A 144,179-nucleotide genomic window follows, 5' to 3' on the forward strand; every position below is an offset into this window, starting at 1 on the left:
ATTTATGCAACTATTTTCAGGGTTAAGGTTTTTTTTCGACGCATGTTGAAGTTTATTAAATACTGACAGCTGGTGAAGGTGCAATAAAACTTTATGAGTAGCTCAATATATATCTGAGCAGTTTCCTTGATCATAACTTTTGCAGCCTTACCCAGCTCTGGTACGGCATAGTGAACAGAATAGGCTATGAAATAAGGTACGTTTATGGATCATATTTCTTCATTACTTTCATGTTTCTAAGTAATTATGTATTCCTTTAATTCATGTTAGCAATATTCCTGTCTATTTGTACTTCTTTAAAAAAGAAAAGACAGCTTATTTTCATTTGCCATTTTAAATATATAGTCTTTGTACTAAAACAGGAGAAAACATTTTTAAATTTTTTTAAGATATGAGAATATTTTCTTTCCCCAGCTCTTCATTATAAGTGAATCAAAGCAAGTTTTGTTTAACTACTTCATATAGAAAAAAGTAAGAATCAAAACATATCTTAAAATATGTAGAAATATTCTAAGTATGACTAAATGTATTTTATTTAAGAAACTATGTATAGGTGGAGTAGAATGCTACAGTTAAAAAACATTTAATCTTTTCTAGCAAATCTTTTTTACAAAGTCATTAAACTACCATCTAGTAAAGTGTTACTCATTTTTAAAATAAATTTACACAGAAAGGACATCAATATATAATTTCCCGAAAAGTGTTTTGCTTAAAATTGCTGTGATCCAAAATGTGATCAATGTAATCACCACCTACAGCACATGAACAATTTTAGTACTGATTGTTTATGAGTACTCACATGAGTAATTTAATTTTAATACATTAATTTTGTTCTGATTCTTCTAGATAAAAGAGGGTTTGCTTCATAACAATATGCATTTTTGTTTTTAGACTTTTCTTAACAAAAGAAAAGCACAATCCTTATTGGCTTCTTGATACCAAAGTAAGATATTACTTTGAGTGAGACAAACTTATCTGAAGTTAAACATTAAATGCAACTGTGTCCTTTCTCACATAACATTGAGCAGTTGGGTTTCATTTTCTCAACAACCTCCTATATCCTCTGTCACTTTGATTAAGTCTAGTTTACATTTGGGTTCTTTGAAGATTACAGATACAATAAACAGCTTACATATGTGTAATAGGAAATCATATATTAAAATTGAATGCTAATCTTTAAACATTCATTCATAAGGTGCAGTTTAAAAAATGAATTGTGCTTACTTGATGTCAGGCTCTGAACTACTTTCATGATTATTGCTAGTAAGAATAGAGCAACAATTAAGGAAATTGACATATATATAAAGAAGGGCAGTAGATATGCTATGTAATATGGTAAAATGGAAAAAAGGATGGATTAACTGTGCCTCTAAGAGTAGGAAAGAACTCACAAAGGACATGGCGTTTGAACTGGCATAAATTGGAAGTGACCTAGAAAAGCAGATATGGAAGGATTGAAGAAAGACTAAACAACATGTACTAAGAAGATATGTTATACAAAAAAGATGTTGCAGTGTTGGAGTTAAGATGAAGGTATAATTCTGAAAATATTTTGGAGGTAGAACCAAGAGGCCTTTTGAATGAATGAATGAAAGAAATTTTTAGGTTGGGGCAACTGGATATGAACTGATCTAGATAATTACAGAAGAGGCTAGGGTGAGAGGCCAAAAAGTTTTATTTTAAAATCAGCAATTTATAATCACTGTATTGCACAACTGAAACTAATATTATACTGTATGTTAAGTAACTAAAATTTAAATAAAATCTAAGAAAAATAATATCTGCAATTTATTAAAGCATTTACCATGAAAATTCTAAATTCCCACCTGGGTATATGCCATTGAATAAGATTTATATAAAAAATCATAGAATACAGAAAAGTCAGGGAAACTTGAAGACTAAGAGAGATGAGAGATGTATGGTCAAAACTAAACTAAACAAATAAAATTTAAGACAATCGCTGGAAAAAAAGCTCTTCCCAATCTACATTTAAGTATCCTCTGTATACTAACTGAAATGTATTATGTTATCAGAAAATAAGCACCTGTGTTTGATACAAGACTTTAGTATATTTTATTTTCATTTTGAGGGAGGAACTTGGAGATCATGCAGTTCAAACCTTTTTTTAAATGACATCTCCCAAATATATACTGTATACATATATAATTTTTCACAATATTTTATATTTATATTCATATGTATATTCTTTCCAAATATATTTATATTCTTTTCCACAGTATTGTTATAAGAAAGCAGTATTGAAATTGAGATCCAATTGTATTAACTATGGTTAAAAATCATTTTGACTTTGAGAGACAATAACTTATTTTCTCTAAGCTTGAAGTTGCTAAGAAGCAAAATGTGGATAACATCATCTCCTTCCTAAAATTGTGAGAAGTAGGGAACACAGTGCAAGTGGTAGGTTTCTTTCACTTGAGAAAGGCCCTAAAATGAGAGAGCAAGGCACATCTGCTGAAAGATCTTTGCTTCACTTTTCCACCATTTATGTTTCATCTTAGTTACCACAATAATGTGTATCACAAATTCACTCAGTTTATTAAAAATTGCAAGTGTAGTTTACATTTTTGCCAATATTTATTTAGATTATAAACAGAGCCGTCTGCAGCTCCGCTTCTGTTGTAGCTAAAAAAAGAGGAATGTATATACTTTAATGATAATGATGGTGGTGTACTGTAAGTACATATTTTACATTTTGAACATATATTTCTTTTCTTTCTTTAGATGGCAAGGAAGAAATTTTCTGGATTAGAAATCTCTCTGATTGTCCTTTTTGCTATAGTTACTATAATAGCTATTGCCCTAATTGCTGTCTTAGCAACTAGGACACCTGCTGTTGAAGGTAAGTAATGTTAAAAAATATTTACACCTTATAGTGAAGTTAAAGAAACTTTACTCCATATTAGTTATGGGTTTTTAAAAGTTATCTACATGAGATGAAATGTTAAGAAAGATCTCTGGGAAGTTACATAATTACTCCAGTTTTTTCTATCTATTACAGTTATTTTAGTTAAGAGCTGTTGTAATTAAGGAATCTATCTGCTTTGACATTAATAACCTTCCCCACGTTGTGTTGCTTGAGAAATAGTGAAGAGGCAAAGGGATCAAGGTGTTAATGGAAGGAGGAGGAATAATCATCTACTGTTTTTAGTGAGGTTCTTCTAATTAATGGAAATACCTAGGTTTTTGCTCTGGCCTTCAGATACTTGGAAAAGTGGGGGTGGGGGGGTGGAAAATCTATGGGACTTCCCTCTTTATTTTAGGCTCAGTATTGTTTTTTGTTTTTTGTTTTTGTTTTTTTAAAGGAGAGAGGATGTATAACAAAAAAAGGATAGAGGGAAGGTGAAACAAAGCTTGAAAAGTTTATCTATTTTTTTTCTGAATACTTCTATCCTCATTTAGAGTAAATGCATACTACTCCTATCCACCTCACCTGCTTTCCCTTTTTCATCATTCTCTCTAGACCAGATCAGGACTGGCAAGGATAATGTTACAAAGTATCTTGTAGTCTAACCATAGTTAATTTTCTACTGCTCTTAGTCGTTTGTTTTACTTTCTTCTAGTATACTGCAAACTCACTACTTTGTGAAGTAACCAATTTTGTTACCCATATCTGATTACTGGAAAGGTCTTATATAGAATTGGGATTTACTTTTCTTTGCTGTGCCCTGCTTTCTCTTCTGTTCACTCCAACGTGTTTTCTCCCTCTTACCTTTCTCTCTTCTGCAGTAATTCTTGTCTCTTTCTCTATTTCCTTCTCCCATCCATATTTCTCCATCTTCTTTCTTCATCTATAAAACACATTTTTTATAAATATGGTGGAATGTACATTTTGTTTCTTTTTGAATCTACCTCAAGACCTTCTGTGAAAATATTTTGGTTTTCTACAAAAACAGTCAGTAAGGCTCTGCACAATTTTTAAATACCATTTGGATATCTTCCTTTGGTAATCAGGACTTGAAAGTGTCAGTTTTTTATTAATGTAAAATTTATTTTTATTTTTATTATATATAAATTTAGTTGTTCTTACAATGTAAGGTAATTATTACCCCCACAATATGAAAATATTAATTTAATACAGTGTTTTATTTTATTGACCTCTCTATTTCCTAGCGATTAGTAATTCTACTTCAAGCCCACCTACCACTCGTACAACCACTGTGTTTCCTGGTTCAGGAAAGTGTCCAAGTGAGCTAAATGATCCTATCAATGAGAGAATAAATTGCATTCCAGATCAATTACCAACAAAGGTCTGCAACAAAAGACTTTAATGTTTTTTATAAATAGATATATATTATAGTAAGTATATTAAGATAATTGCTCAATATCGGATCAATACCATATTTTTAAAGATCTAGCCATCAATTGGGCTACATTTATCTTTTTCTTGTAGCTCTGTATAAAGAGATGAGAAATAACAGAAGTTACTGAGCTTGCTTTCCTGTACTTCTATTCAATTTAAATTCACAACTTAATATTTTTCGTGCTTAACAACCTATTGTTAATTTTAAAAACCTTTATGAAATCTATTCTTGCAAATCTACTTCTTAAAAAAATTGTAACCTTTGAGAGTATAAGAGAGAGAGAGAGAGAGAGAATATGAGAGAAAATGAATGCTCCATAAAAGTATTTGTAATGATGGCATTAAGAATTGTCTGGAAATGGTGCCTGAGTGGCTCAGTCCATTAAGCATCTGACTGCTGCTCGGATCATGATCTCACAGTTTGTGAGTTCAAGCCAGGCATCGGGCTCTGTACTGACAGCTTGGAGCCTGGATCCTGCTTCTGATTCTGTGTTTTCCTCTCTCTGCCCTTCCCCCATTTGCTCTCTCTCTCTCTCTCTCTCTCTTTTGCTAGCTCTCAAAAATAAATAAACATTAAAAACAATTAAAAACAAGAATTGTCTGTGGAAAATAAAGTAATATGATAGTTTGGAAAATTATTATTTTTTAATTATTTGGTAGTTTGGGAGAAGCCCAAATGGAGAAAATTAAGGGTAACTTAATGGATTCATGTAACCCTGAGTTGACTCTTCCTAGTGTTCATAACCTATGAGAATAAAGGTCAGTGAAGGTGTGTGTTTGTGTGTGAATGTGTGTGTGTTCACAATTTGCAATATCTATGTAATCTATAATACCCACAATGTAAATATATATTAATTATATATTATATATTATTATATTATATATGTTAATGTAATATGCATATCTATAGTATATTATTTATCTATTATATGCATGTAATATGCAGATCTATAATATATATTATCTGTAATAGACATATCTGAATCTCACCTCTCTCACTCTTTTCATCACAAGCAGATTAAGTAAATGAACTATAAATTTTTCTATTAGCCTTAACCTATGCTACCTCATAGTTACCACATAATTTTTTAATATTTGCTATGAAAAGTAGCAAATGGATGAGATTTTTCTTAGGACAGTATTAGGAACATTTGTCTTTATAGTTTACCTAATGATAATAGAGCTGGATAAATAGTGTTTACTGTGACACACTAAGATAATTGGCCAGATATTCTCTTTAGGTGTATTCTTCTTAGGGAACAATTGAAGCTTAACATAGAATTCTATTAGGGACAATATGGGCTGCTAAGATCTTAAAGGGAAATGACATTAATTATTTTATTTTATTTATTTAGTTTGAAGGCTGTATTTACTTATAATTTATTATTTAATTATATGTTAAGTTTTTAGTTAAATTCTAGTTACTTAACACACAGTGTAATATTGGTTTCCGGAGTAGATTTTGCTGATTCATCACTTACATATAACATCCAGTGCTCCAGGGAAACAATATTTAAAAGCTAATTGTTTAAGGTTTTGATGGCTACTATTAGTTTTTACTGTCAGCCTGTAAGGTTGCTAAAGAGTGTTTTCAATGTGAAACAAATTAAACTTATGAATTTAACAAATTTCAGCTAACAAGTATTTGTCATTTAAGAAAAGAAGGTGAACTTATTTTAACAGCAGCTATAATTCTACCCAGAATGTATTAATCAGCCTGGGCTTCTACAATAAAATGCCAGGCTGAGTGACTTAAATAATAGACATTTACTTTCCCACTGTTCTGGAGACTAGAAGTCATGATGCTACCAGCGTTGGTTTCTAGCGAGACATCTCATCCTGCTTTGTAGACAGCTGGATTCTTGTATCTTCATTTGGTCTTTCCCTTGTGCATGCACAGAAGGAGAGAGAGAGTATATATGTGACCATGCTCTGGCATCTCTTCCTCTTTTTACGAGAGCACCAATCCTTTCAGATTAGCATCCCAGCTTTATGTCTTCATTTAACCTTAATTACCTCCTTGAAGGCCCTATCTCCAAATACAGTCATATAAGGGGTCAGGGATTAGGCTTCCTACCTAAGAATTGTTGGGGGACACAGCTCAGTCCATAAAACAATCAATTGCTGTAACTATAATAATAACAATATTATTACATGTAATTCTATATGTATACTAACACACATATAATAAAAATAAGAAAAAAACAAATTTATTGTATTTTTATCCACCAAAGTTTATGACTATTGATGGGTATTTAATGTGTTTTAATTTTTTGCTTTTTCCAATTAAGAAAAAAGAAAATTGAAGTTCACTTCTATGTGGAATTTGAGAAACAAAACAAATGAGCAAAGGGGGAAAAAAAGAGAGAGAGAGGCAAACCAAGAAACAGATTCTTAACTATAGAGAACAAACTGATGGTTACAAGAGGGGAGGTGTGTGTGTGGGGGGGCTTAAGTAGGTGATGGGGATTAAGGAGGGTGCTTGTGATAAGCCCCAGGTATTTTATGGAAGTGTGGACTATGTTGTACAGCTGAAACTAATACTCTGCGTTATGTTAACTAACTGGATTTTATTTATTTTTCTTCAAGTTTATTTGTTTTGAGAAGAGAGAGAGAGAGAGAGAGAATGAGCAGGGATGGAACAGAGAAGGGGAGAGAGAGAATCCCAAACAGGCTCCACACTGTCAGTGCAAAGCCAGTCATGTGGCTTAGTCCTATGAAACAGGAGATCATGACCTGAGCTGAAACCGAGAGTTGGACACTCAACTGACTGAGACACCCAGGCACCCCTGTCTCATAGAGTTCTTGAAGGGACTAAACATGTAATGCACTGAAAGCACTCAAATATTAGACATTATTATGAGCACCTGTTCCTTCCCAGCGGCTGTCCTAAGCAGCTAGCTCACTTAAACAGGAACAAGTCTTCATGGGATCATTCACTATTGTGTTCTTGCCTCATCTGTTCCTCCTGAGCAAAAAGAATGATACTGCAAATATCCAGTTACTTTCATGTCATTAACAATTCTGGAAGGGGTTCTTTAAAAAAAAAAAATTAATGTTTATTTATTTTTGAGAGAGACAGAGCGTGCATGCAGGGGAGGGCGGGGGCGGGGCACAGAATCTGAAGCAGGCTCCAGGCTCTGAGCTGTCAGCACAGAGCCCAACTTGGGGCTCAAACTCATGAACCATGAGATTGTGACCTGAGCCGAAGTCGGACGCTTTAAGTGACTGAGCCACCCAGGTGCCTGGAAGGGGTTCTTTTAATTCAAGAGTTTACAAAGATATCAGAAGTGACTAATTGAGAATGACTGAGCTCACATCATAAAATTAATTATATATAGATTATTAAGCTTAACTGGAATTTAAATAAAAACAAGAAGTAGCTTTTTAAACACTATTACAATAATAGGGGAAAATGCCTGTAATCTTGAAAAATAGGCAGAATGACTAAACATAAATAATAATTATCAAAATCTCTAAAGATAAACCAAAATTATCCATATTTTAAAAACAATGAGGATTGGGGCGCCTGGGTGGCTCAGTCGGTTGAGTGTCCGACTTCAGCTCAGGTCATGATCTCACAGCTCATGAGTTCAAGCCCCACGTCGGGCTCTGTGTTGACAGCTCGGGGCCTGGAGCCTGCTTCGGATTCTGTGTCTCCCTCTCTCTCTGCCCCTAACCCACTCACATTCTGTCTCTGTCTCTCTCAAAAATAAATAAACATTAGAAAAGTTTTTTTAAAACAATGAGGATATACAGTTTTGAACTAGTATTTTGCTGTGTATATGTAGTAGTATGAATGATATGTCCTCTACAAATTCATGTCTACTTGGAGCCTTATAATATGACTTTATTTGAGCCTAGTGGCTCAGTCAGTTAAGCATCCAACTCTTGATTTTGGCTCAGCTCATGATTTTGTGATTCATGGGATCAAGCCCTGCATCAGGCTCTGCATGGACAGCACATAGCCTGCTTGGGATTCTCTCTCTTCTCTCTCTCTGCCCCTCCTCCCACTCTCTGTCTCTGTCCCTCTCTTTCTCAAAATAAACATTACTTGGAAATAAGATCTTTGCAGATGTAATTATATGCTAAATGAAATCTTGCTATTTGGGTGGGTCCTAAATCCAATGAGTGGTGTCCCTTCAAGAGAAGGGGATGGCATACAGAGAACCACAGGGAAGAAGGCAGTGTGAAGATGGAAGTACAGATTTGAGTATGGTGTCTTCAAATCAAAAACTGCCGGGGCGCCTGGGTGGCTCAGTCGGTTAAGCGTCCGACTTCGGCTCAGGTCATGATCTCACGGTCCGTGAGTTCGAGCCCCGCGTTGGGCTCTGTGCTGACAGCTCAGAGCCTGGAGCCCGTTTCAGATTCCGTGCCTCCCTCTCTCTCTGACCCTCCCCCATTCATGCTCTGTCTCTCTCTGTCTCAAAAATAAATAAACGTTAAAAATTAAAAAAAAAAAAAAAAAAAAAAAAAAAACTGCCGACTTTCCAGGAGCCATCAGAAGCTATGACTAGACAAGGAAGCAGTCTTTCCTAGAGCCTTGGACAGAGCATGGTTCTGCTAGCACCTTGAAGTAGGACTTCTAGATTCCAGAACTGTGAGAGAATAAATTTCTGTTCATTCAGACAATCCTATTAGAACAGCCCTAGGACCCAAATATAGTATGTTTGGAAGAACTTCATGTAACTCCATTTTACTATATTTTTTTTTATTTTAGCAAAATGTGATTATAGTTTGCTTATTTATTTTTTTTAACAGCTTTACACCTTCCCAAATCTGTTTCTCTATGTTTAGTTCTACCTCTCAGTTTTGTACCAACATTTAAAAAGCTTTTTGTAAAGATTACCGTAAATGACAATTTTTTGTGTGTAATTATCTCTTTCTATTGCTGGGAGTACTTCTATAAGTTCTATAACTAGAGGGAAAATTACCTGATCAGAAGTCACACATACTTTAGATTCTGATAGGTAATGAACCCCTAAAATATCAGGTCAAATTGTACTTCCATTTTCAATGTACATGTATGTATGTTTGTACTTGTGTGTGTGCATGTGTATGTGTATCTGAAGCCAGTTTAATTTGATGTTAAAGTAGGAGATAAGTTAATATGTCAGCCTCTGAAAGAGTAACTTTAAACTATTTTCAAGACAAATAGGCAAGAAAAAAAACCACACAGATGCTCAAATTATGAAAGTGTGTAACACTATTAAATTTAAATATTAAGTAGATTTTTAATTATACCAATGTTAACACACAGAATTACCATGTGCCTCAACTTTTTACATAAGCATATATAGTTTTTTCCACTTCACATAATCTTTCCATACAGATCATAAAACTACTCAAGAGCTCAGTGTTTTGCTTTATTCTTTGGATATAATGGCTACAACTAGTTACAACCTGGCACATAAATTAGTTTAATTATTTACTTAAAATATTAAACTAACAAGTGGCTGGAAATAACTGCCTTAAACATGTTATGTAGGCTTGAATTCAGGGCCATGTCTTCATCTTTATACACTCACTTGTAGCTTGATACATAATTGATAGTCAAAAATATTTCAGTTCTTCTGTATTGACTATGTGACAACAGAATACATTATAATTACTCATAGGGCAGACTTTTAAAAAAACATAGGCTTAGTAGTAGTAGATCTTGGAATCTGGGATTGTGATACCTTCAGCTGTGTTCTTTCTCAAGATTACTTTGGCTACTTGGTGTCTTTTGTGGTACCATCCGAATTTTAGTATTATTTGTTCTGGTTCTGTGAAAGATGTTGTTGGTATTTTGATAGAGATTATATTGAAACTGTAGTTTGCTTTGAGCAGTATATTCAAATAAAAAAAATTAAAATCAAAGACATAAAGAAAAACATAAGTTTACAATAATGTGCACAGATATGTAAATTTGATAAATCACAACTCAGAGTATCAATTTCTGATACGGTGTAATTAATTCACATTATCAAATATTTATATTTCTGCTAAGTGAAAGGAACAAGAGAATAGATGATTTTGTTTAATTTTTTTAATGTTTACTTAGTTTTGAGAGAGAGAGACAGAGACAGAACATGATGAGCAGGGAAGAGGCAGAGAGAAAGGGAGACACAGAATCTGAAACAGGGTTCAGGCTCTGAGCTGTCAGCACAGAGCCCAACGCGGGGCTTGAACTTAGAACTGTGGGATCATGATCTGAGCTGAAATCTGATGCTTAACCAAGTGAGCCACCCAGGTGCCCTGAGAATACATGCTATTTTAACATACGGTATTCTTGAAGAAATAAGCTTGTTTTCCAGGCATTTAATTCAAACATTTATTGGAATGGATGTTTAAAAACTAGGTATTGACACATGATAACAGTACTAATCATATGATATGATTCCTTTTATAAATGTTTTAACAGGCAGTTTGCTCAATGAGAGGCTGCTGCTGGAAGCCATGGAATGACTCTCTTATTCCTTGGTGCTTCTTCGCAGATAATCATGGCTATAATGTTGAGAGAATGATAACAACAAGTACTGGTGAGAAATGTTGCATCATGGTGATCCAATATAATATATTTTAATTGGAAAACAAAAAATATATTTTAAATTTTTCTTTGGGAAAATATCTTAAATAGAATCGAGTGGGAAATTTGTACGCAAGGATGTTTAAATATGTTAGATCAAGGATTTCATTTTTGCAGGATTGTATCTTCCAAATAATAAAAGAAGTCATTATTTGTAATAAAGGAAACATAATTATAAAAATATGAAAAATATTTAATAATTATTACTCTTTATAAATAAAATCACTCGCACCAACTTTTTTTCTTCCTTTAAGGGCTTGAAGCCAAATTAAGCAGGAAACCTTCACCTACGCTCTTTGGAAATGACATTACTAGTGTTCTTATCACAACTCAAAATCAGACACCCAATCGTTTCCGATTTAAGGTTTGTTTTTTGATATTTATAAAGAGGAATTAATCATAAAAGGAAGTTATGAGCACATTCTTCATCTTACCAAGACATTTTCTCTCTTAAGAAATACTTATTCCAAAGCAAAGGACTAATTGGACTAGTTACTTCAGTTCTCTGAGCCTGTTTACTGAAGTGTATCATAAGAATAGTTTCCCTGGCAATTCTTTTTGAAAAACTTCATAATACAGTCAATGTAAAATATTGGATACAGTGTCTTGAGAAGAGTAAACACTCAATAAACTTTAGCAGTTTTTATTACTTCAACCATAGACTATGATGAAGGATTAGTTTAAAATTTAATTTGAGAAACATGTTAATTGTGGTGTATACATGTGACTTATACTTACTAGTTCTTTTTACAGGTATCCCTTTTATTCATGATTTTAAAGAAACTAATTCCTATTATTTTGTAAGTGAGTAGTTTACTTGAATTTTGGATCTTTTGGATTTGGAAGTGAAAACAACACCATATTCTTTGTACGCTACTCTTTCAGCAACTTCACAAGAATTAAGTATTTTTTTTAACCAAATATAAAATTCTTCATGGGATTTCTAAGGAGATGAACACTAAAAAGCAATAAGAATAATTAAATTCACAAAGATACAGTATTCAAGAATCAATATTTAGTAATACTATCATTAATATATATTAATATATTAATATTATATAATTAATATATATTTTTATCAGCCAAAAATATTTTTATTATATGCGGTACTTTTATGACCAGTTCTGTATTCCTTAACAATGTATACAATTCTGTGCGTAACCATACAACAACGTTAGAATTAAGTTTATGGCCAGATTAATAGTTCCTCTATTAAGTTACTAAATTTAATATTTTTTATTCAAAACTTGCATTTGATACTTAATTTGGAATTGGAAGTTGAAAAAATGGTTTTGAATCAAATGATGCTAATTGTTTAATCTTTACAGATAACTGATCCAAATAATAGAAGATATGAAGTTCCTCATCAGTTTGTAAAAGAATTTACTGGTACCACAGCTTCTAATACATTGTATGACGTGCAGGTTGTAGAAAATCCATTTAGCATCAAAGTTATTAGAAAAAGCAATAATAGAATTTTGTAAGTATCTTATTTTACATTTCTGTAAGGTTAAATAACCAGTCAATTGTATTCTGTTATAGAATTAGGAAAAGTTTAATTTTAAGGCATTTTCAGAAAGAATAAATTTCCTCCCAAAGAGGGTGGATGTGCATCCTTGTAAAGACTATAATGTAAAGCAGTTTTATTTCCTGTGGATAAAAGGTACAAAGGTGAATGAAAATGTACAAACTAGGGCCAATCAAAGATGAAGGTAAGGAGCATCACCGAAAAGCATTTTAGCTTTCCCTGTATTTTTGCATAGCTAGAACTCCTGTTTTGTCCTTTCCCATTGTTTATCATATTCTGTTGCCAATTTTTAGAATCAAATAGTTATTCAGAAAGGGGCTGATTCCCAGTCATATTAAAGGACTTCATATATATATATGAAAAAATACATATGTATGAAATAATGTATATGAAAATGTATATACTTAATTAAATATTGCCTGAATGCTTTCATTATGAATGAATTTGGGGGGATATTTGCGGCAAGGGATTTAGCAATTTTTAAGATATCTCGCATCTCTAAGAACGTCAATTGAGCAGGGTGCCTGGGTGGCTCAGTTAAGCTCTGACTTTGCCTCAGGTCACCATCTTACAGTTCGTGAGTTCGAGCACCACGTCGAGCTCTCTGCTGTCAGTGCAGAGCCTGCTTTGGATCCTCTGTCTTCCTCTCTGTCTCTGCCCCTCACCCTCTCTCTCTCACACAAAAATAAAATAAACATTAAATTAAAAAGGTTAACTGAGCAATTGTCAAGATTAAATCTCAGCAGTTACTTTCCTTAAATATATTTTAATGATTTGCAATTGACATTATGTTAATTGTCACAAAAGTATTAAATGCATTTAACATTTCTTGTAGGATGTATTTGATATGAATCTAACATACAATCTTCTTAATTTTGGAAAAATTATTTTGAACTTAACTTTAATATATGTGTTAGAGGTGTGAAAGCTAGTATAGTACTATATTTTAAAATAGTGTCTCTGAATCAAGGCAGAACTGGGTTTGAAATCTGGCTTTGCTAGTTACCAGTTTGTCACCTTAGAACACAGGGCATAATTTTCCCAATTTGTATTATTTGTAGAATGGAACTGATACTGGTAGTTACACTTCAAGTTTGTGATGATTAAAGGAGAGGATGTATACGGAGAATCATATTGGTGGTGATGAAGCAAATTGTGTTGATGGAATCAACAAATTCTGTTTATGGTATAATTCATATATTCCTAAGAAGTGATCACAGCCAAAGATTGACATATTTAAAGTGAAATATTCAGCATGGTAACATAGATCCTTATTTGGTAGAACATTTTATTTGTTTCTAGATCATTTATTTATTTTATTGTACAGGTTTGACACCAGCATTGGTCCTTTGGTGTACTCTGACCAGTATTTACAGATTTCAACCAGACTTTCCAGTGAATATATTTATGGCATTGGGGAACATATTCATAAGAGATTTCGTCACGATTTAAACTGGAAAACATGGCCAATTTTTACCCGGGATCAACTTCCCGGTGACGTAAGGAACTCTTTTTTTTTTTTTTTATGTAAATAAAATCATTATATTGGAGCAGGTGATAATGTTACCCTATTTGAAGCCATTATTTATTGTATGTCAGTGATACCTAATACAGAAGCTTGTTTACTTCAGGGGTGATGATTTGTAGTAGTCTCAAATTAACTCAAAAAGTAACCAACAGATTTTAGTTCAAATAGGTATATCTATTTTATGAATATTTTCTTTTGATTTGATTTTTGTATTCTGTCATTCCCTTTTCAATCATTCTTACGCTTAAACCAATACATGGCTAGTCATTGAGCTAGAATAATTCTAAACACTTACTGTGTTCTCTATCACTTTGTATGATATGGTGTCTGCCTATTTATTGGACATCATATTGTACATCTATGTCTGCATCTTCCCCTTCCATAACATATGATAATCTTATATAAGTTTATATATTTGCACAGAGGGTTGGTTCCCTTTTTAAATACTGCACCTTGAGGTTCCTTATCATTTGTACAATAAGTCACTGAGAGATAATTTGAACTTTAATCTCATAAGAACTTCTCCCAAACTCCCCCGTGCAGAATTAGTCTTTATTTCTAACCTTTTGTTCATATTTTAGTATGACAGTCACTACAGGTTAGTCTTTGTGTAAATATTTGTATATAATTCTAAGATGAGATTCTTTAGAACAAAGACCATATCATTAAAAAATTATTTTTAGGGGTGCCTGGGTGGCTCAGTCATTTAAGCATTTGACTTTGGCTGAGGTCGTGATTTCATGGCTTGTGTGTTCAAGCCCCTCATCAGGCTCTGTGCTGATAGCTCAGAGCCTGGAGCCTGCTTCAGATTTTGTGTCTCCCTCTCTCTCTGCCCCTCACTCCCACCTCTCTCTCTCTCTCTCTCTCTCAAAAATTAAATAAACATTAAAAAAAAATTTAATATTTTTAATTGATTCATGGTTGTTTTGAGTCAATTGTTAGTGACTTTTAAAATGCCAGTGCTGTTTCATTCCCAAAAATGAATAAATGGTGGTTGCTTTAAAGAGCCTCATTTGGAGGGGCGCCTGGGTGGCGCAGTCGGTTAAGCGTCCGACTTCAGCCAGGTCACCATCTCGCGGTCCGTGAGTTCGAGCCCCACGTCGGGCTCTGGGCTGATGGCTCGGAGCCTGGAGCCTGTTTCTGATTCTGTGTCTCCCTCTCTCTCTGCCCCTCCCCCGTTCATGCTCTGTCTCTCTCTGTCCCAAAAATAAATAAAAAACGTTGAAAAAAAAAAAAGCCTCATTTGGTACAGAACTACTACTAATAAAGATTCTACCAGTCTGTTTTTATAGCATCACTATCTGTAATGAACACCTAATAAACACCAGGCTATTTTCCATTCATTCTTTTCTTGGAACCTCCATATCCTATCAGCCAGGAATTCTTTTTTCTTTTGCCTTATAAGTGTATTCCCAATTGTTCTCAGCTATTTCATGTACTCCTTGGTTTATAGCAAATGTAGTGGGGAAGTTCTATAAGGTTGGACGTCATCTTGGAATTCCCTGTCCTGCCTTGGACATAACATGGGCCATAATGAATAAAAGTGCCATTTTCTTAACATGAATGGCTAATTAAAACTCGATCAGATAAAACATAAAGGAAAGTTAAGTAATCTAGTCGTAGTATAATGAATATATTATGTTACATATTTTATATAATAACATATTAATAATCAAAATAGGTTAATTTTTTTGCCACAGTGTTTCATATGGTATGTATAGTAATTAGTATAGAAGTATGAGGAGTAAATTACAGAAACTAATTGGAATATATAAAGGCCATGTTAAATATATAATCTTTTTTACTTTAAATATACTTTAAAATTAATGTTCAAATTTTTGCCTTACAGAATAATAATAATTTATATGGTCATCAGACATTCTTCATGTGCATTGAAGATACTTCTGGAAAGTCATTTGGTGTTTTCTTAATGAACAGCAATGCAATGGGTAAGAGTAATTTATCTGGCAATATATTTAAATGAAATATAACTTGAAATGTTTGAACTGTTCTCTTTATTCCAATCATAGATAATGTATGTCAGAGTAAACTCTATTGGTAATGATTTAGTATATGAAATTATTACAAGCAGAGTTTGTAGTGAGTAAGACAATGGAATTTTACTTATAAGTGTGTCTATTTTGGGGAGAGTATACTATGTTATTATAGTCAGGCACTTTCTTCAGAGCTTTCACAGCAATAGTGAAACACATCCATGGAAAGGAATATTCCCATTCCCACAGCCTCACTTGTTAAGATAATTTAACATACCACTACAACCAAAAAAAAAAAAAAAAAAAAAAAGGGAAGTCTATATAATCTAGGGAGAGAAAGAAGAAGATTAATTTTTGAGTTTATCATAATTCAAGTAATGTAGAATGTTTTTTTAAATGTTGTGAGTGTAATACCAATGTATAACATATGAATTAGTGATAATAAAAAGTTCCAAAATTCAACAGTGTCCCAGCGAGAACAGTATATTAAAATGGTTATCCAGGCAATTATTGTCTATGTAGAGAAAAAAAAATTCTGTAGTTTTTTCTTAAAAATTAATGTGAGAATATGATCTTTTAGAGAATCTTCAATTAACACAACTAATTGAAATGCAATTTCAGAAAACAAAATTTTGTTATAAAAGGACTGATTACCTGGCTATGCAGTTTCCAGGGAGAGATTCTGCCAACATCTATAGAAGGAAACAGCTGTGATTTCCTATCATAAACCTCATAGATGGTGGCGTTCTACTTTTCTTGTATATTCTTCCTATCTTTAGTATCTTATTTTACCTTAGTTATTTAAAAACAGTGCAAAAATGTATGGTTAATATGAAGTACTTAAAATAGACACTGCGGTTATTTTATCACTGTGTATATTTTTACTAGTTATATATGTTTCTCCAATTTAATTTGTAGAAATTTTCATCCAGCCTACTCCAATAGTAACTTACAGAGTTATTGGCGGAATTCTGGACTTTTACATCTTTCTAGGAGATACACCAGAACAAGTAGTTCAACAGTATCAAGAGGTATGTTTTATATCTATTTTAATAAATTAATTTCTACTATACTTTTCTTTCAACCATCATGTCTAATTTTATTTAAGATATCTGGGGCCTCTTAGCTAAATATATTTTTAAATCTTACCATTTTCAGGTATGAGTAGGTGGTTTTTGTTTTTGTCTTTCCTATACAATGATGGCTATGTATATTTATATGTCTATATTTCTAATATCAAATTATTTATTGGTTCTAGGCAGCTGAATTCAGAAGTAGGATTTTTTTGAAATGTTGCATATTGAATCTTTACTTATTCATGACCTACTTTGGTGGGATAAAGCCAAGGAAAGTATTTTCTATTCAAGGCTGAGGATACGCAAGGGTGTGTAGGTCATACACCCCTTTGATAAAAATCCTAGAGGCAAATGAGTTATAAGGAAGACTAGTAAAACTTGCTGTTAATGCTTAGTAGGTAAACTCCAGGAAAATTATCTCTGATGCTCAGGCTTAAAACAGAAGATTTTGAAACATAGTGTGAAGTCTTATGTCATCTGTCTAAGCAACTCTTGCTTCCCTATTAAATAATGTCTTCATGTACCTAAGTCTAAGGTGGGTCTTAGAGAGACAAGGAATCCAGGGGTACCCTGAGTCTACTTCTAAAATATAATTCTGTATTTCTTTTATATAATTCTTTTATATAATTGTTCTCCTGTGACTGTTGGTACATAATTCTTGGTGTTAGTATGGAAAATAAATTATTTTTATTGGCCTAAGATTTACGGATTATGTCTATTTTTAAAATCTTGTTTTATTGATGTGTATTTTGATATACATTTCTCATTTGCTAAAATGATCTTTTTTTTAATTTTTTTTTTAATGTTTTATTTATTTTTGAGACAGTGAAAGACAGAGCATGAACAGGGGAGGGTCAGAGAGAGGGAGACACAGAATCTGAAACAGGCTCCAGGCTCTGAGCTGTCAGCACAGAGCCCGACGCGGGGCTCGAACTCACAGACTGCGAGATCATGACCTGAGCCGAAGTCGGCCGCTTAACCGACTGAGCCACCCAGGCGCCCCTAAAATGATCTTAAAGGAGAAGTAATTACTATCAAAAACTTTTCTTTAGTTAGGATCCAAATGTCTGATATGAGAGTAGGTAGAGTTTTACACAATTAAATAATTTACAGTGTCTAACAATTCCCAAATTGCTATTGATAAATATGAACTTCAGAAAAGGATACAAAATTTACAATCTATAATACTAAATTATAATTACAATGTTAGGCTGGCCTTTATACAACTTTGCATATGGTTACCACACCACCAAAACTGTGGATAGCACATTTTTTAAAAAGAATTTGACATTGGATTTGTGAAATACCAGCTACGATTGTTGTCTGTTACATGCTGAGTACAGTCTGTGGTCAACAGGAATTGAGTCTGAGTTATGCATGGCGTATGAATGCAGCATACATTTAGTATAGTAGTGCACTTGCTTTAAATCATTTTATGGGCAGTCTTCCAAAGGCATGTATTTAAGCAATAAGATACAATAGTTGTGTAGAATGTAATATAGTTAATCAGTGCATTTAAATGAGGTACAAGCTATGTAGAGAGTAGGCAAAAGAAACTTTATTGTTTGAAGAAAAACAATTTTTTTTTCTGTATAAGCTAATACTCTTGAGGTCTCAATATGTTAAAATATAAAGCAATTCATTTGACTGGTGAATAGTTTTAAAAACAATGTTTCTGTATAAAGTGTAATATAAATAATATGTGAGCTAATATAACATATAATAATATTTTACATACTTTTATGAAAAATTATGTTACATGTGTATACTACACACACAAAGAAATTTCAATTATATGTCCAAATCTATAATGAAATGTAGTGAAACATAAGATGTTTGTGAAATGAGATGAAAAATGCTAACTTTTTCAATTTTTATACTATTTTATTTTTAAAATAAATTTAATGTTTAAATTGAATAGAATATTTAACCCAATATAAGTAACTTAAAAATTGTTACATTGTAGTTTTTATGCATATATGATAGAGAAATCATGGAATGTGTGTGTATGTGTATGCCTAAATTAAAAAAAATCATTATGCCAAAAAGGTTATTATACTATACTATACTATAACTTAACACTCAGTTTTAGTTAAAACAATTTACTATTACTTACACTTGGATTTCCACGTATTTCCAAAGTCATGTCCTCTTGTTGTGATGACACACTAATTTATAATAAAATTCTAACATAAAATCCAGAACGCATCTTAGAATGCAGGTAACACTTTGTTCAAAATATGTAATTTAAGTTAAATAAATATCAGAGGTATTAGAATAATAAGCATATTAATAATAATTTCAATGTTCTTTATTGAAATTAATCAAATATCCATTTACTTGAAGCTTGTTGGACGACCGGCAATGCCAGTATATTGGAGTCTTGGATTCCAGCTGAGTCGCTGGAATTATAAGTCACTTGATGTAGTGAAAGAAGTGGTAAAAAGAAATCGGGATGCTGGCATACCATTTGTAAGTGGGATGAAGGGTTTATGGGATTACATACCAAGTTAAATATTGTCACATAATAATAAATGTAATTGTCAGCATTACACATGATATTATACTATGTAATATAAATGTGGATTATTAAGATGTGTTTTAATGATAAAGTATATTTTAAATCTATACACAAGGCCACGTCTACTTGAGATTTTAAGAACTATTTATTATTTATACTAGAATACATGTTTAACTGTGAACATCATATTCAGTTTTTTAAAATAGATTATTTTTTACTGCCTGTATACTTTTTAATGTATTTTATGTAGCATATAGGCTTTGTTTTCTATACAATGATTTCTGTATATAAAATATAGTACTTATTCAGTGATCATCACTGAAAAAAATGTGAATAATCACTTAATGTTTTTGTATTTTAGAATTAGAAAAATTAGTTTATAACTATTTCATGGTTTTTAGTAAAATAAAAGAGATCTAAGTTCATTTACCTTTTAATCATTATATTTATAAAGCATTGGGCTTAAAGGTTGAAGTGATTAGAGTCCTTTCAGTACTATTTATTGAAATATACTCTACTAATTTTCAGGATACACAGGTCACTGATATTGACTACATGGAAGCAAAGAAAGACTTTACTTATGATAAAGTTGCATTTAAAGGCCTCCCTGAATTTGTTCAAGATTTGCACGACCATGGACAGAAATATGTCATCATCTTGGTAATGACATTATGTATTAATATGTTTTTAGTATTTACTTATTTGTAACTTAATATATTTTCTATAGTTTCTTCTTTCTATTATTAGGATCCCGCAATTTCCATAAATAAGCTAAGCAATGGAATGGCATATGCCACCTATGAGAGGGGAAATGCAAAACATGTGTGGGTAAATGATTCAGGTGGGACTACAGCAATTATTGGCGAGGTAAATTATGATATTCATTAAAGTTGTGTTGCTTAGATTTTCTGTTGTGTAATGACAGTTTTCGTAAGTGTGTGTGTGTGTGTGTGTGTGTGTGTGTGTGTGTATTTACTTTCAAATATGGACTTGGTGTTTTAATTGTGTAAAGAAATTTTAGAGAGGAAATATTCCAAAATTTCTATCTCTAAAACCGTTTTAGTAAGAAGACATAGATTTCAATGCTATACACAATTAAAACAAAACTAACAAAATATAATTAGATTATAACAAAAATTCTGATATTTTGATGTAAAATAAATACTTCTATAAATTGAGTACTTTTGTACTGGATACTAAATTTTATGATTTGTATTTAATCCTCACAGTAAAATAATGAGATACATACCTATAATTAGAATTTTACTTTATAGGTGAAAAAAGTGAATTTGAGATAGGTATAGTAACTTCCCTAATATCACAGAGCTAATGAAGAACAGAGTTATGAAAATGACTAGTTCCCAAATGCATATTCTTAACCAGAACACATATTTTTTTGAAGACAACTTTCTAAGACATATCAAAAACTATAAAGTCTAGATACACTAACTTGGTAATTCCACTTCGGTAATTTAGTCAAAGGAAATAAAGTAAGAGATAATGTCAGTGTATAAAAAACGTGTATTATAGCATTATTTACTGTAATGAAGATATACTAGCCATCACTTTTTATTGAATTCATCAATATCAAAATTTCTGGTGAAAGTCTTATTCAAATAATTATGAGCTCCATCAGAAACAAAAGCTGAATTTCTTCCCATAATTCCTATTAATATCTCACAGAATATACCCTGTTAAACCTACTCCATTTGCTGTGAACAGATTGGATAGCCAATAGTCATATTTTTGGATATAAAACAGTATTATTTTTTTCATTCATCTGAAACTGAATTTCTCTTGTCTGTCATTACTTTAAGTAATGAGCAGATAATTTGAAGAAGTATAAAAAGACAGCATAGTATGTGTAGTGTCTAATAGCCTGGACTCAGATATGTGATTGCTGTGTTTGGATTCCTTCTGTACCACTTATTAGCGGTGTGATCTTGAAAAATGTATTTAGTTTCTCTGTTTATCACTTCTTTCATCTGTAAAGTGGGTTTAATTATAATGACTAACTCATCTGTAAAGCAGTGATTAAAAAAATACCCATCTTCTGTAGTTCTAGTGAAGATTAAATGAGCTAGTAATTATAAAAATGCTCGGAACATTACCCAGCACAAAATAAATGTCATATTCTCATTTATTAAATAAATAATAAATACACAAGGAGTTTTTTTGCTTGAATTTCTTGGAAACAAATGCTTTTGGAAATTAAACCGTGTACTTTTTTTTATTCAGACAATGAATACATTGTCTAGTTTTTATTTGTTTTTAACCTAACCCATTCGTATGCTAAGAAATAAATTTAGTTGCAAAATAGCAGTTTAATCCTATGTTCTTATATTTTTGCCTTCCTAAATGCCTTATGCTCTCTCTCTCTACTTTACTCTCATTATATGCATTTTATTTTATTTTTTAAAACATTTTAAAATAGGTCTAAGATTATTATACATATAGATGGTGCATGGATCACATAAACCTTAAGAAGTACAATATTATAACTTTAATGCTTTTTTACTATTCTTATCTACTCAATAACCTTGAGTTATCATTTATTTATTTTTCCTTTTATATATGTATATATATGAATGATCTATTCTTTCAGGTGTGGCCAGGATTAACAGTATACCCTGATTTTACTAATCCAAACTGCATAGATTGGTGGGCAGATGAATGCAGCATTTTCCATCAAGAAGTGAAATATGATGGACTTTGGATTGTAAGTAGCTATTTTAAATCACTAATTTTAGACAATTAGCATAAAATTATTTTTATATAAATAATTATTGTTATTATAATAAATAAATAAAATATATAAAATAATTATAAAGTTGACAAGGTAAATTTTGTAATCATTTGAACATGAAATTTAAAAATTTTATAATATTTTTCTAGAATGTATAAATTCATACCTGTCATGTTCCTGGGTTAGAAAAGAATCTTAAGTAAAAACTGCAAATTGCAAGTTTTCTTCTTCAGTGATACACTTTATAGAATAAATTCCATTTCTATCAGTAAGATGCCATATTTTTATGACTAACAATTTATGTTTGAAAACAGCAAGATTTGGAGGTAAGTAGTGCAATTTTAAAAACATTTATTATAGTCTACAGTATTCAAGCGATTGCAGCACTATGGATACATAATAACATATCACTAACCCTTAGAAACTCTCTTTTTTTAAAAACAAGCTTTTTTTAAAGAAAAGCATATTTATTTATTTTGCTAGAGACAGAGTGAGAGTGCATGTATGCATGTGCATGTGCATGCGAGTGGTGGAGGGGCAAAGAGAGAGGGAGAGAGAGGATCCAAGTAAGCTCTGCACCATCAGCACAGAGCCAGCCCTACGTGGGACTCAAACTCAGGAACCCTGAGATCATGACCTGAGTTGAAATCAACAGCTGGACGCTCAATCAACTGAGCCACCCAGGCACCCCTAGAAACTTTCTTTTTAGTAAATTATGGAGTAAAACAAATCAAAATTGAAATAGGTTAAATGTTTTATTTCAAGATAAACAACAACAGCAACAACCAAAATCCTAGATTATTGGTAAAGCTATTAAAGGGAAATGCTAATGTTTGAAAATTTCTTTGGATGAAGTTTTGTATCTGTAGCTATTGATTACTTATTTCTGGGTTTACCATATAGAATGATTTAGTGTCTTTTGTTATGGAAACTGCAACCATATTTGGTGAGTGAAACTACTTGGTGACCCCAGAATTCTATGTTCCAGGGGAAAAAAGAAGTCTAATAAACTTGAATACAGAGGAACATCAGAGATTTTGTTCAAAGTTATTACAACTGCACAGAATTTTAGAAGGAGATAATGGATGTCTTAGGGACATCCATGTCTTTGTTGAGTTACACAATAGTTCTACTTTCATGAAGTGCTCATTATTTATTCAGTGATTATTTAATCAATTACTTAGTTAAGTGTATATTTTGCACCATCAGTATATCAGGTATGTTGTGGAGAATACAAAGAGGAAAATTATGTTTTTAGCTGACAACATGGAACTGAGTTAGAGGTTAGCATACTCTTCAGGATTCTTAAGAATAGAATGAAAATGGAAAGGCTTTAGTTATTAGACACAAAATTAGTGAGGTCACAATAATACCTAGCAGGCTATAGAAATAACAAAAAAATTTGCACTCCATTCTTGGTTTTGTTTTTAATTCCAGCTCCAATTTCAGTTGTATTAGTTAAGTTAAAATGTTTGGGTTTTTGTTTCTGCTAATGAAATAATTTGAGTCCATTGGAGCACAGTTACAGTATAACTGATACTTTAGGAATAGTGAAAGAGAATCTGACTGTGCTGTAGAAAGAGAATACTTCATTTCCTATATCCATTGAACACAAATACAGTACCTGATTCAACTCCAAAGAGAGGGAGGGCAGGGAAGGGGAGGAGCATCTGAGAAAGGTGGAGTTGTTCTCCTCCTAATACATAAGCATTTGACAAAGCTTAAAAAACAAAACAAAACACAATATAATCAGTATAATTTCAAAGCTCACTAAACATCACTGAATTAATTTATATGATGTATAAGCAATGGTTATTCTGCTTCCAGCTTTTACTTGAATAACTATCAAATCCTACTGATAAAAGTGTTTCCTTAATTCTTTCATTTTCTTCAGATTATTCTGATAGAATGAATGTACAATAAAACAAAGTATTCTTATTTAACTGAAAACATTTTATTTTTTTGTCAAATTTAAAATTAGTGTCATCATTTCCTAGATTTATAATTTAAATGCCAAGCTAATGTTTTTGAATTTTAATTTTAAATATTAAAATCACTCTGGAAAACAATATGAGCATAATTTTCATTGAAAAATAGATTTTTGTATATAGACATATAATATACTTGAATTATCTTTTTTGCAACATTCTTGAGATAATTTCCTAATACTTGAGAAATAAGAGACTAATGCATTTGGTATAATAAAGACTGAAGCTGTAATTTCAAAATAAATGTACGCAGTCGGTATTTTTAAAATTCAAAGATCACTTCCACTTTCTCTGAACAAATATATATATTGTCGTGATCGTGTTGTTATTATGATTTCATTCTTAAAAATCTAATAAGCAGAATTTTTCCATAAAGAAGCTCAACAATTTAATACATAGTTCTAGGAAACTTAAAATTCAGTGACAAACTTAAAAGTCAGTGAATTATTTTTAGATTTCTTTGAAAAATGGGGCTATTTTTATGTAGACTTAGTTTAAATATGAAGTGATGAAATTATGAAATACCAAGTTTTTTTAAAATGTTTTATTTTAAAAAGTTGCCAAACTTTTGTACACAATTTTCAATGGATTTTAAAGAAAAGAACTTTCAGAAACATCCCTAAAAATGGCATTGACAATTCCTAGGAATAATCATTACTCGATTTGGGATGGTTTGAATGATACTTGAATATCTGTAGGTATACTTATTACTATCAATTCACTGAGGCCTTTGCCTTGCGACTTCCACTGCTTTCAACCTGCTGATTGTAATATTAAAAATACTAATTGAGTTGATTTTTAAATGACACTAAATACATGTAGCATCATTTAAATAATTTATAGACATTAGAGAAAAATACTTTCAGAATTTTCAAAAGTGCAAATATACAAAATACATTAAAAGAGATATAAATAAATTCTATTACATTATGTGTAGTATGTTTAATTAATAACAAATCTTTCCAAGTAGGTAGGATATTTTAAAAATAAATTATCAAATAGCAAATATTGTGTTTATTGTAAAATATGGTTACAATCATGTAAAAGTGTCTTTTTTCCCTTTAATAGATGAATACATTTATCTTCTTGAGTACAGAGACTCCTTTCCCTTATATTGTGAACTGGTGAAATCAAACATTTGATTTACTCTTATTTACATGGTTGTATGATAAAATAATTAATTTTATCTTAATTTTTATTTAAATTCCAGTTAACATACAGTATAATATTAATGATTAAACAAATATTTTTGATCAATTTTTTCATGTGAAATAAATTAATTTCTTTAAAAATTATGTTTATTCTTAACTTACATAAATTATGTCTATTTTGAGCAAATGCTGGAAGAACTTGTGAATTTTATTTCAATTTGCAAGTACATAATTCTAATAAAATAACATAAATTTCATAGTTAAATGTTTTGCTTTGTATTTTCTCAAGAATAATTATACATATAAGATGCTAAATAGTTTAGAAAAAGTTAAAATTTAATAATGCAACTTGATTCCCAATTATGAATGTGAGCAGTTGAAATTGTTTTTAAATTTAATTTGGTTCATGGATTCATGAAGAAAAAGTGCTTAGGTTCATCTAAAATTATTGGCGGCCCAACTATAGTATCTCTTTGTATTAATTTTACTAGACATAGGAAAATCAAATTGAATATAACATTCCAGGTAATTTCAATAAAGTAACCCCAATACTGTAGAATAACTACATACATTTTCTTCTTTGTGGCTATTAAGAAAATATTTGGAGCCTGGGTGGCTCGGTCGATTAAGTGTCCAACTTCATCTAGGCTCATGATGTCATGACTCAGTTCCACTAGTTAGTTCAAGCCCCGTATCAGGCTCTGTGCTGACAGCTCAGAGCCTGGAGCCTGCTTCAGATTCTGTGTCCCCCTCTCTCTGCCCCTCTCCCACTCATGCTCTGTCTCTCTGTCTCTCTCTCTCTCAAAAAAAAACCATGAAATAAAATAAATATTAAAAACTTTTTTAAAGAGAAAATATTTGGGAAATGAAAACATTTACCTTTTAATGATGAAAAATTTATTTTGCAACTTTAATGTTTCACATTGATTCCATCTGGGCATGATGTGTATGGAAGAAAAAAAGAGTAATAAAGAAAATTTATTCCTTCTGAAGAAAAACAATATTAACAAGGGACTTGACCGAGTATGAAGTCTTTGTGAGAGCAGAGACTGCATATTATAGACATGTGGGAAATAAGCTTCAAAAATGTGTGGAAATCCTACAATGCAATTAACAGAGAAGGAAAAAGAAATAGATTATTTTTTGAGCATGTGTAGTGTGATATATAATTTTATATATATTATCTTTTTAGTTCAAAGCCTTTATTTTTTTAAAGTAATGGTCACAAACTAGTATGTGGCAAGATACTATCGCGGCTTACATTTACACGGCAAAAAATCTATAAACACATCCCCACAATTCTGCCTCCAAGAGATGTTTAGGTCATTCATTCTTATAATGTGGTCCAGCTGCCCTAGGGTTCCCTGAGACTGTTCAAGGGGTTAAGTAAGGTCATAACTATTTTCATTTAATGCTAAAATGCTATTTACCTATTTCACTTTCACTCTCTCATGAGAGTGTAGGAATGAAGGGCTATACAAAACATGCTGTGCCTCGCGGCTGGCAGTGCACATCACAGAAACTAGATAAATGTCAGGTAAGATGAGCAAACGATGGTGCATAAATGAATGTGCCAGAAGTGTGGCACAATGGTGGACTCACCTTGAGAAAATTGATACAACTACTTGGAAAAGACAGTTGCTTAATACTTATAATGTTATTAATATTTTATAGGTATAATTAAAACTAGGTAAGTTAAATACATTTTTGTTATATACAATCCCTGAATCCCATACAAGATACCTCTGTTATCACTTAAAATCTGCTGTTCTTCATTTTATATCCATTTAGGACATGAATGAAGTTTCCAGTTTTGTTCAAGGTTCAAAAAAAGGATGCAATGACAATAAACTGAATTATCCACCTTTTACTCCTGGTAAATTTTATTTGGTTATTTACTTACCATTAACTAAGAATAATTTTCCTGGTAAATTCTAGCATATATTTCTATATCACAAACCTTTATAAAATTTTGAGTCCCTGAAATCAATGCGTTTTGTCTGTTTTTGTGTTACTTTTGGGCTAAAATTTTTATGCTTAAGAAAAGAAGAATGATTTTAAATTTTGGGAAAGATTATTGATTTCTCTTTATTACTGATAAACTGCCCATGATCAAATAATTAATGAAAAGAAACACAGTTTGTTTGAAATTATAATTTAAATGATCAACTTCTTTCCATGAGCCTTATGCAGTAATTTGTGCAGTTTTTAGAATGAACCTAATGGGAATAGTTACATGTCACATATTCTAAAAAATAAGTTTTTCACCATTAAAAGTGGGTAAAAAATACAACCAAAGAAAGATTTGCTCTTAGGGGAGAATAGACAGCAATAAGTACATCTGAAGATGACAGTAATTATTGCAACACCACATAAGCCTGTAAGTTGAAGCACAATAAAAAACCTGAAAAGCAGGGATTTGATGGTTTGTAATTGTGTAACAGATGTACATATATAAAATTAAATTATATTTAAATAAACTAACCTAGAAAGCGTTAAAAGGGTATATATATTTGTGTGACGTATAATACAAATAGGTATGTATATGTGTACTTAAGGATTATGAAGCTTAAAATGGAAACTCTCTCTTAAGAAACATTTCTTATATATTTTTTCTAAGATATTCTTGACAAACTCATGTATTCCAAAACAATTTGCATGGATGCTGTGCAGTACTGGGGGAAACAGTATGATGTTCACAGCCTCTATGGATACAGCATGGCTATAGCCACAGAGAAGTAAGTGCAGTTTCATTCAGAAACCTCTTTCATACTTATTGTCTAGAAATATGTTGTAATACACTAATATAGTTGGAAAAGAGCAAGAGTAAGAAGGCAAAGAAAGATAGTATTTTCATGGTGTCAGTACTTCTACTAATCTTCATGAATTTGGAACTTAGTTCATCAAGAACTATGTGGTGTATGTATTTAACTGTGGTCCTTTTTTAATTCATAGATTTAAAGTACGCTTCAAAATTTTGATTCACTTTGCTATCTCTGAATATAATTATGTTCTAAGCAATTATGTTCTACACAATTGGCCTGAGAGAGTGGTGCTTCTAGAGTAGGTCTTTTTAAAATCAAGGGTTTCAATTAAAATGTAGTTTTCTATCTAGTATCTCACAAAGTAACTTTCTAATGCTGTGTGTACTTGGATGCAAAAAAATAACAAGTTACAAAACAAAGGAAGGGGATAATCTTACCCTGATTGCCTATTCTTTCTCAAGTATTATATAAGAACCTACAATGCAATAGTCAATAAAACCCAGATCCTGACCTCAATAATTTTTTAATCTTTTTCAGAATTAAATAAATATGATTAAATTTAAAGACACACCTACATTTGTCTAGTCCCAAAACATACCATGGTATCTCAACTCTTATACATTATCTTCATAGAGTTTGGTTACTTCACTTTTTAAACTCAGTAGAGCATTTATATATTGAAGTATATAAATAAATAAATTCTAGAAGGAAATAGCAACACTATAGTTCAGTGTTATAAAGATATTAATATAGAAAAACCACCTGAGAATACCATTATATCTTTTTACTAAGGTAGTCTGGATAAGTTTATATACTAAATCAAACTTTGTATCTTTCCTGAATATTTCCTATTTATAGAAAAAATTATCAGTAATACTCAGGTACCAAATAGACGTGAGATAAATAATGCTAGTAGTTGTGGATAGTAAACTTTTAGACAAACAAAATAAAATGCCTCTCAAATATGTAACTTTCATCCCAACATTGCGTGCTAATATTTGAAAATACAGACATTAATATATCATTAGCATCATTGCATCTCAAAACTTTGTAGACAGTTCAAGTTCAGATTACTACATTTCAGGTTAAAAAAGGATTTCAGTGAGTTTAAACCATATATTTTAAAAACAAGTGTTGAGTGGATACAAAAAGTATGTTTATTTAATTTCGTAAAGGAAATCAAAGTCTGATTTCCTTTCCCTGATTGGAATGTTTTTAAGTAAACATTGGTAGATAAATACAAAATTTGTACGAAAGGTCGATAAAAAGTTATTTAAAAATAAATCTGATTTATTCATTTGCTTTTACTTTTAGAGCCATAGAGAAAGTTTTCCCTAATAAGAGAAGCTTCATTCTCACCCGGTCAACTTTTGCTGGGTCTGGAAGCTATGCTGCACACTGGCTAGGGGACAACACTGCTTCATGGGAGCAAATGGAATGGTCTATCACAGGAATGCTAGAGTTCAATTTATTTGGAATGCCATTGGTAAGCAATTTCATACAGTGTCATTTATATTAGCTGTGCATGACTTTTAATTTTGTAATGTGATCTTAATAATCTTCAATAAAATGATTAAATGTATGTTACAGAAAAATCCAATCTTTATTCTTAGGGAATTTATGAAAGAAAAGAATATAGGTGGTATCTATAACATTCTAGCCATTAGAATGAGAAATGGGAATAAATAAAATCCAAGGAACTCAAAATAATACATGAAACAAATATCAATATAAACAAAGCAAAGGAAAAGCTTTTATAAAGTAAATAAAGCCCCAGATAAGATGGTAGGGAAAAATCCAAATATAGTGGTAATAAAGACAAATGTCAGAAGTCTAAATATCTTTCAATACTAGATTGTCAGTTTAAGATAAAAACCAATAAAGCTGTTTCCTGTATTTAAAAGAAAAAAATAAGAGATAAAAAATAAAGACAGAGATAAGTCTCAAATTTTAAAAGCAGAGAAAATCTGTTCCAGGCAACTCTGGATATATAGAATCTAATCAGTCTTTATATCAAATAAAAAATGTATGCAGTGTTGATAATTGAACGTTAAAGAGAGCCACTACATAAAAAAATAATGTAAAATATGTTAGGAAATTATAGTGATTCATTTTTTCTTTCTTTCATATGCACAAAACAAAATGAAAACCTGAGAAACGTAAGAGAAGACCATGGGGGAGGGGAAGGAAAAAAAAAAAAGTTAGAGAGGGAGGGAGCCAAACCATAAGAGACTCTTAAAAACTGACAACAATCTGAGGGTTGATGGGCGGTGGTAGGGAGGGGTGGGTGGGTGATGGGTACTGAGGAGGGCACCTGTTGAGATGAGCACTGGGTGTTGTATGGAAACCAATTTGAGAATAAATTTCATATTAAAAGAAAACCCAACCAAATAACAACAAAAATCACACACGTGCGTGCGCGTGCGCACACACACACACACACACACACACACTCAAGAGTCTTGACTTGGGAAATTAAAAAACGCATTTTAAAATGATTCATTAGTCAAAAAACAAACTGAATGGAAAAAGAGGGGGGGAATAAATCCTTAGAACTGAGTGCTAGCAATTATACTTAATATCAAAACTATAAGTTGTCAACTAAATTTGTTTTAGAGGAAAACTTACAGCCTTAACTGCTTAGATTAAAAACAAAGAAAGGCTGAATATTAATGAGTAAAGTGCATTAATTAAGAAAATGGAAAAAACAAAGTAGAATAAACCTAAAGAAAGAAGTAAGGAATGAAAATAAGAGAAGACATTAATGCAGGGAAGCAAAGTTTCTAGAGAAAAATTAATAATATGAAATTACAAAGATGACTTTGGAAATTTGAATAAAATAGATTTTTGGCAAATTTTGTCTAAAAAAGGTTGAAAGAAATAAGCAATGTTACAATGTATTTTAAGATAAAGTGTTAATTTATTATAGCAAGTAATTAATACACAGTTACCAGGAGTAAATATTAAAAGTAAATGTAGGATAGTTTTGAGAAAATTTTAAGTAGCTAAATTAAATACATGCCATGTTCATAGATAATAAAGCTTAATATATTAGAAATATACATTCTCCCCAAACTATTATCCAACATTAGTGATATTCCAATTTAAACTATAAAGTGAGTTTGGGGAACATAAAAGATTCTTTAAACTTCATGTGGGAGACAATACAATGTAAAGAAGTAGAAAAGAGCACAAGGATTCACCCTATCCAATAAAACAGTAATATAGCACAATTCTTGACTCTGTATATTCAAAGAGAATAATATGGCATAATATGGAATAGGCTCATGCATTAATGAAATGCATTAACTGATTGCACTATCACTATAAATCAGTGAGGAAAGTATCAAATATTCATATGTGAAGTATCATTTATTCATAATAAAATAAAATGGGTCCATGACTTACACTTCACACAAAAATCAATCCCAGATAGATTAAAGAGCTATGTATGAAAAGTAAGCTTTAGAGGCGCCTGGGTGGCTCAGTCGGTTAAGCGTCCGACCAGCTCAGGTCACGATCTCGCGGTTCGTGAGTTTGAGCCCCGCATCGGGCTCTGGGCTGATGGCTCAGAGCCTGGAACCTGCTTCCAATTCTGTGCCTCCCTCTCTCTCTGACCCTCCCCCGTTCATGCTCTGTCTCTCTGTCTCAAAAATAAATAAATGTTAAAAAAAATTTTTTTAAAAAGAAAAGTAAACTTTAAACGTATTAGAAAAACATATGAGTAACTGTGATGTTGGGTTAGAGGTATAATTTCCTAAACAAATCACAGAAGGCACAAATAATAAAGAAATATAAATTTTACTGTAACAAAATAAAAACTTTTGTTCATTAAAAGACTATTTTAAAAGTTAAAATGGGGGCGCCTGGGTGGCTCAGTGGGTTAAGCGTCTGACTTCAGCTCAGGTCACGATCTCGCGGTCCGTGAGTTCGAGCCCCACGTCGGGCTCTGGGCTGATGGCTCAGAGCCTGGAGCCTGTTTCCGATTCTGTGTCTCCCTCTCTCTCTGCCCCTCCCCCGTTCATGCTCTGTCTCTCTCTGTCCCAAAAATAAATAAACGTTAAAAAAAAATTTTTTTTAAAAGTTAAAATGACATGTTCAATTCATATAGTCAATAAATGACTAATACTCAATTTAAACTACCTACTGTAATTTGTAGAAGGTAAAACAATGGAAAAATTAGCAAAGGTTGTAAACAGGTAATTCTGTAGGAAGAGAAACCAATATGGACTCAGTAAGAATATGAAAAAGTTCCCAACTTCCATAGTAATCAGAGAAATACAAGTTAAAATTTTAGTGAGGTATACATATCATATATATAGGTGGCAAAAATTAAAAGTCGAAATATAACAGGAATTGACAAGAAATGGAACAAAGGAAATTTTCGTGTACTGTGACTGTGCTTACTAATGGTTACAGCCGGTTTTGATTAAACAATGTGCATTTCCAATAAACCAGAGAAAGAATCTTGAAAATATTTGTATATATAAACGTATATATAATACCATACAGTAAAGGTAAATATATGTGTGTGTGTGTGTGTGTGTATGTATATACATATATTTCCATAGAATATTACTCACAAAAAAGCCACAAATAAGTTTGATAGGAACATTTTTCATAGTCATGAGATCCCATATGATAGAAAACTAGAACCACATTAACGTAAGTGAATCTCACAACAATAGTACCTTGAGAAAAAAATGAAATGCAATGTCATTCGTACAGTCTGCCATTTATATAAAGTTAATAAACATGCAAAAAATACTATATTTTGTTTATGGATATTTACATGCTATTTAGAAAAATAAAGAAATGGCTGTAAACATTTAAATAAATGTAAACATACTAAATTAAGGATAAGAGTTTTCATGGAGGGTCCTTAAAGGAAGAGAAATGAAATTTTAATGGCTACATGTTAGACACCATTTTTTTTACTATTTTACTATTACAGTAATATATTATAAATGGAAAAAATCAGATCATGGGAGGGGAGTTTTGGATTAAGAAACATCACATTTTAATAATATAAATTCACACTATACATTAACAATGATTAGATCAAAGGAGAAAATAAATACATGAGACTAAATAAAGAGACAGTGAAAAAAAGTGTAAAATGATGCAATTAGAGGCAAATAAATAGCAAAAATGGAAAATAAAAAACTAAGTTAAGGAAGAATATATGAAGACAGTAAAATAAAGATTGTAAGTAATGCAGGTTAATCTGTTGAGGCATAAAATGTGATGCCCTAGGCAAATTTGAGACTCTTTACACTATGAATCATAGATATATTTGTTATTTAGGTTGGAGCGGACATCTGTGGATTTGTGGTTAATACCACAGAAGAGCTTTGCAGGAGGTGGATGCAACTTGGGGCCTTTTATCCATTTTCCAGGAACCATAATGGTGATATATATGAGGTAAATTCCTTTTCTTCTCCATGTTTTGAAATAAAACCTTATTCTAGTTTTAGCAATGTACTTAAATTTATATCTGTAGAAGAAAGGGGCTGAAAGTTTGTAGCATAATTTTTAAAGAGGAGTTAGAAGTTCCCTTCTCAAGGCCTATAAATATTTTGTATATTTAAAAAATGGTCAAATAAAGGAATCGTGAAATGTAATGGGGTCACAACATAAATATCTTATTTAAGCATAAAGCATATACAAGGAAATTAGATCACTTTAACTTAAAATAACTTAATACTTAAAATTAAAGCCAAAGGGTTTTGAGTCTAGATTCTTGGATTCCAACAATGTAAATTCCAGGTAATTTTTCTTTCATAAAAAATACAAGGTAATATTAAGGATTTACAGTTTTTGTTTCATTAAAGAAACACAAGAAGTTCAAGACACTGTAAAAGTAGTTTGAGTCCAGAGTCTTTCCATAATAAGTAAAACTGGAATGACAGCTTGGGAAAAAATAAAACTAACACTTACCGTATGTATCTGAACTGGTGGGAGTTGATATATAAGGACATACTGAAGTACCAGCCCTGTGAATTCAGCATGCTCTGGGCTTTCAGAAACATATTTCTCAGAGAAACTGGGAAAATTAGGTGAGACCATTAAGTCAATTAAGTGCATGTTAAGAAATGATTCATTGTTTACACACTAGTTACACATAGGGCCTTAATTCTGTTTGAGAAGAGGGACAACCACTCAGAGCTCAGCCTGGAAGAAGGTATGACAGAACAAAAGTAAGAGGTATAAATTGGAGATTAGTCATTACCTAATCTACTGAGACATGCTTTCAAGAAATTTGTGCTCATGGGGAATACTGATATGAATTATATTACACTGTGTTAATTTCTGACCCCAAAAAGCAGTTGCTGAGACAGACATGATAGAGATTTATTAGTGAAAAAACTTGTGAAGGATAAAGGGGAGGGAGAGGAGAAAATAGAGGGAGCCTTCACATCACAATTGGGGTCTGAATCTGGTGAAGATGAAGGCAAGGAAAGCGGGTTTTTAAAGAGAGTCACACACTGCAGCCCAATTCTAAGGAAGTTTCCACTCAGCCCAGTGGTGAGTCCTCAATGCAAAGATGACCTTGGAAATGTCCTGTGTTTTCTATGAATGGGCCTGAATAGTACTCCCACCATGATCATTGATTAGCTGGGAGCAGCCGAAGGGAAATGTCTTCAGAGTAAACATGATGGTGAATCAAGGGAGGCAGCAGCTGGTGCCCTCAGTATAATTTTGCTACCCATAACAGGAGATCTAAGCAGGTTTGCTCATATCACTGCACCTAGACTAAGAGAGTCCACTGATCCAGCGTGGGCTTAGCAGGAAAGCTGTCCTTCAGGTTACAAGCTGTCCTTCAGCTACAAGAGCCGGCCAAGCTGCTCTGTTCCCTGTATCTCTGGGCCAGTAGACTACCTGGGCTTTTTTTCCTAATGGCAAGGACAAGGCACAAGGCAGTAAGTCCTCAGGCAAGCACATTTCAAGCCTTTACATGAATGGGTCGCATGTTACTAAAACTCCATTGGCCAAAGTATGTCACTTAGCTGAGCACAAAGTCAAGTGCACTTGATGGGAAATACACTCCATTTTATTGGTAGGGATTTCAGAGTTATACAGCAAAGGTTGGAGGTACAGGAAGCATGAAAATTGGAGCCAATAATGCAGTCTACCACAAATAATATAGGTGAAAATTCTTCGTTAAAATATTTTTTCATCTCTAATATATAAAAATGAAAAATGCCCAGTTTAAAATAAAGTTTAATTAAAACATATCCAAATAAAAATATAAAAACTAAAAATACTTATATACTTTGATGATGAAAGAGGAACAATTTCAAATTTTCATACACAAACTAAAATGTATATAATTTGCATTTCAAAAATAGCTTAAATGCTTCTCTTTAATTTTCATTCACATTTTAGCGTTTTTAATGTCAATTTCCTTTTTATTCCATAGCATCAGGATCCAGCATTTTTTGGACAGAATTCTCTTTTGGTTAATTCATCAAGGCACTATTTGAATATTCGCTATACCTTATTACCTTTCCTATATACTCTGTTTTACAAAGCCCATAAGTTTGGAGAAACAGTAGCACGGCCAGTTCTTCATGAGTGAGTACTACGTTCAAGAATTTTAATTTTTTCAAATTATATGAGACATATATTGAAAAATTAATGGAGATTAATCAAGATGTCAAATGGATTTCTGCTTTTTTTTATATTCATATAAACCATCTGATGAACTGTGGAATAACATTAGTAAATAAATATGGTTAATTTAATTAATTGGACAAGATTAAGTTAGAAATGTGGGAATTAAATAGATCTTAAAAGAAAAAATATATAGAAAATATATTGGGTAAATTATATTAGCAATATTAAATATGTAGTTATTGAAAACTTATTATGTATTGTCAAAATCATCTGAGTATATAGATCAAGAGTACAGTATAGTCACAGAGCAATGAATTGTGTTTGCCTTTGTATATTTTGAGCAAAGCAGGACCTTTCCTCAAGAAATGACTTTCGAATCCATATCAAAACACGAATTTTTTAACGAAAAATTTTAAAGGAAGAAAGTCGTGTATGAAAGATTTCTGGTACTTTACAAACCTATCTTAGAGGGGAAAATGAATTAAACAGAATAGTTGTTTATTACAGATAACAGATAACCTTATCATGTATGATAGATTTTTTTGAGCCCAGATGAACTAATTTCCTCCCACCTTCCCTCCTTTCTTCCCCCTCTCCCTCCCTTCCTTCCTTCCTTCCTTCCTTCCTTCCTTCTTGAGTGTCAGATGAACCATAAGGATATAAGAACCATAGATTCAAAATGACAGGTCAAACAAGTAAAAATTAAAGCTAATAATAATTCCCGGGAAAAGACTGAAATGATAAACCCAAGAAGGAATATGGATAAACCTATTTTTTTACCGTTATATTGTAAACATGGCATTATGTAGCAAATTGTCATTATTCTTAGGTTTTATGAGGATATGAATACCTGGACTGAGGACACTCAATTCTTATGGGGCCCCTCATTACTTATTACTCCAGTCTTGAAAGAGGTAAGTTTTACAACTCTAATACATTTATTGCTTTTAAAGGAAAACTTTATAACCAAATCCACACTAAATTATAAAAAACAAAAAACACAACTTGGTAATAAATGTTACTCAGTAGACTGATTCAACCTGATAAATGTTGAATTGAATTCTAAAATGTAGAAGAAATGCTAAAAATAATAAAAATGATAAGTAGATTTATGCTTTTCAAATATATAATGTGTAACTGTGGAAATAAAATTATATAAAATTAGTATTCTTCTTAAGAAGACAACTTTATGGAATCAAAATCAAATCCATAGCAATAACAATGAACTCTCATTTAACTATACATAGACATTGAAATTTTGCTAACTTTTAGATAAAGAGGTTCTTGAAAGTCAGCTGATCATATGACCATATTGAAAATGTAGTGGAGTGAGATATTTGGTTTTATCTATCATTTAAAAGTCTATATGCCCATGGAAATATACAAAAATTAATGTGTACACATTTGCAATTACCATGGAGATTATGACAGTACAAATGCAAGTATGCATTGATTTTTTCAATTGCTACTTAAATAAATTTCAACTTTGCTTTTGGTGTGTTTTAAATTATTATATTATATGAAACTAATAAAAGAGTCTGTTGATTATTATTTATAACAAATATGGGAATGTAACAATACAAAGGAGGTTTTTTTCTTGACTATTAAAACCCAACTTAGGGGCACCCGGGTAGCTCAGTCGGTTAAGCGACCGACTTCAGCCCATGTCATGATTTCGCAGTTTGTGACTTTGAGCACCGCCTCTGTGCTGACAGCTCAGAGCCTGAGGCCTATGTCTGATTCTGTGTCTCTCCCTCTCTCTACCCCGCCCCTGCTCAACCTATGTCTGTCTTTCAATAATAAATACACCTTAAAAAAAATTTTTTTAATAAAAAAAAATAAAACCCAACTTAATATTTGGTATAATACTTTTCTGATAAAAGTAAACAAATTAAAGTAAACAAATGAAAAAAATATAAATATTTGGTATAATACTTTTCTGATAAAAGTAAACAAATGAAAAACATATAAATTATCTTGTTTTATTTTAGGGAGCAGATACAGTGAGTGCATATATCCCTAATGCTACTTGGTATGATTATGAAACTGTAAGTAACTTTAATATAATAATAGACTCACAAGAATTATACTGCGAAACATCTGATGTGGAAACTTAATTCCAAACATATAGCCTATCTGTTGTCAGCATTTGTGTGATTCTTATAAAAAATGAATAATTTTGGATAATGGTACTATTTGTGCCGGTATACATGTTTTGTTGCACATGGGCAAGTATATGTTTGTTGCATGTGACTAATATAAAGTTATATTCTTTAGTATAAAATCTTATTTATTTTTATTTTATTTTTTAAATATGAAATTTATTGTCAAATTGGTTTCCATACAACACCCAGGGCTCATCCCAACAGGTGCCCTCCTCAATGTCCATCACCCACCCTCCCCTCCCTCCCACCCCCCATCAACCTTCAGTTTATTCTCAGTTTTTAAGAGTCTTTTATGGTTTGGCTCTCTCCTTCTCTAACTTTTTTTTCCCTTCCCCTCCCCCATGGTCTTCTGTTAAGTTTCTCAGGATCCACATAAGAGTGAAAACATACGGTATCTGTCTTTCTCTGTATGACTTATTTCACTTAGCATAGCACTCTCCAGTTCCATCCACGTTGCTACAAAAGGCCATATTTCATTCTTTCTCATTGCCAAGTAGTATTCCATTGTGCATATAAACCACAATTTCTTTATCCATTCATCAGTTGATGGACATTTAGGCTCTTTCCATAATTCGGCTATTGTAGAAAGTGCTGCTATAAACATTAGGGTACAAGTGCCCCGATCCATCAGCACTCCTGTATCCCTTGAGTAAATTCCTAGCAGTGCTATTGCTGGGTCATAAGATAGATCTATTTTTAATTTTTTAAGGAACCTCCACACTGTTTTCCAGAGTGGCTGCACCAGTTTGCATTCCCAACAGTGCAAGAAGGGTTCTCGTTTCTCCACATCCTCGCCAGCATCTATGGTCTCCTGCTTTGTTCATTTTAGCCACTCTGACTGGCATGAGGTGGTATCTCAGTGTGGTTTTGATTTGTATTTCCCTGATGAGGAGTGACATTGAGCATCTTTTCATGTGCCTATTGGCCATCTGGATGTCTTCTTTAGAGAAGTGTCTACTCACGTTTTCTGCCCATTTCTTCAATGCGTTATTTGTTTTTCGTGTGTGGAGTTTGGTGAGTTCTTTACAGATTTTGGATACTAGCCCTTTGTCCGATATGTCATTTGCAAATATCTTTTCCCATTCCGTCGGTTGCCTTTTAGTTTTGTTGATTGTTTCCTTTGCAGTTCAGAAGCTTTTTATCTTCATGAGGTCCCAATAGTTCATCTTTGCTTTTAATTCCCTTGCCTTTGGAGATGCGTCAAGTAAGAAATTGCTGCGGCTGAGGTCAGAATGGTTTTCTCCTCTAGGGTTTTTTTGACGGTTTCCTGTCTCACATTCAGGTCCTTTATCCATTTTGAGTTTATTTTGGTGAATGGTGTAAGAAAGTGGTCTAGTGTCATTCTTTTGCATGTTGCATGTCTCCCAGCACCATTTGTTAAAGAGACTGTCTTTTTTCTATTGGATATTCTTTCCTGCTTTGTCAAATATTAGTTGGCCATACTTTTGTGGGTCCAATTCTGGAGTCTCTATTCTATTCCACTGGTCTGTGTGTCTGTTTTTGTGCCAATACCATGCTATCTTGATGATTACAGCTTTGTGGTAGAGCCTAAAGTCTGGGATTCTGATGCCTCCTGTTTTGGTCTTCTTCTTCAAAATTACTTTGGCTATTCAGGGTCTTTTGTGGTTCCATACGAATTTTAGGATTGCTTTTTCTAGCTTCAAGAAGAATGCTGGTGCAATTTTGATTGGGATTGCATTGAATGTGTAGATAGCTTTTGGTAGTATTGACATTTTCACAGTATTTATTCTTCCAATCTATAAGCATGGAATGTTTTTCCATTTCTTTGTATCTTCTTCAATTTCCTTCATAAGCTTTCTATAGTTTTCAGTATACAGATCTTTTACATCTTTGGTTAGGTTCATTCCTAGGTATTTGATGTTTCTTGGTGCATTTGCGAATGGGATCAGTTTCTTTGTCTTTCTGTTGCTTCATTATTAGTGTGTAGAATGCAACTGATTTCTGTACATTGATTTTGTATCCTGCGACTTTGCTGAATTCATGTATCAGTTCTAGAAGACTTTTGGTGGAGTCTGTCGGGTTTTCCATGTATAATATCATGTCATCTGCAAAAAGCGAAAGCTTGACTTCATCTTTGCCAATTTTGATGCCTTTGATTTTCTTTTGTTGTCTGATTGCTGATGCTAGAACTTCCAACAGTATGTTAAACAACAGCAGTGAGAGTGGACATCCCTGTTGTGTTCCTGATCTCAGGGGGAAAGCTCTCAGTTTTTCCCCATTGAGGATGATATTAGCTGTGGGCTTTTCATAAATGGCTTTTATGATGTTTAAGTATGTTCCTTCTATCCCGACCTTCTTGAGGGTTTTTATTAAGAAAGATGCTGAATTTTGTCAAATGATTTTTCTGCATCGATTGACAGGATCATATGGTTCTTCTTTTCTTTTATTAATGTGATGTATCGCATTGATTGATTTGCAAATGTTGAACCAGCCCTACAGGGATGAATCCCACGTGATCATGGTGAATAATTCTTTTTATATGCTGTTGAATTCGATTTGCTGGTATCTTATTGAGAATTTTTGCATCCATATTCATCATGGATATTGGCTTGTAGTTCTCTTTTTTTTGCTGGGTCTCTGTCTGGTTTAGGAATCAGAGTAATGCTGGCTTCATAGAATGAGTCTGGAAGTTTCCCTTCCCTTTCTATTTTTTGGAACCGCTTGAGAAGGATGGGTATTATCTCTGCTTTAAATGTCTGGTAGAATTCCCCAGGGAATCCATCTGGTCCTGGACTCTTATTTGTTGGGAGATTTTTGATATCTGATTCAATTTCTTTGCTGGTTGGGGGTCTGTTCAAGTTTTCTGTTTCTTCCTATTTGAGTTTTGGGAGTGTGTGGGTGCTTAGGAATTTGTCCATTTCTTCCAGGTTGTCCAGTTTGTTGGCATATAGTTTTTCATAGTATTCCCTGATAATTGTGTATTTCTGAGGGATTAGTTGTAATAACTCCATTTTAATTCATGATTTTATCTATTTGGGTCCTCTCCCTTTTCCTTTTGAGAAGCCTGGCTAGAGGCTTATCAATTTTGTTTATTTTTTCAAAAAACCAACTCTTGGTTTCATTGATCTGCTCTACAGTTTTTTTAGATTCTATATTATTTATCTCTGCTCTGATCTTTATTATTTCTCTTCTTCTGCTGGGTTTAGGCTGCCTTTGCTGTTCTGCTTCTATTTCCTTTAGGTGTCCTGTTAGATTTTATATTTGGGATTTTTCTTGTTTCTTGAGATAAGCCTGGATTGCAATGTATTTTCCACTCAGGACTGCCTTTGCTGCATCCCAAAGCATTTGGATTGTTGTATTTTCATTTTCATTTGTTTCCACATATTTTTAAATTTATTCTCTAATTGCCTGGTTGATGCATTAATTCTTTAGTAGGGTGTTCTTTAACCTCCATGCTTTTGGAGGTTTTCCAGACTTTTTCCTGTGGTTGATTTTAAGTTTCATAGCATTGTGGTCTGAAAGTGTGCATGGTATGATCTCAATTCTTTTATACTTATGAAGGGCTGTTTTGTGACCCAGTATGTGATCTATCTCAGAGAATGTTCCATGTGCACTTGAGAAGAAAGTATATTCTGTTGCTTTGGGATGCAGAGTTCTAAATATATCTGTCAAGTCCATCTGATCCAATGTATCATTGAGGGCCCTTGTTTCTTTATTGATCCTGTGTCTAGATGATCTATCCATTGTTGTCAGTGGGGTATTAAAGTCCCCTGCAATTGCCACATTCTTATCAATATGGTTGCTTATGTTTGTGATTGTTTTATGTATTTGGGGGCTCCTGTATTCAGTGCAGAGACATTTATAATTGTTAGCTCTTCCTGATGGATAGACCCTGTAATTATTATATAATGCCGTTCTTCTTCTCTTGTTACAGCCTTTAATTTAAAGTCTAGTTGGTCTGATATAAGTATGGCTACTCCACCTTTCTTTTGACTTCCAGTAGCATGATAAATAGTTCTCCATCCCCTCACTTTCAATCTGAAGGTGTCCTCAGGTCTAAAATGAGTCTCTTGTAGACAGCAAATAGATGGGTCTTGTTTTTTTATCCATTCTGATACCCTGTGTCTTTTGGTTGGTGCATTTAGTCCATTTACATTCAGTGTTATTATAGAAAGATATGGGTTTAGAGTCATTGTGATGTCTGTAGGTTTCATGCTTGTAGTGCTGTCTCTGGTACTTTGTGGTCCTTGCAACATTTCACTCGCAGAATCCCCCTTAGGATCTCTTGTAGGGCTGGTTTAGTGGTGATGAATTCCTTCAGTTTTTGTTTGGGGAATCCTTTATCTCTCTTTCTATTCTGAATGACAGACTTGCTAGATAAAGAATTTTTGGCTATTTTTTCTATTCATCACACTGAAGATTTCCTGCCATTCCTTTCTCGCCTACCAAATTTCAGTAGGTAGGTCTGCCACTACTCTTATGGGTCTACCCTTGTAAGTTATAGCATGTTTATCTCTAGCTGCTTTCAGAATTTTTTCTTTATCCTTTATTTTGCCAGTTTCACTACAACATGTCATGCAGATCAATTCATGTTACGTCTGAAGGGAGTTCTCTGTGCCTCTTGGATTTCAGTGCCTTTTTCCTTCCCCAGATCAGGGAAGTTCTCAGCTATGATTTGTTCAAGTACACCTTCAGCCCCTTTCTCTCTCTTCTTCTTCTGGAATTCCTATGATATGGATATTATTCCATTTGACTGCATAACTTAGTTCTCTAATTCTTCCCTCATACTCCTGGATTTTTTTTTATCTCTCTTTTTCTCAGCTTCCTTTTTTTCCATAATTTTATCTTCTAATTCACCTATTCTCTCCTCTGCCTCTTCAGTCCGTGCTATGGCCACTTCCATTTTATTTTGCACCTCATTTATAGCATTTTTTAGCTCCTCATGACTGTTTCTTAATCCCTTGATCTCTGTAGCAATAGATTCTCTGCTGTCCTCTATGTGTTTTTTCAAGCCCAGCAATTAATTTTATGACTATTATTCTAAATTCTTTTTCTGTTATATTGCTTAAATTGTTTTTGATCAATTCGTTAGCTGTCACTACTTCCTGGAGTTTCTTTTGAGGAGAATTCTTCTGTTTTGTCATTTTGGGTACTCCCTGAGATGGCTTGGAACTGCAGGGCACTTCCCCTGTGCTGTCCAGGGTGACTTGTATTGTGGGCAGGGCCGCAGTCAGACCTGATGTCTGCCCCCAGCCCACCGCTGGGGCTCCAGTCAGACTGGTGTGTACCTTACCTTCCCCTCTCCCAAGGGCAGGACTCACTGTGGAGTGGTGTGGCCCCTGTCTGGGCTATTTGCACACTGCCAGGCTTGCATGGGATCTGGCATATTAGCCCGGGTGGATCCGCAAGGTGCACAGGGGCGAGAGGGGCAGGCTTAGCTTGATTTGCGTGGGAGGTCCTCTGTGGGAGGGGCCTTGCAGCACCAGGAGGGAGGCAGACCCGTTGGAGGGATGGATCCACAAAAGCACAGAGTTGGGTGTTTGCACAGTGCAGGCAAGTTTGGTGCCGGGAACTGGTTCCCTTTGGAATTTTGGCTGGGGGATGGGAGGGGGAGATGGCGCTTGCCAGCGCCTTTGTTCCCGTGCCAAGCTGAGTTTTGTCTTCTGGGGCTCAACAACTCTCCCTCCCTGCGTCGTCTCACCCTCCCCAGTCTCTGAGAGCAGAGCTGTTGACTTTTAACATTCTAGATGTTAAGTCCCACCGGCTGTCAGAACTCATGGAGTCCCACCCCTTGGCTTTTGCAAGCCAGACTTCAGGCGCTCTGCCTTGCCTGGCGGGGTGCCCCTCCACCACCCAGTCCCTCCCGCCAGTCCGTGTAGCACGCACCGCCTTTCTGCCCTTCCTACCCTCTTCCATGGGCCTCTTGTCTACACTTGGCTCTGGAGAGTCCATTCTGCTAGTCTTCTGGTGGTTTTCTGGGTTATTTAGGCAGGTGTGGGTGGAATCTAAGTGGTCAGCAGGGTGAGGTGAGCCCAGCGTCCTCCTATGCTGCCATCTTCCCCCTGGAGTCTTACTTATTTTTAGTTTACAGAAATAAGTCAGGGGTAATTTTAGGAAGGAGTGGGGATTCATTTTAATACTTTTTCTATTTATATATTTATTTTAATGCCAGAGGAATTGAGTACTGAGCTAATCCTAAACATTTGTTTTTATAATGGTACATTCAAAAGTTCGGGAAAGATTTTCATTTCAACTTTGAAAAGGCAACATGGTAGCATTCATATTCAACCTATTTTTGTAATTGACTAAGACCTTTAAGAAGTATTTATTTTAAAAGGCATCATTTTGTATATCACTTACTTTTGCTAAGCAGACTCTTTATTTTTATAGAAACAATGATTTTTTAAAAGCTTTTTTAAACAAGAACAAACAATAAAAATAGGGCTAAGTAAGAGTACTAATTATCATAGAGGGGAAATGGATTTCTCTAAGTTGGGTTTTGGTTTTGGGGGGGAAAGTAGATTTATTTTTATCCTGCCTTGTTCAGTAAACTGAAAAAAAATTTTTTTCAAAGTTCAGAGTCAGCATATTAATATTCATTTAAATGACCTGAATTGCTCACAGTAAAAATTATTTCAATGTGTAAATTCAAATTATTGTGAAATGGGATTAAAATTTTTACAAATACTAAAAAAATCATCCTAACTTCTAAATATTAGGGTGCAAAAAGGCCATGGAAAAAACAACGTGTTAATATGTACCTTCCAGGAGACAAAATAGGATTACATCTTAGAGGAGGTTATATTATCCCCATTCAACAACCTGCTGTAACTACAAATGCAAGGTAAAATGACAAATCATTAACTTAAATCTGAGATATAATTCAAGTTTTAATATTTCTATTTTATTAAGAATCAAAGATTAATGTTTCATTTTTTTCACCAGAATATTTATGTAGAGAGGGAATTCTTAAATATAATCATCATTTATAAAAAAAAATGCAAATTATATACATTATTACAAACTGCTTGACTTAAAGAATGAACATAGATTATAAATTTATTTCTTGTGCTAAAAATGTGCTGACATTCTCTATAGAATATGTATAATTAAAGTTCAGTCCTTATCTTAATAAAAATATGAGAACTTAAAGTAAATTATATAATTGTTAAAAAATCATACTTAGATTTTCAATATGTAAATGACACATGTTTTTCTTTCTGCTAAAATGTTTTACATTTAAATTGATAAATGAGGTGGAAAATTCTGTGTAGGGAAAGAACAAGACAGAAACTAAGTTGTTCATTAAGAATAAATTACAGAAATATTTAGGGAAAAAAGAAGAAACTTGAAAATTCTGGCTCAAAAGGGCACATAAGGTGTTATATTGAATCCACATATTTCCTCACATTTTGCAACATCGCAAGAGATAGTCACTCTCTATTCCTTATCCTCCTGTGTTTTCTTCATAACCTTAAGAATATCTGGAGTCGTACAGGTAGTGTGTTCACTCCCCTAGACTGTAAACTCCATGAAGGCAGGGACTTGACTTTTCGCTGCTTTAGTCCCCAAACCAATAATAACATCTGACTCATAATCTGCTCCCTATTTTCGCTAAATATTTGTTGAAGGAACACATATATGAGTGAATGAATGTGTGCTAGTAATGTAATTATTTTGGCATTCTACAATTGATTATTTTCAGACTGTAACTGTTTCTTGAATGTGTTCTCCAACAAATTAGTTAAATTCTAGAGCTGTATTGAACAAGAGAAGCATACGCTTTGGTGAGTGTATGCAGGATGGAATATGTTGTATACAGAGCAGTTGCCTGGACTGCATAGGGGTACTATTTTAGGGGTACTATTTTAGGTTTAAAAACCTACAGTAATATATAACTAAGGAAAAAATTTTATTTATTATGTCTCAGGATAGAATTAGCTTGATTTTTAAGGTTATTAGATATTCCACTGAGCATTATTTTTTTTTAATTTTTTAATGTTTATTTATTTTTGAGAGAGAGACAGAGTATGAACAGGGGAGGAGCAGAAAGATAGGGAGACACAGAATCAGAAGCAGGCTCCAGGCTCTGAGCTGTCAACACAGAGCCAGACGTTGGGCTCAAACTCACGAACCATGAGATCATGACCTGAGCTGAAGCCTGACACTCAACCGACTGAGCCACCCAGGCGCTCTGCATTAAATTTGTTATATTGTACTTTTCATTTTTATGTATATAAGATGTATCCCTGATAAATTGCAAGGTAGAGTTAATTGAGGTGTTGTAAATACATGTTAAATATATTCTGCATTCATAAGGTATATTTAATTTTTCTTGTTTGAATTGAAGTATCATTATACTGTTTCAATTTTGCTTGTGTCCTACTTAGCCTCCAAACAATTCCATATTATGTTTATTATATTTATTTTTATTTATAAATTATTTTCTTGTGGACAAATTATTAATAAGTATAGACATAAATTTTATTGATATCAATGTTCTCACATGAATACAGTACTCCTACAAATCCATTAGGTTGAAATGGACTTATTTATAGGATATTTCACTATTATAAATTTACTTTGAATAACAAATCTCCCAAACTTACTTAACAGCCGAAAGAACCCTCTAGGACTTATAGTTGCATTAGATGAAGATAACACAGCAAAAGGAGACTTTTTCTGGGATGATGGTGAAACTAAAAGTAAGTCTCAATGTGATATGCTTTTAAATGTTCATTCTGATGAGGGAACATTTGCCTTTATTGATATATGCATCTGTTTAAAAAATGTCACAAGCTTTATTTTTAATTCTTGTTTTTTATCTATTTTAGTCTATGAGGTTACTTTCTGAAATTTAACATTGTTCTTTAAATTATCAATATTAAATTACAATATTTAGTTTTGTCTATTAGTTCATTGTCAAGTTGTTTGACAAGTATAGATATCTTTCTCTATTAGATTATTAATTTTAATTAAAGTAGTTAATAAATTCACAGATATATAAATTGTATCATAGTTTCAACTCTCTTAAATGATTGTAATAGTTAAAACTAAAATTTTAATACTATAAAAAAACAAACATTTAAAAGTTTAGTTAATTAATGTTAAATTATTTAAGGTAAGAATATTATCATATAAATGTTTCACAATTTAATTATTGTCTTTAATTTTATTTCATGAGCCCCAAACTTGAAAATTCAGTAATCCAAATGAATAAACGATGAGCCATTTTTTGCTAATATATAATTACACCATAGTAAAAATATCGGTTTAGTCAATTATAATTACCCTAATAAATGTGTTAACTTTCATATTATCTTCTTTCTTTTATTTTATTTTATTTTTTTTTTTAACATTTTTTATTTATTTTTGGGACAGAGAGAGACATAGCATGAACGGGGGAGGGGCAGAGAGAGGGAGACACAGAATCGGAAACAGGCTCCAGGCTCCGAGCCATCAGCCCGGAGCCTGACGCGGGGCTCGAACTCACGGACCGCGAGATCGTGACCTGGCTGAAGTCGGACGCTTAACCGACTGCGCCACCCAGGCGCCCCTATCTTCTTTCTTTTAATAGAAGGCTCTTAGGTATTTGTTTTATATATATGTGTACAAAGAATTATAGTTTAGCTCCTATTTTAGCCCACTACTTCTCAGATGTATTAAATATCCCATATGTCTTTGTATGTGTGTGAAACATCCAAATATCTCTAACTTCAAGAAATAGTCTATGCATTGTTGTGCTCTCTTACAATTTGAAAATATGGAATCTATTAACAAATTCATGTTCATTTTTAAGTCTTATCTATAAACATATAGATTACTGCAATATATCTGCTCCACCTACAGTCTTACCTGTCAGTTGATGGTAATTTCATCTCTACGAGATGCCAAAAAACTTTAGTTGACCATTTTCTCTCACAACCTAGGAATCTCTCTTGGTTCTCCCTTGACCTAGTTCTCTCATCAGTTCCACCACTATCATTACTGTCTTTCATTTTAATTAGTGTAATACCTCCCTAACTGGTCTATGTCCATAGTTCTTCTCAAACTCCATGTACATTTTATTTACAATCCAGCAGATAGATTTTAAAATCATCTTTTAAAAGATGATTCAGTTAGGAACCATAGACTTTACCAAGACCTAGACCACTGACCGTGATCTGTACCTTTGCACATGTGTGCACACACACAAGCTCACACACACACACAGTTGTCCCCTACTGCTCTTTATTTCTCATTCTATTTCTCATTCTACTTCAGCACACCAGCCTTCTTGCTCGGTTTCAAATACCTTAGGGTCTAAGCACACTAGGGTGAGCTCTGTCATGATAATAGGTTCCAAACATTTACTACGTAAAAGTTACTTAAGATTGGATTCCTGGGGTGCCTGGGTGACTCAGTTGGTTAAGCGTCTGACTTCAGCTCAGGTCATGATCTAACAGTCTGTGAGTTCAAGCCCAGCATCGGGTTCTGTGCTTGACAGCTCAGAGCCTGGAGCCTGCTTCAGAGTCTGTGTCTCCCTCTCTCTCTGCCCCTCCCCTGCTCATGCTCTGTTTTTCTCTGTCTCAAAAATAAATAAACATATAAAAAAAAGAGATTGGATTCCTGCTGAACTAAATTATTTGTGATCATCAATTAAAGAATGTTGTTGAGATCATATCTGTATTGGTAGGATGTGGAGCTTGGTTTTAAGGCTATTCTTTTTTCTCAAATTATATAAATATACTCAAATATATTTCTTTCTACTCATGAAAATGTATGTTGATAATTTACTTTCATATAAGATATGGTTAAATATGGATATGTGATTTGGTCATCTAATATGGTATCTATATAGGTATGTGCTTCGAAAGTTAAAATCAGAATTTTCTAAATAATCAACTCGTAAATAAACGTGAAAACCGTGAAATGACCTTCAGTTTATGATTTTTATCTCATTAATTATGATAAATTTTAGGTAAATTAATGTTATTGAAAAAATATTATATATTCTTGAATTCCTTTGACTTTTTTCACTTTATTTCTTTCAAATTATTTTAGCCATAATCTTCAGTTTCTCTGTTAAATAAAAATATTAATAAAAAGTTGTATCACATATATAGATAGTATAGAAAATCATTGTCTTGGGGTGCCTGGGTGGCTCAGTTGGTTGAGCATCCGACTCTGGCTCAGGTCATGATCTCAGGGTTTGTGAGTTCAACCCCACATCAGGCTCACTGCTGTCAGCATGGAACCCTTTTTGGATCCTATGTCCGCCACCCCCACCCCCGGCCTTTCCCCTGCTTGTGCTCTCTCTCGCTCTCTCTCACTCTCTCTCTCAAAAATAAATGGAACAAAAATAAATTTTAAAAAATAAAATCATTGTCTTGTTCCATTTTCTTCATTAAAGTTTAGTTCAGTCTTTAACATGTCTCCAGATTCACTTTATTTCCTCAAATAAAGAAAAAAGTTTAAGATACAGAATAAAATTATGGTGTGCCATGTCTTCCAAAGTAAGCTGAATGTTACATGGTTTATTTTACTAGCAATAGATAAAATATCGTTCAAAATAATGAATTTATTTTATGTACATTTTACTGTAAATTTTTCTTTCTCTTAATTTCCATAAATATCTTAGCCATCTTTGAAAAATTAAATGAGGCACATATGTATTCATTACATTTACTTACTTTAATAATAAACTACCAAGATTATTTTGTATAGAGGTGATTAAAAACCTTAATATGAAAAGATAATCTGTTTAATTTGCTTCATTAATAAACCATTTTTTTTAATTTCTTAATTGTTATACTGTAAAAATAGAGAATTTAACAATAGAGAATTACATTTTGATCTGATATCTTTATTTTTTCCCATTTCAGATACCATACAAAATGGCAGATACATTTTATATACATTTTCAGTTTCTAATGTAAGTATTTTCCTTGGATACACAGCTAAACATGTATCTTGTTAATGTCTGGGTTAGGCCTTTATCATGGAATTTTTTTTGAAAAGATGTTTACATTTACCTCCGAATTTCAATAGAAATAAATGAAAATACATTGTTAAATTTTTAAATTTAAATCGTTAAACTATAAATACATTTTTACCTTAAATTTTAGTATTTATATGTAATGTGATGATGAAATTGATGCACAAGAAATCTTCAGACATCTTAAAGTTCTATGTCTGGTTTAAGCAACATGACCTAGAAAAATAATGTCAACATATTTGAAAAGGTTTTAATATACCAGTCACAGCAATAATTGTCATGGATTTTGAGTGAAGGTGAAAAATCTATGTACAAAGCTAAAATTTGAATATTTAATAGCAATTCTGTTTTAGATGTTGGTTTTCTTCTTACATTCTTTGTGGCTAAAGCTGTTATTCTTCATCAACATTACACTTAGAATGAGAAGAGACATATATTAATTGCATCATGGCTAATTTAGGTTATGTCTGAAAATAAATTTTATAGCATGTGTACAAAAAATGAAAAGAGTTATTAATGAGTGTATTTATATCTGCTACGTGGATGTGGAGAACTGAAGGGAATGGAGGGATAGAAGATTTGTTCTTTTTCTGTTTCACACTTGTATACTTGTATTGTTATTTCAGGTTTGTATGCAGTGAACTTCTACTTAATTTACACTATTATATACTTCTTTTCAGAACAAATTAGATATGATATGCACACATTCATCATACCAGGAAGGAAACACATTAGCATTTGAGACTATTAAAATCCTTGGGTTGATAGATCCTGTTATACAAGTCACAGTGGTGGAAGATAATCAGCCAATGAAAGCTCACTACAATTTTACTTATACAGCTTCCAACCAGGTAAATTAAATGTTTAAAAATATTTGAGCTGTTACATATTCTCACCTTTAACATAACTTAGCCATTCAGTCTCTTGGTTTTGTGATTTTTTTTTCTTCACAACATTACTTTCTTTCCCTTTTGCTACCAATATTCCATTTTAGATCATTCTAATTTATATTTAGATATCAACATTAAAGGGGCTCTTTGCTCTACTTCTCTTTATTTCACTGTATCTTGGATATCACTTACGTATACTTTCATAATATTTTTTCACGCCATTTTCCTACCCTGAACTCTAACTTTCTAATCTGTTGCATACAGTAAAGGTTCTAAATGTTTTAGCTTTGCATTTAATACTCTTTAAGATATTGATTTATCTATAATAAATCACTCTCTATGCTTCTTCTTTCATGAATCTTCACTGTCCTTGATATATCTTGTAGCTTTTTCATCAAATTTTTGTTTACACTCTCCCCTTTAGGTGCAGTTGTAATTTTTGTCTGTCTTAAGATATATACTAGAGGGACACTAGCCTGGCTCAGTCAGTGGAGCATGTGACTCTGGATTTTGGAGTTGTAAGTTCGAGCCCCACATTGGATGTACATCTTAAGATGTATTCTAGACAGAGAAAGGGAGTCATAGGATGGGCTAAAATTCTAGCCCTGTAATCTTTGCATTTAAGCATATCAAATTAATCCCTTTTTATCACAGCTTCCTCATCTGTAAAATGTAGTATTTGAATCATAATGTTGCTTTGGGTAATCAAGTACTGCATTTAAAATGTAGGCCATAATAACTTAAAACATCAAAGTGATTTTATTGGTATTTGTTTTTCCACCATTCATATAAATCTTAAATTATTGGTAATATCAGCATAAGTTCTAAATTATTTGAGATAAAGAACATTTTCTTAGAGTAATTTTTTTCCTACTCTGGCCCAGAATTTCTCACTTGGCAATTTTCATAAAAATATGTACTTGTTAATTATTTTTATTTAGTAAATATACTATAATTTATATATCCCTAAAACCATAAAAATTAATTAATATAAATTAAATAATACAAGGCTATTGAGAACTTTAGGACTCTAGCAAAGATTATCAAAACTCATTTTATTTGGGGGCACCTGAGTGGCTCAGTCAGTTAAGCGTCTGACTTTGGCTCAGGTCATGATCTCCCGGTTTGTCGGTTCAAGTCCCTGTCAGACTCTGTGCTGACAGCTCATATCCTGGAGCCTGCTTCTGATTCTGTGTCTCCTCTCTCTCTGCCCCTCCCCTGCTCATGCTCTGTCTCTCAAACATAAATAAACTTAAAAAATTTTTTTAATAATTTTATGTTTTTTGCGATCTCAGTTTATATCTGTGTCTATATTTATGCTTATGTAAGATTTGCACGGACTTAATAGATACACCTTCCTAATTCTGCTGTACTTAGATTGATCTTTATGTGAATTTTCATTCATGCATGTAGAGTCATGAGGGTAAGTTGATATCATAAAGTAAGCTATGCAGATGGAAGTCTGGGATAAATTTTTCCAATATTATTCTCAAGGTATACAGACAATAAAAAAATAACTTGCAATATCCTAACAATAGAAACAATTATGTATTATTATATGTATGTATGTATGTAATTATTCTCTTTTTTTTTCTTTTTTGCATCATGTCATGTTATGTCCCATCTAACTCATCCATCAAATATGTAGGCAGTTACTCAAATTAGAGACAGAATTGAAGAAATAAATATTTCCCTCCTCTGACTCTGGGAGCCTCCATATCAACCTAAGTGGTTAACTTTTCCCACCCTTTTTCTTTCTTGAAGGAACTAACATTTATTTCATACCTAGTAATCCCCAGGAATTGTATTAGATGCTTTAAATTACATTTGCCATTCAGTTTGTATAGCAATCCCTTTAGTAGGGTCCATCATCCCCATTTTACAAAGGGAGGAAATTGAGGATAATACAGGATAGACAATTTTCCCCAAGACTCATAAGCCTTAAATGGCAGAATTGAGAATTGAATTCATTTAGCAATAATGCTTTTCATTAGTATTCTACCTCATAGTTCCTATTTTAAGTTTTCTAGCCCTTTCAATAGCACGACATGTTTTCTCCTTCTTTTCTTTTCCTTAAGGATTCTATTAAAAATATGAATGATTTAATTTAAAGAATTGCTGTGGTTGATACATTTTATAAATGTTAAGTATTTTTAAATTGTCCAGTGCTCACAAATATTCTTTAATGTTTCTTTGTCTTCAAAGAGTCTCTTAATTTATAGTCTCAAGTTTAACCTGGGAAGAAACTTTACCGTTCAATGGAGTCAAAAATTCTCAGAAAATGAAAGGTTTACTTGTTATCCAGATGCAGACATTGCAACTAGAGAAAAGTGTGAAGAACGTGGCTGTTTATGGGAAATGGTACTAAGAATTTTAATTATGATTCATAACATGGCTTTTATATAAACATCTCAATGTAAACACTATGTATTATAATCTTAATTCTACAGCATATGAACTAAATTCATCTAGAGAGGCATTTGGAATTTGAAATTAGGACTTCTTATAGGCAATTTCTTTTAATCTTAATTCTCCAAAGACATACTTTAGTAAATACGAGACTAAATGAATGTGTAAGTTGCTTTCCAGGCACTTTGGATAGTGTGCCTTGCTTTACTTAATAAAGTATGCCCATTTTACTTAATAAAATAGTACTCTATTTCTTGAACTCTTCTTAAGTGTTGGCTGTGGCTGACCAGCTTAATTGACTAAGATATTATGCCAGTAAGAGACAGGCTTTCAAAAGCATTGTCTCAAGTTATTAAAACTTCTCAAATTATTGGGTTGGTTGTAGCAGTTCCACTAGGGGTAATTTCTAGCCAGTTGTTTTGGTCATCCATTCAACCGAATGATGATTTGGTTAAACAAGACATAATTTATTTGTCTTTTACAAAAAAAGAGTCCCAGTCCTAATATACTGGCCTCCCAAGGTCATCAGTGTCTCATATTTATCATTTATTTTTTTATCCTCAAGACTGTATTATGTCTTCCGCCATCATGTATGCATTCCAAGGCCAAAGGAGGGAGGGCTAAGGATATCTTATTTTAATCAGCATATTCCCTTTTCTTTTAGAGGGTCTTGGGGGTCATATACAATTTCCTCAAAAGAGATAGGGATGCAGATGGGCATGTTGCTTCTCCCAGATGTATAATAATATAATTAATAAGAAAGATGGGAGAATGGACTATTGTAAGGTAACTAGCCCATCATGCCACAATTTATCATTGTTTTTCTTAGGTCCTAGCTTCCACCCCTATATAACAGTAGTAGCTTTGATCTTTGGCCACAGCCCCTATTCAAATACTGGTCAGTATGTAATTGACCTGTACAAGGACCAGTCATGAAATATGGGATGGTACAGTTTCATTATAAGTAAAAGAAAAAAACCTTTAAGAACAGACCTTTCTGAGGGTTGTTGTAGAGCCATCTTACATACAAAAGACAATAGTCAATATGAAGATTGAGAACAAGCATGGAATAAAAATTTATGAGTAATATACTTAATTTTGCAAAGATCACAGAATCATTTTATTTTCTGTTGAAAAGCTATGACATTTGATCCTTTTCCTCTACTGGGTCTATCTTTAGAGTCAAAATATTAATTATTCTATTTATCATTTAGTATATAGTATTTATTTGGGTCGCATAATAGATATTTTCTGCTGTGATTACAATTTAATTTTAGCATTAAATAATAAAATTTACAAATTACGCATCAGGTGATTAAACATATCTACCTTATTGTTTTGAAGAGTCTAATATTATAATGCTTATGATTTCTGGCAATTAACCTGTATTGTGTTTTTAGCCTACCTTTAGATCCCAAGCACCTAGCTGTTACTTTCCTAGACAACACAACCCTTATTTAGTCAGTACAACTCAATATTCATCAATGGGTATAACAGCTGACCTCCAGCTGAATACTGCAAGTGCTCGAATAAAGCTACCTTCTGAACCCATCCCAACACTTCGTGTGGAAGTGAAATATCACAAAAATGATATGCTGCAGTTTAAGGTATGTTTGATATAAACTATCCCAATGCAAGACTCATCTCTTAAGACAAGATATTCTAAATAGATGGATACTTGCATTTTTAATGTAATATTAAGGACTATTAATTGAGTTGTAGATGTTTTGATTTTATAAAAACAATTTCTTTTCCAATACAGCTTCTTATTTTTGCAAATTTGTGAATAATTAAACAAGTAGTGGTGATTTAAAAATTTCAAATTCTTGCTAAATACATATGTTACTTAGAATCAGATTATGACGATAGTCCCATTGGGATAAATAAAACAGAAAAAAAAGAAACAAAACGGGATATTTACTATTTCCATTATTTTTAAACAGTGACCTGAATTTTCTGACCAATACAGTAAGACATTTAAAAAAAAAGTCTTTCAACAGGTACACTTAGCAGTTTTTTTTTTAATTGAAGTACAGCTGACACACAATGTTACATTTGTTTCAGGTGTATAAGATATTGATTTCACAAATGCATACATTATGCTGTGTTCACCATGAGTATAGCTACCATCTGTCACCATAGAACTTTATTACAGTACCATTGACTATGTTTCCTATGCTGCGCCTTTCATCCCTGTGATGTATTCATTCCGTAGCTGGAAGCCTGTATCTCCCACTCCTCTTCACCCACTTGCCCATGTCCCCATCCCTTCCCCTCTGGCAACTATCGGTTTGTTCTCATTATTTTTTGCTTAAGAGCTCCAAAGGAATCCATTAAGAAAACTATTAAAAATGACAAGAAAATCAAAAAGACTAGTTGTAAAATAATATCTCAAAAAAATGTTTTGGTGTATTCTGTTATTCACCATTTAGAAATTGAAATAAAGGCAAGTCCCAATGGCAAAATCGAATGAGAAAAACAATTAAAAAAAACACAAAGAATATATCAAAAATCATAGGAGTAAATTGACTTTATAAGAAAAAAACGTAAAAAGTATTGAGGTATTAAATAAATACATTAAAAAATAAACAAAAAATCCTAATTAAGACTATTTTTTAAATTAATTTTCTTTAAGTTCATCTGGAAAAATAAACATATAATAATGGCAATAGTTAAAACTCAAAAAAAGAGGAGATGATATAGAATTTGCAGAATTAAAACAGTATGAATTCGGAGCACCTGGGTGGCTCAGTTGGTTAAGTTTCTGACTCTTGATTTCATTTCAGGTCATGATCTCATGGTTTGTGATTTCAAACCCCATATTGGGCTCTGCGCTGACAGCATGGAGCCTGCTTGGGATTCTGTCTTCCTCTCTCTCTGCCCCACCCCTGCTTGCTCTCTATTTTTCTTTCAAACTTTAAAAAAATAAATGAATGAAATAAAAAATAAATGATTTTATTTTAACATAAAATAATATTAGAGTACACATTTTGGTTAGAATATTAATTAGCACACTAATTCTGGAAAACAGATATCAAAGACCTTACAAATTTTAGTAAAGTCTGTCTGATCTAACACTATCACTTCTAAGAAATCTACTGAGGAAATAAAGACATGAGTAAACAAATTACCATTACCATTCATTGCCCAATCAAACATGTGACCAAAAACATTGAAACAAATTCTGTGTCTAACCATGAAGTGGTAAATAATTTTGTGTAACCATATAAGAGAATATTTAACTCTAAAAATTTGTTTTTGAAGATTTCTCATAGTATGAAAAATGAATTATAAAACATTAAAAAATGATAAAATGCAATTCATAATTTGATCCCATTACATATATATATGTGTATATAGATTTCTGTATAGATATATGGGTCATGGATGCAGAATTAAGAATTATATAAATAAGAATTCTAATATCTTGTTTCAGCAATTATTTAAGTTATATAATGATTATTTGCATGGTATTTCAGCAATATGAGCAAAACATTTATTTTCATTATTTCTCTGCAATAGATTTATGATCCCCAAAATAAGAGATATGAAGTTCCAGTACCTTTAAACATTCCAGCCATGCCAACAAGTACTTATGAAAATAGACTTTATGATGCTGAAATCAAGGAAAATCCTTTTGGCATCCAGATTCGAAGGAGAAGCACAGGAAGAGTTATGTAAGTGATTGAATTATTTGACATGAGGAATATTTTGATTGTAGAATGGAGGGGGTAAGATTATTTTCACTGTGCTAGAGTATCATCACATTAAAAAATAGTTTCAGTTCTATTAAGTCACTTGCCCTGTTTCAATATTAAAAAACATTTTTTTAATGTTTATTTGGGGAAGGGGCAGAGAGAGAAAGGGAGACAGAGGATCCGAAGTGGGCTCCCACTGACAGCAGGGAGCCTGATGCTGGGCTCAGACTCCTAAACCATAAGATCATGACGTGAGCTGAAGTCAAAGTTGGATGCTTAACCCACTGAGTCACTCAGGCACCTGTTTTAACATTTTAAAACTAAATAATTATCACACTCGTGGGACTATCATTAAGATTTGGAAAATTTCATCTACATTTTGCATATGATTGATTTAATTATTATCACAGTCATTCAACTAATCAGGTTGGAAACCAAAACCAAGGCTCCTCTTGGGAAGTATGAATGTTGTAAAATAAGTTAGGTGGAAATGTGTTATGTAAATATTTAATTAGAAATTAATTGAAATTGAAGTTTATTAGTTCTGGAATCTGATAGAGTTAATACTATCTCTGCCAGGTATTGATGAAAAGAAATTATGATACATACATCTCTCTATATTTATGAATAAATTATTTATGAATGAGTAATTATATGAATTAACAAGTTTATGTAAAAAACATTTTACTTTAGTAAAAATAAGAGGTTTGTAGACAAACCATAGTATACTAAAAGACAGTTTATGTAATTTTAGCCTGCCTGTCATTTTTTAGAAGATGTTGTCAGAAATTGTCAGGATGGATACAGATAATGAAGAAAAGTATGTCTGTACTGTTTTAAAAATTCTGTTGGTATGATAATATTTTTGTTTCAAAGGATAAGTGAAGTCATTTTGTAAAAAATTTCTGGTACAATGGCATTATTTATTTTTATTTAGGAAACATTATTTTTAGTTAATACTTTTCCAAAATCATTAATATAGAAATTTAAATATGTCTCAAATTCTTTATAATTCTTATGTTTGTTTTTCCTGCCAACTTTTATCTCTTTTCTTCCACCTTTATGCTTTTACAAATGACTAGAAAGATGATACATTCTCTTTGATACATTTCTTTTTAAACAATAATTTTTATAAATACAAAATGAAATTTTTCATCGTATTTGTATTTTGTATTTGTATTTTGGAGAAATTACGGAGAGCTTGGAATTAAAATACCCATCATGCCTTATAGTTTATTTTGATTTTGATTTCATTTTATTCTATATGTAGCAAAAATTTACAGAGGACTTTCAGTTTCTAGGACATATATTACTTCTGGGTCATATATTATTTATAACTTTATATTAATTTTATTTTAAAAAGAATTTATATCTAAAGATAAATGTATAATCATATTTTTCATATAGTTTATTTTATTAATAATGCTGAAAAAATGAAACCTATGTTAGATATTTTTTAACCTAGTCAAAAGAAAAATGTATTGCGATAATTATTTTCATATTTGAGTACAATAAGGTATATAGAGAAAAATATTATTTGTTTTCATATCACATAAGAGTTACCATTATTATTTTTGATACTATTTTCGATATATTTATTGGATTTGAATTGTTTTCTTTTCAGTTGGGATTCTCACCTGCCTGGATTTGCTTTTAATAACCAGTTTATTCAAATATCTACTCGCCTGCCATCAGAATATATATATGGTTTTGGGGAAGTGGAACACAGAGCATTTAAGAGAGACCTGAACTGGCATACTTGGGGAATGTTCACAAGAGACCAACCCCCTGGTGTAGGTACCAGTATTTGACTACTCCATGAAGCAACTAAGACCACGGTTAGGACAGCCACTTCTCTGTAGGCCTAGACTCAGCATTAAAATTATAACAAGGGGGCTGGAGATCTCTAGACCTGCTATAGAGATTTAAAATAAACAGACAAACAAACAAGCCACTATCAAGTACAGGTGAAAGCACAGGATTGGATAGATACCATCACTGATTACAGTGAAAAGGGAGATTGTGACCCCATTCTTTACCTTCTTAATTGCATAGAAAGAATATTCAAACTCAGAATCCCCTGCCAGGTCTACTTTTACTCTAGCTTTTAGAAATAACTGACTAGGGTTCTCCTAGAATTTATTTATTTATTTATTTTTTTACTGCTTTGATATTGATTTAATGGTAACTTTTTCCTTAATGATACCCAGCTATAGTTGTGTATGTTAGGGGGCCATACTACTAGTTACATCTTTAGAAAATGCTTTTATATGCTCATGTCACTTTTTGCTATGTTTTGTCTTATTAATGGAATACATTTCATGAATATTTCATGCATTGCACAATTAATATTAACTATAATTATTCTAAGCATATCATAAAAAACAATTTTAATAAAAATACTAGCTCATTTCTATTTTTCACGTATGATGTGAATCTAAAGCATGTATTCAATAGGAGATTATAAATGTGTATACTATTGCAACTACTTTTTATTGTTAGGTGCTCAAACAATTTTTATTTGTATCATAATAGTTCAAGCTTAAGTTATGAAGGCTGTTTTTAATTTATATTGATTTGAAAGAATATGTTTTACAAAATATATTTCTTTAAAAACTATTCAACATTAGTATTGACATTAATAAGTTAATATAATCTTGATTCTCAATATATGAATTTACTTTCACATGCTAATTAATTAGTGGGATACATATGGGTCAAAGATGTCAGCTTGAATAGGGATCATCAACTTAAAAGTTTTGTGAGTTTTGATAAGTCATTTTATAACCCTGAGTATAGATTTTTTATTCAGGAAAGACCTAGGTAAAAATTAAAGTAAATGTTGTATACACTATTACATAAACAAGATATTATCATTTAAAATACTATCATATAATATTATATAAACTTAGATATCTTGTAATCATTTCTTAGAAATTTTATTTTTGAGAAAGAAGTGCCAATTTATAAATAAATTAAGACATATGACCTGTGGAAAGAAACCCAACTACACCAATACCAATTTTTTATATCAATTAATGTATTTGTGCATGTTACAAATTTATATATTCATTTGCATGCTCTGAAGCAGTACAGGTTTGAATAGTAAAGCAATTATTTTTCTAAAGGAGATATATTTATTTTAGTACGTATAGTTTTGTGTACAAAAAGGAACCTTTAAATTCTTATAAGCTCAATCTTATAATGAATTTAAATATTACCTTGACAAAATTCATATGCTATTGCTATTTAAGCACTATATATTATGTTTATTTTTCTTATTTTAGTATAAACTTAATTCCTATGGATTTCATCCATATTACATGGCTCTGGAAGATGAAGGCTATGCTCATGGAGTTCTCTTACTTAACAGCAATGGAATGGGTAAAACAATCATTTGTTGAATTTCTTACATTTTATGTGATTCTCTAATAATCTAATTAACATATATATATCCACACTTATATATATATATATATATATGTGTAATTATATTTTTTGATTTTCAGATGTTACTTTTCAGCCAACTCCTGCTCTAACTTACCGCATAATTGGAGGAATCTTGGATTTCTATATGTTTTGGGGTCCAACTCCGGAAGTTGCAACAAAGCAATACCATGAAGTATGATTGTACATTTTTTTTAATGTTTATTTATTTTTGAGAGAGAGACAGATTGTGAGTGGGGAGAGGCAGAGAGAGAGGGAGACACCAAATCTGAAGCAAGCTCCAGGCTCTGAGCTGTCAGAACAGAGCTCTGTGCAGGGCTTGAACCCACGAACTGTCAGATCATGACCTGAGCGGAAGTTGGACACTTAACCAACTGAGCCACCCAGGCGCCCCAGTATGATTGTACATTTTGTAAAAACCACAAAGTTTTCTCTGTAATATATTGTAACTCTCTTAGTTCACAAATAACGTTGTTGTTTTTTTTCCCCAAAGGTAATTGGCCGACCAGTCATGCCACCTTACTGGGCTTTGGGATTTCAATTATGTCGTTATGGGTACAGAAATACTTCAGAGGTTCAGCAAGTATATAACGATATGGTGGCCGCTCAGATCCCTTATGTATGTATATCAGTTTTTACAATAATGTTAAATGTGTCATCTATAAAAGCAAACTGAAATAAATATGTATACTTTAAAATTATTTTAAGCATTTGGCAATAATAAATGCTTAGTTTTTCATAGTACCTAAAGAATTGGTCATGAGATTTTTATACAATGTTTTTATTAGATTGATAAAGGAAAAGGGATAATAACATTCCTCCCCGCCCCCTTCTTTCTAGTTCCATGATTGTGAGTTGTACTAAACAAGTGACTGTGCACTTGGTTTTCTCTAATAAACTTTGGGTGCCATAAGTAATCAGGTGTATTCCCCATATTTTCTTTATATGAGAATAAGAGTTCACAGAAACCTACTTCATCAACTGATGTGACAAATTACAGAGAAGAAAGTGGAGATAAAACTGAGTGATTTTTGCCCTGCAATAGGTGATAGTTGTAATGTTGGAACTTAGAATTTGAACACTTGCAAAATATCCTCTTCCCTCAATATTCAGGAAACTAAATATTACTGAGTATCTAGAAATAATAGTCCCTGTGATTTTATTTTTTAGCAAGATTAAGGAATCCTAGGGGGTCCTTCTGGGAGCACTTCAACAGTGACATCTAGAATACTTGGTATATAAGAACTTAATCTAAGAAAAATGAAAAAAGTCTCATTATAAGACATTATGCAGTAGAATCAAGTATATGGCTTCTGAATACATTATTATGAGGAAATTTAATGTATAGGTAGATGATATAAAAATATGCACATGGAAATTTTTTTATAAAAAGGGAGCTTTTCCATTATTTTGTGTACTATATCAGCCATACTTTTTATAACACCTAGAAAGAAGAAATTGAATTAATGACTAGTAACAGAAAATAATTGACAAATTTGTTATTTTAGGTCTAAAGTGAAGATATCACGATAGAATCCAAGCATTTATTAGTTTAAACATGTTTGTACATATGTATTTGCAAGCAGTGTTTTGTTTATTTATGCTTGGGCTATAATTCTAAAAATGATTTTGATAGGTAATAAAAGAATCCTATAATTCACGGATTTAATAAATAATTATTTCTTCTCCTTTGGCAATATTAAAATTATTTGAAATTATCCCCTATTTGCTTTATGCTTCCAGAAAGAGAACAATGCTTTTTTCTGTATATAATGCACAAAATTCCAAATTGCCACTTAACATAATTTCATAGCCTCATAAATCTTTTACTCTTGTGTCTATTTTCTTTGAAAATTACATAACTAAGGATATGGACCTGAAAGACTCTTTAGAAATCAAAGTTGTTAAATGAATTGTTAACAAAACAGAACATTTATATGAACTTATTCATGGAATATTTTGCACCTTTAATACAGTAGTTTTATTTGTTGAACATTGTGTTACTTGATTAATTATCTTTAGTATTACATGAAAAGGCATTTAAACTTTCATATTGGTATTAGTTTTATAACTATGATAGAAAGTGATGCATTGATTCCTGTGATTCTTACTTCACTACCACTATCTTCATATGTTTTAGGATGTTCAATACACAGACATTGATTACATGGAAAGACAACTAGACTTTACAATTGATGAAAACTTCCGTGATCTTCCTGAGTTTGTTGACAAAATAAGACAGGAGGGAATGAGATACATTATTATCCTGGTTAGTTTATATTTTATATTTTATCTGGGTCTTATTATCTTGATATTATTAAGATTTTTCTTCTAGAATGATGTTGTGGGGGGTGTTTCAAAATAGAAAGACAATTACTTTAAACTCTACTCCCACATCTAATATTTTCTTCCTTTAACACTTTTATTTACATGGGCTGCTACCAGGCTATCTTCACATTTTGGTATATCCTTAGAGATCTAAGACTGAATCTGGAAGTCAAAGGCAAGCTGTCTTCTAATAATCATTGAAGCTACAAACTGGCCTCAATTTATAGAAGCTATCACAAAGTTATGATGGATTTTCTATTTCTATACAATTCTAAAATCATTCTCTGGGACTGCTTCTTATGCTTGTCATGTTTAAAAATTTGGCTTCAAGTTAGTGATTCAGTGGGGAGAATATTTTATCAATATCTTACAGGAAGCAAGCTAGGCAGCCAGTAAACCCACTGGGAGGAATAAAAACAAAACAAAAAATGCTAGTAATATTTCTTGAAATCATAGCCAATACATTTTCAAAAGTCCTTAAAGTTTCCTTCTAAGGAATTTAGAGGACAGTCTAGCTGGAACACTGCAGTTTATACTGTCAGTCTGTTTGTCAGTCTATGTGAGAGCACAGTAAATGATAACGTAATCATGGAAAATTATGTCTCATAACAGTGACCCAAGTGGCTGTACTTATATTCCAGAGTTACCTGGTTTTGTATTTCATTTTAATATTAGGATCCAGCCATTTCGGGAAATGAAACAAAGCCTTACCCTGCATTTGACAGAGGACAGGAGAAAGATGTTTTTGTCAAATGGCCTAACACCAATGATATTTGTTGGGCAAAGGTATGGAATTGATATCTTGAAATAAAATAAGTATAAAACTGTTATTTCATTGAAAATTTCTATTGAGTAGAAAAAAACTGTTAAAGACTTATTCAGAAGGAGAGATATATAATACAGAAATGTAATGATTTAGTAGCTAATAATTAAAGTAATATGTACTCTAAGTTCGACCCAAATTATTAGAAACAGAAAGAATTTATATTGCTCATATATCTAAATACTATTTGTTTCCTCTTTATATTGTCTTTTATTGCATTTCTTAGAATGTCTTGTGTTTTATTATAAAATTATTAAGAAGATGGTTGTTCATTATTCTACACTGCAAGTCATTTAAATGTTTGTACTTCTTTCATTAATAAAAGAGGCAATGTTTTTAAAAGCTATACTTATATTCCTGACTTGACTAAGGAATATAATTTACTGTATTTCACTTAAGCAATAATATTCAGACCTGGGTATATTAATATATTATAGAAAAATCCTGATTTGACTTATATATAAAAGAGTAAACAAAAATCCATTCATCATAACTAAAATGAAAAAGAAAAATACAAACAAAATTCCATAATATGGGACATAATGAAATGCAGTATGGAATTCTTTTCTCTCTTGGACCAAAAATATCACATTAGTGAAAGAAGTGCTGAAATTCCAACATGGCCTGTAGATTTCTAGGTTTTGATAATTGTACAGAGGTTATAAATATGTTAACATTTGGAGAAACAAAGTAAGGATATAGAAAAACTCTAGGTATAACTTTTGCAGCTTTTCTGTAAGTCTGAAAATATTTCAAAATAATGAGATAAAATAGAAAAATCCTACGATAAACTTAATGAGAAGTCATAACATTTTAAGAAACATACGAGTATAGCAGATTAGCCATAGAAAAGGGTTTTTTCCTTCCTACCTTCTTCTCAGTTTATATGTCTATACATTTTCTCAGATTCCTATCTTCTGTTCCATTCCTTAAAAGAACTACTCACTATCAGTAACTAATCCCTTGTAGGTAATTAGTCCTTGGGGATTATCTATATTTTTTTAAAATGAAACTTTCTGAAAGAGAAAGAGAGCTTTCAGCATGATTAAATATGGACTCTGTTTTGTGTGTTTGTGGTTGGGGTAGAGGAAGACATTGGTAGATGGTGAAGCAGGGATGGGGTAAGGGTTTGGAAGGGGAGAGAGAGACGAGGATATAGTACTAACTGTGAAAACTAAGAAGATACTTGCCTCAACATGGCATTATCCATTAGTTCTTCAATTCCTTTTAAATAAAAATATATTTATATGTAACAGTGGAATAATTGTAGAAACAGTTTTAATATACATTAAATAATTTAGTATGTGCCTTTATATTATTTCTTGACTAGAACCTTTGGTTATATGCATTGTTTTTATTTAAAAAAATGTTTAATGTTTATTTTTGAGAGAGAGTGAGGGAGACAGAGTGTGAGGGGGGAGGGGCAAAGAGTGAGGGGGAGACACAGAATCCGAAGCAGGCTCCAGGCTCTGAGCTGTCAGCACAGATTCTGACGTGGGATTCAAACCCATGAACTGTGAGATCCTGACCTGAGCCAAAGTCGGATGCTGAACCTGCTGAGCCACCCAGGTGTCCCCCTTTTTTAAATGTTTTTTTTTTGATGTTTCATATGCATTGTTTTTAAAACCACTACCTTTTACAAAGGTTGGTATTCTTTTTCCTATTTGCCATATTAAAGAGGAAATTAATATAGCAGTTAGGAATAGTTTGCAAATGATACATCTCCAAAACATAAACTGAAAAAACAATTAAAGGAATTACTGAATTGGGGAACTTGAGTATACAATATGCCTCCAGAACTCTATTATAATTTATTTACAGCATGGTCATACCATACTGAATTTATTTTGAACTATTTTCCCATTTCTTCCTTCTCTGTAGGTTTGGCCAGATTTGCCCAATGTAACAATAGACGAAAATCTAACTGAAGATGAAGCTGTTAATGTAAGTTTTACAATGGTTGAGTACATAAGTAAAAGCACTTGGATTTAATGATCAATTTGACCAATAATTCAATTTGAGTATTTTCTTTAAAAAAGAAGATTGATTGTTTTTAAATTCTCTATACAAGACCGTATTTAAATCATATGGTAGTTCTATTTTTAATTTTTTGAGGAATCTCCATACTGTATTCCTTGGTGCCTGTACCACTTTGCATTCCTACCAATAGTGCGCAAGGATTCCAGTTTCTCCATATCCTTTCCCAAACTTGTTGTCTTTGTTTTTTGAATAATAGCCATCCTAACAGGTGTGAGGTGATATCTCATTATAGCTTTTACATTTCCTTGAGGATAAGTGAATTTGAGCATCTTTCCATCTACATGTTGGCCATTTGCATGTGTTCTTTAGAGAAATGTGTTTTCAAGCCTTTGCCCATTTTTTAAGAAGTTGCTTGGGTTACTTTTTTTTCTTTTCCTTTTTCTTTTCTTTTTTTTTTCCTATTGAGTCATAGGATTTCTTATATACTTTGGAGATTCACACTTTATCTGATATATAGCATTTAAATATTTTCTCTCATTCTGAACGTTGCCTTTTAACTTTGTTGCTCCTTTGCTGTGCAAAAACTTTTTTGTTTGATGTATTCATGTGTTTACTTTTGCTTTTGTTGCCTGTATTTTTGACATCATATCCATAATATCTTTGCTATGGCCAATGTCATGAAACGTTTTCCCTTTGTTTTCTGCTAGAAGTTTCTCAGTTTCATATGTTACATTTAAGTCTTTACTCCATTTTGTGCTGATTTTATAAGATAAGGGTCCAATTTCATTCTTTTGTGTATGTGTATATCCAGTTTTCCCAGCACCATTTGTTGAAGAGACTGTCCTTTCTTCACACTTTTGGCATTCTTGTCAGTGATCAGTTTATTATATATGTATGGATTGATTTCTATACTCTATTCTGTGCCATTAGCCCATGTGTCTATTGTGCTGGTATCATTCTATTTTAATTACTGTGGGTTTGGAGTATATTTTGAAATCAGGAAATGTGATGCCTCCAGTTTTGTTCTACTTTATCAAGATTATTTTGGCTATTCAGGGTATTTGTATTTCCAAATGAATTGTAGAATTTTTTTTTCTATTTCTATGGAAGATGTCATTGGTATTTTGATATAGATTGCATTGAATCTATAGATTGCTTTGGGTAGTACAGACATTTTCACAATATTAATTCTTCCAATCCATGAACATGGGATTTATTTCTGTTTGTTTGTGTCTTCTTCAATATCTTTCACCAATGTGTTGTAGTTTTCAATGCACAAGTGTTCCACCTCCTTAGTTAATTTTATTCCTAAGTATTTTATTAGTTTTATTGCTGTTGTAAATTGGATTATTTTCCCAATTATCTTTTCTGATAGTTCATTGTTAGTGTATACAATGCAACTGATTTTTCCATGTTTATTTTACATCTGGCAACTTTATTTATTAGTTCTAACTGTGTGTGTGTGTGTGTGTGTGTGCGCACACCTGTGTGAAAAACTCAGGTCTTTTTGAATGAGCATGATATTAGCTGGGTATGTTTAATATATGATCTTTATTATGTTGAGATATTTTCTTCTATTCTTAGTTTTTTTAGAGTTTTTATCATGAAAGAGTGTTGAATTTTGCCAACTTTTTCTGCATTGTTTGTTCATGTGATTTTTTTATCCTCTTTGTGTTAATGTGGTATACCACATTAATTGATTTTCATATATTGACCTATCCTTACATAACTGGGATAAATTCCACTTTTTCAGGGTGTATCACTTTTTAAAATATACTGCTGCATATAGTTCTCTAGTATTTTATTAAGGATGTTTGCATCTGTATTCATGAGGGGTATTATTGTGTAGTTTTTCTTTTTATTGTGGCATATTTGACTTTTTTATGAGGTTATGTGGACCTTTTAAAATGAATTTGGAAGTATTCTCTCCACTTCAGTTTTTTGGGGATAAATTTGGAAGGATTGGCATTAATTCTTCCTTAAATGTTTGGTCCACTTCTCTAGTGTAGTCATTTGGTCCTGTACTCCTTTTTTTAGGAGGTTTTTTTTACTACTGATTCAATCTCCTTATAGGTAATTGGTCTTTTCAGATTTCTGTTTCATCATGATTCAGTTTTACTAGGTTGTAGGATTTTAGGAATTTATCCAATTTTTTCTATGTTATCCTGTTTGTTGCTGTGTTTCTATAGTATCAGTTATAATGTTTATCTTCCATATCTGATTTTACTTATTTGACTTTTCTCTCTTTTTTTTCTTAGTCTAGGTAACAGTTTGTCAATTTTGTATGTGCTGTCTACAAGAAATGTAGTTTAGATTTAAGGACACACATAGGCTGAAAGTGAAGGGATATGAAAAAAGATACTCTATATAAATGGCAACCAAAAGAGAGCAAGGGTGGCTATACTTATATCAGAAAAAAATAGACTTTAAGTCAAAAACTGTCACGGGATACCAAAAAGACAGTATTAGTTATAACAGGTTCAATTCATCAAGAAGATAAACAATTATAAATATATATGCACCCAACATCAGAGCAGATGACTATGTAAACCAACATTGACAGAACTGAAGGAAAAGTACACAGTAATACAATAATAGTAGGAGACTTTAATACTTCTTCAATAATGGCTAGAACAAGCAGACAGAAAATCAACAAAGAAACAGTGAGCTTAAACAACACTATATATAGACCATATGGACTTAACAGACACTTACGGAACCTTCTACCCAACTGTAGCAGAACATTCTATCCAGTAGCACATAGAATGTTGGCCAGGATATATCCCATGTTAAATTGCAAAACAAATCTTAACAAATTTAAAACTGTTGAAATCATAACAAGTTTGATTTTTGGCCACAATGAAATGAAACTAAAATCAATATCAAAAGGAAAATTAGAAAATTCACAAATGTGTGCAAATTGAACAACACACTTTTGAATAATGAGTGGGTCAAAGAAGAAATCAAAAGAGAAATTAGAAAATATTTTGAGACAAACAAAAATGAATATCCAACACACTAAAACTTATGGGATGCAGCAAAAATAGTACTAAGAGAGATGTTTATAATGATAAACACCAACATTATAAAAGAAGGATATCAAATAAATAACCTAACTTTATACCTCCAGGAACTATGAAGAGAACAAATTAAGCCTAAAACTAGCAGAAGAAAGGAAATAATAAAAAATTAGAGCAGAAATAAATGAAATAAACCATATCAAGGCAACAGGAAAAAATCAGTGACACTAAGAGCAGTCAATATTTTAGGTAGGCTAAATTATAATCATTAAGTCATACAAGTTCATGTGTGAAAAATTAGAGGAGGATTCTTACTTTAAAACTTACCAGATTATTTCTAGAGTTGAGCCAAAGAATTACTAAACAATATTCTTGAGGAAAAAAATCAGAGTCTCAATTGCAGGTATTACCTTGGGTAATATTAGCAACAGTGGATAGGAAGGCATGGCTTCTATATATAGATTTGGGGGGTGGGAATCCCTTCAATTTACAATGGTTTATGTATAATCACTGGCATAATCTAACACAAAAAGTACAGAGAATCTTGGATCACATATAACCGATGAAATTTCTGGATGTAATTAATGATTTGCATTAAAAGAATGAAAGCAGCCACCTAAAAGAATAAAGGAAACAGAAAAATGAATAAATTGCGGAAAGAGCAAAATAGATCTTAAACAAAACATGACATTAATTTCTTACTTATTTTTCATTATACTCTAGGGACCTAACATAAAAAATATTTGTTGACTATAAACCTACTGAGCCTTCTTTCCTTATGAGTAAAAGTAATTATTTATCATAATGATATAATGAATTTCCCTTCAGTCCTAAAAGTATCTATGATATATATGTGTGTTTTATAAATCCCTGTATTCCCTACCCTTTGCATTTTCTCTATGCACAGTGCCATCCCATGCCCTATGCATAGAGAAGACTATCCTGGCAGTTACTACATACTATTAAAGTGTGGCAGGAAAGCATGCAGGTGATGCCATGTTTTTCAGGCAATTGGTTTACTTGCAGAAGGTCAGTCCTCAGCTAGCACAGACTTTGACCTTGGAATTTATATGGGTAGGCTGACAAGTAGGGAATGTTCTTGGTAGGGAAAGGAGTAAATCACCTCTTTTCTGGTTAGGTGGGAACGATTAGATGTGAGAGAGAAAGACAAACAGTTGGGGTAGTGAACTATATATTACTGGTCCTAGAAGGACAGAAATCTGGGTAAACAAAATTTTATCAGATAAACGGGCTAAACAAAAGCCTTTTTCTTACCTATCATGCTCCAAAAAAGTAAATATGCAGTATAGGGCTCTAAGGACACAAAGGAAAAAAAAATTTCCTAAAACTGTAAGAAGCACTGAAAATATATTTCTATGTTGTGAACTTTTTTTTTGACAGTTCATAAGGACCCCAGTGCTATTCCCTTCTCACTCCGTGTATCTCTCTCTCTCACTTTTACTCTTTGTTGTTGGGGTGGTAGAGGGAAATAATATATGTTAATGTAATTAAAGTTAGGATCAGGTTGCCTTCATTATCATTTGTGCACAACTTGTGAATCGGACAGATAAATGTTGGACTTAGACACTCATGGTCTCTCTTTTGACTTCCTACATATAGGCCTGAATTTTGTTTTTACAGGTTTCCAGAGCTCATGTAGCTTTTCCAGATTTTTTCAGGAATTCCACAGCAGAGTGGTGGGCAAAGGAAATTATAGATTTCTACAATAACCAGATGAAGTTTGATGGCTTGTGGATTGTAAGTAAACTTTGAGCAATTTATATTTTAAGCTGTTATTGTTTTAATTTATTGTGTAGTGATTCAACAAAATTATTACTCGATTCTAATAACATCAGCAAAGCATTTTTTTATAAAAATCAGCCCATTCAGCCTGGGTGACTCAGTTGGTTAAGTGTCTGACTCTTGATTTTGACTCAAGGCATTATCTCACAGTTTGTGAGTTCGAGCCCTGGGCCATGCTCTATGCTGACAGCATGGAGTCTTCCTGGGATTCTCTCTTCCCTTCTGTCTCTGCCTTTCCTCTATGCTCTCTGTCTCTCCCTCTGTCTCTTTCTCTCTCCCTCCCTCTCTCTCAAAAATAAATAAACAAACAAACATTAAAAAAATAAAACTTTGGGGCACCTGGGTGGCTCTGTTTAGTTAAATGTCTGACTCTTGGTTTCAGTTCAGGTCACGATCTTAGTTTGTGAGTTCAAGCCCCACATCAGGCTCCATGCTAATTGCATGGAGCCTCCTTGGGATTCTCTCTCTCCTTCTCTGCCCATCCATTGCTCGTGTTCTCTCTCTCTCTCTCTCTCTTTCAAAGTAAATAAACTTAAAAAAATTAGCCCACTCATTTTTCCATAGAAAAGAAAGTCCTTTCCATATGTAAAGGACAGTTAAAATACAGTGTTAACAGTTTACTTTATGTATATAGATGCTATTTCCTGAACATTTTTACTTACACCAATGAATCAAATAAACTCTTTCTAACTATTCACAAATGTTTATAAACATTTATTTTATTTTTATTCAGTGTAGTAATAAATCTCACACAACTGTCCGTCTTTGGTACAAAAAATCATAATCTCTTACAAATTTAGCAAAAATTATCTTTCAAACAATCTGCTAATTTTAGGTGTAAATTTAAAATGTTGAGGGGCGCCTGGGTGGCGCAGTCGGTTAAGCGTCCGACTTCAGCCAGGTCACGATCTCGCGGTCCGTGAGTTCGAGCCCCGCGTCAGGCTCTGGGCTGATGGTTCGGAGCCTGGAGCCTGTTTCCGATTCTGTGTCTCCCTCTCTCTCTGCCCCTCCCCGTTCATGCTCTGTCTCTCTCTGTCCCAAAAATAAATAAAAAACGTTGAAAAAAAAATTTTTTTTTTAAATGTTGAGGGGCGCCTGGGTGGCTCAGTCGGTTAAGCGTCCAGCTTCGGCTCAGGTCATGATCTCACAGTCTGTGAGTTTGAGCCCCGCGTCGGGCTCTGTGCTGACAGCTCAGAGCTTGGAGCCTGCTTCAGATTCTGTGTCTCCCTCTCTCTCTTCCCCTCCCCTGCTCATGCTCTGCCTCTCTCTGTCTCAAAAATAAATAAAAAAACATTAAAAAAAAATAAAAAAAAAATAAAATGTTGATAGTAAGAGAGGAGGGAGGTAAGATGGAGTGGTAGGAGGATCCTAGACTTGCCTCATACCTTGAACACAGCTAGATAAATATCAAACCATTCTGAATACCCAAGAAATCAATCTGAGGACTGACAGAGCAAACTGCACAAGTGGAGGTAGAGAAGCGGCCACATTATGGAAAGTAAGAGTTGCAAAGTCGTGGTTAGGGAGAGAAATGGATTATAGGTGTGGTGGAGAGGAGAGATTCCTGGTCATGGAGAAAGACAAGAGAGAGAGGAGTGCACAGGGAATTGCACCAGGAAAACACTTCCCCTAAACCATTGACTAGAAAATGAGAGGGGCTAATTTTTATGAGTTTTTGCAACCATTGGGGCTCAACGATTGGAACTCTTGAGGTCCATGGCGTGGCTGGGATAGACCCCTGAGGGCCTTGCCCTACTCCTGGAGAGAAAGCCGGTAGATAAGATGGTGTGATCTGAGAATTGCCTAAAATGCACTGGGAAAGACTGTTCCCTTTTTTATGAAGCACATTTGAGAAAGATGGCATTACTTATCTGGGAATAAAAGAACTGGTGGGCACTGTTTCTTTCTCCCACTCCTTAACATAGATTCAGACACCTTCTGAGGGCAACTGACCTGGATGCTAGCCGTTTAGTATGCTTTGTTCTAAATCCCATGATCCTACACTCTGGTGTGACTGCCCTTCTGGGTCAAACCTGCATTAACCCCAGCATGGCGAGACCCTCCCCCCTGAAGACCAGAACAGGTCCACATCACACCAGATCCCTAAAGTTTTAAAACTCAGCTGGTGTGGCTGGAATAGAGCCCCAAATGCACTACACTTCTCCAGGCAGGCAATCAACCAGACACAGACAGTGTGAAAAGAGCAACTGAAATATTCCTGGAATGCATGAGGGGAAATTATTTGCCCTTTTGAGAGGGCTTCCCTGACAGCAGCAAGCATGAACTCCCCTCTTCAAGGACAAAGTAGCTGGTGGCACCATTTCTCTACCTTTCCCCTCAAAATGAATTAACTTCAATATGCAGCACAGTGCCAACAGTGGCAAGCTATACCCCTTACACCAAATTCCACCCCCTCTACACTCTAATGATACTGCTTTCCTAGGGCAAGTGCACCTAAGAACCAGTGCTTCAGGGCCCTCCTCAAGAAGACCAACACAAACCCCGACACGTATCATGTATCATAGCCACTGAGTTCTGCAAATCTTCAGTTCTAGTGGAAATAGCATAAGGTTTCTTCTAACAAGCATATCAGAGCACAGCTAATTAAAACTCACCGTACTCTGGGCAAGGTCCAAACACTCCCCACTGCAGGCAAGAACTCTGCAGAGGGTTGACCTGAGGGATAGAGCAGCCATAACACAGCAGCAGAGGGCTACCAGAACACACTGGAGACACTTCAGGAAGTTCCAGGACCTGGACATTGTATAATCTCTTCTTCATAAAGCCATTACTCTCAGGAGCAAGAAATATAACAGGCTGTCCTACAAAGAAGAGAACAGAGATTTATGCAAAACGCCAAGATGAAGGATCCATCCCAAAAGAAAGAACAAGAAAAAGACACAGCCAGGGATCTAAGCAAAACAGATATAAGTAATATGCCTGATCCAGAATTTGAAGCAACAATCATAAGTTGGGCTTGAGCATAGAAGACATCAGGGGTGCCCTCCCACAGAAATAACAGAGTTTAACATTAATCAGGCTGACATGAATAATACAATAAACACAAAACCAACTGCATATAATGACTAAAAGGAAGAAACAGAGGAATGAATAAGTGATATAGATGATAGAATTATAGGAAAATAATGAAGCTGAACAAAAGAGGAAAAGAAAAATCTTGGATCATAAAAGTAAACTTAGGGAACTCAGTGACTCCATTAATCACATACCCTATAATAAATTTGTATTACAGGAATCTCAGAAGAAGGAGAGAGAGAAAAGGGGCACATTTATTTGAGACAGTATAGCTGATCTGGGGAAGGAAAAAGACTTATAAATTGAGGAGACACAGAGAATTCCCATCAAAATCAACAAAAGCTGGCCAACTTCAGACACAATGTATTTAAATTTACAAAATATAGAGATAAGAAAAAAAAATACTAAAAGCAGCAAGACAAAAGAAGTCCCTAACTTAAAGGGAAGACAAATAAGGTTAGCAGATATCTCCACAGAAAATAGGCAGGTCAGAAGAGATTGGCATGATATATTTACTATACATAATGAAAAAAAATATGCAACCAAGAATATTCTATCCAGCAAGGCTATCATACAGAATAGAAGGAAAGAGAGAGTTTCCCAGGGAAAAACAAAAACTAAAGGAGTTGGTGACCACTAAACAAGCCCTTAAAGAAATATTAAAGGATACTGAATGGGAAAGAAAGACCAAAAGCACAAAGACTAAAGAGGAACAGAGAAATCTCCAGAAACAACAACTTTACAGGTAATGCAATGGCACTAAATTCATGTCTATCAATAATCACTCTGAATATAAATGGACTAACTACTCCAATGAAAAGACATAGGGTATCAGAATGGATACAAAACCAAGACCCATCTATATTGCTGCCTACAAAGGATTAATTTTAGACCTAAAAACACCTGAAGATTGAAAGCGAAGGGATGGAGAACCATCTAACATACTAATGGATGTCAAAAGAAAGCCAGAGTAACCATACTTATATTAGACAAACTAGATTTTAAAACAAAGACCGTAACAAGAGATGAAGAAGGGCACCATATCATAATAAAGTGGTCTATCCATCAAGAAAATCTAATAATTTTAAATATTTATGCCCCCATCTTGAAGTATCCTAATATATAAATCAATTAATAACAAACATGAGGAAACTCATTAATAACAATACAGTAATAGTAGGGGACTTTAATACCCCACTAACAACAATGGGAACAATGGCTTTTAATGACACACTGGACCAGATGAACTTAACAGATACATTCAGAACTTTTCATCCTAAATCAGCAAAATACACATTCTTTTTGAGTATCCATGGAACATTCTCCAGAATAGATCACATAGTAGGTTACAAATCAGGCCTCAACGAGTACAAAATGATTGAGATTGTACCATGCATAATTTTAGACCACAACGCTAAGAAACCTGAAGTTAACCACAAGAAAAAATTTGGAAAGACCACAAGTACATGGAGGGTAAAGACCATCCAACTAAATAACGAATGGGTCAACCAGGAAGTTAAATAAGAAATTTTTAAAAAACATGGAAACAAATGAAAATGAAAACATGACAGTCCAAAACCTTTGGGGTGCAGCAAAAATGGTCATAAGAAGGAAGAATATAGCAATAAATGCCTACCTCAAGAAGCAAGAAAAATCATAAAAATGGCCTAACCTTACACCTAAAGGAACTAGAAAAAGAAGAACAAATGAAGCCTAAGGCCAGCAGAAGAAAAATAATAAAGACTAGAGCAGAAATAATATGCAAAACACCTCTATCACTGTACATAAAACTCCATCTAATTGAACATAGTGGGGAAAAGATTGAGAGAGAAGAAAACAATGAAACATACTCTTAACTATGAGAACAAACGGAGAGTTGTTGAAGAGGAGTTTGGCTAGGGGATAGGTGATAGGTGATGGGTTATAGGAAGGGCACTGTTTGTGATGAGCACTGGGTGTCATATGTAAGTCATGAATCACTAAATTCTATACTTGAAACATAAATGAATGAATGAATAAATAAATAAATAAATAAATAAAAGTTTTCTGTATGTATAAACTATACTCTGTGGTTTTAAAGCCACAAACCATTGTTTTGTTTTGTTTTGTTTTTCAAAAGCAATTGATAGAAGGCACTGGGGCAGGAGAGGAGAGGATGTGGGAGAATATACACTACTATAATTTTATGTCTAAAAAACAATTCACTTTTTTATGTGTATTATATGTACAGAGAAGAGTAAGACATTTTATGTTTTACAAAGGAGTCATGAAATGTAAAAGAGAAACACTGAGCTAAACTAACTCTTTAATATTGAGATGTCTTATATTTTTGCTTTAGAACGGTAAATGTGCCGTTACTCAAACATGCTGCTTTAATTTATTGGTTTTCTGAATTAGTTCCTTTAAGAATATATGCTCTACTTTATTTTTTGTTTACTTTTCTCTCTTTTTTTAGGATATGAATGAACCATCCAGTTTTGTACATGGAACAGTTACTAATCAATGCAGAAATAAAGAGTTAAATTATCCACCTTATGTCCCAGGTACAATTTTGTTGCTACACTTTTGATGTTATTGCTATTTATTAATCGGGTTTATATACTTTATGATGTAGGGAACTGGATTCACATTCCCAATTCACACTACCCATCTACACATTGACTCACATCACACCTCAACCCATTCCCAATACTATTTAACATTATTTTGAAAAGAAAAATCAAGAAACGTATTTTATTTATATGTACGCATTCCTATGCATGTTTGAAATTGTTACTTTGATTTTCTTAAGAACCTTCCCAGATTGGAAAATTGTCAGTATTCCTCAAGATTAAAAAAAAAACACTTTTAAAAGATTTATTTCTAAATTGTTGTTTATTAGGAAAAAATGAAACAATACTAACAGTACTTCTTTGGTTGTCCCTGACCCAGGAGAGAAGGGTCCAGTTGCTCAGTATTCATCCTCATACTCTTATGTAGGCAGTAAACTTCGTAAACTTTTGATATCTAAAGTGATGGCAAAACTCTGAAAAAAATGCATCATTAGCTGAGAAAAAGTGTATCAAAGAATAATGTTGTTATTGCATTGCCTGGTTCTTAACCCCAGGGCTTCATGTTACTGAATGGACTTTTTATCAAAATCTATTTAATCAATATGTCTCATCTGAGTGCATAAAATATTGTAGGCATTTAGGAGTATGCTTATCTTTTAGGGTTTTATTAATTCATGTTAATTCATAATATTTGTGTTGCTGAATACAGTAAATTTTTTCACAGATTTTTCAGTTACAGGTATAAGTGCAGCTATAATTACAGATTATTTTTCACTTTAATTAGCAGAGACAAAGTGTACAAATGATTAAAAAACAATATTATTTTAAAACAATGGTTAATATTTTTGCCAAAAGAATATATAGCTATTATTTAGACATTCAAATATAGGGTAATTTATAATATATTAATATTTTCCCATTGGTTCTCCCCAGAAATCACAAAAAGAACAAATGGATTACATTTCAGAACTATGTGTATGGAAACTGAACAGATTCTTAGTGATGGATCATCCGTTTTGCATTATGATGTTCACAATCTATATGGATGGTCACAAATGAAACCTACCTATGAGTAAGTGGTGTTTATAATTATCTTTTTTGACTCTTTATTATCTTTTAGATTAATGTTCCCTACTTTCAGAGTTCTTCCCTGCTGACCTTTTCTGGTAGCAATTTCTTACCCAATGTTCTCTGTAACTTACTTGGTCCTTTATGACACTTAGAATTATTATGTGTCTCAGGGCACCTGGGTGGCTCAGTTGGTTGGGCATCAGACTTTGGCTCAGGTCATGATCTCCCAATTTGTGGGTTTGAGCCCCGCATTGGGCTCTGTGCTGACAGCTCAGAGCCTGGAGCCTGCTTCCGATTCTGTGTCTCCTCTCTCTCTGCCCCTCCCCTGCTCATGCTCAGGGGGCCTCTCTCTCTCTCAAAAATAAACATTAAAAGAAATTAAAAAAAAAGAATTATTATGTGTGTCTCTCTCTGTCTCTCTGTCTGTCTCTCTCTTTCTCTCTTCATCTGTATCATTTATCATTGCTTTAAATTTTCATCCTATTCCAAAAGGTATCCTAAACAATGTTATTTTGATCTTTCCTAGCTCATAGTGGCAGTGCCTAACAAATAATTGGTATGCAATAAATAGTTGTGAATGTATAAATGAGTAAATAATGTATAGTTTGATGTCATTAATTAAGGCATTAAAGATAGGGTAAATCATGGGGCACCTGGGTGGCTCAGTCGGTTGAGCGTCCGACTTCCGCTCGGGTCATGAGCTCACATTGACGAGTTCAAGCCCAGTGTCGAGCTCTGCACTGACAGCTCAGAGCCTGGAGCCTGCTTCAGAGTCTGTGTCTCCCTCTCTCTCTGCCTCTCCCCTGCTCATGCTATGTCTCTTTCTGTCCCAAAAATAAAGATAAACATTAAAAATAAATAAATAAATAAATAAATAAATAAATAAATAAGTTAGGGTAAATCAGTTAAGTCCAATATTAGCAAATTAGAATATGTATAAGTGAACTTTATTTAATGTCCACATTAAACAAACATTTATATGAGGCCGGTGATAATGGAACACAAACCATCCTTTGAATATCAAGTCTTTATTAGCACTGTCCAATAAGACTTTTTGTAATGATAGAAATGTTTTATAATTCTGAGTTGTCCAAAATGGTATATGCTAGCCATATAAGGCTGTTGAACAATATGGCTACTGTGACTCAGGAAAGGAATTTTAAGTTTTATTTAATTTTTTTTTTTTTAATTTTTTTTTTCAACGTTTTTTATTTATTTTTGGGACAGAGAGAGACAGAGCATGAACGGGGGAGGGGCAGAGAGAGAGGGAGACACAGAATCGGAAACAGGCTCCAGGCTCCGAGCCATCAGCCCAGAGCCTGACGCGGGGCTCAAACTCACGGACCGCGAGATCGTGACCTGGCTGAAGTCGGACGCTTAACCGACTGTGCCACCCAGGCGCCCCAGTTTTATTTAATTTTAATAAATTTAAATTTAAATTAGTCCCATGTGGCTAATGTGCACCATACTACACAGTGCAGTTCTAGGTCACTGGCTCTTAATTACACAGTATATCACCTGGAGATTTTTAATAAATGTATTGATTTAATTGGTTTGTACTACAGCCTAAGATCTGAATAAAAAAAAAAAAATAATGATTATTTATTTTTGAGAGTGAGATAGACAGAACATGAGCAGGGGAGGGGCAGAGAGAGAGGGAGACACAGAATCTGAAGCATGCTCCAGGCTCTGAGCTGTCAACACAGAACCGGATGCAGGGCTCGAACTCACAAACCATGACCTGAGCTGAAGTCAGACACTCAACTGACTGAGACACCCAGGTGTCCCTTAAGATCTGAATTTTAAAGAATTTTCCCAGGTAGTACCAATGTGCATCTAGATTTGAAAAACACAGCTGTAGTATATAACTGTAGTTGGTAAAACACATTGAAAAGCATTTTGGAGTAAAGAGTATGAGTAATATTTCTTCACTTAGTGAAACATGCTTATCTTATTTGTAGCACCAAACTTTTTCAACCAGGTAGAGGTGAATTGTTTAAGATATTATTACATGAATGAACTACCACATATTTGTTCACCAAATTCCAATGTAGTGACACTAAAATCATGTAGAAAGACTAGGAAATGTCATTTTTAAGAGTAAACAAGTTGGTCTTTACAATGCTTTTTTAAAAATTTTTTTAATGCTTTTATTCATTTTTGGAGAGACAGAGAGAGAGACAGACTGTGAGTGGAGGAGAGGCAGAGAGAGAGGGAGACACAGAGTCCCAAGCAGACTCCAGGCTCTGAGCTGTCAGCACAGAGCCTGATGTGGGGCCCGAACTCATGAGCTGTGAAATCATGACCTGACCCAAAGTCAGACACTTAACTGACTGAGCCACCCAGGAGCCCCTACGATGCTTTTTTATCGGAACAAATGCTTCTTTAGATTAACCTTACTGGAACATAATTTTGGAACACATTTATCCTCACTTTTTAATCTTCAGCTGACCTCATTTTATCATAAAGTAAAGATATTAAAAAGAACAAAAATATTGAGAATTCACTGATAATCCTGTTGGCAAAACTTACACATTTTGAGATCAAACTATGTAGTTTAAAGGAAATTGAAAAAAAAATTATTCACTGAGGTAGTGAATTGAACTTGGGAACACATTTTATGGTTCCTAACACACTGGAAGATGCTTAGTAAATTTAGAGACATGCAGGTAAATTTTTAAATAGTTGATATTCAAAGGTAATTAGGGATATTGAAATACAATCTTCCAAAGAACATTTTGTGATTTAAAGACATTATACATTTCTTGGGCGCCTGGGTGGCTCAGTCGGTTGAGTGACCAACTTTGGCTCAGGCCATGATCTCGCAGTTTGTGAGTTCGAGCCCCGCATCGGGCTCTGTGCTGACAGCTCAGAGCCTGGAGCCTACTTCACATTCTATGTCTCCCCCTCTCTCTACCCCTCCCCTGCTCATGCTCTGTGTCTCTCTGTCTCTCGATAATAAATAAATGTTAAAAATAATTAAAAAAAAAGACATTATACATTTCTTTAAAGTGTTAGTTCATAAAATTTTCAGTAAATGTTTCATTTGTTATTTAAATTAAGCAGATTAATAAATTTTAAATGTTGAGTTAAATAGCTCAGTTTACACATACCCATAGACTTTTCATATGTTTTAGATACTTTCTTAATATTTATTTTTTGCAGTAATATTAGAAAAAAAATATTGAACTCTCCTTCAGAAATTTTAGAGATTAAATATAGTCAAATTTTTAAAGACCTTGACAAATGTAAAAGGATGCTATAAGTAAATTATATTTACACTGAAGCAAAGGATGGATAGTAAAGACTTTTTATTTACCATTGGAGGAGAGTGAAAGGATTAAAACAATGCGTTTCTTTATGTTATCCAGACTGTAGCATTTTATTGTTTCCTTTTTTGATTCATTTTGTGTCTTTCAAAAATGGTACACATTTGACATTCAACTAGTTCTTGCTACTGTGCTCTTCACTAAACATGTCACAAACAAGCAAAGCAAGGAAAGAATACAATGAGGGGATTCAGAAACAGAAGATAAATAATCAGCTTGAGAAATTGTAAAGGGTCTTAGAGGAAGGACCTTGGCTACCAGTTGCAAATGAAAAGTTTCATATGTAAATGCCATACAAAAACTTTCAGTCTTCAATAGATCTCTCTTATTATTTAAAATTCAATCTTGCACTGAAACAAGCAAAGTCTATGCTTCAAATGTATAAATAAATAGACTTTAAAAACTACCTCAAAGTGTGTGTTCGTATTTGAGAGAATTATTCAATGATTATATGACTATATATTTCATATTTTCAACTTCAATAAATACCTGGAATGATGTTAGAGATTACTACATTTTTTTTCATTAGAAAGGATACAGAAAAATCAAAATCTTCTGTCTCCATTTGGAAATTCAGGTGGTGTTAAAGATACAATTTTTAAATAAATGCCACAGATTTTTGTAATCATAATTTAGAATGGAGTAAAAATCAATAATTGCAAGTTATTTTTTTAGGTATTTCTATAGACTGGGTTAAATGGCAAATTACAACATCATATTCTACTTTCTATGTTTAATGTATCTAACTGGAAAAATAAAGGTGCTTTTTTGGGAGGATTATGTACTATAGGAAGTGGCTTCTTGTAAATTTTTTTTAACAAAAAATAAGGTTGGTAGATAAAAACAAACACAATATAGCTCGCCCTTCCAATAATTTTGACATGTTCTTGTTTACAACTGTAAGTTTCTGTTAATTAGCTATTAGTCATTGGCATAGATACTGGACATATGTCTCTTAGACATTAATTTCTGATTAATATGGCTGAGCTGAACATTGATGTAGCTGGTGTCAATGCTTATTTAAAAAATTGAGATCTGGGGCACCTGGGTGGCTCAGTAGTCTGAGCTCTTAATTTCAGCTTGGGTCACGATACCAGATCTCATGGTTCAAGCCCCAAGGCTCACTGACAGTGTGGAGCCTGCTTGGAAGTCTCTCTCTCTGCCCCTCCCCCACTCATGCAGGCTCTCTCCCTCTCAAAGTAAATAAACTTTAAAAAAAAAATTGAGATCTGAATCCATAAAGCTATTTCCATGGTTTAGCCCTTCACATTATCTTCTCAATTACGGAAATTTCAAATTTAAATTTTATTATACACTCAAAAACAATGGAAATATTTCAGAAATGGGTACATTACTATTTCTAATGGATATTAAATATATAATACTGAATTATTTGCTTTCTAAAAAGTAATTCAATAAAATATCTTTAGTTTTCAATGAATTTGTTTAAATAAATATTGAGAAAAATACTCCTGCAATAACTTTATTTACTCTAAGCAACACTGGTCAATATTCTAAAATAATTTAATGCCACCCAGAGACAGAAGTATCTGGAGTATAGTTATCAATTGATTTCATCAGTAATTAAAACAATAGCCAATTGAATAATTTCAAATTATTATCTTTAGTACCCATGGTGAAAATAAATATATTCATTTTGAAGATTTAAAATATATTTAAAAGTTTCAATTTAATATTTTCCTTTCACATTATCCACTTTTGTAATATATATCATATATATTACATGTATATACAATGTATGTATAGATATATACATATATTGTATATAATATATATTAAAAATCATTTTTAAGAAGGCTTAATTATATATTCTATGCAATATAATATAATGTAATATAATATAATGTAATAATATAATATAAATACTAAAACTCATTTTTTAAGAAAGATTTTTTCCCAGTAACTTAAGATATATTTAGAAGTTTTTAAATCCTTTTCAAAAAAGTGCTCATGTAGGTGACTAAAAACATACAATAAAAATACTTCCATAACACAACATTGCAATCCTTTGTATTAGCTAAATTTTTCAAAATCAAGCGGTAACAAAGGACAAACTGTCCTACAGGTGAAAAGTGTTTTTTTTTAAATTGAGCTAAATTCATTATGACTAAACCATTTTTAAAATTAGAACATGTCAAAAATATTTGGAAAATATTTATAGTGATGGGATTTTAAATTATATATTTAGTGGCAGCAAGTATTTCCCAAAGTTTTGTTCTCAATTCATTGAAGGGTTACAGAGAAGATTCTTCTAATGTAAGAAGTTAACTCTTCCTTAGGAGAAAATTATTATAAAAATACCCAATGCAGAATTTTTCTCAGTCAGATATCTAATAAGGCATATGCTCAGTTATTGATTTAAAGCCTAAGTAAATAATTTTTGCAAAAGTAAGACATATAGCAGAAAAAAAGAAATTCTTTAAGAATATATATTTCTTGAATGTTAAAAATTGGGGACAGTTCTATCCCTTTAGATAATTTTTTTATTAGTTAAATGAAATCAATTTTGTTTTCGAATTAATTAAAATTAGAATATATATTTCACATATATTTTTAGATTGATCATATGATATTTTATTCTCTACATCAATAATCATTCATTTTTTTTAAGTTTATGTATTTTGAGAGAGAGAGAGAGAGAGAGAGAGAGAGCCCACGGGGGAGGGGCAGAGAGAGAGAGAGAGATGGAGAAACCCAACCCAGGCAGTCTCCACATTGTCAGCACAGAGCCTGACACAGGGTTTAAACTCAAGAACCATGAGATCATGACCTGAGCCAAAATCAAGAGTCAGTTGCTTAACTGACTGAGCCACCCATGTGCCCCAGTAATCAGTCATTTCTTGTGAAATGTCAGCAAATATATGTAATGTATGTTAAATATATTAATGTACCTAAATAGACTTGATCCTTTATATTTATTATAGAATATTAAGCACTGAAGATGGTTTTCTTATTGATCTTTTTAAAGATGGACATACATACAAGTAGGAAATTTTAACTTAGCAAATACAATATGGTGTTTATTATTAACAGATAGTTCAATGTATCATATGTCCATTGAAAACACTTTCAGTTTTCTGTAACTTTGATTGGAGAAATTCATTAATCCAAAAACTTCTTGAGTTACTATTATATGCTAAGACTGTATTAGGTGTAAAAAGTACAAAGAAGATTAAGACGTTATCTTTAACATCAGGAATTTCAGGGTCTCATTAAAGAAACTTTATATATGAAGCAATCAGTACAAACACTGTGATCCATGCTGTAATAAGAAAATGATTGGAAAGTCTGCCTAATTAGGTATTTGAAGAATTTTTTTCCTGAAATAGTTCTATTCATATGCAGTTGATCTCAAATAATATAAAAATAAACATTTTACTTCCAATTAATAGTGGAAAATTTTTCGGGGCATCTGGGTGACTCAGCTGGTTGAGCATCATACTCTTGATTTTTGCTCAGGTCATGATCCCAGGGTTGTAGGATCCAGTTCCTCATCAGGCTCCAGGCTGAACGTGGAATCTGCTTAAGATTCTCCTGCTCTCTCCCTCTGCTGCCTCTTCCTCGCTCACTCTCTCTCAAAAAAATAATAGTAGAATTTTTTTTCTACCTTAGATGCTCTTATAGTATCACACACAGAGAGAGAGAAAGATGCATATAATGTAAAATAATACATTATTATATTATTTTTAGCACTAGAATATGTTTCAAAATGAATAGTAAATCATTAAAGTCACTGTTCCAAGACTGAGGAGGGGAGAGAACAAAAAGAAATATAATGTAATTTGTAAAATTCATTCTCTTGAGATATGGCTTGGATAGATTCTGTGCTTGAAATAAAACAACTACTTTTATTTTCACCACCCAAAATTTCACTCCCTTTAATCTACCCTCTAAAACAGGGAATACTATAGCAAAGATTCTCTGTTGAGTAATGTGGAGATTAAGTGTTGACAAGCTATAATTGAGAAGGGTTGGAGCAATCAATAGTTAGAGCGTATTCAAGAGAACATATTTAAGTAGAATTAAATGAATTCATTCAGAAAACTTAAGATATAATTAGTTACCTGATTTGATAACTTCAATAGTTGACTTAACTTGTATTCATTGAACAAATAAAGGCCACTTAGGCATGTCAGTCTGATAAATGTTGGAAGGGAAGAAAAATGTCCTTTATGTCTATGAGAATTTTATAGTATAATGAAAGAAGACTCACTTATAAATCTAGTTGTAATAAGAGATAACAAAGACACCATAAAAAACACATCTTTTTGGGGCGCCTGGGTGGCGCAGTCGGTTAAGCGTCCGACTTCAGCCAGGTCACGATCTCGCGGTCTGTGAGTTCGAGCCCCGCGTCGGGCTCTGGGCTGATGGCTCGGAGCCTGGAGCCTGTTTCCGATTCTGTGTCTCCCTCTCTCTCTGCCCCTCCCCCGTTCATGCTCTGTCTCTCTCTGTCCCAAAAATAAATAAAAAACGTTGAAAAAAAAATTTTTTAAAAAAATAAAAAAAAAAACACATCTTTTTAATGAAGTGCTCATAAGTAGAAATATCTGAAAAATACCTCATGTAAGAACTTGTAGATACTTCTCCATCTATATTAGTGCATTGCAGAAGACAACTGGCAAAAGAGGAATTGTTATTTCTCGTTCAACATATCCTACTGGTGGACAATGGGGAGGACACTGGCTTGGAGACAACTATGCACAGTGGGACAATCTGGACAAATCAATCATTGGTATGTGAGTCACCATCTTTATCATTACTCCTTTGCGTTTTCTGTTAAGTATTCACTTTTTCTGGTAATAGTTTATATACCTTATAAGTCCTTCTCAGAAACATGCTTTTCACATCATATTTTATGGCAAATAGCATCATGAAAATGTAGTGTGCCAGAAAGTAGGAGCTGGGATGCTTTCTAGAAACTAATGATATCCAAATAGTTTATTTTGAGACAGTAATTTCATCCCTTTTGCTCTCAGTTTCCCAGGAAAAGGGCAGGAGCTGGGAAAATAACATGTGGAGCTAAGAATAGAAATGGGTCAAAATTCTAGATTCTAGGGAATAAGAATCACTCATAGATGCTAAAGAATGAAACATTTCTAACCAAATTTTGAAAGAGTGTTTTGACAATTGTTAGGTAAATAAGATATTATCATTTTAAAGGGGAAATTGATATTTTTCATTTCAGATCTAGTCTTAAAAGTCCTATACTGTTTATATTAGGATTCAAGGAAACAATGTTACTACTTTAAAAGAAGAGCTGGGATATCACATGAATCCTATTTTATTGAAGTGATCTCGTATTTAATGAGGATAATTCTTATTTGTTTTTTTCCAAATAATGAGGCCTATGGTTAAATAATTACATAGATAGCCTTTTATATTATATTATATTATATTATATTATATTATATTATATTTATTATTTTCTAAATCATCATCTACATAGCAACCAAACAGATCACTCCTGTACCTCTAGCTTATAGCTCTACTTTTCCTCCTTTCTGAACGAAATTACTAGCCTGACTTCTTTTTATTTATTTTTTAATGTTTTATGTTTATTTTTTAGAGAAAGAGCATGAGTGGGGAAGGGACAGAGAGAGAGGAAGACACATAATCTGAAGCAGACTCCAGGCTCTGAACTGTCAGCACAGAGCCCAACATGAGGCTTGAATTCACAGTGAGATCATGACCTGAGCCGAAGTTGGATGCTTAACTGACTGAGGCACCCAGGCACCCCAGTTTTAAAAACTGAAACCAAGGTGGTGCCTGGGTGGCTCAGTTGATTAAATGGCCAACTCTTGGTTCCAGCTCAGGTCATGATCTCACAGGTCCCAAGTTTGAGCCTGACATTGAGCTCTGCGCTGACAGTACAGAGCCTGCTTGAGATTCTCTCCTTCCCTCTCTCTCTCTGTCCCTCCCCTTCTCATGGTCTCCCTCTCTCTCTCTCTCAAAATAAATAAATAAACAAACTTAAAAAAATAAAATTAATATTAAAAATTAAACTGCTTCCGTAACTTCTTCCAAACTGAGACAGAAACACTGCCATTTTATTCTCATGCTATAATGTATTTATACCTATTTTGTGCTCTAAATATACCATCTTGAAAGTGACAAAGAAGCATAGTGTCTTATTTTTACATCATTAACATTATAACAGCATGAATATTTTAAGAGGAAATGATAGGTGTATTAAAAATCTGAATAATGTTTCATTAGATTAGAGGTTATTAGAAATGGAACATCTTAACAAATCAAATCATCAAATATCAAAATATATGATGTAGTATCTTTCTAAATTTTTCCTGATTTTTTTTAGGTATGATGGAATTTAGTCTCTTTGGAATCTCGTATGTAAGTAACTGTATTTCTTTTATCTTCATAACTTATAAATTTTAAGAAAAAAAACATTGAAATTAAATGTAACAATATATTTTAGACTGGTGCAGATATCTGTGGTTTCTTCAACAACTCAGAGTATGAGCTCTGTGCCCGCTGGATGCAACTTGGAGCATTTTACCCATACTCAAGAAATCACAACATTGCATTTACTAGGGTATGTAATGACTGCATGTGCTTTCATTCCTTTCCTCCTAACCTTAGAAGTTTTGAATAGAACTCCTCCTGCCTGGCTGATTTCTAGCGCTTGCTTTGAATGAACTTCTTTACATTTACTGAGGACATCGGAGCCCATCACTTTGAGAATTTTCTGTTTTGGGTTACTCTTCTTTCTACTTTAGGGTTTAGAACTTGGTTAGCAGGCATACTTACTGCTGTTCTATATACTTTTAGAATAGCCAGGGAGGGGAAAAAAAAACTGCTTTTGTATGTAACTTCTTCCAAACTGAGACAGAACAATAAAAAAAATCAGCTTCAAAGTAAATTACAAGTGAAAACTCCTTGGAAATACTAGTATCAGTGCATGAAAATGAGCAGATTTAAAAGGCAAATGTTAAGAAAATGAGTTGAAAATTTGAGAAAAAAAAGGAAAAGGGAATTAAGAGCTAATTCTTGTGTGGTGGCACAATTCTGCACTTTACTAAATTGTCTGAAGGAAATGTTTGTATAAGAGGGGTGACAGTATTAAAAATTATGGAAAAGTATGAACAATTAAAGGCAATATCTAAGAGCTTAATTTTGTGATATTGACTTTAGTGAAGAAGTGCAGCGGAAAGATGAATTATCAAAAGTAACTCGTGGAAGAGTTGTAGACAGAGCTGCTCTTTGAAGGATGGGTTCTAGCAGTAGTAACTGAATGGTGAATCTCATCAGGTGCTGTGAAATCTTTGTGTCCCTCCTGGGAAATTTTAGTTAGAATAGAGGAGATTTATTTTAGAAAATAAAAATCTATACAAGGATAGAAGGCAGTATGGGACCACATTTTGGAAGAATTTGAAAGTTGGGCAATAACAACATAACTTGATGAAATAGGAATATTTTAACAGGAAAACTTGCTGTCAGTAATGCAATTTAGAAAGCTGTAATATTGGAAGAGTGGGATGAATCAAAAGCCTGGACAGGGATTTATTCAATAAGTATTTATTAGGAGGCCACTATTTAATATTTACAATGTCCCTGCTCTATGATTCATAAATTGTAGGCAGGATAGAGATAATAGGCAGTTATGTGTGTGTGTGTGTGTGTATATATGTATAATCAGGTATAAATAAATGCATATAAAGAAAAGATAGCGCAAGCTAAAGTGACAGCAAATTGGGGGATTCTGTTTTAGAAGGGGTACCTATGAAGGTCCCTCTTGAATAAAGTGACTTAAGCATTAGAGTGGAGACTTTAGTGGGGCACAAAAACCAAAAGCAATATAAGGATATGGGGGGCAGGGAGAATTTCAGACAGAGGGAGTCAGTGAAAGACTCCAAGGTGGAATTTTGGAGATGAAATAGAGGAGGAGGAAAAGACTGAAGAAGTATTTCTCAATAAAAATCTGCAGAACAGAAAGCTCAACTTAAGTTTAATTTTGAGGTAGCACAATTAAATTTAGAATTCATGGTTTAGGGACATCTGGGTGGCTCAGTCGGTTAACCACCCGACTTCAGCTCAGGTCATGATCTCACCGCTTGCGAGTTTGAGCCCCATGTCGGGCTCTGTGCTGACAGCTCGGATCCTGGAGCCTGGAGCCTGCTTCAGATTCTGTGTCTCCAACTCACTCTCTGTCCCTCCCCCCCAACTAATGCTCTGTCTCACCTTCAAAAATAAATAAACATTAACTTTTTTTTTAATGTATAGTTTAGACTTAAATGCTTGTATATCAGCTTGTTAAAACTGAAATAACATCAGTTAAGTCAGCAAGCAACAGATAGGATCTTTGCGTCTTTCTTACTTGACTTTGGAACTTGTAAGGATAGAATCTTATAGCTTAATTCTTGGACCTTTTTACTTTCAAGGTTTTGCCTCTTCTGACATTTTTACATATACAAACACCCAGTCATCATTCAAGCTTTCTAATCTAAAGCTCATTAATCTACATCAAGCTTACTGAAATCTAAAAAAGTTGGAATCTTCATAGATATGGCCAGCTCTTAAGGACCCTCTCTATCTGCTGAAAAACATAAACATATTGCCCCCTAGAGTTATGTGGCAGCCTTGTTTGTTCCCCAGCACACATTAAAATATAAAATACTAATCGCCTTCACTATTATTTTTTGACCAGTAAGTGCAACAACATTTCTTAACAGGCTTTTAATCTTTCCAGTATCAACTTTAGTCTTTTTACCTGGAGTGTGTATTCCAGAGTATATCTGGGCATGTTGTTCTTCCTTATCCAGCATTAATTAGGTCCTTTCTTTCTGCTATCTTAATTCTTTAATATCATAATTTATCCATTTCTCAGGAGAACACATAATGTGGGGGTCACCATGATAGGTTCTGGGTATCTCTGTTTATTCCAATCCACTTTTTAAAAATTTGTTAATGTTTATTTATTTATTTATTTATTTATTTATTTTATTTTTGGGACAGAGAGAGACAGAGCATGAACGGGGGAGGGTCAGAGAGAGAGGGAGACACAGAATCGGAAACAGGCTCCAGGCTCTGAGCCATCAGCCCAGAGCCTGACGCGGGGCTCGAACTCACGGACCGCGAGATCGTGACCTGGCTGAAGTCGGACGCTTAACCGACTGCGCCACCCAGGCGCCCCAATGTTTATTTTTAAGAGAGAGAGAGAGAGAGAGACAGCACAAACCGGAGAGGAGCAGAGAGAGGAGACAGAGGATCCTAAGCAGGTTCTGTGCAGATGCAGATGCTTAACCCACTGAACCAGTCAGGCACCCCTGTTTCAACCCACTTTTATACAGCATTTCATTTATTTTCTAGTCTTTTCACCCTGATTATCATTATGTTGTCATCTATTCAAATTGAACTGTTCTCTACGTATGTTCACCTAAACTAAATCAAGCTATGGGTATAATTTGCATTTTTCTTATTGAAATAGTAATATTATGTTCTTTCTCCATCATATGATAGTAATATTATTGCATAAGGTTTTTGGTAAGAAAGTATATAACACATGGCAATGAATGAATATTATTTTCTAGTTTTCATTCTCTAAATATGTATCTGAAAATTATGATTTAAACCAGGACAAATGCTTATGACTATTTCATTCTGCTTTGTTTCAGAGACAAGATCCTGCTTCCTGGAATGAAACTTTTTCTGAAATGTCAAAGAATATTCTAAATATTAGATACACTTTATTACCCTATTTCTATACACAGATGCATGAAATTCATGCTCATGGTGGCACTGTTATTCGACCCCTTCTGCATGAGTAAGTGCACATTTTATTTCCTGCCAAAAAGAAATGGGTTTCATTTAATTTACTCAATAATCTCTCATAGTATAGAATATTTGAAACTGGAAACTTTTTCATTGTTATTTTAGTATATATTATCAGTTAATAAACATTTACATAAATAAGTCTATTGATAATCAGGATGTTATTAAAAATGAAACATTAATCAGTTATTAAAAAGTAATAATACTTAGAAATAACTACTGTACACCTAGAGTTAATTTAGATTTACATACTTATTGTATTGACTTTTAAAAATGGAGGCAAGTAATATTATCTTTATATTATGCTTTGATTAACTGAAGTTTAGAGCAATTAATTAAATCTACCATATATATATATATATATGTATATATATATATTGATATATATATGTATATATATGGTATATATATATATTGATATATATATGTATATATATGGTATATATATATGGTGTGTATATATATGTATATATATATATGTATATATATATACACACCTTACTGAAGAAAACTATCTCACCTCATCTTGGACGTGTATTATAGAATACCCTAGAACAGTTCTAACATTCTTCCTAGAAAATTGTTTTGGATTCACTTCTTCTTATATTTTTTAATGTTTATTTATTTTTGAGGAAGAGAGAAAGAGACAGAGGGTGAACAGGGGGAGGGGCAGAGAGAGGGAGACCCAGAATCTAAAGCAGGCTCCAGGCTCTGAGCTGTCAGCACAGAGCCTGATGTAGGGCTCGAACTCCTGGACCATGAGATCATGACCTGAGCCAAAGTCATACGCTTAACCGACTGAGCCACCCAGGTGCCCTAGGATTCACTTCTTAAAGCTCAAACTGATATATGATTAAATCTTGAAATCTATTCTATGGAGCATAGTTGCATAAATTTTAGCCTGTTCTATTTTTAAGGCAAATACAAGACAATTCTGATTGCTGATGTCACAAAAACAACACAATTAAAAGTAGTACAAAAAACCTTTGAAATAATCATACTTAACTTCTTATGTACCTTATATTACCAGAGTAATTGAGTGAGGTGATTTGTTAGATTGCACAACTGATAAATCAGTAAAAATATACGGCACATGTTTACTAAAATAAATAATAATACACAAGGCAAAATGACAAAATAATAAGTTGATCAGTATGCCTTCTGTTCTCAGAATAGGGTTTTAAAAAATAATAGGTATTCCTAGATTCATATCAGCCTCTAGTTACTTTATTAATTTATATACCATAATCCATTCTTTATTTTTGATAAAATTTTATTAATATCTTGCCTCTCTTATTTCCAGACTTTCCCCTCTTGTGTTCTCCTTATTTACTTCCCAGCAGAGTCAAATTATCAGCTCTGGACTGAGTCCCCAACCAGAAACATTATTATTAACTATGCAGACTCTTGTCCTGTTGAGAACATCTGGGCCTTTGTTCCCATGGGAGGTTCATGGAGTAAATTCAGAGTCCCATTTGGCATTAATCTCAGTTTATAGTACAACAAAGCAAGACAAAAACAAAAGAACAAACAAAAATGTGCAATTCCATTTCAATTAGAGAAAAAATGTGGTTATTTAATAGTGACTATTCTCAAACTATGAAAAAGAGATTCTGGTGTTTCCAACCATTTGTATCTGAAATTCAGAAATATATTAAGTTAAATGCACCATTCAGTCGAGCTTTAAGTAGGATAAGCAAAATCTTTTTGAATTACCAAATCAAGGTTCTTAGAGCACACCTGTTTAACAATTCTCATCCAGAGTACTTACAACTTTTGCTTCCTAGTTTGTTGATCTTTTATGAGGCACAGTTAATATTTGTACCTCTATGAGTTCTCTTCAGAGGTTTCTCATTCAGCTGGTCTTATAGACATTCTCTGCATTTTGAAGTAAATTTAGTTATAATCTAGATTTACTCATAAAATAGTGTGCTAATTACTGCACATTAAATCCTAACTGATAGAATTGTTTTTGATTTGTTTATAGTTTGGTTTTCATTTCAGTCCACACAAGTCTATACTGCAAAATGTGATTTGAATAATTATTTTATGATATTCAGATTTACTTATTTGTGAATATTTTGTCAAGGTTCTTTAATGACAAGCTAACCTGGGATATATTCAAGCAGTTCTTGTGGGGTCCAGCGTTTATGGTTACCCCTGTACTGCAACCTGTAAGTTCTATCATACATTTTTGTTCACAAAATAGTTTTGTATTTGGTTTATATGTTTTCAATGATTATATCTTTAAATTCCAGTATAGGGACACTGTAACAGGCTACGTCCCTGATGCTCGGTGGTTTGATTATCATACGGTAAGTAGTTAAGAATTCTAGGGCATTGACAAAATGGAAATGAGTAACAATTTGATCCAAGCCTTTTCTTTAGGGACATATTTGGTCTACTTTACATTTAAAAAGAGTAAGATAGTTCTTGCTAATTACAGCTGAATCAAATTAACACACAGTGAAAGAGAGTTAATTTATGCCCCATTGTTTGTTATGTAGACATTGATTTATTTTACTGTATAACCATAAAGAGTGCACATTATACACACAAACTTCATTGCCCTTTATTGAATATATGAAATTATCATTAAAGGTGATGTAGTCTTTCCAAGAATAATGTATGTGAAAAGTCAGGAATAGCTTTTGTGACTTTTCAAAACCCACACATTTTCTTCATGTGAGCATCACAAAAACAAATAGTGGTAAATTACTTTCAAAGCTATTAATAATTAAGAAGTACATGCTTTAAACAATATGATTTCCTGAATAAGTATTTGAGTTTTTATTAATTTATAAATTAAGTATATCATTTGATTTATAAAACGCAACCTCTCAAGCACCAATATTGCTGATGATTCCATTTCTTATTGCTTGTGTTCTTTCCTTCCAACCATCTCATTTCCAGGGCCAAGATATTGGTGTCAGAGGAAAATTTAATGAATTTGAAGCTCCTTTATATAAAATAAACCTACATGTCCGTGGTGGTCACATTCTACCATGTCAAGAGCCTGGCTTAAACACATTTTATAGGTAAGTGAAGTGTTTACAGAGCTCAGATTAAATTTTGAATACGTCATGCCAGAATTGTCAAGAACTGGGAAGGGGTCTGAGATTTTACCCTACTTCAAAAGCTTACAAATTACTTTGTAAGTTAGTCTGCCACAGTGTCATGAATTTTGGGTAGGACACAAAGGTCTGTTTTACTCAAGGCATAACAAGAGACACAAACTTCATGTTTGCTTTTTTCTTTGCCCCCAAAGTTCCATGGGGATGACATGGAGTGGCCTATGCTGAGGCAGGTGCTACACATGTAGGAGGTTTGTGCCACAGCTAAGGAACTCCAAACCTAGGCAATCTTTTTTTTTTTTTTTTTAATTTTTTTTAACGTTTATTTATTTTTGAGACAGAGAGAGACAGAGCATGAATGGGGGAGGGTCACAGAGAGAAGGAAACACAGAATCCGAAACAGGATCCAGGCTCTGAGCTGTCAGCACAGAGCCCGACGCGGGGCTCGAACCCACGGACCGTGAGATCATGACCTGAGCCGAAGTCGGACGCTTAACCGACTGAGCCACCCAGGCGCCCCGGCAATCTTTTATAATGGGCTGCAAGCAAACATGTTCATTGTTTGCTTCCAAGGGAGACTTTACCTTTGTTATTATACTGACCAGTAAATTTTTTTAAGTTTATTTATTTTGTGTGTGTGTGTGTGTGTGTGTGTGCACGTGCGTGTGTGTGTGTGAGAAAGAGAGAGAGACAGAGAGAAAGAGAGAGAGAGAGAGAGAGAGAGAGAGAGAGAGAGGGACCCAACCAGATTCTGCGCTGTCAGCCCAGAACCCAACGCAGGGCTTGATGTCACAAATGGTGAGATCTTGACCTGAACCAAAATGAGGAGTGGGACACTTAACCAACTGAGCCACGCAGGCGCCCTGGGCAGTAAAATTTCTTTAATTAATTTAAAAAGAACACTGCCCTATCTTCCAATACTGTTTGCTTTAAAAACATGCTTTTTTAATATTTTTCCTTTTTTTAATTTGAATTTTAGTTAACATACAATAAAATATATAGTTAACAATGTAACTCCATATATAGTTATAACAATATAACTATATATAATAATATATAAACAACTTAACAATATTGACTATAGTATTATATGTTAACTAACTAAAATTTAAATTATGTATATATTTGTATATAAATTCATGCTAAGACATGTTAACATCTTTACATGGAAAATATTAAGTTGTTGTAGAGATTTGAACGCTAGATATTTTGGATATTTTAGGGAATTTCCATGGCAGTACAACCTTCAACATTTGTGATTGGAAAAGGTAATTATACCTAAGTGTAACTGTCTGAGAAATCCTTCCTTAGCAATATGAAGCTATCAAATGAAATCACTTGTACAGTGAGCATGGAAGCAGATATTTAGTTCATAAATGGGCCTATGCAGGCACAAGCTTGGGAGGGATTGCCCATTTCAAGAATAGAACTTAAAATTTTCATACTACTCTTCACATTCTTGTTAATAATTTCCAATGATATTTCAGTGATTTATGTATGGAAATGTAAAGAAGGTTTAAATGATAATAAATAAAAATTGCTATTAATATAGTTTCATGTCTAATGGTCAGTGACAGGATTAGCAAAGAGAAAAATAAATAAATATATCAATAAATTTAACATTGTTATAACTATTATAAGTGAGGCTCCTTTCAATTTGTTACAATAGATCAAAAGACATGCATGATATTTTCTATTAAATGTGAAGGATTTTATGGTTTATATCGTTCCCAGTAACTCATCACAAAAGGAAAGTCCTTTAATTTTATCGGTCTAGAACAGTTTGTATTCCCCTTAGTTGATAATCATCTTTGTTTTCGTTTGGATACTTATGTGGGCGCCATATCATAACTAAACATATGCTACTGTATAAACATTGGTTAAAATTATGTCTTTTTTTTTTTAGTCGACAAAACTACATGAAGCTCATTGTTGCCGCAGATGCTAATCAGATGGCACAGGGATCTCTGTTTTGGGATGATGGAGAGAGTATAGGTGAGTGTTCCATTTAGTTGAAAAATGTAATTGCTGACATACATATATGTCACATTAGTTTTATGTATCTACTACTATACTTTGGAGGCTGAATGAAAGCTAATAATATTATACAAAGCTGAAATCATTTAATAATTAGCTGAACCAACTTAAAAACTTAGTGTTATAAACATTACAGACTTTTCTCTTATCCTAAATATAGGTGATCCCTATGGTAAATATCTGCATATCTAAGAGATGTGTGTGCACAGAAATTGTATATGGATCATCTTTTACTCCTGGAAGTTAGCCCATGCCATTCATGATAGACATTCCATATGTATGATGTCTGCCCAGCTGAAAAGCCATGTTCCATGTGTACGTGGTGATGCATAAAGGATGCCACTAAAACATGACATAGTCTAGAAACAAAACTCGTTTGATTTTGTATTTCATGGCTATTTTTTTGTATTCAATATTTTTACATGAAAACATTAAAGATTTAAACTTAGATCTATGTTTATGACTATTTCTTAAGACCAGACTGAACTGCCAAGCTTCCAGCAATGTGTGTTTTGCTGACCATTATCCTCTGAATCACTTACAGTAGGTTATTAAAAATGCAAATTCTGAGGACCACTTAATTTCCATTAATTTGGGGAGAGGCCTGGTATCACCTTCAGGTGATGATTATGCTGTTAATTAAACACTCATTGTGGATTAGGTTTATTGACTGTCATTAATAATGCCAACTCTACTAGATGGGAGATCTGAATATTCACTTAACACAATCCACATAAAAACTAACATCTGGGTGAGCCGTTGTTCTCATGGAGCAGTTCATTGCAATCTAATTAAAGTATCTGTGGAAGAGAGATCTTTCAGTACTAGCAAAGACATTTATCTTGTATCTTTTTAGGTGAATCATAGTTAATATTTTTCAATATTAACAATAAGAATTATTTATTAGTAAATAAAGTACATCAGAAGATTAATATAAGAATCATATTGTAATAATCAAGACTCGTTAAAAAAACCTTTCCTAGTATTTTGTGATTTAAGGTGAAGAATCAACCACTATTAGTTAAAATCCTGTTTTTAGAGTCCTGACCTTTATTAACACAAAAACAGGGGTTGTACTAAGTTTGCAGCCTTTCTCACCTGGGTCCAGCAGGTTGTACTTTGAATTTGCCTACAGCTTCCCAGGGTTGTAAAGTTGAGTTGTGCATAATTTAAACCTTGTCTTGGAATCTTTGAATTTAACTATGTAAGAAATTAAGTTAATTCCTTTGAACAGCAAAGGAGACAACGTGCCCCTTAGAAATTTTTCTGTAGCTCTACTTACCAAACTAAGATATAGATGAAAGAAGTTGATATGACCTTTACTCTATTAAAGTTTCGTGGCAGATTTTTTTTATTACTGGAAAGTAACATAATTCAGATATTTATTTCTTGATCCCTCTATATAAACATACAAAATTATTTTGGCTAATTGTATTTAGCGTTTTTTGGTTATATTGCACAATCTCAGTATTTTTTGTTATAATTAAGTACAAAGATTTCAGATAATCCCTTGACATTTCTTGAGTAAACAGCAACAATACACAACAGATGCTTAGAGTGTCCGGATTTAGTGGATCAGAATCTGCAAAGAAGTTTTGTCTCACAGCAAACTCATCAATCTAGTTGATAGACACTAATTTTTTTCCTCCTTTAAGTACATTCACATTTTATAATGTATTATTTTTTGCTGATATATATTTTTTACCTCAAAGAAAATCAAAGATAAAATACAGCATTTCCTCCTTTTCCATGGTTTTGCTTTCTGCCATTTCGGTTACCCACAGTCAACCGTGGCCCCGAAGCAAATGATCCTACTTCTGAAATGATCATTTCATCATGTAGGCATTTTTCATCTCACATTATCACAGCAAGGATGAATATAGCACAATAAGGCATTTTGAGAGTGAGAGAACACATTCACATAACTTTTATTATTACACCATATTGTTATAATTGTTCTATTTTTAGTTACTGTTCATCTATTACTGTTCTTAATTTATAAATTAAACTATATCAGAGGTGAGTCTTTTATAAAAAAAAAAAGCAGAGTGTATACAGGGTTTGGTACTGTCTGAGGTTTCTGACATCCACTGGGGGGGCATCTTAGAATGTACCCCCTACACATAAAGGGGGACTTTTGTAAACCTCTCTTGAAACTCGTGTATATTAAGTAAATTTTGACCATGCTAACTAATAAAGTTGTAGATTAGTAAAATCTTATTTTGTCCTACTTATCTTTTTTAAAAAATGTTTATTTATTTATTTTAATAGAGTGCACGTGAGGAAGGTGCACAGGGAGTGGGGAGAGAGTCCAAGCAGGCTCTTCACTGTCAATGCAGAGCTGGACAGGGGGCTCGATCTCACGAACTGTGAGATCATGACTTGAGCTGAACTCAAGAGTTGGATGCTTAAGTGACTGAGCCACCCAGCCACCCCTGCCCTACTTATCTTAATGAAATAGATGTATGTGTACTCTCGACTAACATCATATGTGGTATTTTTTTTCTTATTTATGAAAAACAACAAAACTGCCCATATCTTCCTAATAGTTATCACTTCTGTGTTCTTTTACCTCATGGTTCTATAAACAATTGGTCTTAAAAACTTATGCTATATTTGTATAGTTAAAAGTTAAGACTAAAACTTTTGCCTCAGAACACATATCAAGTAAGCCATGCATACATTGGTACATATAGAAAAAATGTTTTAGGCAGAACATAATTTAATTTTAGTGTAGGAAAAATTAATTGCAAACTAATTTTCAGAGAATTATTTAATCTACTGCCGGCATTTATAAGTTGGAAGAGGAAATTAAAATTTGTTACTTTTTCAATGTTTTTTTTAAGTTTATTTATTTATTTTGAGAGAGAGAGAAGGTACATGCACTCACATGTGCACCTGGGGGGAGGAGCAGAGACAGGAAGAGACAGGATCCCATGCAGGCTCCCAGGCTGTCACTACAGAACCCAGAGTGGAGCTCAGACTCATAAACATGAGATCATGACCTAAGCCCAGGTCAAGAGTCAGATGCTTAACCTACAGAGCCACCCAGGCACCCCTCAATGTTATTTTGTTTCAGTCATGTATTTGTCTCCACTTTCGCCTTTCTGTCTTACCCATGCTTGTTTAGTTTTACCTCTAAACACAATCTTAGAATTCAGGGAAATCTAGACTTGTTTCCAGCTTTTGTTAATAATTAGTTCATTTACTTTCAGCCATTTATTTAACTTCTCTGGGACTCACATTCCTCTTCAACCATAAGAATAATAAAATAACTTATCTTAGAGCAATGTGATAAAGTACTTAAAGTTTGATGAATAGTACTTAATTTAAGCTGTAAAATTATTTTAAAAATTGATTTTAATATGGCAAGATTATATTTTGATGAACATGGATATAAACCCTGTTTTATTATTTGTATTTCAGTAGACCTATAATAGTCTCTAACAACTGAATATGTTTCTCAAATGACACTAGAATACGTTACCATCATATTCATTTGCCTTTATACATATTATTATGTTGTCAGTCATTGAAGTGGCCCATAAGTGTCCACCACTATCACCACCCAATTCTGTTAATTCTTTTACTTCTTTCACCCTCCCAGAGGTGTTTAAAGTGATTTTAGACCTGTCACCCTTTAGTGTTACCCTCCTACATACAGATACACACACTCCTGGCCTTCTGTAGCCCTCTCTGGTGAGACTCATCCTTCATATCTTAGTCCTTCTTGGACTATATTTGAAAAAGTTCAGTAAACTTAGAGAAAAATTTGATATGTGTTGATGGTATTTGATACCCTTTATACTGGGAAAGAGAAGCAAGATATACTAGTTTTTACTATTTTTCTTCTTTGGAAATATAAATATATTACCTTTTTTTCTCTCTACAGACACCTATGAAAGAGACTTATATTTCCTGGTACAGTTTAATTTGAACAAGGTATGTATTCATGCCAGATCATTTGTATGCAATTGTGTTAAATAACATTTGAAATTTTATGCCAGATTTTATATTTATTTATATTTTCATATTTCATATTTGTTGTATAATGTATCTCATTTCAAATATGTGAGTAAATAATTTGCTATACTATGAAATCCAGTGTAGTTAGCAGACATAGATTTTAAAAGATTTAATTGCTTTTGAAAATGAAGGGTTTATATTACTTCTTTTTCTGTGACTTTACAGAATACCTTGACAAGCACTATATTGAAAAATGGTTACATAAACAAAAATGAAATGAGGCTTGGATTCATCAACATATGGGGGAAAGGAAAGACTTCTGTTAATGAGGTTAATCTCATATATAATGGAAATAAAGAGTCAGTTAAATTTACTCAAGAGGCAAACAACGAGGTAAGTGACAAAGGAAAACACACTTTTTAATAGAGTTTTTCAAAATGTCTATATGGATATCTTATATTTCCTATTCATCAAGAAGCATAATTATGGATACCTATGACCTTTGTTGTTTATTCATATTCATTAAACTTCCTGAACTATCACCATTATTATCATCCTTAGTAACACGTCATATGAATCAGCCTAATGGAATGTATCTTACAATTCTCCTGATATAATCTAAGCAAGATAAATTTCCATTAAGCCTCTAAATCAGTTGTCCCTATATGGTAAAGTGCCTTAAAATTTAATTTTTTTTTTTCAAGTATAAAATGTCTACATTTAAACATTTAATACATCTTAGATAAAATATATTTGGAAATCCTTGCAAGATGTGTCTGTTGGCACTCATGAATAATTTGACACACAGGTGTATGAGGATATGGTTCATATGTTAAATAAGGTATCAGGATTTTTATGTTATAGTCCATTGTTGCCAGTAATTAGTTTTTTACATTGAACAAATAATTTTAAGTCTTTTTTTCTTTCAAGTTAAATAAGAATATGCAAGTGAACAATCTCTTAAGCTCCTTCCGATTTAAATTCTGGAATCTATGTTCTGAAAAGGTAGATTCCAAAGTGCATATATTCTAGAAAACAGCTAACTGTCATAAATGATCCAAGTATAAGGCTATGTCTGCACTGCTAAAACTGTGTGTGTGTGTGTGTGTGTGTGTGTGCGCGTGTGTGTATACCTTTTGTCTTTGTAGCTGTAAAAAAATAAGTAGCTGTGAATCAACCAGTCGCTTCAGGTGAACCTAATTTACAAAATAGCCAGTTACTTGACTGACTTCAACTTAAAAAAAAATAACAATCACGTCTTGGACCACAGTCCTAGGTCCTCATAGATTTTATAAACATGAGAGATGCACAGCACCTGAAAAATTGTTTCATCCAGTTGAAACTTAATACTTGTCTTGTTGTTACTACTGTTTTGTAGCCAAGTATTGTTTCCCCTTTAATACAGAACTATGTCTTAATTACTACTTTTGTATCAAAATAAGTTTATTTCTTTAAATTATATCGAGGTTGGGAAGTTAGAGTTTTGTATATTTAATGTCCTTCCTTGGTAGTAAAAAAATTGATTAACACAATGCTCCACTCCGTTTTTCTTCTTTTTAAAATTTTACTGGTTTATAAAATTGTATGGTAAAGCCATCACTGATTTAGTCCAGTGTTAATCATACGGTAGACCCAGAAACTGATTTCTACAAGAGGAAAACAAATTCTCCAAGAATACATAGTTAATAGTTATCAATCATAATTAGCAGTCTGTGTTTTTGAACTGCCCAATATTCAATCAGAATAAAAAGGGTGATTTGCCATATATACTTTCTTACTCTTTATTTACTACTACATTGGTAAAAATAAAGTTCCTAACTTTTACTATAAAAAAAAAAAAAACTAAATACAATCAGGTGAACAATGTCAAACAAGATATTTTAACATATCAAATATCTTTTCAAGTTGATTTTGACTGAATATTTGGCATAAAAACACATCATTTATAAAGAAAAATTCATTACACTACTTCTAGATCCATTCACAAGAAATTTTACAACATTTCATTACCTCAGGGATTACAAAAGATTTTAACTACTAACAATTGAGCAGTGCCTTCTAACCTCATTTAATTAAAACAAATATTAATGAGCACCTACTATTTCCAACCTTTCTACATATATGGGAAATCTAGAGAGTGGTCAATTTCTTTCTTTATCCTGGTTGCCCTTCTCCATGGGTGTGGGAATTATATGCAAAACATGATTTAATTGCTTTATCCATATTATTTAAAAAACATTTTCCTAGCAATAGTTACATTTTGTTGTCTTTTGTACAGCTATTAAAAGCTATCTGACGTACTTGTTGCTTTTCAGTTTTGGTAAAAAGGAACTAAGTTAGATTTTGGTGTAAGATGGTCAGTTTCAAATCTGGATAATTTATATTTTAAAAAATTATTTAGTTTTTACCTTTTAAATTCTTCTACTGCCCAGAATGTTGTGCTTTAGAAAAGAATATATTTTATAAAGCCCCTGTAAGAGTGCCTGGTATTCAGTAGGCAGTAAAGGAATGTTGATTCTCTTCCTCTTCTTTTGCATATTTGATAATTAAATCTAAACTTTCTGAGCTAAGGCACAGAAAGTCATGTGAGTGTATTGGAGAAAAAGCAATGGTAAGGTCTAATGAAATCATATCATAAAAACATTACACGTGATGGACTACAGCTGCTTAGACACCTCCATAATTAGTCCCTACGTGGTCTAATTGAGATTCTGTCCAGTGAAAGAAAGTAACACAACAAAATTGAAATTATTGGCGATAAATTCAGCATCCTAAACCTTTAGGGATTGATGCAAAAGAAAACATATTTCTAATCTAATTTGTGTGTGTAGATGACTGGCTCATATTTGAGAGCAGGAAGCACAGAGATTTATCTAATGCAATTATAAATAATACCATGTTTCAGAATATGGAGAAAGAGTAAAGTAATAGAAATCAAGATGACTGGTTAATAGTTTTAGTTTTTCACGATCTTTTAACAACCATTCCACCTATCTGAGATTTATTTTTATTTGAATAATGAGTGGGTTGGGTGAGATTATTAGTGAAATAGTTGTGAGCTCTCTGGGATAAAAATTCATCAAAAAAAAAAAAAGAAACAAAGACTATCATGTTACTTAGAGAAAATTTATTTATGGAAATAGTCTTTGTTAAAAAAACAAAGGGACCCAACATTGTTCTGATTAAATAATAATTATCATTTTACTTTCTTTTTAGATATTAAATATTGATCTGACAGTAAATAATGTTATTCTTGATGAACCAATAGAAATCATCTGGTCATGAAGATCACCATCAATTCCAGTTGTCAAAAGGAAATTAACACCTGGATTTAAGATTCACTGTACTTACAGTTTTTTCTCTTTGTTGGTTTCTTATATTGTATAAAATATGATTTTAATAAAGTCTATCTAAAGTTATTCCATAGGGTACATTGTAATGTGTTCTAAATCCAGTTTTTTAACATATTTAGTAAGATTTAAGTAATTCTAGTTACCTTGCTAAATATCAGCCAAAACCATAAACTAGTTACTAAATATATATGTGCATAACTAAGATATAATTAAAATAAGTGATTATTTAAATGACATTTTTGTGTAATTGTATACAATATTTTCTCCAATGTTTAGTAAATTTAAGTCAGGTAACAACAGTTGTCATCATATTTAATTATTTCTTAGTATGCACATTTAATTAGGACACAGAAAATAAAATGTACATAGGTATAAAAAATATACATTTCTCTTCATTTTCCAAAAGAAAATTGTTTTAGGTTGCTGTGACAAATTATCATAGACTGAGTGGCTTAAGCAATAAACATTTATTTCTCATTGTACTGGTGGCTGAGAAGTCTGATGAAGTTGCCATAAGATTTGGTGTCTAGTGAGGACCCTCTTTCTGGTTTGCAGATGGCCATCTTCTCCTTGTATCCTCACATGGCCAAGAGCAGAAAGGACACCAGCTCTCTGGTGTCTCTTAGAAGGCATTAACCCCATTCATGAGGGCTCCATCCTCATGGCCTAAGTACTTCTTAAAGGTGCTACTCCAAATGCCATCATTTTGGAGATTGGGGGTTCAACCAATGAATTTGGGAGGGACACAACCATTCAGTCTATAACAGAAACCCAAATTTCTGTTTTAGCTTTGTTTTTTCTTTAAAATTTTCTTTTAACGTTTATTTATTTTTGAGACAGAGTGTGAGCGGAGGAGGGGCAGAGAGAGAGGGAGACACAGAATCCGAAGCAGGCTCCAGGCTCTAAGTTGCCAGCGCAGAGCCCAACACAGGGCTTGAACTCACGAACTGTGAGATCATGACCTGAGCTGAAGTCAGACGCTTAACTGACTGAGCCACCCAGGTACCCCAGGTTTGCTTTTTATACAGGAAAAAAAAATATTAAAGTTTTTTCTATTTAGTTAGTTGAATAAACCATTCTAACTCATTTATGTGGTTTGCAAGGCTCTAAATCATGGTCTAAAATAGTATTCATTGGTATTTTTTAACACTTGGGTTTCTTTGAATTTACTTAATCAAGTAATATCTGTAACTTGATACAATTCTTTTCTAACTAAAAATTAAAACATTATTAGAATATTTAAGACAATTAATAACTCAGAATACAAGGACTTGGGAAACAATAAGGATAATAATTATTATTATCAAAAAGACAATAAATAACAAGTGTTGATGAGGATGCAGAGAAAGGAGAACACTTGTGCTTTGTTGGTGGGAATGTAATTGGTGTAGTCACTATGGAAAACAGTATAGAGGTTCTGCAAAAACTGAAAACAGAACTATCACAAGATACAGGAATTCTACTTCTGGGTATTTATTTGAAGAATACAAAAATATTAACTCAAGATGTATGCACTCCATGTTCATTGCAATACTGTTTACAATAGCCAAGATATGGAAACAATCTAAGCATCAATTGATAGATGAACGGGTAAAGAAATTGTGGTATATACACACAACAGAATATTATTCAGCCATTAAAATGAATGAAATCTTGTTTGTGATTTGTGGCAACCAACATGGTTGGACTTTGAGGACATTATACTAAGTAAAATATGTCATATAGAGAAAGACAAATACCATATAGTTTCTCTTATATGTAGACATTACAAACAAAATACAAGTTCATAGATAACAGTGAACAGATTGTTGCCAGAGGTGGGGGAGGGATAGAGGGGAAGATGAAAGAAATGAGAGAAGAAGGTCAAAAGGTAAAAGAAAAGAAAACAGAAAAGAAGAAAGAGGAAAGGGAAGGGAAGGCAAGGGAAGGAAAGGAAAAAATGCTAGAGTATTGTTATAATGGAATATTTAAGACAATTCATACCTCTGAGTACAAGAACTGGGGGAAAATGATAATGACAATAATGGCAATAATAATGATAACAACAATAAAAATAAGTTTACTTCTAAGAAACGTTATAGCAGTTAAGGAGAATTTATAAATAGATTATAAATTATAAAATCAGGTGCTGGCAAATAATCCACAATCACTACAGATGGGATTATAAATGAGCATAGCCATCTTTAAATGGCAATCATGCAGTATTCAGTAAAATTAAGTTTGTGTATCCGCTTTGACCCAGAGTTCCACTCTTGAGATGCTTTTATAGAGGTATGCAAAGAGGTATATACAAGCATATTTGCTGTTTGTTGCTGAAAAAGAAAAAAATAATCGTGGACTGCTCTCAGCTAGGAGTTGGTTTGGCTCTAAGAATTAAGCCATGATGTTTTTCTATTGAAAATAAATGCTTTCACAGACATCTAACCACAGTGGAACAAGTCAAAAACAAGACTACTCAGAATCATTTTTGAGGACAGGAAACAATAAAAACACTCTCCAAATCACAAAAATACCAAATATCTGCTTCTATGGACTAACAGGAGTGATCTGTTATTTTTTATCAATTGCAGCTGTAGTCCTATTCCATTCTTTCCATCTCCTAGAAAAAAAAAAATTGCCAATTTAAAGGCATCACTTTTGACCATGGTAGCAAAGAAGTGGAGATAGTGTCTGTCCTAAAAGAACTTTTAATGACAATAGTCTTTACAGATCTTAAGTCACTTGGTAAGAAGAAATTTTGGTCCCCATGATGAAATCAGTAAAAACATGTTAGCTTTAAATATAAAGTTAACTTGTGTTGTGACTATTACTCCAGAAATTGTATTTAGTTCTCAATGTCATATTTCATATATGATTGTGTGAAGGCTTACAGATACGTATTTGAAGAGGGAATGAGAAGTTACTTGTAGCTGTTCACATAAAAATGAGAATCCTATACTTGTCTTTCCTAAGCAACCTGAGGCCATCTACGCCTCTGTTCAGTACCACTGCCATTTCACCTTATAATGTCTTCCACAGACATTAACTTCTTCTTGTCTGGGCAAGGAAGAACTGATTTACTCTGGGGAACTTCAGCCTGTCAAAATAATTTTTCCCACATTAGTTTTCTATTGCTTTGTAACAAATTATCACAAATCTACCAGTTTAAAAGAATCCAATTTTATTATTTCACAGTTTCCAATGGTCAGGATGTGGCTCATGGCTAGGCTGGCTCCTCTACTCAGAGTCTCACAGGCTGAAATCAAGAGGTTGGCTTGGTTATGTTCTTTGTCATCCTGAGGCTATATTGGGGAAGAATTTACTTCCAAGCTCACTTAGCTTCTTGGCAAATTCATTTTCTTGCATCAGTAGGACTGACAACCTGCTTTCTGGGCGGTGGCCAGCTATAGGCTGCCCTCAGCTTCCTGATACTACCCTCACCTCCTAGTAGCCACCCATAGTTCCTTACCATGTATATGCTTCCTTAACATTGCCACTTACTTAGTGCAGCAAGAATAATCTCTGGAGCAAGTCTGCTGATAAGGTGGAGTCTTGTATAACAAAGCATAATCACCGGAATTATATCTCATCAACTTGCTATATTCCATTGACTTAGAGTTATTGACAGGCCCTGTCCACCCTTAGGGGGAGAATATTACACAAAGGTGTGAATTCCAAGAGATGATGCTTATGGGAGTCATCTTAAATTCTGCCTGCTACACTCTTAAACTTATCCATATGCCAATCAGAATACTATCAAACTTATAGAAATAAGGATTCACCAAAGATTCTAAAAACCATACACCAAAGAAAAGTATGTGTTTACCCAACAAAATATTATAAGCACTCTAAGGATCAATTAGCAAGTATTTACTGAGTACCAAATACACATAAAGATATATAAGACATCATGTTGGCATTTGGAATCAAATTTCAGGTGGAGACAGGAAATTAATATGTACTGGCAATCAGTTTCTTATTCCTTAAAAGCCAGCATATATTATCAACACTGAAAAAAAAAGTATTCAAAATGGGTATTATGCAATTAAAAACTGTTTCACTGAGGGGTGCCTCAGTGGCTCAAATGGTTAAGCGTCCAACTTCAGCTCAGGTCATGATCTTGAGGTTCACAAATTCGAGCCCCACGTTGGACTCTGTGCTGACAGCTTAGAACCTGGAGCCTGCTTAGAATTCTGTCTCCTTCTCTCTCTCTGCCCCTCCCTCACTAGTACTCTTTCTCAATCTCAAAAATAAAAATATTTTTTTAAAAATGCTAAAAAATAAACTGTTTCACTGAATATATAATATGTTCAAATTATGATGCTTTATCTACTTAGTATAACTTTTCTTGCTTTTTGCCTGTGAGAGAGCATACAAAATACAGAATAGTATGGACTAATTGTTTAGAAATGCAGCCCCCCTAAGGAGCCATAACATCTGTGCAAAGCCTTCTCTGGATAGATAAAGAGAAAGATATAGCAAGCTGAATCTTCTACCCCATTTTCATTTCATCCATATGAGCTCCAGTTTATGTGCCTTATCCATTTGGCTACCCAATGAACGTAAAATTGAGAGTCAAACAGATGAGTTTAAATTTGGCTTCCAACATTTAATGGCATCACGTGTAGTGGCTAGTATCTGCTGCATAATCTTGGTGAACATCATTCATTGTTCATAAGTAGTGACTAATGGCTGTGTTTCAAAGCACACAAGTTATCTTATAAAGTAGAAAATACATGGCATTCACCATCTTCCCTAGTGATTCACAAAATCAATGTTGCAAATCTGATTTAACGGCTAAAAAGATTAATTTGGTGATGATTACATGAAGGAGACTTACTTTGTAGTAATCCAAAATAAAATGACCCATATGTTAAAAAGCCTTATATTTTATATTTCAAATCCCTCTCCAGTCTATTATTTCCCCTCTAGATTTTTGTTCAGGTCCACATCGTTTCTTATCTGATACATAGTCTGATACATAATCTGATATTTATCTCTTCTTGCTTCCACTCTCCTCCAATTTTTCCCAATTAACACACAATACAGAAAAAAAAATCTAAACTACAAATATTTCATTTTATTGAGCACACTTCTCCAGTGATTCCCTTCAAATAAAATCTAAATTCTAACCATTATACACAAGATCCTAACTGAAAGTTAAAAAAAAAACCCAAAACGTAAAGTTCTACAAACAAACATGACAAAATTAAATATTTTGGAAAGAAATACCTTATTTTATTTTTTTAAATGTTTATTTTATTTTTGAAAGAGAGAGAGAGAGAGACACAGAGTGCAAGCAGGGGAGGGGCAGAGAGGGAGACGCAGAATCAGAAGCAGGCTCCAGGCTCCGAGTTGTCAGCACAGAGTCCGACAAGGGGCTTGAAGCCATGAACCATGAGATCATGACCTGAGCTAACGTCGGATGCCCAACTGACTGAGCCACCCAGGCACCCCCAAGAAATGCCTTATTTTAGATAAAGATATTTAATTTTAACTTAATCTCTCACACTCATTGTTTTTCTTCCTCCCTCACTACTTAGAATGCTGCTTCTTTTTGCCTTATTCTCTTAGCAAATTCCCATTATCATGTTATAGTTAAGTTTCACTGCCAAATTAATGGGCATGGTTTCCTTTTTTTTTTTAAGTTTATTTATTCTGAGAGAGACAGACAGACAGAGAAAGCACAAGCAAGGGAGGGACAGACAGGGAGAGAGAGAATCCCAACTAGGCTCCACACTGATAGTGCATAGCCCAATGTGGGACTCAAACTCATGAAACATGAGATCACGATCTGAGCCAAGATCAAGAGTCAGACACTTAACTGAGCCACCGAGGCACCCCAATGGACATGATTTTTTAACTCCTTGAAGCAAAGAACTTCCTCCATATTTCCATAGAACTGACTGTATTACATTAACTTGAAATTGAAATTGACTATATCTTTCAACTAGATTGTGGGCTTTTGAGGCCAAAGAACAGGGATTGCCTCTCATCTTCCTCTGTCTGACTCAATACACAGTAGTAGATGCTAATAAATATGTTGAATAAATACAAAAAAAAGAGAATGAAGGTAATTTTTTTTTTTTAAATCTCTTAATGGTTTAATGGTAGAGAAGCTAAATCATCTATTAAGGCTTTTTCCTGTGGCCAGAATCAGAAGAGAATAAAATATAGAGGATGAAATATGAGTTCTTACTTTTTTCTGGATCCAGAAAATTGCCAGCAAAAAAGACAAAGGTTTGAGAAAAAAATAAAAAGAGCAATCTTGTACCATTTCCCAACTTCAGTATCATAAAAACCCAGAGTGGAGAAAAGGATATTTATTCTATGAGGTGAGAAAAAAAGAATGAAAAATTTCTGACTCCATACCCACTGGGAATTTTGGGAGGAAACTGATTTTCAGCATGGGTCCAACATGAGGGATGGGAAGCTATAGATTTGCAAAGCAAAGATCCAGCTTGAACTCCTAGGATTCTTTTAGTCCCATTGTGCCCAGTGACACAATTGAAGGGAAACACAATCCCCCAGACTTCTAGGTAGAGATTTCAGTACCAAGAGCCAATGGAAGGAGTCATATTGGTGAGAAGGCAAAAACACAAAGCAGATTCCTATGTCCACAAAAGCTGAGGGCTCTCCACGACCTGAAACAGATGGAAAAAAATGTATATATCAGCACACAAGCTATTCTGTCCTTGAATAACCACTATTTGCTTTGCCTAGGGGAGAGAATAAAGAGCAATTCATAATAAACCTCTTATTTTCTCAGATGAAATTTGTGTATTTCTATTAAAGTTTATTTATTTATTTTGAGACAGAGAGAGAGATCAGGGGAGAGGCAGAGAGGAGAGACAGAATCCCAAGCAGGCTCTGTGCTGTCAGAGCAAAGCTTGTTGAGGGGCTCAAACGCACAAACTGTGAGATCATGACCTGAGCCGAGATCAAGAGTCAGATGCTTAACTGACTGAGCCACCCAGCCGTCCCAAATTTGTGTATTTCTTACAGTATACATAGGAGATTATAATCATGAGTAATGCTACTATAATAAAGACATACAGATTTTTGTACAAGACATATGTTTTCATACTTTTAGATATTCACCTAGGAATGGAAGTGCCAAGTCATACAGTAATTTCATGTTTAGCATTTTGAGAAACTTCAAAGCTTTTCCAAAGCGGTTGCACCATTTTATATTCCTACCAGCAGTATATGAGGGTTTCAATTTCTTCCTATCCTCACTAATACTTGATATTGTGTGTCTTTTTGATTATAGTCATCCTAAGGTATGTGAAGTAGTATCTTACTGTGGTTTTAATTTATATCTAAAATGAAAAATGATGTTGAGCATCTTTTCATGTATTATTGGCCATTTGTACATCTTTGGAGAAAGTCTTTATGACTTATGTGAGTGTGTGCATACATGTGCATGAAGGTATATGAAGTATTAAAGCCAGTGAAGAATAAAAAAATTGCCCCACTAATAAGTGGACAACTGATTTTTTATTTAGGTGAAAGAGCAGTTCATAAAAAAATGACAATCTTCTTGACAAATTGTTCTGGAAAAATTGCCAAACATATGAAAAATGTATCTCTTGGATCATATTTAAAAATTAACTCAAAGTGTTTTATATACCTACATATAAAACCTAAAACCTATAAAGTGTCTAAAAGAAAACACAGGAGAAAATTCTGTCACCTTGTATTAGCTGAATATTTGTTGATATGACATCAAAAGCATAATACACCATAGAAAAAAAAAACCTGTCAAATTTGTTTTTATGAAGAAATAAAAACTTCTGTTCTGTACGAGGTACTGTATAGAGAATGCAAAGACAAGATACAGACTGGGAGAGAATATTTAGAAATTATATATCTATAAAGAACTTTTATCCAAATATGTATAAAGTACTCCAAAAACATAAAAATAATAAAATAAACATGCCAAATAAAAAATGGGCAAAACACTTCAGCAATGTTTCACCGAAGAGTGTCTACAGATGACAAAGAAGCACCTGAAAAGATGCCCGATATCATTAGCCATTAGGGCAATGCAATTAAAACCACAATGAGATACCACAGCACACTTATTAGAATGACTAAAATAAAATTTAAAACGGATGATATCAAATGCAGACAAGAATGAAGAACAACTGCAACTCTTAAACATGCCTGTTGAGAAGACAAAATGGTATAGCCGCTGTGGAGAGTGGTGTGGAGTTCTTAACAAGTTAAATGTTCACATCTCCTGTGATCTGGAAATCTTACTCTTATCTATTTACCCAAGTCAAATTGAGACTTGTGTCCACAAACAAAACCTATATGCAAATGTTACAGTGGCTTTGTTCCTAATTACCAAAGTCTGGAAAACACTCAATTATAGTTCAACTAGGGGATAAATAAATTATGTATACCGCAAAAAGAAATGAATGACTAAGACTTGTAAAATCATGGAATAAACTCTACTGCATTATACGAAGTATAGGAACTAGAACAAAATCATATTATTTGAAATTCTGGAAAAGCAAAACTGAGACAAAGGACAGACCAGAGTTGTCGAGAGCATGCAGTGGGAGAAGGGGTTGACTATAAAGAGACACAGAATTATTTGGGGACAATGAAATTTTTCTATACCCTTATTTTGGTGACAGTCACATAGATATATATATATATATATATATATATATATATATATCTCAAAAGTTGCAAACTGCATACTTAAAAGGGTAAATTTTATCATAAAAGTTAAAGGGGCCATATATAAAAGTAAATATACAATATGAATCCAAGTATATAAAGATCAAAAACCAGGCAAAACTAATGATAGTCATAGAAGCCATGAGAGTGGTAACCTTTGTGGTGGTAGTGACCAGAGGGGCATAAATGTGGTTTCTGGGTGTTGCTAATGTTCTTTTTTCTTGATCAGGTTTTAGGTCCAAAGGTGAATTACTTTTGTGGAAATTCATTTAGTTGTACATTCAACTTTTTATTTGTGTGTACTTTTATATATACATGTCAATAGTTTACTTTAAAAATTGAAGGACTTGGGGTGCCTGAGTGGCTCATTCAGTTAAGCATCTGACTCTTGATTTCAGCTCAGGTCGTGATCTCATGTTTCATGGGTTCGAGCCCTGCATTGTGCTCCATGCTAAGAGCATGGAGCCAGCTTGGGACTCTCTCTCTCCCTGTCTCTGCCCCTCCCCTGCTCATGCTCTCACTCTCTCAAAATGAATAAATGAAGCTTAAAATAATTAAAAAATAAAAATTGAAGGCCTTAACAGACAAGGTAATTTGAAATATGTTGGATGATTTTTATTTAGTTCCTATATTTTATTCCTTGGAGAAGTCTCGGTCTTATGTGAGAAAGGCTTGATCCATAATTCTACACAATCAGAACTCTTATATCTAGGAGGATTATTTTACAGCAATAACCATAGAATATAGGTATATATACAATAAAACATGCAATAAAATCCTGACAGAGCTTCTTTTCATAAATTAATTTTTCCAAATTTGTTGATATTTTATGTTAATAGTCTTCTGCTGACCTCTTTCATAATTCTCTCTCCTGATGATCTTATTCACTCTTTTTATTTTAGTATCCTATCAATGAGATCTACTATCATGTCTGTGTCTGTCACACATTTGTTTGCTCAGTTTCAAACTCAAGTTTCAACCTGCCCCTGGGGTGTGTGTGTGTGTGTATAAAATGCAGTTTTATATAGTAATATAGTCATATGGCTTAAAAATCAAAAAGCACATAACTTGTGAAATTACTCTCAAATACCCAGCTAACTACTCATTTGCCTCCAAGCAGTGTATTATCTTCTTTCATAAACCACTGTGGATATTAAATATATACAGAAGCACAATTTTTTATATACTCTCTTGCTACCTCCACCAACTTTTAAATCAAGTGGTCAGACTGGTAGGTACTTTGTTCTTAAACCTAGGCAACTAAAATCTTAACACATAACATATGTAACTCACAAAATGAATATCAGAAAGATATTTACAGGGCACAGAGCACATACATTCCCACATCTGTCCACAAAAGTTCCCCTTCCTAACTTTCTTTTGTAGAATGGGTCACAGTTCTGTACTCAGATATTTGAAAACCTCATGTTTTAATTGTTTACAATCTCTTCCACCTCATCCTTCCAGCCTTGTCTATTTTTTTTTGCACCACAATATTTGCCAATTTTGTCCCTTCTTTTCTTTGCACTATCATCTAATTAAGATCCTCATAATCTCAATATTATTAAAATACTTCTGTAGTAGCCTGTCTGCCTTCAGTCTCTCCATCCTATAATCTACCACAGACACCAATTCAGAAAAATTGTTCCCAAACTTCACTTTTATGATTACTGTTTCCTTCTCAGCATGCTTGGAAGGTTTTCCATTTTTTCCACAACAGAATTAAAGTCTAATATTGTTAGCCTATTCTGAAAGATTTTCTGCAATCCAAGGAGAAGCTATGGCTTAGTAAATTAAGGACGTTTGCTGTGAGGTCAGAACTCTTGTTTCTGCATTGCTATTGCACAATACTAGATATATAATCAGGGGCTATATTAATAGTTAAAACATTTACTTTGTGTGAGATATTTATACACCGTAATTTTTCTCCATTAACATTTAATAGGTATGTGATATCATCATCCTCATTTTATAAATGAGGAAAGTAAGGAATAGAGTTAAATAACTTGCCCAAGGTCATATATCTATTAATAAAATAGATAAAATTTTATAGATAAAATCCATCTGACTCTAGATACCACACTCTTTACCAATACATTGTACAGTATTGCTTAAGCTTACCAATTCTCATTTTCCTCTGCTTACTCATGACTTCTATGTTCCAACTTCTTTCTATATTTCTTGGTTTCAATGCCAAAGAAAAAAATGGTGCAGCTAAAGTTCCGTTCATTCACTGCTAAGTGAAAAATTACCCCCAACAACTTGTGATTAAAAAAAAAATTAGTATCTTTCATGATTTTATGAGCTTGTATTATATGTCATGTAGTGCATCAGATGTAGGTTGGGATTGAGCCCTTTGAAGGCTTGATTGCCTAGAAATCCAAGATGACAGCCTCACTTATATTTGGTGTCTCATTGGTCATCCTCATGGCCTCTCTTTATAGTTGAGTTGCTTGGATTTCTTATTTGAAAGCTCAGAGGTCAAAGAGGCAAGAAGTGATAGAATAGTAAAAACACTCACAGACCAGATTCAGGGAGGTGAAGAAATATACTCTCTCCATCGAGGAGTGCCAAATTGGTAAGCTCCCAGATCTGTGAGTTTTATATTGTTTCCTTCAGCTTCTCCTTTCTGTTGTTGGCCTCACTGCTGGCATTGAAAATCTTCATTGTCTTCTCAGTATTAATTTTATTGGGATTTGTATTAGGAGAAATTATATAGGACATTATTACACATATAAAGCAAGATTCCATTATTAGCAAATTATTTTGTACTCTATTTACCAATCAATCATCTCCCTAAATAATTTGAGGGTATAAATATCAGAATGACACAGACAAAAAGTAAACAAGGCAATAATGTAGAAATTCAATCTGAGCTATGTAAATATTGTGCACAGTTTTTCCCTCTGATTTTCTCTTACACACAACATGAAATTAAGTCATATCTAATGTATTTTCCTCTGATTACTATGTCATTCAAATGGCAAATTTTCATTTCACATCAATAGAAGTAGTATATGGTAGGTTGATCAATTAGGAAAAAATATACGGGATTTTTAATTAAGTAAAACAAGATAAATGGTTTTAGTTTATTTGCTTGCATAGATTTCAGACAGTTATGCTAGATGAGGAGTTTTCCAAGAATAAGGGAGGGGCAAACTAATCGGTGTCAGACTCTCTGCAGGGAACAAATATGTTTAACTTAGTCTATGTGAAGTTAATGTTTTTATCTTCATCAAAGATGTGAGGGCAGATGCACACTGCACTGAGGACTCTCCCTCTGAGTTCTTTTGGTTCAACTAGGTGGGAAATATTGAGACTCACCTTTTGAGCAGATGACAAGTTGCAGAGGAGATTAAGGTGCATATTTGGGTCATTTCAAATTTTTAAATTTCAAGCTTTTATTTAAATTTTAGTTAGCATATATGATAGAATTGGTTTCAGGTGTAGAATTTAGTGATTCATCACTTAAGTATAACACCCAATGCTCATCACAAGTGCCCTCCTTAATACCCAACACCCATTTAGCCCATGGATGCATGTATCAAATTAATATTACTAATTATTAAATTATTCTGATTAAGATTTATAATTTAATAATTATTAATATTATTTGCCTATATATGTTCTATTTTTCAATTTACAACTCTTAATTTCAGGGATTGAATGACATGATGAGCTAATCAATCAATCAATCCTTTCGTAATCTCTCTTGAGAGCACATATAGTATCTTACGGTTACTGAATACTATGGTTTGTAGTTGCTTATTGATATGTTTTCTTTTATTTTTATATCCTCTAAAATATATCTTTTGTTTTCTCTCAAAATTTAAATATATTTTCTCCTTCTATTTTCTTTTAATGAAATTGTCCGTTCTATTCCAAGTCCTTTAAAGTTTGAAAAATTGTTTGAAATGAGTCCTTTAATGAAATTAGTTTCCTTTAGCCTCTTGTTTATTTTTATAGTTTTTTTGTCATATTCTTAGGTATTCCAATGATTCTGGAAATTCTCTAATGGCTGGATACAGCTTTGACCCTTTTTAAACTTCGCATATCATGTAGGACCTGAAATTATCAGCCTTTTCAGTCAAATAATTATTTCCTTAATCACTCAAGCTTTCACATTTTATTCTTGATTTATATTCCTGCCAAATGCCTGGTAAAGCTTTTCCTTCTATGACATATTAATACTATTCCATGTTCTTTAATGTCACTTCAGTAAATATTCTAAGGCTCTTTGATGTAACTTTTTTGATTACTATGGATATGTACATTGGTTTACTTTAGATATGAATATTAACAGTAGGTAGTAACTATTAACATTTTACTTTAAAAATGAGACTGCAATAAAGTAGGTTAATTGGAAAAGAAAACACATATTACTGTACTTTCTCCATTATCACTGACTTTTTCTTGCTTATTATCAACAAGTATTTGATTTCTTATTAGTAAGTTTGAAAAAATATAGCTCATCTTTGTGAAATTCATACTTGAAATGCATAAATATAATATAATATGCAAAAAATCACAATCATAATATATGATAGTTATTTGGAAAAATACTTTTCTAGAAATAGAATAAGATTAAATTACCATATTTTTACTCTTAAATTACCTCTGATATATTTAGTTAAAATGTTAATATTATTATCAACATATAGAGTTATAATAAAGCAAATCTTCAGAATATCAAAATAAAGTTGTCTCTAAAATTAACATGCAGTATCTTACAGAGAATATTGTAAACTAAACTTAGAAACATTCCACATCCCCTAAAGGCTCAGTATATTCACAGATCTTCGCTTCACCTCCTAATTCTTTTCTGAGTCTTAACACATTCCAGCTTCACAGTCATCCATCAGGTGCCCAGATCTTCACGTTCTCCTCCACATATTCTCCCAACACCTTTTGTTGACCGAGTCGAAGCCTGGCTGATCCCTGATGACACCATTTCTCTGGCTGTTTATTATTTCAAACTCCAGCAACCTCCAACTCTAAGCCAGATCCTACCAGTGGCTACACATCTGTGTATTCAACTCCCTCTTTTTCAGCAGCAACCTGGACATCTCACACACATCTCGAATGCAAACTTTTCAAAAGTAAACTCATAATCCCCTTGCACAATTCCCCAACTCCACGTTAATTGCCAAACTAGTTCTTCATCTACTTCTTATTTAAGAATATGACCCCACCACTCATCCAGTAGTCATGCCAAATTTTGGGCCATCTTTGACAGTGGCTTCCTTTTTATATCTCAGATCTAATGTGTCAACAAATCCTACTCATTCTAGTTCCTAACTCTTTCTTGACAACGTCTCCTGCTCTTCATCTCTCCTGCTACAGTCATAGTACAGGCCATTGTTAAGGTTCATTCGGAACACCCCAACAGCTCACTAACTACTCCACCTTCTTCAATTTCCTCAATTCCTGCCCTCTCTGTGTCTATTTTCTTTGTGGAAGTCAAAGTGATTTTTTTTATTTTATTAACTTTGAGAGAGAGAGAGAGAGAGACAGAGAGAGAGGGAGGCAGAGACAGAGAAACAGAGAGACAGAGAGAATCCCAAGCAGGGATTGCTGTCAGCTCCATGCTCATGAACCATGAAATCATGACTGAGCTGAAATCAAGAGTGGGATGGTCAACTGACTGAGCCATCCAGGCACCCCTCAAAGTGATTTTTAATAAAAACAGAAATATAGTTATATCACCACCATGCTTACCTATCATTAAGTTCCCTTTACTCTTAAGGTAGAAATAAAGCCCTAACATAAGCCCAGGGATCTTTCTGGTTTGGTATCAATTTAGTTCTTCATACTTTCCTTGAGTCAAGCACTCTTTCACTGTTTCTGCTCCAATTATACTTACCTTCTTCGTGTTCCTAGGAATTCCAAGCTTCTTCCCACTTGAGACATTTGAACATACTCTTCCCTTTGGACGTACCTTGTTCTCCAGGTAATAGCACATCTAGTTTCCTCACTTCCTTCAGGTCTTTGCCAAGCATCAGCTTCTCAGTGAGTTTGTACTTGACCATATCCCCGCACTCCTATCCCTCTTTCATAGTGCATCTTTACTGCTAATTACCATAAAACATACTATATATGTTATTTATGTATCAGTGTACTGTCCTCTTTCAACTCAGAATGTGAGGTCTTTGAGAGCAGGTCTTTCTTCTTTGCTCATCGCCTTATCCCTAACTCCTAGAAGATTGCCTGCCAGTGAGGAGACACTCAATAAATGTTTCTCGAGGAACTAACAAATCTTATTTAACTCGAGTTCCTGATGATATTTGAAGTTTGTATTTTTACCTCTGTTTTTAAGATGAGGGAGCTGACTGCTAGCATCAGACACCAAGAAAGAGGCAGAACAGAGATTAGGATCTCAGCTGTTTGGCCAGTAAATATTCTGGTTGATGCCCTCATATGCACTTGCATGAATCAGGAAAATAAAGTGTTCCTTTTCACAAAATGGTTACAATTTTACGTGGGCATCCCTAGGGCACTCCATTTCCCTATTGCTATCTCATAAAGAAACAGATATCAGTATTATTTACCTTGGCATTGATGGGTTTCTGCCTGTAATTAGTCATGTGTGTGGTAAAATTTAGCTGACCTGAGGAGCATTCTCACCCCTGAAACATTGAAATACAGGAAATATTTGCATTTGACACAGTAAAAATATGGATGCTTCCTTTTTCAGTTCAACACATCCCAATAGGTGTAAATTGGCTTAAAATGGGATTCAGACATGTGTTTCATCTCTTCAAATATTGTGAACTTTTAAAATAGACTTTTCCTTAACAGGAACACAATTTGCCTTGCCAAGAATTATGTTATGAAATGAAAACTTTGGAAACTGCACGCTACATTCCATATTTATAATAGCGGAATCCCCACAAACCATTGTCACAGTTACGTTCACAAGAACTACCACAGCAAATACATTATTTCTTTGGAAAAACTTACTATATTTTCCCAAACTCAAGATCACAAAAGTTAGATAGTTATCCAGTTAAAATTGGTGATTTCAAACCTTAATCTTTGGTCTATTTTAATACCCAAATGTGATAAACAGAAGAATGTCCCCCTCAAAACGTCCATGTCCTAAACCCCAAACCTATGAATATGTTAAGTTACATAGCAAAGGATAATTAAGGTTGCTGAAGAAATTAAGGTTTCTAATCAACCGACCTTGAGATGGGAGGATTGTCCTGGATTATCTGAGTAATCCTGATATAATCAGATGGGTTCAAATAAATGGAAGAGGGAGGCAGAAAAGAGTCATCGTTACAATGATGTGATTGGCCATTTTTGGCTTTGAAGATGGAAAGGGAGCTCAAGACAAAATATATATGAAAATTTTGGAAGATGATAAACGTAAGAAAACTTACTTTCACCTGGAGCCTCCAGGAAGAGCAAAGCTCTGCCAACACCTTGATTTCATCTAGTAAGGCTCATTTCAGACTTCTGACCTCCAGAACTGTAAGATAATACATTTGTGTCATTTTAATACTCCAAGTTTAAATCTGTAATATTTTGTTTCAGCAGCTACAAAAAACTAATACACTGATATTTAAGGTATAACCTCAAATGGCGCTCAGAACTGTACTTTTCATATACAACTTTTGATTCATAACCTTTGAATCTGTAAGCAATATTTTAGAGTAGAAATGCTATTAGTGTATACATCTAGAGTTAAGTCTATAATTCTGAATCAGTAAGATGTCTGATCCCTGCAGGCAGAATCCCACATGTATTCTCTGAAGATATAGATACACCAGCCCATAGCTGTCATCGTAAATAATGACTTCTCCTCTGGATTCTGTATCAAATACAAACTTCTCTAAGAAGAATTCTTTGACAATAAAGTGTGTGAGACACCTAGTACCCCTGTGGTGACTTTTTAGTAAGACAGGCATGCTACTGAATATCAATAGGCATTGGTGGGAATATTAGCTGTATGTAATTATTTTCATCTGTAAAAAGGGTATAATAATAATATCTACTTTGTATACTTGCATGGATTAAAGACAATGATTCTTGGAAATAATTTCAAGAAAACATACACAGAAACAACTTAATATAGTTTAGCCGTTCTTGTCTTAATTTCAGAAGAAAATATTAAAATAATAATACATGCAAGAGTCAGGTGGGCATGGATTTAAATTCCGATTATTGTATCAGTTACTAGTTTTAGACATTTGCTAAATTATTTATTCCTCTAACATTTTCTTTCTTCAGCTATAAGATGTAGACCCACTCACCTATGAGATAACACATGGCTGGCATGTTAAGTGATCAATATACTGAAGTCAATGTTATTAATAATTGTTATCACAAGTACAAATTTAAATTGAATACATATCTTCTGGTTAGACCAATTAATTTATTTTGTCCTTCAATAAATGAAAGCTGAATAGAAATATATTAAATGTAAAACAGGGTTTGATATTACATTTTAAGTCCAGCTTTATCTTGAGAAGAGATGTCAAAAGTGATAATTCGTGAAGAACTTTTTCTCCCTATCCCCATTTCAGTTAAAAACTATTGTGTATTGAACTCAGTTGACTTGAAACTTGGGCTTCTACTGTATTTAGTGAATGACAAAAGCATTCAAATCATCTTTAGAATTGCCTTTCTAATATGAAAAGCTATTAAAAAGGGCTTTATGTTATTTTTAATTGTTATTTAAGTAAATACACTGCATTGCCATTTTTTTAAAAAATTAAGCAAAGCAGAAAATTATGGAGAAAAAATTTCAAGTCACCCAAATCACACCACCCAGAAGTGACTCTTATTTACATTTGATGACCATCATTTTAGAAATCTCAATTTTTATATGTACAGAGAGATACCAAAACCCATTTTCTATAGAATATTTAATTTTCACTGTTGGTGCTGCAGCATAAAAATTCCAATAGCTATGATATCCTTCTTTCTGTTCTTTATACACATTTTATAACTAGTACTATCTTAGAAAAATGTATAGACTTATAATGAAAGAAGTTACCACACTACAATGTTATTAGAAATTATCATTTTAAAATATTCTCTTTAGATGTCATTAGAAAGGTGTTAGAAAAGATAACATTGTATTCTTTTACTTCTATAAAATTTTCAAAAACTCTCTTTCCCTTTAACTTTGAATTTACCCTTTAATGACCATTAGACTACAATTTCCCTAACACATGTTATGTATGTGTGTGTGTGTGTGTGTGTGCGTGTGTGTGTGTTATTTTCAGAGAAGGGCTCTTAAAATTCTTATCTTTATTAAAAAACAAAGCTTTGTAAGCCCATTGTCAGGGTCAAATTTCCAAATTTTGTACATAAAAACTATCAATGAAATCTGTAGGTGACGCCCTTCAGCCCCACATTAAGATTATTGATGGAGCAGACACATGTGTAGAAGAGGGAAACTGCATAGAATTTTTGATGTTGTGTAGTGAGCTAGGCTCAATTCCCAGATAAATGCCTCCTTTCCACATATAAGACTTCCGAAATGTGAATGTTTGAATTTGTTCCACTGCAAAGTTGTAAATTACCATGTCATAAACTTTCCCAGTCATTCATGAATTGTCCAAACCAAGAATGCAAATGAAAGGTTTTACGGCATTCATTACAGATATTTATATTTGCACTTCTGGCATGATTTCAAGAAGTTGCTTTGAATTATTTAAAGAAAGCTATAACTCTGACTTTTCAGACTGCTTGAGAAAAATAAATTCACTCTTGGTGACTTGATAAAAATCATTCTCCTGAGTTTGCAACTCTGCTGGGCAGGTTCTGGTTCTTGGCTAGTTCAAGGCAGCATTAACTTGTAGCTACACATACTGATTTCTCTGAATCACCATAGGCAAAGTGGCCAACTTTCTTCTTACTAGAGATCTCAAAAATGTGCATTTAAACTTGAAGAATATGAGCCATCAGATAAATTTATTATTGTGCTTGAGAATAAAGTCTGCTCGCCCTGAGATTAATAATATCTGGATGTCTTGAATTTTTATAAACCATTTTGACATAGTTGCTCTACATTTTACTTTGCAGAAATGAGAATTTCAGTTGTGTGGAGAATTGCAGAACACAGATGTTCAGCTGCCAGGAGTTGAGCATCAAAAGGAACAGTAGCAGTGGAGAAGGGCTGGCTCAGCAAATGCCTATGTGATTTTCTTGTGGGTTTTGATAAGGGGGAAGATGGTAGTACCATTAACTAAGATACTGAGATGATGAAGTCAGAAAATGGGGAAATTCCAGAATATAGAGGAGGAGTTGCTGGGCAGATAAGTCAACAGTAATTTGTTTAAAATTACCCACTTTTGTTTTTTGGGTTTTTTGATGTGCAAGGAAGGAGAGCATCCAGTAGAAAGTGATTATGCATCTTGTCCAAAGTCCGTCAGCTAAAGAAAGTGAAGTTAAAAATTAAAACTCACGTTTTTTCTGGCCCCAAAATCAGTATCTTACCCCATATACTGGTTAAATAAAATCATGTATGTAAATGAAATAATCATTGAAAGGCATGTAACATAAGGAAACAATGAGATTAAGGTGGAACTCTGGAAAAGATCAACATTTAATATTTGGGAAAGTAAAAGAATCTTTTGAAGATCATTTAGAATTAGTCTGGATGATATTAAAAACCAGACAGAGTGATCTCTTGAAATCACAGAGAGCAAACAATCTCAAGCTGAAATGAGAAAAAGTCATTAGACAGGTCAGGAAACAAGAACACAAAATATTTTATCCAACTTCAATAATGAAATGGAATAGTGTGAAAAAAAATAAAAAAAGTGAACTGAGAACTAAAAATTGCAGTCTAGAACTAACTTCTCTGTGCCTCAACATTTTCAAACCCCAAATGAGTAGTGTGTAGGCAAAAACACTGATCATCCTTTCCAAATTTGTAATAGTCCAGGAAGAATTCAAGGCATGGCTCTAGGGAAGGGAGAAATTTTATATTTAATTTTGTTAAGGAATAGGAGAACTGCTAAATTCTATGACTAACTACCTTACCTTTAAATTAGAGCTATTTTATAGCCAATCCCAGATTGTTAACACCTTCTTTTAGTTTGGGTAGTCAATTTATTTCAATATAAATATACCATTTGCACTGTAATGCTCACTTATCCCAATAACAACAACAACAAAAAAGGAAAAGTTAAAGAAATTCTAATGAACAAGGAAAAATAACTGAAATTTCTAAAGGTAGACCCCATTTTATTTTTTGCCTGCTTAGGTGATTTCTTTCCTCTGGTTATTATGTTAAGAATATTTGATCCCATGAGGTTTGATTTTGTACTTACTACATGATAAATGCTTACTAGAAATCGATATAGGTCAGATATGTTTATAATAAAATTTCAATACTCTTGAGTGAACTGCCATGTTAGCAAACACTGAGTAATAATTAGATTACTCATTCATATTGTAAAATGAGAATCAAAATGGTTTTCCCGTAGGGGGTGATATTTCAGTATCTCTCATGTTTGAGTAGGGGAAGATTTAACAGTAAAAATAACTTATAATCATTGCATTTATTGTTTCTTAAGTGTAATAAAATCTTATACGGAGCTGAATTAGATATATATGGTATATTTCTTAAAATAGTTACGGCCCCAAATGTCTTTTTCCTATGTCTCATTCTGTACTAAAATGTAATTTTCTCAATTTTTGATTCTAAAATATAAGAATAATTGTCTAACCTAAGATATCTATAGATAAACAATGGTCAATCATAATACTTGCGTTAGGACGTGATCGTAGGAAAAAATAGAAAGATTCTATACATAAATTTATTTATGGAAATTAAAACTTTTTATTAGCATATGAAATGTAGTATGAAATCCTGAAATATTAAAACCTATATAAATTAGTTTACACAGAAATTTTCAAACTTGTATGTCCATCAAATCTGTTTTCCATAATATCTTTCAACATACAGTGGAATTATTGATACAAATAATGTAATTAGTAGAGTGTGAGTATAGCCCCCTTATTAAAATTTATTTAGGGGCGCCTGGGTGGCTCAGTCAGTTGAGCATCTGACTTTGGCTCAGGTCACGATCTCACGGTTTGTGAGTTCGAGCCCTGTATCCGGCTCTGTGCTGTCAGCTCGGAGCCTGGAACCTGCTTCAGATTCTGTCTCTCCCTCTCTCTCTGGCCTTTCCCCTCTCGACCTCTGTCTCTCTTTCTCTCTCAAAAATAAACATTAACACTTTTTAAAAAAAATAAATAAAATTTATTTATACTCACTAGATGTTGGTTATACCATACCAATTTTGGGGGAGGCAACGTAACCCATTTTCTGAAATTCCTATTTTTATTTCCTAGATTACTTGAATCATTTTCATAGCAAACTTGATCAGCCTTATAATTAAAATTTCCTATAAGATACAATCACATCATGATTCAGAGTGTCATTTGCTAAACTAATCATAAACATATTTTAGTAAAAAAAATTACTATATTCCAATTTTACAAATAGAAAGCTAAGACTTCTCATTTCAGAGTATATTGGCAAACTATTAGAATTCTTTGAATTAACAGCAATGTTTTTCATTGCCACTGAATACTAGACAATGTTTTCCATCTGTTACTCAAATGATTCTCTGGCATACAAAGACAGTAATTTTGTTCTGATTCTTTGCACACAGTTAAGGGAATCTGTTGCAATATGATATATATGAAGAGTCATATGCACTGGGAAGATGTGTATATTCCTCAGTATTGCTTCTTTATTCAACAAGAGAAAAAATGGATTTTATACAATTCAATATTTTTTAAACTTCCAGATTTCAGAGAGGTATGAGTATACTATCTTATACCTATGATGTGTATTTATTTCCAGGATATTTTAACAAATTTATTTCCTTTCTCTCTCCTTTCCCCTCTATCTTACTTGTAAGGAGCACATCTTTATAGCAGTATCCCTTAGAAGACACATTAGGAAACCTAGTATCCATCATTTCCAATTATGTTATCCTTACTTTTTTTTAACTTAGATGTTTTAAGTTAATTTTTTTCTTTACTTAGTAAAATACATTTTTAAAAAATTTTTAATGTTTATTTTTGGGACAGAGACAGAGACAGAAACAAAGCACAAGCGGGGAAGGGGCAGAGAGAGCTGGAGACGTAGAATCCAAAGCAGGCTCCAGGCTTTGAGCTGTCAGCACAGAGCCCAACCTGGGGCTTGACTTCATGAACTGTGAGATCATGACCTGAACCAAAGTTGGATGCTTAACCTACTGAGCCACCCAGGCACCCTAGTAAAATATTTATTAACATCAGATCATATGGGTTTAGTCATAGCAAACTGAAATGTTATTTTGGATTCTGGAAAGAAAGATGTGAGTTGACAAATATAACTGTTCTTGAAAACAGAATACATAAGGGTTTTAATTTAATTCAACTATTTAGTTTAATTTAATCTATAATGTGATAACACTGTTTACAAAGACTGAATTCCAATTTTTATGTTTTGTAGTCATGCAAAATTATGTGTTGTTTTATATTCAGAAAGCAAGTGTGTGTGTGTGTGTGTGTGTGTGTGTGTGTGTATACATGTGTGTTTGCGTGTGTATGCTCATATATGAGCTTAGGTGCTACTGAAATTACTTATAGATAAACTATGTTGAAGGTCTGCCTTGCAGTCTACATAGAATGTCTGTGAAAGTATACAAGACTAGTTTTCCTTTTACATTGTTTACATATTACGACTAGCAGATAAAACTAGTGAAGAGTTTACAAACTGGTTATAAATACCTTGGATTTGGCTTTATTCCTCCCTAGATCCCCAACCCCTCAAACCCTAAGGCATAATATACTAATAACCCAAAGCCCCTGAGAAAGAAATAATATTGAATTTCTTTCCATGCAGTCTAAATTACGATAATAAGGAACCATATCATTGAGTACACTTACCAATAAAATGGATTTTGAATTTATCTTGAAATGATAATTCCCGGGGGCGCCTGGGTGGCTCAATCAATCAGTTAAGCATCTCTTGATTTCAGCTCAGGTCATGATCTCACAGTTGTTAGACTGAGCCCTGCGTCTAGCAGTGCACTGAGCATGGAGCCTGCTTAAGATTCTCTATCTCTCTTTCCCTCTGCTCCTCCTCTGTTTATGTGTGCACATGCAAGCAAACTCTCTCTCTCTCAAAAAAAAAAAAAAAAAAAATCACTAACTTACCCATAAACATTTACAAATTCTATTCTTCCTCATTTTCTAAATCTCACTTTCAAATCTAAAAGAGTTGTTTGAAGAAAAAAATCCTTCTTGTTAGTGATGGTCCTAAAATGTCAATACTCAAAAATATTTACACATAGGGTGAAAAAAGATGTATAATACTCTCAGGTATATTGAATTGTTTACATTTACCAATATAACAGAAAACAGGAAGATTGACATAGAGTCAGATAATTATTTGGTAAGTAAGAGAGAGCCAAAACTGAGTATTCTGGAAGAAAATGAAGCAACAATTTAAAGAGGATTTTGAAGTTTTAGAATCGTATGTATAAAAACTGAATTATAAACCAGTAGTGAACATAGACTAAAATGAGTTCAGAATGAACAGTAAATGGCACATGGGAACTCAATAAACACCAAATGAATGAACCAATTAACATATCATGGTAACTTCTCATTATTTTAGCAAAAGAAAATAAAGATTAGAAAGATGCTTGCAAGAAAGAACCAAATATAGAAACCTCCAATCTTAATTATTGATTTATATGAAAAGAAAGAAAAATATACAGCAGAAAAAAAAAGAGATTGTGGATAGTCATTCAGAAAGCAATGTAGGGGTGCTTGGGTGGCCCAGTAGATTAAACGTCTGACTCTTGACTTTCGCTCAGGTCATGATCTCATGGTTCATGAGATCAACCCTGCTTCGGGCTCTATGCTAATGGTGTGGAGCCTGCTTGGAATTCTCTCTCTCCCTCTCTGTCCCTTCCCCATGCATGTGTGGTCTCTCTCTCTCTCAAAATAAATAAATATTAAAAAAGAAAACAATATAAAAATAATACATTTTAATGTCAATTTACAAATAAAGATAAATTGAGTTGGTAGCATAAAACTGAGATTGGGGATAAAGTTGAGAGCATTAAAATATTAGGAAGATATTTTTACAAAGGAACTCTATGCATGTTGATAAAATATAATGTGTAGTACTCCAAAAATAGGACGTTAAGGATAATATAGGGGCACCATATACTAAATTTCAAATAAGAAATGACACTTTTAGAATTTTCCAGACAAGAGGGGGTTTCTCACTCAAAGTTGTGATAAAGAAGAGATTGTGAAGATGTCAGTCATCATGATGGCAAGCCAAAGCCGGGTAGAAATTGAAGTTAGAAAATGGCACAAAGCCATGTAGTAAAGAGAAATGTCCAATTGAGCCTGTTTTTAAGGACCATAAAATTTACACAATTGTTGAACATATAATACCATTCCTAAGAATTAATCATGAGACTATGAAGCAAATGCATTTTAACTAATAGTTATCCATGTTAAAAAATAGTAATATCTAAGATTTTTAGAGCTTAAATGACAAAAACTCCAAAATGTTATGTGTACAATTAAAACTCATTTATTTGAATAAAGTCCAAAATGAAACAGAAATATACAAACTATTTTGAGTTGAAGTACATTTTGAAAGTCTAAGTGTTTATGTTGTGTGTTTTATGTTAAATAATAATGCATATTATAATAAAACTTGAGCAAAGGGCAATAAAAAGTAAGGGCATCTATAGTTGTTTCATCCAGACATAACCACAGAACTTTTAATATTATTTTTATTTTAATCACACTGTAGGTGGGTGACAGGTTTTTTTTTTTTCTTTCCTTTACATCTTGTACACAGTCACTAGAAACATCCTGTTGTGTTCTGTTTTATTTACAATATAATAATTATTTTTCATTGTGATTAACATTTTGATATTTAGTTTAATCATTCCTCTCTTGGGGTGCTAGTGTGGCTTAGTCGGTTAAGCAACAGCTCTTGGCTTGGCTCAGGTCATGCTCTTGCAGGTTCGTAGGATCCAGTGTTGAGCTCTGCCCTGACAGAGCAGAGCCTTCTTGGGATTCTCTTCCTCCCTCTTTCTCTGCCCTTCCAACCCTCCCACCTCTCTCTCTCAAAATAAGTAGACTTGAATCATTCTTCTCTTAATCACAATTTAAGTTGTACGCATTGATTTGTTCTTATACATGTCGTAAAACATGGTATTTTAACCTGAAATAGCAAGCTGGTCTATCAGGAATCTTGCCACAAATATGTTTTGTTCCCTAACCCTTGTCTAAAAAAAAGTAGATGAGCACTGAAGAGACAGAGAACATGGAAAATGGTGAGGTGTCTATCTCCTATCTTTGCTTCAGAACCTAGATCTGATTCCTAGGAGGAACTACCAGGAGAATGCGACATTTGAACCAAGAAGTGAATAACAGGAAAGTGGCAAACGCAACTCCTTCAGGATAACCTGTAACAGTATGTGCAGGAGCCCTGAGAAAAGACCCAGCATATGGTGCTTGAGAACCAGAAAGGCCAGAGTGTCTGATGAGCAATGAGTGGGGAGGAAATACTAAGAAGTATGTAGAAAAGGTGAGCATAGGCCATTTCAGGTAAGGTATTTGGGTTGCAGAAACAAGAATATATTTGTTCTAAGGGAATGATATGATTCATATTTAAAACAGTAAGACTATGTTTTAGACATTTGAAAAAAGGTACACAATGCTAATTTTTTTTTAACGAGAGTTAAAGCAGACTCACTTAAAAATTATAAAAATAACCCAAGTCATGTACAGATGGGGGAAGGAAATCTACTTCTTCCTTAAAAGGAGCATATAAATTGGTGAGGTTTTTTTGTCTAATAATTCATTTATTAGCATCGTCTACAAATTCAACTCAATAGGAAAAAAATAACTATTTTTCATGCCTGTTTAAAATTCATCATTGAACACAAAATGTTTCTTAGCCTTAGCATTAGCTAATACCTGAGCAGTCTGTAAAATTTCTTTCTTTTTTGGCGGCAGCGACTGCAGCCAACAGAAGGGAGCAGGTACTATGCCCGTCCTAAACTCTGCGCACGCGCAGTGGGTGCGGCCCATGACACCATGGCCACCTATGCTAGTCCAGCCCCTTTCCTAAAATTTCTTATTTTAATTAAAATGATAAAGAAGTAGAAATGCCTGTGTTAAGTAACACAAAGAAAATTAACATGAGTACAAAGTAGTTTAATCTGCTTAAAAGAATTGAAAGAGTCTACAGAGTTTCGAGGGAGTTCATGACACATTTCCCCCCCTTATTTTTGTGGTAAAAATATGTGGATATCTAATAAACAGTATAGTAAAAGAATATGAAGAATAATTAGTCATATTGTCAAAGTTATTAAGTGATATATCTATAAAATTCAAAAGTTTAATTCAAAAAGAGTAGCCACAGTAATAGTAGACCTGGGTATGAAAGCAGATTCCTGGTTGAACAGATGTTTGTAGCACCATAGTTTGAGGATGCAAGAGGTTAAAGGGTTGGAAAGTATAGAAAAGACGATATTAAAACTGTTGAATCACTATATTGTACCCCTGAAAGTAATGTAACAGTGTATGAAAACTAATAAATATTCTATTTTTTTTAAGTGTGGAGGTCGTTAGGGTGTGACGTAATCCAACATGACTGGTGTTCTTATCAAAAAAGGAATTCTGCCACAGACACAGGCATTTACATTGTAAGACTATGGGAAGACACATAGGGAGAAGGTGATTTGAAGATGAAGGCAGAGGTTAGAGTGATGCATCTACAAACCAAGGAGTGACAAAGATTGCCAGCAAATGACCAGCAGCTAGGAGAGATGCGAGGAATAGAGATTTTCCCTCATAAAGAATAGCCTCCAGAACTGTGAGGCAACATGTTTTTGTTGTTATAAGCTACTTAGTTTGTGGTAGTTTGCTGCGATAGCCCTAGGAAACTAATATAATAACATATTTTAAGAGGAAGTGGGTGGGCACTGTGACATTTATCACTAACAACTTATTTTAATGCCCTTATCACTCTTTCCATGTCTGAGTTCACTGCTTAGATCATAACCTTTGATTACATTTTTGATTATTTTGGAGATACGATCTCGGAATCAGTGGCTTTTAGTAGTTGCCATAAATCATAGAAGATAATGTAAGTAAACAGCATTTAATTATAATCTGTTTCTCAATTATTGTCTAGATGTTTTATTCAGTTATCAAAAAAGTATTTCAAGGGGCTACTATGTTCAGCATTGTACTAAAGCTTGGAATGGTGAAATATTCCCACTTTTTAATGTAGAAATGATGAGGCAGAGGACAATATCTGAATGCTTATATTTATGGGATGCCTAGCCATACCAGTAACAAGAGTTTCACTTTCCACTCAAGGAATCTCACATTATCCTCAATAACTACTTATAATGTACCAGAAATTCATCTCAGTGGAGTATACTGCATCCATTTATTCCACTTGTTTTTTTTTTTTTTAATTTCCTGGTAGGCAGCAGTTAATGAATTTAAAGTTTCTTGAAAGCAGATCAGAAATATGCAGTTTCTGAATTGAATAATATTTATATCTTTCAGTATTTATAATTTCCCATAGTTTTGTACACCACTTTTTTTGTTTATTTAACATTTGTTATGCCAGCGAAAAGCCAAAAAAGGAATCATGTACATTTGGTTACAGGACTTTGGATGGCAGCAGACAGTTGAAGAACAGAAAACTGGGAGGCAAATACTAAAATGAAGAGAAGTTGCCACTAAAGACATGTCAAGTAAGTAGTTGCTGTGACTTAGGTCAAAAAGGTTGCTGTCTGTTTTCTCCTGTAGAATTTTGATGGATTTCTGTCTCACATTTAGGTCTTTTGTCTATTTTGAATGTCTTTTTTGTGTAAGGTGTAAGAAAGTGGTCCAGTTTCATTCTTCTGTGTGTCACTGGTCAGTTCTTTTAGCACCATTTGCTAAAGACACTGTCTTTTTTCCATTGGATACTTTTTCCTGCTTTGTGGAAGATTAGTTGGCCATCTATTTGTGGGTCCATTTCTGGGTTCTCTATTCTATTCCATTGATCTTTGTGTCTGTTTTTGTGCCAATGCCATACTGTCTTGATTATTAGAGCTTTTTAATACAGCTTAAAGTCCAGAATTCTGATGCCTCCAGCTTTGGTTTTCTCTTTCAACATTACTTTGGCTATTTGCAAAAATGGACTATTGGGACCTCATCAAGATAATAAGCTTCTGCACAGTGAAAGAAACAATCAACAAATCTAAAAGACAACAAATGGAATGAGAGAAGATATTTTCAAATGACATATCAGATAAAGTGCTAGTATCCAAAATCTATAAAGAACTTACCAAACTCAACACCCAAAAAACAAATGATCCAATGAAGAAATGGGTAGAAGTCATAAATAGATACTTTTCCAAAGAAGACACCCAGATGGCTAATAGACACATGAAAAGATGCTCAACATCACTCATCATCAGGGAAATACAAATGAAAACCAACATGAGATACCACCTCACATCTGTCAGAAAGGCTAAAATTAATCCAGGAAACAACAGATGTTGTTGAGGATGTGGAGAAAGGGGAACCCTTTTGCATTGTTGGTAGGGATGCAACTGGTGCAGCCACTCTGGAAAACAGTATGGAGTTTCCTCAAAAAATTAAAAATAGAATAACCCTATGACCCAGCAATTGCACTACTAGGTATTTATTGAAAGGAGGGATAATTTGAAGGGGCACATGCACCCCAATGTTTAGGCAGCACTATCAACAATAGCCAAATTATGGAAAGAGCCCAAATGTCCATCAGTTGATGAATGGATAAAGAAGATGTGGTTTATATATGCAATGGAATACTACTTGGCGATGAAAAAGAATGAAATCGTGTCATTTGCAACAGTGTTGATGGAACTAGAGGGTATTATGCTAAGCAAAATAAGTCAGTCAGAGAAAGATAGCTATCACACAATTTCACTCATATGTGGAATTTGAGAAATTCAACTGATGAACATGGGGGAAGAAAAGGAAAAATAAGATAAAAACAGAGAGGGAGGCAAACCAAAAGAGACTTTTAAATACCAAGTACAAACTGAGGGTTGCTGGGGAGATGTGGGTGAGAGGATGGGTTATTAGGTAAAGGATGAAAGAAGAAGTGGAAGATTTTCTTAAGTATCCTCAAAGAGTTAAAAATATAATTGATGATAAAACTAAGATGATTCTACTTCAATTTGAAGCATTAATATGATGCATTAATGAGAAATATATAGCGGTAGTTACATATAATTTCATAATGTATATCATAAGTATGTATTTTGATATGGTAATCCTCTTAAAAGCATTTAGCCAATCATTAATTGCTTCACTCTAAATTCTAAATGTTTAACAGAACTTATTAATTCTAGTAGACTTTTTGTTGAATCTTTGGGATTTTCTATGTAGACATTATATCATCTGCCAACAAAGACAATTTTATTTTTTCCTTCTCAATCTATATACTTTTCATTTCCTTTTTTCTTTTCTTTTTTTTTCTTATTGATTTAGCTGGGTCTTCCAGTATGATGTTAAATAGCAGTGATGAGAGAGGACAGTCATACTTTTTTCCTGATCTTAGTAAAATAGTATCTATTTTCTCGCCATTAAATATGAGATTGTTGCAGGTTTTTTTTTTTTTTAGGTGCTTTTTACGAAGTTGCAGATATTCCCCTCTATACAATAAATTTTCTGAGAATTTTTGTTATGAGTACATGTTGGGTAGAGCATACAGTTTTTACGTAAATTGTGTCTACTTGTAAACATAAAAACGTTTTAACTCTAAGTTAGTTTAATTTTTGTTTTAAATGATAACTTTGGCTATCAGTCGAAAATAGTAATCTAAGTGATTTCAGTTTCTAAGCTTTCCAATGTTACATCTAAGTTTTGGGGTCTCTCATATTATGAAAGTATTTGGAGGTAGCTCAGTCTGATAATAGATGCCATCTATCCCTTTCGCCATGAGCCCAGTCATGTATTTCCCCTTGGGCGTAACTGAGGATGGCCTTTCCCTAAGTAGCCTTTGTTCCTCTCTTTTGGTCTATTGAGTTGTGGCCAGTTTCTGCTGTAGCTTTCTATGCTTGAGGACATGGGAATTTTTCTGTTCCATTTAATTTACACAGGGAAATAGGAAATGTCTATAAGGTTTTCTTAGGCCACATTCTCAACACAACTACTTCTTGAAGTTTGCTTGAGAGTCTGTAGGGCAGGCCATCAGACTGGAAATTAGGGCAGGGTTTCTATATTATAGTCTTGAGACAGAAAGAATGTCTTCTTCTCCAGCAAGCCTATTTTAACACTTAAATATCCATCCAATATTTGAATTATTGGATAAGGTCCACCTGCGTTATCAATGATAATGTCTCTTACATAATGTCAACTAATTGTAAATGATAGTCACAGCTACAAAATACCTTCGTAGTGACATCTAGACTAGATGCCACTTCAAGTGTTTGACCAAACAACTGGGCACCATAGCCTAGCCAGGTTGACACATAAATTTATCCATCAAAGCCTCATTCTAATTTTTCATAAAATTTTCTACAATATATTTTAATGTTACATTTTAGTTTCTAAATTTGAAATTGTTTGCACCTTTAATGGACACTTTTCTGTAGAAAACTGTATTTTTAAAATACTCTCATACAGGTTCTAAGGAATTTGTAAACTCAGAGCCGCTTCTGCTAAATGGAACATACACCTAATTCTATTATTTTGTATTGAAATGTGTAAATATTTTAGCTCAAATATTTCCACAGGTACTACTTTTTGCTCCCAATCAGAGTGGTTTTCTTCAGTAAATATTTTTATAAGATTAAGTTTTTCAAGTAAGTTTTCTTTCTTTATTATTCCATTGAATGTTTGACAAATTTAGATTCTGCAAAAGCATGGAATAAGATTTTTCAGTGAAGAAGCATTTTGAACCATTGTTACTTCTTTCTAAAAAGAAACATCTCATAACACAAAATAAATTATTGTAGATTATAAACATTTGAAGAATATTCAGACTCTTTGTACTTTCTACAGCTGCCCTATGAGTCTCTGTTTTTTAGGATATATGTCATATACCCCTGTCCTATAATTTCTCAAAGACATCTTGGATTTTATGGATTTTTCATTCCATAACATGGGTTGGAGAATAACTGGCTATTACACAAAGTAGCTGGTATGTCAGCAATATTGAATACTTGCCCTAGTACCTCTCCAGAACAGAGGAGTTCCTATTTTTCTTAACTTTATTTAGTCAAGAATGCTATGCATGACAGTAAAAAGAGGTCACTAGTATCTCCAAGGTTACTATCATCCTTATGTTTAATGATCTCATGGAAAAGACAGTACATACAGTACATATGTGTGTGTGTGTGTGTGTGTGTGTGTGTGTGTGTGTGTGTGTAAATCTTGGGGAGATTTATTGATTGATTTACTCCCTTGGGTTGTTCATCCCTGAACCAACTGGTGTGACCAGGTGGATAGGATTTGCTGATTGGCTAATCTTTGCCAAGTGGACAGCCCAGTTCTTGGGAACATAGGACCATGAAATTGACAGCTCAAATAGAAAAAAGAAGTTCTCAGTTGGAGAGGATCCTGGGGATAAAAAGTACCATAAATTCACTATAGTGTACTGGTAGGGGAGTTGTCTAGAAACCGGCCTTGATAGAATAGAGAGTATATATTGTGATAGTGGAAGGATGTTGTTTAGTTAAGATGGGAAAGAATAAGGATAATCTTTAAATTCAATCAGTTTTAGATTAATAAAAGGAAATTCTAGCATCAGAAATAAAAAGAAGAAAACACTTTGTAAACTGGTGTTCTACACAAATTTTTCATATTTTTTCTTTCTATACCAAAAAATAACCATTAAACTGTATTTTGCGTGAATCGTGTTGCTCTAGGTTTGCCTGTGAATTGAGGCTAAAGGATAACAAATTACCCTAAGTTCCTTGACCCTCTACTTCTTATTGATTGTGGAATATTTGTTTATGTCTATACATTTTGGTATTTATACACTGAAAACTTCGGGAAGTAGTCATATACTTTACTCAATATAAACATAAAATGAAAAATGTTGAGGCGAATAATATACATAGCTTAAAATCACCTTCTGTGTCTTTTTACTACTTGCAAATTCTGGAGCTGGAAGGATTTATTTATATACACTTTTATTTCAGTAATTTATAAAGGCTGCTCATTACTGTTGAGGACATTCAGAAATGTCCTTGACAATAGAAAGAAATTATAAAGGCAGCAATACATTTGGTTAAAAAGGGTATAAAATGACCTATGACAGCTAATACATTTGTGATAAAAAGAACAAGGTCACAGCAGTGAAAATCAAATATAACCACAAAGGAATTCTCTTCAAAAACAGTAAAACATAGCTTTTGGAGATAGTAGTCATTAGCTACAGCATTTAATGATAGAGAAGAGATAATGTTTGGGGAAGATAACTAGTAGAATGCTCTGATAAGGGATGGAACATAAAAAAATAGTTTAAAGTATTTAAGTGTTGCTTAAAAGGTTAGATAAAATGAATCAGGAATCTGAGTCATAGATTTAGGCCTGGTTCACTAATTCACTGCATGACTTGTGTCAAATAATTTCACATATTAATTTAACTTTGAGAAAGGAAGCCTGGGAGGTGGAATCATAAGGGTGTTTTAAGAGGCCACATATTAAAATTATTTTGTGATGGAATCTAGGCTGACAGTTTAAAAAAAATATGACATAATGGAAACTCATGACTGTAATGAACATAAATGGAACTAAAACATGACCCATTAAAGGTGATGTAAGCAGAAAGAGTTAGGGGTCCCCAGAAAAAGAAAGACAGACATAGCTTTCTTGGCCTAAGAAAAGTCAGATTAGGCAGCCAGCCATTTTGTGAAAACATTTAAGAACAAAGAGCCACTATCAGGCCAGGAGATAGGCTAATCCTATCAAGGACAATAAATCAGTGGTAAAACTCCCAGTGCTGGCTCAAAAGTGAAGATTGACCTGAAGTGCATTCTTGAGTTATCTTTGCAGGATCTAAACCCCTTTGAGCACTCAAGATACCAGGCGACTAAATCCAGAGTATTGATGATGGCAGACCCTTGTCGGCCCTCCTGACTTCTACCTGGACTAGTCACCTTGAGGTGACTTTGCCCCAGTTCCATGCTGAAATCCCTTTTGGGAAAGTCCCTTCATGAATATGTATGGCCCTTTACCCTGAAACCTCCCCATTTTTGTTCTTTGAGGAGACTCTGCTTTGGGGAATATCCCAGGTGTTCCTTTTTACTTGTTGCAAGTAAAACCCTTCCTTTTCCTATTCTTTGGTTTGGCTGTGTCTTTTGGCTCAACACCCACCAAGAGGTGAACCCAGTTTCAGGTAACAGTGAAGGGACATTAAATATCAAAATGTAATAAGCAAGAGTCATTTCCCAGGATCTCAAACCATGTTACATCAATTTTTATGTATTACAGCAATTGTTATTAGGTATAAAAATAATATGATTGCAGACCATTTAGAATATATTTTGTGTAAAGGGAAACCATGCTCTATTTGGATTAGGGATTTTTCATTCATCCATTGAAATAATTTATGGAAACTAGACCAAATATTCAAGGGTTTCTAGGACGATTTAGAATAATATTATTTTCTCAAAGCTTGTGATCAATTTGATATTTCTAAAGTAGATATAAGTAACTCTGGACTTTATAAATGTGCATTATTTACTTCTACCTCTCCTCTGCCTATTCTTCTGTAATAACTGCCTGGCTCCAAAGGATTAATATCTCTACCTTCTTTCCTTAGCATGATATGCATGATCACCTTCAGAGCATGCACAAAACAAATGAGCTGTTTTCCTGGGATAGCACCACGCTATATGTCATATTTCATGAACTGTCTAGCATTTTTATTTAGGGGAGCCATAGCATTATTCCACTTAACATGGATAATTAAAAGCGGACTACCTGGATCAAATAGTCAAAACTCCAAGACTTTCAAAACAGAAAAACATTCATTATGTTCTTTCTTTTATCAGAATCCTCAATTGTAAAGTCTCTTTCTGTTAACAACTTCTGATTTCTTACATCATAAATTATACTGAAATACAGAAGTGTAACTATTATGGTAGAATGTCTACTAGAATTGTCAAGAGGAATGTGTACTCCTGAGAGTGTACCAGTGTTCTGTACCTGACTTTATAAGCTTCTTTATTGTACATCCTCAATGTTTTCACTGGGGAAGGAAGATACATTCAAAATAATAAAAATAAATAAAAAAAGAAGGAAAAAGAAAAAGACAAAAAAAATATGAGTGAATTAGTGGACAACGACAGAGGCATCAGGAAAGGAAATAATCCATGTGATAGGTGGTGCTGATAAACACAGGCATTAAAATTTTCTCATTTCCTGAAAAGAATCCCCCTGATTTTCTCTATTTATAAGAAATGTCTATGGAAAATGAAGTTATTAATAGTATCCAATAGGACTGAGATAGCCCAAAAACGAAACTGAAGAGGGCATTTAGGTGAGTAGTTGAGGGCATAATCACAAACTTAGAACATTAATGGTCTTGTGCATTAAACTATGAACTTTGTGCTTTTTCCAAAAAAAATTATACAGTGCTTCTAAATACATTTAACTCAAAATGTTGGTCAAATTTGTGTTTTAGAAAGTGGGCCCTGTATAACTATGGCATTTTGCATTGGTTTTTATAAGACAAAGGAAACTTCCTAATATTGAGTGAGAAATGTATCTTAAGACCAGATCTTCTATAACTATTGAGTGCTGGGCACATGGTGAAGACACTTTAGTGAGTTAATTGATTAATTACTTAATGTAGAAAACCTTTCAGGATATAATCATGCTTCTGTGTCAATACTGTGGACAGAAAATGTAGGAATTGAGACCATACAATAAATGCGAATAGCTAAAAGAACATAGGTATTACCTGTTGTTGAACTTGATTATGAAATATCTATGTTCTCTGTATAGCTCTAGAGAGAGAGAGATTTTTATTTTTTGAAAGTATTACTTATTCAAACCAAACTCTTTTATTTCCTTTTCAATGGTATGCATCTTAATGTATGCTCCATTTGGTGGAGCATACAAATATAAAAATAAGATTATTTTAGAAAACTTACTTTTGAGGTGCACAACAGTCTGGACCATGGCAGTAGCTACAAAGCCACTTCTGAGGTAGGGTGTATATCGAAACAGAGATTTTAAAAGGGGAGTAGATCAGTCTGTCTTCAGTCAACAAACACTAATTCACATTCTGTGAGAGAATGTCAGTTCTAGCTAGCTAGCTTGAGATGATATGTTAAAAATATGTATCAATTTCTTTGAATTCTTCAATGGTTGAGATTCTAAATAAAGAAGGATTACTACATTTCCTTCTAGTTCACTCTAAAATAAAACTGAGTTGACTACTCAATTGAGTCATAAATTGTTTTAGGTAAAATATTTCTTTTCTTTTTCTTAAAGACATTATTTCTAGATAGAATTCCTTTATTCATCTATGATCCCAAATGAGATTTTAAGTAATACATTTGTGTTTTCTTTTTTTGTAAAGAAAAGCATGTAAAAGAATTTGCTATGTTTTAACTATCATTGCTTTGGTAAATCAAGAGCTAAAACATAACTTAAACATATAAGATAAAACCCATTAAAAAATTAAGAATTAAGTAGATTTTCTAGACTGATTTGTCCATGGCAGCCTTATTTGGTGCCATGATATATACATATACAAATACATATATATATATATATATATATATATATATATATATATATATACACACACACACACACGTGTGTGTGTGTGTGTGTGTGTGTGTGTGTGTGTATATATTTTATGATGAAAAGTTTAAAATCTTTACTGATGGGGCACCTGGGTGGCTCAGTCGGTTAAGCACCCAACTTTGGCTCAGGTCATGATCTCACAGTTTGTGAGTTTGAGCCCTTCATTGGGCTCTGTGCTGACAGCTCAGAGCCTGATGCCTACTTAGGATTCTGTGTCTCCCTCTATCTCTGCCCCTCCCCTGCTCACACTCTGTCTCTCTCTTTCAAAAATAAATAAATGTTAATTTTTAAAAAATTTTTACTGATAAATTTGATAACAGAACAATGAAACTATGCCCACTGCTAACATATATACATACTTGTTCACTTAGCCATAATTCTTAGGTCAGAGTGGCAAAATGTTGGAAAAACCTGACTTTGTAAGGCAATCTCATCACTTTTATTTTGTTCTTTTGAAGTTTTATGAATGCTTTGTTTCTGCATTCCTTAATCCATTTTAATGAACTAATAGAATAGAAGTTTGGGACCAATCAACTGGCCTGGGCAAATCTTATTTATAAAGTCCCATTTGTAAATTCATACTATAATAGAGTAGTAGGAATAATCTGCCCTTTTCAAGATGTAAAAACAGTTTTTAAAATAATTTTCAAAAAAATATATTTTCAGACACAATTTGGCCATATTTTACTGGTTAGTTTTTTTTATTGAACTTCTGCATTTATTGACTCCATACATTTATTGTCTATATTGTGAATAATAATGTATAAAATAAATTTTAGAATGAAATTAGATTGTTGTTATAATCAAAATTATAAATAAATTATAATTTTACTGCAAACACAGATTGATATAACACAGCAGTTCTCAAGTGGGAGCAATTTTTTTTTTTTCCCTAGGGGGAAACTTAGTGTCAAGGTTGAGAAACCCTGGTAAAGTAGAATATAATTTTTATTGAAATTTTACATAGGACTAACTAATAAGCAAGTTAATGCTATTTCATTACTTCTAAAAAGATCAACTATTTCAAATATACAGATAAAATTCTAAGATACTGCTCTACATCTAAATGGATTATAACTAAAAATCTCAAGGTTTGGTTAACTAAAGATACAGTTTCATACTAACTGCTTAAATTTTGTCAGTTATTTATTGAGATCTACTTTAATGGTCAAAGGAATAATCTGCCCAAACAAAGCAAACAAAAAACATACTCGTTCTTTTGTAAAACTTCTAGAGAAATACCAAACTAATCAGCTTAGATGCCCCAGACTCTTTTTCACCAGCAGCCTCCCTACTGCAATGTTTATCCTGCATGTATGTGTGTATGTATATAGGTGTGTGATATATCACTTTGAATTTTAGTCATTTTAAATCAGGTACATTTACAAGAAATAATTTAGTCTTATAGAAAAGTCTTTTAGTCTTACAGACACGGAAGTCTACAAAGTAATACAGAGGCAAAATATAAGAACTAGAGGCATCCAGTTCTGTGTATTGATAGGACAGAAATAGTGGGTGAAATTCACTGATAGGACAGAAACTTGTAATTAACAAGTGTCAATGCTAATGCCATGGTGGTAATCATTTTTCAATATGTAAGTCTATCAAATTAACATTCTATATAACCTAAGCATGCATAATGTTATATGTCAATGGTATCTCAATAAAGCAGAAAGAAAAATGAAATAAAGTAAAATATTCTAGGTGGTCAAGAAGAGAAAAAAAAACAAGAAAAATGAAAGACAACAGCAGCCAACAACTTCTTTATCCTTCAAGATGCAATTCAGCACATGTGGCAGTTCGACCACGAAATGGAGTTCTATGCAATCATTAAGAAGTATGAAGGTCTATATTTGATATTAACAAATTAAGCAAAAAAGCAAATTATTAAGCATCAAGTCTACTGTGTTTCTCTAAAAAAAAGGACTCAATTTATGCTAATGTAAGGAATTTCTAAATTATGGCTGCTTTTGTTCTCCAAATGCAGGACTGAGTGGGCAGCCATGTGTTTTGGAGGGACTTACAGTCGTCAAATGTGTAATTGTTTGTCCTTTTTCAGTTTATCACAAATAGAACTACTATATGATAACAAAAGCCTCCTAAGTGGAAAAATTTATGGCTATTTTCATTTATCACTGGTTCTGGTTTTTAAAGTAATATTTTCTATTGAGGAATATAAGAAATCTGATTTCCCAAATTCTATCATGGATTTTATGTTCCTAATATTCATGTTATAAATGTAATATTTAGTGCACAACCTCTGGCCTGCAAGAAATATACATATTTGCATTAAGTATTTTCCCCTTAAGTAACTTAAATATAATATTTCATTCCTTAATCTGTCCGATTGGTAGGACATTCATTTTTAGCCACTGCTGGGGCTTTTCTTGCTTCCCAGGGCTGTGCTAAATTTGTAGTTTTGTGAAGCAAGACTTCTTAGCTGCTATTCTGGTTATAGGTTTGTTCATCCAGCAAAGCGAGTCCCTTTAATTGAAGAGGCACTGCCAGTTTGTTGCAATCCTGGAACAGCCCTGTGGTTCAGGTTTGTATTCCTCAAATGTGTCATGTCGTCCTAGCTTTAGGGTCATGCCAACTCTCCAGTGCACTATGCAGAGTGGGGTGCTGGATTTGGTCACCCAGGGAGCTACTGACACTTGACTTTTACACACATTGGGAAGCAAATCTCTCTTCTTCTTGGCTGCCATCAAACTCCTCGATGGTCTTACCTCTAGGAGTGTCTGGGAGAGGAAACCCTGAATTCAAAGAGCTTTTAATTTAGTTCTGCAGAAAACCTGACTCTTAGAATTACAAAGTACTGGCTCTTTCTTGAGAAGAAATAGAAAACTTTGGGAGAACAAGCAAAACTTATTGTCTCCATCACATTTTCTACCAACCGAATGAAAATAATTGTTCTTTAGAAAACTTTCGATGAAGCCCTTCCATTGAACTGGAGTTACCGAGTAGACAAGAGTACTTGGCCAATAAAAAATATGAGGGGCGCCTGGGTGGCGCAGTCGGTTAAGCGTCCGACTTCAGCCAGGTCACGATCTCGCGGTCCGTGAGTTCGAGCCCTGCGTCAGGCTCTGGGCTGACGGCTCGGAGCCTGGAGCCTGTTTCCGATTCTGTGTCTCCCTCTCTCTCTGCCCCTCCCCCGTTCATGCTCTGTCTCTCTCTGTCCCAAAAAAATAAATAAAAAATGTTAAAAAAAAAAATATGAAAAACCATGTATTCCTTCCAACTCCTTTAAGTTAAAATATAAAAAATCGTTATCAGAGTTTGAATAATTGCAGATTTAATAAAAATCCCATAATAAAAAGTTATCACATCCACAAAATAAAATATATCAATAAAAATACTTTTTCATAATGATTTGTTATACTATGTAATCCGTCCAAAAATATACACATACAAGTTGTTCTTTTTCAGTAGGAAATTTTATTCCATTTTCTTTTATACTTGTATTTATACCCTACCATCCCCTCACCTTTGCCATGAGAGATTTACCTATTTTTATGCCTAGAAGTCCTTTGTTGGTAAACATATTATGACTTGCAGTGTCAAAATTTTATAAATAAACTGAAATTATAAATTTATTTTATTTACTATTGCTTTAAGTTTCCAAGTGTTACAAACGTTTCTTCTGGTAAAGAAATCATTTCAACTACTAGTAATACAAAATTTCTCAAAATACCTTAAATATATTGCATATTTTATGAAAGAAGAAATAAAATGTTATTGAACATACATCTCTTAATGCGCTTAATGGGGCTTCCCCCACATTCTTGCATCTGTGAGTGACCATAGATTATTAATAGAATGAGATAGAATTCCATGTCAGATATACTCTTATTTTTCTCTTTTAAGTTTTGTTCAAGTTGATAAACTTTGTTTACATAAGTAAAGTAACTAAAGAGATTTGTTACAAGACAGGTCAGTCTGTTCCTTAAACTTGTCTGAGTTCTATCTTAAAACACATAATTGCGTATCATCAAAAGAATTATTCTTTTAAAAAATATATTAGCCAGAAACCCTGTTATTTCCTCTTTTCTGTTTTCTTTTTGTTTTTGAAGGCAAATAATCAGAAACATCTGACTTTGCAAAGAAGGACTTGTTATTCATTAGTTATTCAGGCTATGGAAGTCTGAGTGTACCCATAATACTTGACGGAGATTTAGCAAACAGATTTCACTTTGACTCACATGGCTTAATACAATATGCTCTGGGTTGAAAAAAAAGGTATTACTAGTTTTGCTAAATCTTACAACAACATCATTTTTTATAATTCATCTTATCACGTGTCAAAAATCCAGAATTAGCAAAATTATAACCACCAAATCACTAAATAGTATTTAGTGAGAGTTTATTGTATATACACTTTTACTAAAGTAGAGTAAAAGTTCATGAAATGGGCGCTTTTAAATTCAAAGACATTACAGGATGGTTTATAAAGCGAAATGGGGAAATTACTTAACTTTTGCAGTAACTGATTATTACAAGGGATTTCCAGATGGCAGAGTATTGATTAAAAGTCATTATCTCATACCATTTTTAGAAAGGTAACTTAAATTTCTCTTATGATTATCTTTACAATGCATAATAAAAGTTAAGGTTTGTAGTTTGGCTTCTGTGACTTAAATGTTTCTTTTCTACTCACAGAGTACTCAAGCCCAATTCTTCTTTTTTTATATGTCATTTTAGCACACACGATTCAGGTAAGTTTTCGTTACAACTGGGGAGCTAAAGTTTTAGCTTGATTTATAGAAAATGTCCACAACATAATCTAACTGAGAAGTCATCTTTGTGGTCAAATACACTTAAAGGAACAACAACAATAAAAAACCATGCAAAAAAAAAAAAAAACCACTCAGAAATGAATTATGGAACATTTTTTGCCAGGCATGTTAGTAGAAGTTAATTCGTGCAGATATTGTGATTTATATCTCTAATGAAATTAAATAATCTCTTTTATTATCATAAAACAAAAGAACAACAACAATAACAAACCCAAGAGATCAAAATGTTGTTTCTTGTTACTTCTTTTGAAATAATACAATATAATGTGTCCAAATTTTTTAACTGTCTTGAAAACAAAGAGTGTAATAATGACACCAAAGAACACCAAAATTTGATACACTTATGCACACATTTTGCCACCACACCTGGAACACACACACACACACCTAATGAAGTTAGATAAATGGATGAATTTCAGTTGAAACATAGGAAATAAAAAGAATGTAAAGGAAACACCAGATGTTTCAAAATGATAACAACCCAGACCTGATATATTGTATTCCTCTTTTTAGAAGACTTTCAAAGTGCTAAAAAATATTATTTTTTACCTTTGTGATTTATTCTCATTTTAGTTCGGGTATCGTATCAGTGCATATGTATATAAATTCCTTTCTTGTAAAATCAAGTTGCTGTATTTGATAAAGCTCATCACCTTGATAAAGGTCTTACTGTTCATTGCATTATGGTCTGTAAGTGTGTGAACATAACACATGTTGTATACACATGAGAATCTGACTCTGAATGTATTTCCTCTAAAAAAGCAAGTGATTTGCAAAGATTAATTTACTAGCAGTTTAATTGACTATTCTTTACTTATATAACTAAGGATAATAAAAGCCATCTTAGTTCAGAGTTTTATAATAAATTGTAGAAAGCTTCCAATTTCCAATTGTATATGTGATGTATTATGATATCAAATTTGTTAATCATTTATTACATGCCATGTGCCATGCCAACACTTAGAAGCATTATCACAGTTAATACTCATTATACCATTCAATGTAGGTAAAATGACAACCCTTTTCCAGACATAGGTGATGGAGACTCAGGTATATTAAATAAACTACTTATTTGCTAGTGAGGCAGATTTGCAGTTCCATCCTTGGCTCTCTGACAATAAGGTATCTTTTTCCCCCCACTAAATCCTATTGAGTTTCACGATAAAACACATTTTGAAGGAAAGAGAGAGGAGTATTTTCATTACCATGGGCCAAATGAAGCTCTATGTGAAAATTTGAGATGGACATAATAGAAAATGGCAAATAATACAATTCTTTGTGATGCTTTACCAGGCAGTGTATGAACAGCGCGGCTGCTGTTGGCATCCACCGAATGAGTCTCTCCTTCCCTG

The 144,179-nt window shown here is 33.2% G+C and overlaps 1 protein-coding gene across 1 annotated transcript; it reads left to right on the top strand.

Moving 5' to 3' along the window:
• Window positions 1–2,742: 2,742 nt before the first annotated feature.
• On the top strand, window positions 2,743–102,521 carry SI (sucrase-isomaltase). The gene is made up of 47 exons (XM_049628599.1): window positions 2,743–2,860; window positions 4,132–4,268; window positions 10,728–10,845; window positions 11,147–11,256; window positions 12,221–12,372; window positions 13,748–13,919; window positions 15,798–15,897; window positions 16,861–16,973; window positions 19,365–19,490; window positions 20,068–20,199; window positions 20,287–20,406; window positions 22,145–22,258; window positions 27,216–27,300; window positions 28,045–28,162; window positions 29,504–29,675; window positions 33,497–33,613; window positions 35,613–35,767; window positions 36,639–36,723; window positions 37,801–37,857; window positions 44,655–44,779; window positions 46,552–46,640; window positions 49,800–49,849; window positions 50,593–50,763; window positions 53,008–53,163; window positions 54,612–54,818; window positions 56,734–56,888; window positions 58,534–58,702; window positions 60,197–60,293; window positions 60,419–60,531; window positions 60,850–60,975; window positions 62,497–62,625; window positions 63,360–63,470; window positions 65,389–65,451; window positions 70,149–70,265; window positions 75,802–75,889; window positions 76,832–76,970; window positions 84,918–85,051; window positions 86,636–86,670; window positions 86,756–86,872; window positions 89,952–90,100; window positions 92,198–92,282; window positions 92,367–92,423; window positions 93,022–93,146; window positions 95,089–95,177; window positions 99,112–99,161; window positions 99,411–99,578; window positions 102,402–102,521. Exons 1-47 carry the CDS (start codon window positions 2,743–2,745, stop codon window positions 102,468–102,470), a joined length of 5,484 nt encoding a protein of 1,827 aa, XP_049484556.1. The 3' UTR covers window positions 102,471–102,521.
• Window positions 102,522–144,179: the final 41,658 nt, after the last annotated feature.

This window comes from Panthera uncia, chromosome C2 (genome assembly GCF_023721935.1).
Source record: "Panthera uncia isolate 11264 chromosome C2, Puncia_PCG_1.0, whole genome shotgun sequence".
Taxonomy (NCBI): Eukaryota; Metazoa; Chordata; class Mammalia; order Carnivora; family Felidae; genus Panthera; species Panthera uncia.

Excerpts from the sequence above, each read along its gene's own strand:
- SI (XM_049628599.1), top strand. The coding sequence starts at position 2,743 with ATGGCAAGGAAGAAATTTTCTGGATTAGAAATCTCTCTGATTGTCCTT. Across the intron at positions 20,200-20,286 it reads AGAAATATGTCATCATCTTG|GATCCCGCAATTTCCATAAA; the intron begins GTAATGACATTA and ends TTCTATTATTAG. Across the intron at positions 99,162-99,410 it reads TACAGTTTAATTTGAACAAG|AATACCTTGACAAGCACTAT; the intron begins GTATGTATTCAT and ends GTGACTTTACAG.